The sequence below is a fragment of the Hemiscyllium ocellatum genome, chromosome 11 (genome assembly GCF_020745735.1).
Source record: "Hemiscyllium ocellatum isolate sHemOce1 chromosome 11, sHemOce1.pat.X.cur, whole genome shotgun sequence".
Classification (NCBI taxonomy): domain Eukaryota; kingdom Metazoa; phylum Chordata; class Chondrichthyes; order Orectolobiformes; family Hemiscylliidae; genus Hemiscyllium; species Hemiscyllium ocellatum.
This window is the reverse complement of record NC_083411.1, coordinates 38,338,546-38,454,992: the sequence shown is the minus strand read 5'-3', so window position 1 is coordinate 38,454,992 and position 116,447 is coordinate 38,338,546. Positions and strand designations below refer to the sequence as shown.

At 39.6% G+C, this 116,447-nt stretch overlaps 1 protein-coding gene across 1 annotated transcript; it reads right to left on the bottom strand.

Annotated features, from left to right (window-relative positions):
• Window positions 1-19,282: 19,282 nt before the first annotated feature.
• cul4b (cullin 4B) lies at window positions 19,283-105,434 on the bottom strand. The gene is made up of 20 exons (XM_060832525.1): window positions 104,861-105,434; window positions 93,968-94,083; window positions 88,682-88,785; window positions 86,874-86,943; window positions 83,588-83,661; window positions 74,744-74,906; window positions 74,570-74,659; window positions 73,604-73,686; window positions 66,466-66,533; window positions 66,116-66,234; window positions 59,106-59,298; window positions 45,838-45,942; window positions 43,630-43,740; window positions 37,149-37,234; window positions 35,053-35,160; window positions 33,576-33,689; window positions 30,682-30,787; window positions 26,134-26,306; window positions 23,082-23,234; window positions 19,283-20,611 (listed from the first exon to the last, which is right to left on the bottom strand). Exons 1-20 carry the CDS (start codon window positions 105,255-105,257, stop codon window positions 20,516-20,518), a joined length of 2,529 nt encoding a protein of 842 aa, XP_060688508.1. The 5' UTR covers window positions 105,258-105,434; the 3' UTR covers window positions 19,283-20,515.
• Between the last annotated feature and the right edge of the window lie 11,013 nt (window positions 105,435-116,447).

The following is a 116,447-nucleotide window of genomic DNA, read 5'->3' as shown; positions in this document are numbered from 1 at the left end:
GTGCACTTGAGAATGTAACTTTTAAAAATGGTTTTGCAATTTACATATGAAAGAATTGAAACCAACATGGTCATTCTAAAAGACGAGAGACTTAACAAACAATCCAGGTCTTTTTCCACATATGATTTCAATTACATCACAGTGTAAATGTTTACTATAAATTCTGTGTCTTACAATCTTATTCTCCACAATCACCTGATGAAGGGACAGCGCTCCAAAAGCTAGTACTTCCAAATAAACCTGTTGAACTATAACCTAGTGTTGTGTAATTTTTAACTTTGTACACCCCAGTCCAACACTGGCATCTCCAAATCAAAAAGAGACCAGAACCACCTTCATACTGAGCCTTTAGTTTGTAAGTTTTGTCCTTTGCAAACTACATTGATTCCAGAGATAAGAGCCCATGATGTTGGAGGTAGTATATTGGCATAGGTATAGAATTGGCTAAAGGGCAGAAAACACCAAGGGGAATAAGGGATTCTTTTTCAGGTTAGCAATCTGTGACCAGTGGAGTTCCAAAGAGATCAGTATTGGGACTACAACTAACAAATAACTATTAATGACTTGGAGGCAGAAATCAAATGTACTGTAGCAAAATTTGCAGATGATATAAATATAGGTGGAAAGATAGATGTGAGAGGGATACAAACAGTTTACAGAGAGATACTGCTGAATTAAGTAACTGGGCATAAATTGGCAAATAGAGTATAATGTGAAGTTGTCCATTTTAGAGGGGAGAACAAAATAATGGAATATTGTTTAAATGGAGAAAAACTGCAGAAAGATGCAATACAGGAATTTGAGGGGTACTTGCACACAAAACTTAGAAAGTTAGCATACAAGTGTAGCAGATAATCAGGAAAGCTAATGAAAGTTGGCCTTATTTCATTGGGTTGGATTATGAGAGTAGGAAGTCTTACTGAAATTATACAAGGTGCTTGTCAGACTGCATCTGAAGTACTGTGAGCAATTTTGGTCTCTGTACTCAAGGAAAGATATCATTTTGTTAGAGGCAGTTCAGAGGTGATTCACGAGAAAGATCTGTGGTGGAGTGTTGTCTTATGAGCAAAAGCTAAACAGGTTGGGACTCACAGGAGTTTAAAGGAATGAGAGGAGATCGCATTGAGGGGTTTGACAGGGTAAATACTGAGAGAATGTTTCCACTCATGGGAGAGTCTAGGACCATGGCATTAACTCAGAAGAAAGGGCACCAACTTCAGACTGAGACAAAGAGGAATTTCTTCTGTTCGAGAGTTGAGAATATTTGAATCTCCTTACCATCAAGCTGTTGGGGCAGAGTTCTTTTCAATGTTTTAGGATAAGATTGATAAATTCTTGATCAGTAAAGGAATCAAGGGGTTTCAGGAGAGTGAATGTGAGGAATACCAAATCAGCCATGATCCTATTCAATGGTAGATCAGAATCGAGGGGCCAAATGGCCTTGTCCTGTTCCTTTTCTTATGATCGAGGGGTTTGTCTTAGGAAGAAATATTGAGATGTTTAGGTCTATGTTCTCTCGAGTTAAGAAGAATGAAAGAAGATCTAGTTGAGGGATATAGGATGGTAAAGAGAATTCACAAAGTAGACAGAAAAGATGTTTCCTCGTGGGGCAATCAAAAACAAGAGGTCAAAAATTTAGGCTAAGGGTTCAGACTTAAAACAGAGCTGAAGAAAAATTACTTCTCAAATGGTCATGAATCTGTGGAATAGAGTATTGAGCAAATTTAGGGAGGAGACAGATCGATTTTTATTGTGCAATGGGTTGAAGGGTTATGGAGGATAGGCCGGAAAATGGAGTTGAGGCTGAGGTGAGATCAGCCATGACTGGCTGAATTGCCTTCTCCTGATAGTTCTCATGTTCTTACTGTTTTGGGTGTGGGGGACGGAGGGAGGAAGTGGGGAATGCTGTGCTCAGACCTCATCCGCCTTCCACTGAAGCCCACCTCTTGGGGGAAAAAAAAGTCTGGAAGTGGAATAGAATTGGGAAACAAGCTTGTAGATTCGTGTTGCTATTTTTCAAGCTTGCTCAGCTGCCTCAATTCCTGGCTCTAATTGAGGGTGAATGCCCTACCCAATGTGCACAGAGAATTGAGGAAGTAAAACTAACGTAAAAACTAATTTTAAAAATAGGAGGGTCAAAAAGGCCTTTGACAAGGTGCCACACAGGAGGCTGCTGAATAAGATAAGGGTCCATGATGTTCGAGACAAGGTGTTAGCATGGATAGAAGATTGACTGTCCAACAGAAAGCAGAGAATGGGGATAAAAATGTCTTTCTCAGGATGGCAGCTGGTGACAAATGGTGTTCCACAAGGGTCAGTGTTGGGACCACAACTTTTCACTTTTTACATTAATGATCTGGATAAAGGAACTGAGGGTATTCTGGCTAAGTTTGCAAACAATACAAAGATAGGTAGAGGGACAGGTCGTATTGAGGAGACAGGGAGGCTTTAGAAGAATTTGGACAGGTTTAGAGAGTAGGCAAAGAAGTGGCTGATGAAGTACAACATGGGAAAGTGTGAGGTCATGCACTTTAGTAAGTAAAATAGAGGCATGGACTATTTTCTAAATGGGGAGAAAATATTTGGGAGTTCTAGTCTAGGATTCTCTCAACACAAACTTGCAGGTTGAGTCAGTGGTAAGGAAGGCAACTGCAATTTTGGTATTTATTTTGAGAGGAAATGAATATAAAAGCAGGCATGCACTACTGAGGCTCTATAAGACTCTAGTCAAACCACATTTGGAGTATTGTGCACAGTTTTGGGCCCCATGTCTCAGGAAAGATGTACTGGCTTTGGAGTGGGTTGATAGGAGGTTCACAAGAATAGTCCAAGCAATGAAAGGCTTAACATATGAGGAACATTTGAGCACTCTGGGTCTGTACTCAATGGAGTTTAGAAGGATGAGGGGGATCTAATTGAAACTTACAGATTACTGAATGGCCTAGGTAGAATGGACATTGGGAAGATGTTTCCATTGGTAGGAGAGACTAGGACCCAAATAAAGGGAATACCTCTTAGAATGGAGATAGGAGAAATTTGTTCAGCCAGAGAGTGGTGAATCTATGGAATTCACTGCCACAAAAGGCTGTGGAGGCTAGGCCATTGAGTATATTTAAGATGGAGATAAGTTCTTGATTGTCAAGAGGATCAAGGTTTATGGGGAGAAAGCAAGAGAATGGGTTTGAGAAACTTGGCAGTCATGATTGAATGGTGGAACAGACTCTGGGCTGAATGGCCTAATTTCTGCTCCTTTGTCTTATGGTCTTAAATGTGAAGCAAAGTCAGGTTGGTTTGAAGTGCAGTATGTGAGTACACAGTGTGTGTTAAATAAGGTTTGAAGCTGCACACACAAGTGCCATACAAACATTATATGGTAGCAAAACCTGAGATCTGGCTCAAAGATTGGGGAAATTGGGAATTACTCTTTCTGTCAAGAAGATATTTCAGGAAAATAATGTATAAGAAAATAATCAGTGAGGAATGTTTTATAACTGGACAGATCAAAGTCACAATCTATTTGGTTAGAATTGAGTAACATATGTAAGCTATGATAATATTACATATCTGTTCTAGTCCACCATATTTGGGAGGAGATGGAAGAGGAAATCCCCTCACAAGTTACAGAAACTTAGGACTACAGTAAATGTAATGACTCCTTTATTCAAAACAGGGAGACAAAGAACAGGAATCTATAGGACAGTCAGCTTTAATATGTATTTAAACCAAGGTGTTACAAGCTATTATTAAAGATTTTATAGAAAGACACTTTGAAAAGTTCAAGGCCATCAGGCAACAGTATGGTGATGCAAAAGAGAAACGTTTAATCAATTTATTCTAGTTTTTGAGGACATAACACGTGTTGAAGGTAAAATGGAACTAGTAGATTATTGGATTCCCGACAGAATGGAAACAGGCCCTTCGGCCCAACAAGTTCATACTGACCCTCCAAACAGTAACCAACCCAGACCCATTGATAAATGCCACATTAAAGGTTACTGCCGAAAAATAAAATCTTTTAATTTTAGGGGTAACAGATTGGCATGGAAAGAAGATTGGCTAGCTAACAGGAAATAGATAATGGGCATAAATGGTTGGCAAGATGTAATAAGTGGTGTGCCACACTGTTCAGAGCTGTGGCCTCTACTTTTAACAACTCACTTAAATTACTTAGATGTAGGGGACACAGGTATGGTTGCTAAAGTTATTGATGGCCCAAAGGTAGATAGGAATTTAAGGTGTCAAGTGGATATAAGGAGGCTACAAAGGTACATAGAAACACACAAAATAGGATCAGGAGTAGGCCATTTGGCCCTTTGAGCTGGCTCCATCATTCATTATGATCATGGCTGATCATCCAACTCAGTAGCTAGTTCCCAGCTTTTCCCATATTCTTTGAACCCTTCAGCCCCAGGTGCTACATCCAGTTCCTTGAAATTATACAACAATTTGGTCTTGACTGCTTTCTGTGGTAGCGAATTCACAGGCTGGCCATTCTTTGGATGAAGAAATATTTCCTCATCTCAGTCCTAAATTGTTTATCCCATATTCTTAGACTGTGATTCCTGGTTCTGGTTTCCTCTGTCATTCAGAACATCCTTCTTGCAGCTACTCTGTCTAGATCTATTAGAATTTTATAGATTTCTATGAGATACTCTCTCATTTTTCCTTGCTCCAGTGAATATAATCCTAACTGATTCAATATCTTCTCATATGTCAGTCTGGCAATCCTAGGCATCAATCTGGTATGTCTTCACTGTAGTTCCCCCTATAGCAACAACTTCTTTCTTCTGATAAGGAGACCAACACTGCATATAGTATTCCAGGTGCGGTCTCACAAGGGCCCTGAATAATTGCAGCAAAACACCAATGCTCCTCGACTCAAATCCTCTTGCTATGAAGGCAACATACCATATGTTTTCTTGACGATTCGCTGCACCTGTGCATCCCTTCAGCAACTGGTGGACAGGAACACTTGGGTTTCATTATATATTCCCCTCTCTCAATTTATAGCCATTCAGACGATAATCTGCCTTCCTGTTTTTGCTCCCAAACTGGATAACTAAATTTATCCCTAATATTGTACATTTGCCATGCATTGCCCACTCAACTTGTTCAAATCATGCATCCTCCTCACAGCTCACCCTCACACCCAGCTTTATGCCATATGCAAATTTGAATATGTTACATCTAGTTCCCTCATCCAAATAATATATAGTGAGCAGCTGGATTCCCAGCAATTATCCCTACAATACTCCAATAGTCACTGCCTGCCAATTGAAAAAAAGACCTGTTTATTCCTATTCTTTGTTTTTTATCTGCCAACTAGTTTTCTATTCATCCAAATATACTAACCCTAACTCCATCTTGTTTAATCTTACATGCTAATTTCTCAGGTGATCTTCTGAAAGTCCAAATAAACCACATTCTTTGGCTCACCTTCAACAACCTTATTAGTTACATCCTTGAAGAATTCCAGCAGATTTGTTAAGCATGATTTCTCTTTTGTAAATCCATGCTGCTTTGTCTGATCCTACCATTGTGTTGCTATGAATTATTTTATAAAAGACTCTAGCATTTCCCCTTTACTGACATCAGGCTGACTGGTCTGTAATTCCCAGTTTTTTCCTCTGCCTCCCTTTTTAATTAGGTTATATTAGCTAACCTGTAGGAACTATTCCAGAGCTTATAGAATTGTGGAAGATGACCACCAATCCATCCACTATTTCTAAGGCCTATTCCTTAATACTTTCGGATGTAGATTATGAGAACCTGGGGGATTTATTTGGCTTCAAACCCGTTAATTTCCTCATCACCATTTCCTGACTAATACTGACTTCCTTCAGTTACAAAACCCTGCGTTCACCAACATTTCTGATATGCTGTTTGTGTCTTCCTTTGTGAACACAAGTATGTATTTAGTTGGTCAACCATTTCTTTATTCCCTATTATAAATTCTCTTGTCTGATTGTAAAAGACCTTCGTTTGTCTTCACCAATCTTTTTCCCTTCTCTAGAAACCTTCGTCAGATTTTACATTTGCCACATGCTTACTCTTGGATTCTATTTTCCCTTTCTTAACCAATCACTTGTTCTCGTTTGCTGAGTTCTAACCTTCGTCCGCTCCTCAGGTCTGTTGTTTTATCTGTATGCCTATTCCTTGGATCTTACACTATCTGTAATTTCTCTTGTAAGCCATGGTTGGACAATTTTGCGCCAGACAGAAATGTAGCTGTTACGCCACACCCTCTTGGAATGTATGTCATTGTCTTTTCACCATCATCCCTTTAAGTAACATTTCCCAATCTATCATAACCAAATTGTGTCTCATACTATTATAGTTCCTTCTATTTAGATTCAGTACCCTATTCAAAAAATCAATGATGTCGCTCTCCAGCTTGATGAGGAATTCTGTCATATTATGAACACTTATGCTAGAGGTGGTGAACCTTTTCATGTTGGAAGGCTGCATCCAAGAAACTTTAATTATATATTCTTCAAAATTCACATTATTTTAATTGTGGCGGTCAGTCTGTGAGGATTATTTCATTGAATTTTCTTTTACTCTCTGGTATTTTAAATACATTCATTTAAATACATTAAGATTAAAATTAAAATAATAAAGGACGAAAAAAACATATTAATAAAAAAGATTTGTTCTGCAAACTTTGGATTCATTCAAAAGGCCACACACAATGGCCGAGAAGGCTGCATGCGGCCTTAAGGCTGCAGGTTCCCCACCCCTGACTTATGCCCATGGAGGCCTTGCCCAGCTCGTTTGCAGATTATTCCTTTCTCATTAATCAATAGCCAGTCTAGGATGGCCCTTACATTGGTTCCACAATGTATTGTCCAGAAACCCCATTTACACTACAGGAATGCTCCCTCTATAGGATTGTTATTAACTTCATTCTGTATATAGATTAAAGACATCCATAATTACAGGTATTCCTTTATTGCATGCATCTGTAATTTTCTGTTTAATGCCATTGCCACCATCACCCCTATAACTTTTAGGTATATACACAATCCCCATTAATGTGTTTTTTGCCCCTTGGTATTTCTCAGCTTTAACCACATAGATTCTACATCTTTGGAGCAAATGTCTTTCCTTACTATTGCATTAATTCCCTCTTCAATTAGCAATGCAACTTCACCATCTTTTCCATTTCATCTGTCCTTCCGAAATACAAACTAGCCCTGGCTATTCGGTTCCCATCTCTGATCACCCTCCAAACATGTATCTGTAATCCTGACTTTATCACCATAGTTTTCAGCTATTTGCATGATCAATTCATCCCTTTTATTGCTAATCCACCATGCATTAAGGAACAAAGTTTTAAAGCTAGTCTTCCTAACATTACTTGTCCTGTTCCCTCTATTTTTCGCTGTGTTCCTGTTTGATCCTCACCCTTGATTTTTCTACCTATCAGTTTTCTGATCAATGACTGGAGTCCAAGTACCGATTCCTGAGGTACGTCACTAGTTATTGGCTACCACTCAGAAAATGACCCAGTTATTCCTATTCTTTAATTTTTGCCTACCCCCCACCCCCCACCTCTGAAGCTTCAGAGAGCAGTGGCTCAGCAAAAAGTACAGCTAAGCTCAGGTAAAGTCCTTTTTAACTTGCCTCTTCAGTTGAGATGGCAGTTAGGGCAGTCACATGTTTGTCCTGTACGGTGTGGGAGCTTAAGGAGACTTCCATCATCCCTGATAACTACAGCTGGGGGAAGTGCACCCACACTGAGAGACTGTGGTAGGGAGCTGGATCTGGATGCACTCAGGATCATCCCAAGATGCTGAGCACATCATAGAGCAGAGTTTTAATGAGTGATCACACTGAAGATGCAGGTAGAGAGTAGCTGGGTGACCACCAGGAAAGGCAAAGGGAGTGCAGGAATCCCCTGTGGCCATTCCCCTCAAAAACACATATACGATTTTGGATAGTGTTGGCGGGGGGGTGATGACCATTCAGGGGAAAGCAGCAGTAGCCAGGTCAGTGGCACTATGGCTCTGGGGCACAGTGGGAAAGAGTAAAGGTAAACAGAACTTTAGAGATAGGAGACTTGATAGGTAAGGGTATAGACAAGAGAGTCTGTGGACGAAAAGGGAATCCAGGATGGTGTGGCCTCCTGGTGCCAGGTCCATGATGTCTCAGCGAAGCTGCAGAACATCTCAAGGGGAAGGGTGAGCAGCCAGTCATTGTGCATGTTGGCACAAATGACAGGGTAGAAATAGAGATGAGCTCCTGCAGAGTGATTATGGAGAGCTAAGAAAAAGTTAAAAACCAGGACCTTGACAGTGGCAATCTCTGGATTACTTCCAGTGCCATGTGCTAGTGAGGGTAAGAACAGGATGATATGCCAGGTCCATGTATGGCTAAAGAATTGATACAGGGTGCAGGGATTCAGATTTTTAGATTATTAGGATCTTTTCTGGGACAGAGGTGACCTGTTCAAGAGAGATGGGTTGCTCCTGATCTGGAGAGGGACCAATATCTTGGCAGCCAGGTTTGCTAGGGCTACAAGGGAGGGTTTAAACTAGATTGGCAGGGGGTGGGATCCTCAACAGCAGGAAGGCAATGTGAAGCTGGAAGGAGAAACAGTAATTAGAAATAGTAAATTGAAGAGACATGTCGGGCTGGAACAACAGTGAGCGAGGAAGGCCTGTTGGATTAAATCACGTCAATTTCCATGCAAGAGGGCCGTCAGGCAAGGCCGATGAACTCAGGGCGTGGATAGATATGCGGGACTGAGATATTATAGACGTTACAGAAACATGGCTACGGGAGTGACAGGACTGGCAGCTTTATGTGCCAGGATACAAATGCCTCAGGTGGGACAGAAGTGGCAGAAAGAGGGAGGAGGAGGAGTTGCATTTTTGATTAAGGCAAGTATCACAGCAGTAATCAGATGAAATAACTGAGGATCATCCAGTGAGGCTTTGTGGGTGAAGCCAAGAAATAAGAAGGGTATGTGACATTACTGGGGGTTGTACCTTAGGCCCCCAAATAGCTAACAGTAACTAGAGCAACAATTATGCAGAGAAACTGGGGAGACTTGCAGGAGAAATGGGATGTCATAGCAGGGGATTTTAATTTTCCGAACATAGACGAGCACTGCAATAGCATTAAGAGCTTAGATGGGTTTGAATTTGTTAAGTGTGTTCAAGAAGGTTTCCTCAAGCAGTATATAGAGGGTCCTACTAGGGCAAAACCTGACCTACTCTTGGGAAATAGGACAGGACAGGTGACTGAGCTGACAGTGGGGGAGCACTTTGAAACCAGTGATTATAATTCTATTAATTTTAAAATACTTATGAAGAAAGGTAAAACTGGTCCACAGGTTCAAGTTTTAAATTGGGTAAGGTGAATTTTAATGAAATTAGACAGGAGCTTGTGGGACCTTTGGCAAGTGGGAGGTCTTTAAAAATTAGATAGCTAGAGTTCAAGATCTGTATTTTCATGGGAGGGTGAAGGGCAACGTTGGCAGGAATAGGGAACCCCAGATGACACGAGATAGCTTTGACCAGAAAAAGAAGGGAGGCATGATTCAGGTACAGGCAGCTGGGACAAAGAGAATCCTTGGAGGTATATAGGGGATGTAGGAGTTTACTGAAAAAGGAAATCAAGAGGGCAAAAAGGGGCACGAGATAGCATTGGCTGACAAGGTTAGGGTGAATCCAAAGAGCTTCTTTAAGTATATTAAAAGAAAAAGAATAACTAGAGAGAGAATAGGACCTTTTAAGGACCATAGTGGACATGCATGTGTGGAACTGTAGAGATGGGTGAGGTCCCCAATGAATATTTCTCCTATATGTTTACTGTGGAGAAAACATGAAGACTTGGGGAAGTTAGTGATGATATCTTGGGGACAGTCCAGATCACTGTTCAGGAGGTTTTGAAATCAGAATGTATGAAGGTGGATAAATCTCCTGGTCTTGAACACTGCAAGAGGCTAGGGGAGAAATTGCAGGGGCTCTGGCTGATATTTTTGCACTATTGTTAGCCACAGGTGAGGTCTCAAAAGACTGGAGGATAGTGAATGTTATGCCCTGAGTCAAGAAAAACTACAAAGAAAAGCTTGGGAACTATAGACCAGTAAGCCGAACATCTATAGTGGATCAGTTACTTGAGAAGATTGTGAGATAAGATGTAAGTGTATTTTGAAAGACAAGGTTTGATTAGGAGTAGTCAGCATGGCTTTGTGTGTGGGAGATCATGTTTCCAGTTCTTTGATGAAGTGACCAGGAAGGTTGATGAGGGCAGGGTGGCAGTTATTGTCCATACAGGTTTCACTAAGGCCTTTGGTAAGGTTCCATATGGTAGGCAGCTCTGGAAGGTTAAATTGTATGGAATCCAGAGGGAGCTGGCAAATTGAATACACAATTGGCTTGATGGGAGGAAGCAGAGAGTAGTAGTGGAAGGACACTTTCAGTTTGGAGGCATGTGACTAGTGATATGCCTCAGGAGTCAATGCTTGGTCCATTGCTGTTTGTTATTTACAATGATTTGGATGAGAATATACATCACATGCTTTGTAAGTTTGCAGATGACACCAAAATTGGCAGTATTGTGGACAGTGAGGAAGGTTATCAGAAATTGCGGCAGGACCTTGATCAGCTGGAGAATTGCGTGGAGAAATGGCAAATGGAGTTTAATATAGATAGGTATGAGGTCTTGCATTTTCGAAAGTCAAATCAAAATAAGAGTTTCATGGTGAATGGCAGGGCCTTAAGGAGTGTAGTGGGACAGAGAGACTTTGGAGTTCAGGTGCATGGTTCTCTCAAAGTGTACAGGGCAGTGAAAGAGGTTTTTGACACACTGGTCTTCATCAGTTATTGGAATTGAATGTAGATGTTGGGAAGTTATATTGCAGTTACATAGGATGTTGGTGAGGCCACACTTGAGAGTAATGTGTTCAGTTTTGGTAACTGTCTTATAGGAAGGATGTTATTAAACTGGAAAAAGAGTGCAAAAGAAATTTACAAGAATGTTGCCAGGACTCAAGGCTTTTTCTTTACTGTGTAGGAGACTGAGGGGGGAATCTTACAGATGTGTATTAGATCATGAGAGACATGGATAGGGTGAATACTTTTACCCAGGTTTAGGAAATTGAGGACAAGAGGACATCAGTTGAAGGTTAGAGGAGAAAGAATAAAAGGGAACTTGAGGAGCAACTTTTTTTTTTTACACAGCGGTTTGTACTTACATGGAAGAGCTGCCAATGGAAGTGGTTTAGGCTGGTACGTTAACATTTAAAAGGCACTTGGACAAGTAAATGGATAGGACAGGTTTAGTAGGTTTTAGGCCATCCAGATGCTTTTTAAATGTTGTCATTGTACCTGCCTGTACCACTTCCTCTGGTAGCTTATTCCATACATGCACCACCCTGTGTGAAAAGGTTGCCCATTAGGTCTCTTTAAAAGTTTTTCCCTCTCACCCTAAACCTATGCTTTCTAGTGCTGGACCTCACTACCCTAGGGAAAAGACCTTGTCAATTTACCTGATCCATACCCCTCATGATTTTATAAACCCCTCAGCTCTGATGTTCCAGGGAAGCAAACTTCCCACAGCACTTTTGTACAAGGAACCATTCAAGTAGGGGAAGGAAATATGGATGTGGTAGCCATAGGGGACAATATATTTACGGTGAAAAATAGGGTTCTCTGCAGCCATGAGCATGAATATTGAAGGCTGTGTCGCCTGCCTGTTACCAGAGTTAAGGATGTCTCCTTGGAGCTGAAAATGTGTTGCTGGTTAAAGCGCAACAGGTCAGGCAGCATCCAAGGAACAGGAAATTCGACGTTTCGGGCAAAAGCCCTTCATCAGGCTTTTGCCCGAAACGTCGAATTTCCTGTTCCTTGGATGCTGCCTGACCTGCTGCGCTTTAACCAGTAACACATTTTCAGCTCTGACCTCCAGCATCTGCAGACTTCACTTTTTACTCGATGTCTCCTTGGAACAAAGGAAGAACTAGGAGAGGGAGTGGAGGGATCAAGTAATCGTCAGTATTCCAATAAAGTCATTCATAGAGTCATACATCACGGGAACAGAACCTTTGGCTCAATTTGTCCACGCCAACAAGTTTCACAAACTAAACTAGTCCCACTTGTCTGCCAATATCCTTCTCAACCTTTCCTATCCACGTACCTGTCCAAATGTCTCTTAAATATTTTAAATGTACCCACCTCTATCACTTCCTTCATCAACTTGTTCCATATACACACCACCCACTGTGTGAAAAAGTTGTCATTCAGGTTCCAATTTGAATCTTTCTCCTCTCACCTTAAAAATATGCCCCTTAGTTTGGAACTCCCCCACTGTAAAGAAGACATTTGCTACCACCTTATTTACAACCCTCACGATTTTTTAAACTTCTATAAGGTCAGTCAACCTCCTATACTCAAATGAAAAAGTCCCAGTTTATCCACTCTCTCCTTATAACTCAATTTCCCCATTCCCAGCAATTTCCTGGTAAATCATTTCTGATGCCTCTCCAAGGTAATAATGTACTTCCTACAGCAGGGCAATCAGAAATGCACACATTATTCCAAAAACAGCCTCACCAACATTCTCTATCACCTCAACATGACATCCCAATTCCTGTACTAAAAGGTCTAAGCAATAAAGGCAAGTGTGCTAAATGCCTTCTTAACCTCATTGAGTGCAGTGGACAACAGGGAACCAGTGGATATGGTGTATCTGGATATTCAGAAGGTAGGAGTACAAATTCATTACAAAATTGGCTTGACAGTAGGAGTCAGAGGTGGTGATAAAGGGTAGCTATTCATACTGGAAGCCTGTGAACTGTGGTATGCCACAAGGGTCAGTGCTGGGTCCACTGCTGTTTGTTATTTAAGTGATGTGGATAAGAGTGTAGGAGGCATGGTCACTAAGTTTGCAGATGACACCAAAACTAGCAGTGTAGTAGACAATGAAGGTTATCGAAGAGTAAAATGGGATTTTGATCAACTGGACCAGTGGGCCAAAAAATGGCAGATGGGGTTTAATTTAGATAAATGCAAGGGGTTACATTTTGTTGAAAAAAAAAAACCAGGGTAGGATTTAGACAGTTAATAGTAAGGCCTTGGGGAGTATTGTCGAACAGATACATCTGGGGGTGCAGGTGCATAGTTCCTTGAAAGTAGTGCTGCAGGTAGACAGGATGGTGAGACTGGACTTCATCAGTCAGAGTATTGAGTTCAGGGGTTGTGACGTCATGTTACAGCTGTACAAGGCATTGAGAATGTCAAATTTGGAATACTGTGTACAATTTTGGTCACCCTGCCATAAGAGCAATGCTATTAAACTAGAAAGGGTGCAGAAAATATTTACATGATTATAGAGACTGAAAAGTTTGAGTTATAAGGAGCGACCAGGTGGACTGGAAATTTTTTCCCTGGAGTGCAGGAGGCTGAGGGGTGACCATGTAGATGTTTATTAATCATGAGGAGTATGGATAGGGTACATAAATAAGGTCTTTTTCCCTGGTTGGGGAAGTGCAAAAGTAGAAGGCATAGGTTTAAAGTGAGAAGAGAAAGATTTGAGAGATCTGAAGGGCATTTTCATGCAGACGGTGGTGTCTGTATGGAATGAGCTGCCAGAAGTAGTGGTAGAAGTGGGTACAGTGACAGCATTTAAAAGGCATCTGGATGGTATACGAATAGGAAGGTTGAGAGGAATATGGGCCAAATGCTGGCAAATTGGATTAGTGCAGTCCAGGAAACCAGTTTGGCATGGACGAGTCAGGTTAAAAGTGTCTGTGTCCATGCTATATGACTGTATAAGAGTAGTAAATAGGGCCAAAGGAGGGAAAAAAGGAGCATGAAGTAACAATTAGAGAGAGATATGTTTACATGAAGAACAAAGCTGAAAACTAAATTTTGAGGATAGTATGACTTTTCAAAGGAACAGGCAGAAAGGCAAGTGTGGTGATGTAGCATCGTTGTTTTGGTATGGTATGGATTGCAAGAAATAATCTTGGACGGGATGATGTAGAATCTATGGATTGAGGTAAGAAATAAGAAGTGAGAAGTGTCTCTGTTAGGAGAAGTCTATAGGCCCCGAAGAGTAGCTTTACAGTGGGAGTGTGTGTAAATCAGGAGATGCATGAAGGCATGTAACAAAGGCAGTATGTTAATCATAGGTGACTTTAATCTTAATTTGGATGGGAAAAATCAAATCAGAAGTAGCCATGAGGAAGAATTCAGTGTATTTCTGGAAGAATATTTCAATTACACCAGTATTAATTGGGATAATCATAGTATGAAGGAGTGAGGAGAGCATTTTTCTTGAAATGCGTAAAAGAGAGCTTTTTATATCAACATGTAGATGGTCCTACAAGGGAGGTGCAGTGCTGGATCTAATTCTGGGCAACAAAGTCCAATAGATGTTTGAGCTGACAGTCGAGATGGGTTTTTGTGATAGCGATCACACCACATGTTTTAACTGTAAAACGGAAAAGAAGGTGGTCTGCAAAAACAGGGTTTTGGATTGATGAAAGGCAGATTTTATTAAACGGCAGCAAAATCTCTCCAAAATAGACTGGAAACAGCTACTTGAGAGTAATTCTACAGCAGAACAGTAGGAGGCATTCAAGGAGGTACTGGAAAGAGTACAAGCCGAGCATATTCCTTTCAGTGTGCAATGTTGGAGCAACAGGCCTTGAGAACCCTTGATGTCCAGGAATATTCAGGACTGGAAAGGAAGGGAGAGACAGACATATAATGAGCACAAAAGAAACAAAACAGAGAGCCGAAATGAACATAGCACAATTCAAGAAAGTAATTTGGAGTACAAAGAGGGGGCATGAATAAAGGACAGCAGGTATAATTTGTAAGAATCCCAAAACATTCTATAAGTATATCAAGGGGAAGTGAATAATTAGGGCAAGAGTAGGGCCATAAGGAGACTGTACATGAAGCTGGAGGACATTGTTACAGTTTTAAACAAGTGCTTCATGTCAGTCTTTGCTTAGGAGAAGGATGCAAGTATAGGATTTGAGATATGTGAAGTGCTGAGCAGATTTAGAGGAGAGGGAGAGAGTATGAAGGTTTTGACAAGTTGAAAAGTAGACAAATCTCCAGGTCTGCATGAATTATATCCCAGTCCACTGTGGGAGACAAGGAAGGAAATAACAAAGGCCCTGACCCAAATTTATAAATGATCTCTAGCTGCAGCAGAGATGCCAGAGGGCTGGAGGACAGTTAATATGGTTCTACTTTTTGGAAAGGTGATACAGATAGGGTATTGTAGATCAGTGAGGTGTACTTCAGTGGTAGGGAAACTGTTGGAGAAAATAGTGGAAGAAAAAATAATCTCCATTTAGAGAAGCTAGCTTTGTCAGAAATAAGCCATGCCTGACAAATCTGGTTACATTTTGATTGGGTTGAGGAGGATAGGAGAGTTTATATGGATTTCAGCAACGGAATTGACAAGGTCCCACGTGGGAAACTGAAAAAAAACTCATGGCAAGTTGGATCCAAAACTGACTTAGTATCAGGAGAGATGGCTATGACAGAAGGTAGTTTGTGTGACTGGACTCTGGTATACAGTACTTGGGTCCCTTACTCTTTGTGATATTCATAAAATACATATATAAGAATATTCCCGGGGTGGGGGAAAGATAGGTAAGTTTGCAGATGACACAAACATTGGCCAGGTGATTTAGTGAGGATGATGTTGTTAGCTTACAGGATATAAATGGATTGATTACATGGGCAGATCAGTGACAGAAGGAATTTCACCAAGAAATGTGTTGTGATGCACTTTAGACTAAGTGACAAGGGAGTACTCAGTGAATGACTCGGAAGCTTAGAGGAACAGAAAGATCTTGATATGCCTGTCCACAGATCCCTGAAGGAGACATGACAGATTATTAGGGTGATTAAGAAAGCATGAGAACACTTGCCCTTATCAGTGTCAAAACGTGTGGTGCTGGAAAAGCAGAGCTGGTCAGGCAGCATCTGAGGAGCAGGAGAATTGACGTTTCAGGCATAAGAGTAGAAGTTTCAAGCATAAGCCCTTCATCAGGAACATTGGGGGTGGGGGCCTCCCACATTCCTGATGAAGGGCTTATGCTCGAAACTTCTCTTATGCCCTGCTCTCCTGCTCCTTAGATGCTGCCTGAACAGTTGTGCTTTTCCATTGTCACAGGTTTTGACTGTGGAAATAGGGTTGGAAGCAATAGTGCTAAGCTTAAACAAAGTCAACTAGGAAGGAATACTGACCTACAATGCTGCCAGAAGTAAGTCATGCCTAACAAGTTTGACAGAATATTTCAGAGAAGTAATCAGGTGTGTACTTGAGGATAGTGCCTGCACTTGATTTGTTAAGATGGATTCCAGCAAAGTCCAGACAAGGTCCCACATGGAAAAACTGATCAAGATGAAAGTTCAAGAGATCCAAGATAACTTGCCAAGTTGGATTTAAGTTGGCTAAATGGTAGGAGACACAAGGAAAGACTGCAATACTGGAGGTCAGTGTTCAGTGGCATACTACAGGACTCAGTGCTGGCTCGCTTATTGTTTGTGATAAATGTGAGCAATATAGATGAAAATTGGGGGCTGCCTAGGTAATTAAGAATGAGGAAGGTCTCAAGTATGGGAAGACATAGACAAGTTGGTCAGATGGACAGATAGAATTTAACCCTGAAAAGTTGGAAGTAGTAACAAGTTAAGGGAATACTCAATGAATTGTAGTACATAGGAAGCCCAGTTGAACAAAGGGATCTTTGAGTGCTTGTCCACAGATCCCTAAGGGCATTAGGGCAGGTTAATAGGAGAGTTAGAAAGACAGTCTTGCCTTTATCAATTGTACTATAATTATTAGAACAGGGGGGTTATTTTGGAGCTGCACGTCTTCGGTTATGTCACAGCTGGACTACTGCACATAGTCTGGTCACCTCAATGCAGGAAGGATAAGATTGCACTAGAGGGGGTACAGAGGACATTCAATAGGATTTTGCACGTTGGACCATTTTGTCTATGAAGAGAGGCTAGATAAGTTCAGGCTGTTTTTCTTTGGAGCCGAGAAGTTGCAGGGGGACCTTATGAAGGTGCATAAAATTGAGGGCATAGACAACATGGATCAATCTTCACAGTAGAAAAGACTACTGACATTCTGAAAGTACGAAAAAAACAAAAAGGGGCAAAATGAGTAAAGGAAATAAAGACAATAGCCACCAGAGAAAAAGTTCTCGGGAAATCCATTTCCTGGACCTGATGCGACACATCCTAGGATACGAAAGGATGAAGCTACAGGAGTAGTGGTTATTCTGGTCATAACCTTCCAAGAATCCTTAGAATCGGAGAAGTCTCACAGGATCAGAAAACAGCCGATGTAAAAAGAGAAGGAGCCAAAAACACAGTTACTTTAGTCAGTGAGCTTATTGTCTGTTATTGGGAAATGTTGGAATCTATTATAAAGAATGCAATAAGAGAACATTTAAAAATACATATGATCAAGCAGATTCAGCATGGTTTTGTGAAGAGGAATCACCGTTCACAAATTTACTAGAATTCTTTTCTGAGATAAAGAGGAAGTAGTTCATGAAATTTATATATTTGTATTCTCAGGTATTTAAGATACCAAGTATGAGCATACTTAAGAGCCAATGGTGACAAAGGTGGCATGGATAGAGGATTGGTTAACTGATAGAAGATAAGAATTGGGAAAAGCGAGGTATTTTCAAGAAACCAACCCAATGCCACAGGGATCAATGCTGGGGTCACAAGTATTTGCAATATAAATGGTTTGGATAAGGAAAGTGACTCTTCCATAGCCAAGTTTGTGGATGACAAAAATAGGCGGGAGGCAAATGGTGACAGTGACACAAAGACTCTACAGAGGGATATAGACAGGTTAAACAAGTGGGCAAAACCTTGGCGGATGGAATATTATGTGGGAAAATGTGGGGTTAGATACTTCAACTGTTAGAATAGAAATTGAATATTTCTGAAATGGAAACCCTGTACAAAGCTAAGGAACAGAGGGATTTGGAAGCACGTATGTATGAATCCAAATTTGTCAAACAGGTACTATGGAAAGCAAATGGAATTTTGAGCTTGATTTCAGAGGGATTGGAATACTTACTGTGAAGTTCTGTGAAAACCATTCAAGAGGCAAGACCACAGCTGCAATACTGTGAAGTTTTGGTCCCCTCATTTATGAAAAGATATATGGCATTGGATGATGCCAGGTCTTTATTTTGGGGGGATGGGTGGGGGTGGGAGAATATCTCTGTCTTATGAAGAACAGTTGAGTAGGTTGCACCTGTATTCATTGGAATTAAGGAGAATCCGAGCTGACCTGACTAAAACATAAAAGATTCTTTGGGGACTTGACAGGGTACACAGGGAAAGCTTGTTTCCCCTTGTGGAAGAGTCTATGACCAGAGGAATAATGGATTGCACATTGACAAGACAGATGAAGAGGAATTTCTTCTTTCAGTGAATCTGTGGAATTCTTTACTGCAGAGATTGTGTCATCCAATATATTAAAGGCTGAGAGAGACTTTTAATCAGTAAGTATTATAAGGAAAAGGCAGGAAATGGAGTTGAAGGTGCTGATCAGCCATGTCCTCCATGAATAACAGTAGTTTCAATGGGCCAAATAGCCTCCTTATGCTCTGATGTCTTATTCTGAATAAACCAATAATTCATATGAGAAGACAAATTTCTGAGGTCCTAAAAGTCATTCAGTTGGTTGCAACTTACATCTTTAGAGTTACCACAAGAGACAAGCAAACTATTAAAAAAAATTGAAGTTACATGTTCCTCCCTTTAAGTTGATATAATCAATATTATAAGTCTTATTGTTCTTCAGAGTTTTACTAATAGCCAAAATATGTAATCTAGTACAATAAGTAAATACAATTTAATAAATGGTCAGAAGCTAATTTATCAACTGCAAGAATGGTGAGACCGCTTAAGCCAAGGCTGATTAAGCTACTGATTTTGTTCTACAGTCAGCATTAATACCATCTGAGGTAGTCTGATGCATCATGTAACCCTCTGGGACATCATCCAGACGGATGGTATTGACAGACTACACAAACAAAAGGAGCATCACAACCAAACCAAATCCTATTCCCATCCAACACATACATTTCCCACCAAAAATTTAAATAAGAACTCCTGGCTTTTTCTTCTCCAGTTCCAAAGTCTAAAGCTTTAGGGTAAAAAGTCAGTGTAAATATATGGACAAAAAAGGAACAAACTCCCCCTAATCCCTGGAAACAGGGGAAGAGAAAGGGAGATTAATTATAAAGCTTATTACACAGGGACTAGTTATTCAATATTTATTGAACACAGAAACCTTGAATATGGACCGCTTCCACTTTATGAAGGGACAAATATGTACATATATAACAAATTCATTTGGAAAGACACAGTAGTCTTTGTGCACCTCTGTTGCCAGCTTGTAATTACAAAGGGTTCCTATTGTGCGCTAATTGTTTTAAGTTTCACATTCTTAAAAGAACAGAGCAGCCTGGCTGACACGTTAACAAGTTCTTCTCACTTTTAAATCTTGCTCCCCCGAACTGAAATGGTTTAATAATGCAGTAAGTAATCAAAAGTTTATACACGTGAGCTGACAATGAAGTTTGAAATAAAAATACAATTTGTATTTTCCTCAGGATCTACGTCCTGATGAAACTGCTGCCAGTCTCCAAATGTCATTGCATTCTCAGTGGTTAACTATTACTGCTGTGATAAATGGTAAATACAACATGGCAAATGCTTCAAAATTTTCCAGCAGGGTCAAAATACAAAACAGACATCACTGCATTACACACAATATTTTATTACCCACGTTCCACTTTTGGCACCTCCTTTAGTTGTCAAAAAACGCTGGCAAAAAAAAAACAGAACAAAATCCACATTTGTAAAATAAAACATGTATAGATAATGTTCTTAACTAAGGATTGATACCATTTACTCCTTGAAATTCTAAAATCAATGTTAAAATAAAACTTCCAGAAGTGGTGAGCGATTAGTCTTCTCTCAATGCAGAGTTTCAAGTGTGAACAACATAGGTGGATGTCTATTGATGTCAAGAAGTTTGAAGACTCGTGCTTTTACAAGAAAATGAGAAAATAAAACAAGCTCTTCCTCCAAAAGAAATAACATGGAAGCAACTCAAAATGATTCAACAATGACGTGGCTAATCAAGATAAAACTGATGAGGTGCAGTTTCGCATTGCATCTGTTCTTCACAATTACCAAAAGTTAATTTGAAAAGTTGGGGAAGGAGTTGTATTTGCTTTTGGTGTCCACTGCTACCTCAAATATGTGGAAGTCCAACAGCATTAGCAGAGATTCACGAAGTACTCTCCGGATGGCCACGTTTTCCTTCAGAGAAGTTCTCTCCCAGTTATTTCAGTAATGCCATTTTTCATATATTTCTAGGCAATACGAACTAAAAAAACTCATTCACTGGGATCAACACTGTAGCGTTAAGCCATTGACCATCCGAGATTAGAAGTGCTTTATGAAGCTTTTCTTCATCTGAAGTTCTATGCCACGTAGTTGTATTGGTTGGTATTTTCTTTGTCTCTTTCCATGTAGTCCCTGTCAATTAATGACTCTATTCTTTTCTTTAGATCAGCAGGCTGAAAGAAAGGAAATTAAATAATTATTTACATGGTAGAAAATAATCGGGTTTGATTCCAGTCTCTGGTAACTGCCTGTGTGGAGTTTGCACATTCTCCCAGTGTCTGCGTGGGTTTCCTTCAAGTGCTCAGGTTTCATCCCACAGTTTAAAGATGTGCAGGTCAGGTGAATTGGCCATGCTAAGTTGTCCAGTATTAGATGCATTATCAGAGGGAAATGGGTCTGGGTGGGTTATACTTCGGAGAGTCGGTATGGACTTGTTGGGCTGAAGGGCCTGTTTCCACACTGCAGGGAATCTAGTCTAATTGGATATCCAACGTGCACATCAACAACTCACCAAGGCCCCATCAGTGCTTCTGAAACCTTTTTCTCCTGCAGCAGATGCAGGAGAATGCCATCACCTGCCAACGCTCCTCAAAGCCACACACCATCCAAATGTGAAACTATATTGCCATTCCTTCATTGTCTAGGGATCACAGTGCGTGAACTGCCTTCTCAACAGCACTTTGGCTGTACCTGCATTAGATATACTTTCTGCAGTGATAATCAGATGTAGGTTACCAATGCTGGCTTTGCCAGAAAATCCCACACAAAGGAAGTGTGATTGAAACATAGTAAGTAATTAACTACTTCTGGAGAGACAGACATGTTGCTGAAGCTTTGGCTTGCACACATCAGGACAAATGCAACAATGATGAATTTCAAACAATGAAAATACCCAGTATTACATGTGCTGACTGTTTGCCAAGTTGATTCTGATTGGCCTAGAATTGCCATGTCAAAAAATATCCTAAATTTACAAGCAAAAAAGTGATATCTCTGCATTTGTCCAGCAAAGTAAAATATGCAAAGCTTTGGCAACACATCAGCTTTAAGCAATATTCAAGTTATGCTCTTCCAAGTAGAGCTGTAATTTCTGATTTGTTTTGAAACATTGGGTTTTCAACTGGAAAGACTTGACAGTTTAACAGACAAGCAAGTATGCAACTCTCTCAAACAACTACATGTAGGCCCATTCAGGATTGTGCATGATATGCCAGTTTTGGATTCAGTGTCCAGTTCACCTCAGATTGGCCTGAAAGGGTACCTCAAAAGTTTGAGCAACAGGCAAAGGTAACTATTTCATGCTCCTATCATAAAGCTACAACACAAGTGATATTCACTACTAACAGGATACCGCCATCAAGCTAAAAAGACATCCTGTCCATCATTCAAGTGAGTATTTTGGTATATGAATTTCAGTACCAGTGTGATGTTAGATATGTAGGTTATACGTCCCAAAGGCATGACAGATAGTATCAAACAGCATATTCCCTTCAGCTGTGCACACCAAGCAAGGTACTGACCATATGAAATCAGCTTGCAAAACTCAAAATGACTCAGCATTAAACGTGATGCCACAAATAGAGAACATCTGGTAAATAATCTTTGGTGTATGAAGAATCAGTTGACAGTTTAGGATTATCAGCTGGGCTTGGAGGAGGTGCACTTGTATATATTGAAAGCTATATGTTACTGCAAATTACTTTGTTCTCTGCAGACAGAATATGCAAATACACCAGTAGTCTCGATTCATCAACACAGGCAATAACCATTGTCTGGCTCATTTCTCAGAGCAATGACTTCGATCAGAATTCTATCTGCATGGTTTACAATGTGAACAAAACTGGGCAGTTAACTGTCGATCATAATGAATGCATGATGTGGAGGTGTTGGTGTTGGACTGGGGTGGACAAGGTCAAAAATCACATGACACCAGGTTATAGTCTAACAGGTTGGGCGGCACGGTGGCACAGTGGTTAGCACTGCTGCCTCACAGCACCAGAGACCTGGGTTCAATTCCCGACTCAGGCGACTGACTGGGTGGAATTTGCACGTTCTCCCCGTGTCTGCGTGGGTTTCCTCCGGGTGCTCCGGTTTCCTCCCACAGTCCAAAGATGTGCGGGTCAGGTGAATTGGCCAGGCTAAATTGCCTGTAGTGTTAGGTAAGGGGTAAATGTAGGGGTATGGGTGGGTTGCGCTTCGGCGGGTCGGTGTGGACTTGTTGGGCCGAAGGGCCCGTTTCCACACTGTAAGTAATCTAAAAAAAAAGAAAAAAAGGTTTATTTGAAATCATAAGCTTTCGAAGCAACACTCCTTTTTTATCTGACAAAGGAACGTTGCTCTGAAAGCCTGCGACTTCAGATAAACCTGTTGGACTATAACCTGTTGTCATGTGATTTTTTGACGTTATGAATGCAATAATATTTTTGCATTTCCTGGAAATTGTCCCGATGAGTGCAAGTCCAAAAGCTTGCACAAAATTTGTATTTTATCAGTAATACCTTAGTATTTCTTCAAGATAGGACTACACTTGTACGATTGCTGCGTCTGTGTGGAGTTATAACAAAATGATTCCCTTTAAATTGCATGTTATTCCATCTCTCACATACTGTCTTTGCTGACCGAGATAAGTACAGTAACCCATACCTTGACTGGAAATTTCAGCTGATTATACACTTCAGATACAAGAAGATTGTGGCTCAAAGTCTTTCTCATTTTCATGATTCGGACAATAGCAGCATCTATTTGATACTGTCTGTCCTGGAACACTCTTTCAGTAGTGCTGGCCTGTTCTTCAACCTATCAAAAATGACAAATGTTACACTGGTGATAATTCAACTGGAATGAAAGAATGTTAATAATACTAACCTCAAATTTAATTATTTAAATACAACTGAATCAAGTTGAAATAGCATAGCATTTTAAAACATGTTAAATGACTAACCTAAACAATAGCACTTCACATCCACATACAGCCATTCACAGTAAAGCACAGAGCTGACATAGGAAGTCTTGACAGATGAAGGAATGTGTGGTTAGATGAAAGAGAGAATATGTTTTGGTTCAGCCTCAGATACCAGTCAGTAACAAAGATAGAAAACAATGAATTAAATATTGGAAACACTAAAGCCAATGATTCCATTCAATTAAATGTTCAATAAGTGAACATGCTCCTCCAATTTAGACTGGATCATAAAATGGGTTAAGTGCTTGTACTTCAAATTGCAAGTATTAATCTCAGCCACAGGTTGTTAACTGATTTTTTGAAAACATTCATTCTTGGAAGTAGAGCGTCATTGACTTTGCTAGCATTTATAGCCCATCACTAGTTGTCTTGGAAAATGTGCTTGTGAGCTGCTGTCTTGAATTGCTGCAGTTCATGTGGTATAGGTACACCCACAATCCTATTCAGGAGTTTTGGCGTTTTTACACAGCAATACACTTTCAAGTCAGGATGGAATGGTATGTCACTTGGAGAGAACATACCACTGGTCATAGCCCAGACATCTGCCATCTCATCCTCCTCTGTAGAGAAGTCATGAGGTGAAAGGTGCTGTCAAAGGAATCTAGATTGAATTACTGCAGTTCATCTTGTACAGGTGACACAACAATGGTCATGATGCATATTCAATGGAAATGGGAGTGAATGTTGAAGGTGGGGAATGGAGTGGCAATCAACCAGGCCATTTTGTCCTGAATAGCATCAGACTGCATTTAGACACTGACAGATTCAATATCTGAAGAGTTATACATGGAGCTGAACATTGTGTGGAGGTTACTGATGCTTTATGTTTGAAATTGCTCGGATGACTTCAATATTTGAATGATTGTGAGAAATGGACTTCAAGTTTTGTAGAAACATCTGGAATAGTTTCTTTGAAAGAGGTAACTGATAATTCATTGCAGACATTAGAAATTTGCTTTCCAAACAAGGCATCTTACAAATCTCATGACTGTATGCTTTGCTGTAAATCCCTCCCAGGGCTGTTTTGAACAGAAACTAGCTTGGAGAGATAATTATCGGTTTCAGTTAGAGGGATACCTGCTAAGAACAAGCTGAGTTGGAGAAAAACTTGCTAAAGAAAAACTGCTCAGTTGAGTTTTGTCATTTATGAAAAAGAAAATTATTTTGTAAGAGTAACTAAAGTAACACCTCAAGATTATATTTCTTGAGCAAGTTATGCCTGCAAGTATCAGAAACAATTGTATAGGATTGATAACCTGATTACACATGCCTGAACATAGCTGGAATAAACTCTGGAGCATCCTGCACTTCATCCTTTTGCATTTAAGAGTAACCCACCGGCCAGATTTTATTTGTTCAGATAGCTAATCTCTGCTGAAAAAAAATGAGTAGAATATGTGGTGCTGGAAGAGCACAGCAGGTCAGGTAGCATCGAGGAGCAAGAGAATTGACATTTTGAGCATAAGCTCTTCATCAGGAATGATGCTTGTGGGCCCAGGAGCTGAGAGATAAATGGGGGGGGGGGGGGGGGGGGAACCTAAGGGGAAACGTCAATAATGATGCTTGTGGGCAGGGGGAGGATAGCTGAGAAGTAAATTGGAGGGAGGTGGGGTTAGGGGGAATTTCTACACCCCACTGAGGACAAACGTTTAGTCCTCAGCAAAGGCCTCACCTTCATCCCTCTATGCTCCTAGATAAATGAGTTCGATACGCGTCGCAACCTTGAACATTTCCTTCATTGCCTCCGCCCCCGGCCCACTTTTTCAATCAAAACTCCTGCCCATCCTTCTCTCGCCTCCATCGCACCCCATCCTGGCCTGTTACCTGCCCTCAATCTCAATTTCTAACTGCTGCCGTGACACTGACTGCCTCAACCTGTCCACCCCACCTCAGCCACTCCAACCTCTCACCCTCACAACGTGCAGATCTCCATTCCCTCCGCTCCAACCACAACCCCAACCTCACCATCAAACCCACAGACAAAGGTGGGAGGGTGTGCAATAGTAGTTTGGCGCACCGACCTCCACAATTAACCCCACCTGAAAAAAAAAGTAACTTTTTTCCATTTCCTAAGAAGTGTATGCATGCATACACTGTGGGGATATTTTGAGGAGTAAGCAATTGTATTTCTACATTACTGAATGTAATTGTTAACCATATAGTTCATCTTCATAAAATAGGCTTTGTTTTGATAAGTCCACAATCTGCTTGTTCCAATCAATATTTGGTTGATAAACATTGTTTAAAACTTGACATAAATGAAATATTTAAGTAGTCAGCTTGGAACAGAGATGTTTTTTAAAAATTTTAAGCTGTGACTAGTAGAGTAGTGGGACCAAAACGACAATATGTATGATCGAGGCTGGAGGAATGTAATCAGTGCACTTCTGATGTCATGAGGGAAGGAAGGTCATCTGTGAAGCTGCTGAAAATTTTTGGGCACGGGGAACTATCCTGATAAACTAGGGATTGTTGTGGAGCAGTGGTAGTTGTCCTACCTTTGATCCAGGAGGCCCAGGTTCAAGTCCCACCTGCTCCTATTATTTCCCATTAATAATAAACACCTAATCATCAGGTGCCCACAGCACTCTTAGTTTCCCAAAAAGTATTCCATACTCCAGCAACGCTTACATTGAACAATGCAAAACTTCACAAAACATTACAAGGTGCAACATTCCATGCATTATAACTGACAACACAAATAATCCTTGAAGTATAAGAGGTCTTACATACCGTTTCTTTCATCTGAATCTGATTAATCTTGATCCTGAACAGCTTATGTTTGAAATCATCGTTACAGGTAAATTTGTCATAGTCTTCCACATCTTTGCTTTTTGGAGTTTTGGTCAGTACACGCGCTTTGCCACATGCCAAAGACTGCAATGTCCTTCGCAACTCTCCATCCTCTGGCAGAAGAGATGTTAGTAATTATTAATTTGTTTTAACAAATATTTCAGAGATATTTTATCCCCCTCACCTTCAAAGTGCCAACTCTTACTTGGACACAATATCACAGACACTCTCCAGTATTTTGCCTAAATGGTTATTCTTACACTGAGGTCCAGAGAGCAAATGTAAGCAGGCTTGTCAAAAGGGTTTCATAACCCTAATTCTAATCACATATGATGTTAATGTATGCAGTCTCATGCCATCTTGCAAAATTCATTGGTAACCAGCAAGTAAAAATAAACCTGATTGATCTTCCCAGAATATGAAAGAAAGTATCCCTGGAAATAATGGATATATTGGTGGTATTCTTCCAAACTTGTATACATGCTGGAGCAGTTCATACAGATTGGAGGGTGGCAAATGTAGTCCCGATATTTAAAAAGGGACGGTGAGAAAGCAGAGTATTACAGCCTAACATCAGTAGTGTGAAAATGCTGGAAGCCATAATAAAAGATGTAAAAGAACAATATTTGGAAAGAACTAAACAATCCCTAGTTTCTCAAGGTAGCATAAACAGCACAAGTTTATAAAAAGCAAGTTACCCTTAAATCTACTATCGTTTTTGGAGGATGTATCTCGAAGAACAGATAAAGGAACAACTAATAATGGTGGTATATTTGGATTTTTAATAAGCTTTTGATAATAGCCCCACATAAGCAATGGGCAGAATTAAAGCAAATGAGATGCAAGTAATATATTGGCATGGATCAAGAACTGATGACAGAAAGTGGAAATAAATTGGTCTTTTTTCAAGTGGCAGTGAATAGTGCAATACTGCAAAAATCAGTACTTGGGCCCAATTATTTATTATTTATATAAATGATCTATCATTTATATTAGATGAGGAAACCAAATACAACATTTCCAAGTTTGCCGACAACACAAAACTGGGTAGGATTGAGAGTTGAAAAGTGGATGCAAGAAGGCTTCAAGGTGATTTAGACAAGTCGAGTTAGTAGACAAACACATTACAAAAGAGAAAGTGCTAGAAAAGCTAAAAGGTCTTAAAACTGATAAATCTCCTGGCCCCGATGGGATAGACCCTAGAGTTCTGAGAGAGGTGGCTAAAGAAATAGTGGAGGCATTGGTTGAGATCTTTCAAAGGTCACTGGAGTCAGGGAAAGTCCCGGATGATTGGAAGATCGCTACCGTAACCCCCTTGTTCAAGAAAGGATCGAGGCAAAAGATGGAAAATTATAGGCCAACCTCGGTTGTTGGCAAAATTCTAGAATCCATCATTAAAGACGAGGTTTCTAAATTCTTGAAAGAGCAGAGTCGGATTAGAACAAATCAACACGGATTTAGTAAGGGGAGGTCGTGTCTGACAAACCTGTTGGAATTCTTTGAAGAGGTGACAAGTAGGTTAGACCAGGGAAACCCAGTGGATGTGGTCTATCTAGGCTTCCAAAAGGCCTTTGATATGGTGCCACACGGGAGGCTGTTGAGCAAGGTTAGGGCCCATGTTGTTCAAGGTGAGCTACTGGTATGGTTTGAGGATTGGCTGTCGGACAGAAGGCAGAGAGTTGGGATAAAAGGTTCTTTATCGGAATGGCAGCCGGTGACAAGCGGTGTCCAGCAGGGTTCAGTGTTGGGGCCGCAGTTGTTCACATTATATATTAATGATCTGGATGAAGGGACGGGGGGCATTCTAGCGAAATTTGCCGATGATACGAAGTTAGGTGAACAGCCAGGTAGTATTGAGGAAGTGGGGAGGCTGCAGAAGGATCTACACGGTTTGGGAGAGTGGTCCAGGAAATGGCTGACGGAATTCAACGTGAGCAAATGCGAGGTCTTGCAATTTGGAAAAAAGAATAAAAGCATAGACTACTTTCTAAACGGTGAGAAAATTCATAAAGCCAAAGTACAAAGGGATCTGGGAGTGCTAGTCGAGGATTCTCTAAAGGTAAACATGCAGGTTGAGTCCGTGATTAACAAAGCGAATGCAATGTTGTCACTTATCTCAAGAGGGTTGGAATATAAAAGTACCGTTGTGCTACTGAGACTTTATAAAGCTCTGGTTTGGCCCCATTCGGAGTACTGTGTCCAGTTTTGGTCCCCACACCACAGGAAGGACATACTGGCACTGGAACATGTCCAGCGGAGATTCACACAGATGATCCCTGGAATGGTTGGTCCAACATACGAAGAATGGCTGAGGATCCTGGGATTGTATTCATTGGAGTTTAGAAGATTGAGGTGAGACTTAATAGAAACTTACAAGATAATACATGGCTTGGAAAGGGTTGACACTAGAAAATTGTTTCCATTAGGCGAGGAGACTAGGACCCGTGGAGACAGCCTTAGAATCAGAGGGGGTCAATTCAGAACAGAAATGCGGAGACATTTCTTCAGCCAGAGAGTGGTGGGCCTGTGGAATTCATTGCCGCAGAGTGCAGTGGAGGCCGGGACGCTAAATGTCTTCAAGGCAGAGATTGATAAATTCTTGATGTCACGAGGAATTATGGGGAGAATGCTGGTAAGTGGAGCTGAAATGCCCATCAGCCATGATTGAATGGCAGAGTGGACTCGATGGGCCGAATGGCCTTACTTCCACTCCTATGTCTTGTGGTCTTATAGATATAGTACAACATGACTAAAATGAAGTTATATACGGATGTGGAAAACAGAAAGGCAGAGTATTATTTTAATAGTGATACACTGGGGACCGTTGATGTGCAAAAGGATCTGGGTATTCTTGTACACCAGAAAGGAGACAGGCAGCAAACAATCAAGGCGGCAAATGGCCTTAACCGCAAGAGGATTTGAGTTTCGAAGCCAGATGTCTTACTGCAGTTATACAGGGCCTTGGTGTGACCACATCTGGAGTATTATCATCGTCATAGATTTCATAAATCCCTACAATGTGGAAACAGGCACTTCGGCCTAACAAGTCCACACCGACCCTCCGCAGACTACCTCACCCAAACCCAATTCCCATTAGTTGACATTTACCCCTGACTAAAGCACTTAACCTACACATCCTTGAACACTATGGGCAATTTAGCATGTCGAGTTCACCTAATCTACACATCTTTGGACTGAGAGAGGAAACCAGAGTACCCATGAGGAAACCCACGCAGGCATGGGGAGAATGTGCAAATGCCACACACACAGTTGCCTGAGGCGAGAATCAAACCCAGGTCCCTGGCGCTGTGAGGCAGCAGTGCGAACCACTGAGCCTCATGTTTGCTACTCTCTCTTGTTGACTGCTTCCAGTTAGTTTGTTGTGCAAAAATTGTGAAACATTCAGAATGTCCCCTTACAGATGTTTTGTGAAGTTGTAATCTTCCACCCCAACAAATTATATACTTTCCATAGTGGAAATGCAGTAGAGGTTCACTAGATTGATAGCACAAGTGGTAAAAAGGAGGTAATGGTCTAGACTATGCCGTAGTGATATCATCACTCAGCTATTAATCCAGACACCCAAGTAATGTTCTCAGGGAGGCAATGACCTTGTAGTAATATCACTAGACTATTAATCCAGATGTGGAATCAAGGGTTATGGGGATAAGGCAGGAACAGGATACTGATTGAGGATGATCAGCCATGATCATAATGAATGATGGTGCTGGCTCGAAGGGAAGAATGGTCTACTCCTGCACCTATTGTCTTTTGACTGAACTAATGTTCCAGGGATCTGGGATTGAATCCTGACCTGGGAGACAGTCAAATTTGAATTCAACAAAAGTATGCAATGAAGAATCTAATGATGACCACATTGACCATCCTCAATTGTCTGAGAAACTTATCTGGTTCACTAATATCCATTAGGGAAGGAAACAGTTGACTATATCCTCTCTGGCTTACGTGTGTCTCCAGACTTAGAATGTGCCTGACTCTTAACTGCAATTTTGCAACCAAGGATGGGTGATGAATGCTGGCCTAATCAGCGACATCCACATCCATGAACGTAGAGCTTCTTTTTAAAACATGGTAGAACTGAACTTGCAGAGAGATTGATTCATCTGGGTCTGTGCAGGTTATTGCTGTTGACACAATTAGCTGTCTCAGCTGAGATCATTTAACAAATAATATCAATTCAATATGTCTTTCACTTGAGATAATCACATGCAGTACAGATATATTAGTCCTGCATTGAAGCATTTACGTTTTGTTTCAGTTTAGAGGACAGTTAATAAATTTGAATATAACTGTAAATAAATTTCTGAAACTTGCTTCCCTGATGTTTCTCTTTCAACGTTTCACCCACTGTTCAAAAAGGAATGTCTCAACCAGGTATACATTACTGTTATGTAAAGCAGGACCTCATTTATCAGCAACATTTTATAGTCATCTTAAATTCCCATCCACAAACAAAAGAACACAAACCTATTCCAGTAGCAGTTTTAATTTCTTCCAAACTGAATTCTTCCCCTTCATTAAACATGAGCAGTACCAGAGTTTGGAAAAGCGACACTTGAAGCTCTTTCTTACCCTGTCATAAAAGCAAATACTACTTTATAAAAAGTTTTTTTTAATAAAAATATTCCAACAATTAACCTGAATTAAAAAACTGAATTGTTTTAAGGTAACAGTATGCAATTTGAAATAGAAAACTTGGGAATTTAAGCTGCAATGAGCACCTTAAAATATAAATGAGTCTCATTTACATTGTGAACAATGATAATTTGAAAATGTAAACAATGTAAATAATATTCTTCTCAACCTGTGTTTACAGCTGAATTGCCCCCGCCCCCCCCCCAAACAAAACACACCAATGCAATTCTCTACTTAAAAGACTCAGATTTTCCCCTTCTCATCCTTAAAACAATAAGGAAATACAATACCATGATTTCATGAGACCAGTGCTTCCTGAAATTTTTTTCATCGTAATGTCATTTCAGAACAGTAGAGGGGAAACTATTTTTTTGGGGGGGAGCGCAGAGTGGGGGGCAGGTCTGCAACACCCATTGCCGCCTGGGAGTTTACTTTAGAAAGCTCTGTATTAGACATCAATGCATTGCAAAAGTTGTATTTTTGGCAAGTAAAGAGAAATGAGGAAAATGTTACATAGTCTAAAAACTCCATCCTGCAAAAAATGTGTCTGACAACATTGATTCATTTTGCTATAACAACTTTTCAGGATTGTAGCCAGTGACTACATGTAAGCCCAGGATATGTCAGAAAGTTTCACTGCGTGACCAACCTGTCCTCGCGAACGTGACCACTTTTGCATTTCCAGAACAAGTCACTAGACAGTGGTCAAGAATGAGGACGATGGATTATAATTTATTGTCCAAATTCAGATGAATTGAGGCCAATCTCATCATAGGAGACCAGACCATTGATGAGGTCAGCCTCTGCTGTTTAAACTGGAAAAACATATTGTTTTCCTCAAGAGCCAGGGTAAAAAAACATATTAAAAAGTTATAAAATTTTATCCATTATACATGCTTTGGTGGTCACCAAACTAACAGGAGCCCTGTCCTCTCTCCATGGTCTCTGGATTCTTAATCTGTGTTCAGATTCCCCATCAACATAATGTTTGAGCATTTAGCTCGGATGGCTGGAGATTGCAACTCATGTCAGATTGCAACTCATGTAGTGGAAAAGATGTTTGATAATGCTGTATTTTAACACTAGCAGGGACAAAGGAGAAAACAAATATAAAAGAAATTTGTGGAAACAACCACAAATCTGTCAGATTGTTATTATTGCATATTAAGTACTAACAACTAGAAGCTGCAAATTTAAATATTCTACAAAACGTATTCTTCAAAATGAGGATACAGAATTTAAATCTTAGAAAACCTGTCGTCATGTACTAAATTAACTAAACAAAACTATTTTGCTTTTCACTGACAGTACAATTAAACTGTAAGATTCCTTCCCACTGCACCTGTAGGACAAGTATGCCAGCCATCCTGAAGCACAGTTTTACACTGGAGCATTTGTTCACAAAGAACTGGGTTAGGATTGGATAAATATATTCTATTGAGGACTCCTGGTGAAAACGAACAGAACACCTTTGTTCAATTATCATGAACTGGATTCAAATAGCCAGAGAAAGTTATTGTTTAAATCTTTGCAGATGTGAACGAACTTACTTTTGTGGGACATGTTTCACGTCTTTGAGGCATCAAGTGAATTACTTCTGGAATCAAGCTGCCTATGTTGATAAGACAGTAGCCAGTTTGTACCCAGCAAGGCCTCATACAGCAATGAACTAAACGACCAGTTGAGCTATGTTGGCTGTGCTCAAAAAAGGTTAGATAAACGTCAGCCATGGCACTGGGAGGACACCCTTCTTCCTCAAGTAATGCCTTCTGATCTTTCAAAAACAACTGAAAAGCCAAAGACTCAAGTGAAGGGTCAGCATAAATTAAGTATCTAAATCCGAGAGTGTGGCTTAATTCTGTGTGTACAACTCTAGTTGCCCAGTTATTATCAAGCTGGAGAGGGTTCAGAAGAGAGTTACCAGTGTGATGCTGGATATGGAAGGTTTGAGTTATAAAGCAAGGCTGGATAGGCTGGTTTTTATTTCACTGGGTCATAGGAGGTTGACAGATGATCTGATAGAAGTTTATCAAATAGCGACAGGAATAGACAGAGTTAATGGTATTGTATCTTTCCTCGGCTGGAGGGCACAATTTTAAGGTCAGAGAAGGAAAAAGACATGAGGCAAATATTTTCACACACAGGGTGGTTCAAGTGTGAAATGAGCTTCCTGAGAAAGTATATGTACAATTATAACATTGAAAAGACATTTGAATAAATACATGAACAGGAGAGGTCTGGAGGAACATGGGCCAGAAGCAGGAAGGTGGGCCTAGTTTAGTTTGGGATCATGTTCGGCATGGACTGGTTAGACCAAAGGGTCTGTTCCCATGCTGTAGGATTCTATGAGAATCTCTCATTTTTTTTGAGAAATAAATTTGGTACATTAAAGTGATTTAAACATTATCAAATCCTTACAATGTTACAGTATAATCATAAAGACTCCACAGGTGGACACTGAATTATCTTCTCTTCTGCCTCCCTGCCCCATTCACTGGTTAAAAGAAAATCTTGAACTAAAAAGCATTTCTTCAGTTGTACAAAAGTCATACACCACCAACAAATTAAAGTACACAAGGTAAAGTACACTGAGCACGACACTGAACATTAAACTTCATTTCATTTACCAAACGCTTCTTCCACTTTTAATGATTTGTTTTAACTAGTTCAAAAATAACTTCATTTTTTATTTTCTTTTACAGCAGTCCAATCCTTTAAAAACTCACCTCTTTAAATTCTGCTTTCAATACACAATGACCCAAAGTTGATTGCCACTGCAACTTTCTACCACTGTGCTTACCAAGATAAAATGTCTTGAAAATCTCCTGAAGTTTTACCATCTAAACAAAAAAAGGTAAAATTGTTAAAATCATCCTTTTCAAGCTTGTTGTGTTCTTCTAGCTATGTATCAAGTGGCTTAAAGCTACTTAGTCAGCTTTTGGGAGTATGTGAATGCAGCCCAAGGACTTCACCATGGTCACAAGTGCTCCAGTCAGATGTTTCACCGTGTAAGTATAGGACAAGTAAGCAAATCCACATTTTAACACCAATACAATGCTGTTTTGTATCACTCAAATTAAGTAGTTTTTCATTTCAGTCAATCATTCTTGAATATCCATAAAATGTGTTAAAGGATAAACTAGATTATTCAAATCTAACGGTATCAGATTTGACTTTTAGTTTGCGTGAACCTAGCTTCTCTTAATTATGGATCATTTGAGATGCTGTCAATTCGTCAGAGAGAAATTCTAGCCAGTGTTCTTAAGTGTGCTAATATCTTAGACCTGTTGGAAGGAATGTGCATGCAGACATAGTGGGCGGCACGGTGGCACAGTGGTTAGCACTGCTGCCTCACAGCGCCTGAAGACCCGGGTTCAATTCCCGACTCAGGCGACTGACTGTGTGGAGTTTGCACGTTCTCCCCGTGTCTGCGTGGGTTTCCTCCGGGTGCTCCGGTTTCCTCCCACAGTCCAAAGATGTGCGGGTCAGGTGAATTGGCCATGCTAAATTGCCCGTAGTGTTAGGTAAGGGGTAATGTAGGGGTATGGGTGGGTTTCGCTTCGGTGGGTCAGTGTGGACTTGTTGGGCCGAAGGGCCTGTTTCCACACTGTAAGTCTAGTCTAATCTAAAAACATCAGGTGTGAACAGGCTAAGATTTAGCTCTTCCATCAATGCCAAATGTTTTCCAATTACTTACTAACTCAAAAAAGTCATTTGGACAACGTAATGGATTGTTGTTTCAACTGAGTAGCAATCTCAACTCATTATTACTTGCATCCCCGTTAAAGTTATGTTGAATCTATACTGCTCTGCTTGAAGACAAATCCATCTTTGTTGCAATACTTTAAATGTACAAATTACTGCAAATGTGATCCAACTCGAGCTTTATCCAGTTGCAGCAAAACTCCACCCAACTTCAACCCTTCATGCCTAACATGTCATTAGCTCTTTTTTTGCACCCACCTTGCGCCACCTCCTACCCACCTTGCGCCACCTCCTCCCCGCCCCCCAACCTCCCGGAACTGGAATATTGCAACTTTCACCAGCAAACAGGATTGAAAAGTACTTAACTTGTAAATACAAATATACATTCAACCGGTTAACAGCATCAAAAAAAACTCATGCAAAAGATCATTCCAAGGTCAAAGATTTGATCAGAATTTTATTGCCGACATGAGCTTACACTGATAATATAACACTAACCTCCAGGGGTAAATGAACTTCCATCGGTACATAAGTTGGCCAGTAGCCCATTGTGAGGATATTTACAGTTAACTCAAGGTTGCCGGGTATATTTTGATTCTGCATGTACTGTGAAAAAGTAAGAAGATGTCTTAAAAAGACTGATAAAGTCTAAATATTCAACCAAGTCTTTTGAGATACCTAATGCAAATAACCAAGTTTAGCATCTCTATTCCCATCTCGATTGCATCCATCAACCTTGTGAACGTCTAAGTAGTCTGCATTCTGCCAATTCTGGACTCATATGAATCTCTAACATCTCTTCAATTGTGGTCTTGCCTTCAAAAATCAAGCCTCTAAGCACTGAAAATTCCCTCTTTTCAACTTTTGATCTCTCTTCTTCCTTAGGACACTCATGCCCTTTTGATAGACTGTGTAATTTGATGTCAAGTATGCACTAATTATGGTCCTATGAAATACTGAGGGATTTTTCTGCTGAAAACTCCAAATACATGCAAATTGTAGTTGATCAAGTAGTGAATGTTTCCACCTTTTAAAACAGTGCCATGAGAATTCTGCGAACAAAAGGATCCTTTCAAACTTGGTTGTATCCAAGTAAACAATGCAGGGAAGAGAGGAACATTCACCTTGCCTTTGTACAAACAGCGTGCTGAGAAATCTGGCAGTTTATTCACATGCATAGGTGTACAAAGTTAACTTCAAAGGTATGAGAACTGATCTCATTTTCAAAAATGCAGTTTCTTACTGCCAGATGATGGGGACTAAACTGAATTTTCTTTTCACTTGAGTCCTCCTCACATTGGCTGTACTGATGTTCCAAAAGTGAGGTAACAACACCCTGAATTGTAATGTCAATCAATTGAGAGATTCACAGAAATTATGCAATAGATTTTTTTGTATAATTCTTGGCTCCAGGATGATCCACTTTTTGAAGTCCTGGCATCAGTATATTAATCTAGTGTTAACACTGTCACTTCATCTGGTGGTGATGATTATACTTGTGATTGTACTATAAACAGAATTACAAGATTGCTATTGGAAATAAACACATTTTTCCTTGAAATATATGGTGTCTTAAGAGGATTTATGTTCAGAGGTGGAAACAATGAATGTTAAAATCAATATGGCAGGTGAGTGGAACTTTTCAACTGGAGGATTTCTCCTGAAATACATAAAATATTAAAGGAGCATGGTTAAAAAAGAAAGGCCCAGCATGAAGGCAGTTTTAATTTCTAAGAGACACAAATAAAAAAGTACAGTACCGTTTTGGTAAGCAACAAAACCCCCAATTATATACTGCCTACTAAAACAGAAACTTAATTTGACTTGCTCTGTGTTAGTTATGATTGTAAGGAAGAAAAAAATGGGAGAAGGGATTTCCCTTCCAGTTCTTTGCCAATGATTTTTAAATCTATGATGTCTTTTTATTGATTCACTTGGCAAAGGAATTATCTTTTCCTCTACTTACTTTATTAAAAGTTCTTCAAATTTCTAATACCTGTTCAGTGCTTCCTTAATCTTCCCTGCTGTATGGAGAGCAATTCCCGCTCTGCCAACCTCACCATCTAACTCAAGTCCATTATCACTGGTATCATCCTGTTATCTTTTCCAATGCTTTGGCATCCTTCCTGAAGTGCCGGGCACAGAATTGCCAACCAGAGATTTGCAAGGTGAAATAAAACTGCCCTATTTGCGCATTAGATGTCTCTCTTTACATTGCCAAGTATTCTACAGACCTTTATAACTGCTTATATTGCACCACACAGTGAAGTTAGTGAACAAAACTAAATTTGAAATTAAAAGATTTTTCGTAACATTAAAAATATGCATAAACCTTCATATATATCAGTCATGGAGAGAAAAGAGAAAAGTTGAGTTAAAGTAAAGAGAGAATGCTTAATACTGCATGAAACAGTAGCTGAAGTAACATCACATTTGGGCTTTGAACAAGTTTAAAGAGACTAATTAATAATTTAATGATAGAATCTCCTGCACTAGGCCTTTAAGGCAACAAAATACAATATATTGTTAGCAAAGATAAAAAAAAAGTAAAATTTACATATTTACTGATTGATCCATTTAAAATAACGTGATACCTGTTTAAACTGGATCATAATATCTTTTGAGAGCTCCATGTCTCGAAACATTCCTTCCAGTTTGCTGGTGAACGCAGCTCCACATTCTTGAAAACAAAACCATGGATACAATTGTACACTACCCAACAACTGAGCATTTTCAGCTTTTTGCTTTTATTACAGGTTTGCAGTTTCCACAGTACATCGCTTTTGAAAGTATAGGTACTCATTGCTGTAGGTGTAGCATTAGTTTCACAATGACTTGATAGGTTTTAAAAAGCCAGTGCAACCAAATCAAAATCTAATTCAGCCAAAAACTGACAAACATATATATTCCAATCAGTGCCACTCAAATAAACATTGTTTTAAAAGCAAGCCCTACCCAGAGAATTATCACCATTAACTGACAAAATTAACCTGGATTATGCTCATTTTCAAGAAACCTACGACTAAGAGGTATTGCTTTTCAGTTCGAAAGACTCTATAGGACTATTTTTTGTAAGATCACATTAATTAGGTTAAGTTACTAAGAAATTTACTGCCATCCCAAGTCCCCAAATATAACCAGGTAATCACAATGCCCATAGTAGTGAAGCAAGCCATTCAGCCCACCGAGTCCACACTGACTCTCCGAACAGCATCCCACCCAGACTCATCCCCTAGCCTAACCCTGTAACTTGCATTTCCAATGGCTGATCCACTTAGCCTGCACATTCCTGGACATAATGGGCAATTCAGTATGACCAATTCACCTAACCTGTGACTGTGGGAGGAAACTAGGGCACCCCAAGGAAACCCACACAGATCCAAGGAGAGTGTCTGTGTGGATTTTGCAGAGTCGCCGGAGGCTACAATCAAACTCAGGTCCCTAGCGATGAGAGGCAACAGGGCTAACCACTGAGCCATTGTGCTGCCCCATTGGAAATGGTTTTCCAAATTTTAAAAAAAACTCCAATAAAATAGTATTACTGAAAGGCAGATTCTATTTTGGGATAGATCCAATTTAATAGATGACCTTAACTGTATCAACTTGCCACTCAAATACATGTATACATATTTGAACATTTTTTTGCTAAAAGTCTGCATTTTACCTTTGCAAATTTCCCTGGCTCATGATAGATATTGTTCTTAGAAATACACAAACGAAATTGAGCAAAATCCCAAGAGAAAACAAAATACTTCAAAACTGCATCCATTTTGCTGCATGTGCCGAAAGCAGAAACCCTACTCAGTAAGGTCCAAAGCAGACAGCACCCTCTCTGTAGTAGCCAGAAGATCACAGCAAGTAATGAAAAGTCTTTGAAATTCTGCCAATACATCTACTTTTCAAGAGCAGTGAGGGATGGGTTATGGACTTGATCTAACAACACCTACATTTCATGAAAAGAATAAATTGTTGTTAAAAACACAAAAAATGCTCATTAGCTTAGGAATACCATAGCTTTCAATTAGGCATTTTACAGTCTTTTCAATTCCATCTGTTTCCCTACCCCTTAGTCTCTCCCTCTCTCTTTGCCCACCCCACTCTCCCTCTCATGATACCCCTCTCTGTCCTTCACCTGTCTTCCCTCCTACCTCTCCACCCGTCTCACCCTCCTCTCTCCCCCATCCGTCTCCCCACCCTATCCATCCCATGTCTCTCTCAGTTTCTCTCCACAGATGCTACGAAAACCTGAGTATCTCGAGCTTTTCTATTTTTATTTTAAATTTCCAGCATCTGTAATATTGTTTTTTTTATTAAAGCTGTTAGCTGACTAGCTGAAATCTCGTGACAAATGCTGCTTTTACAGCTAAATAGCAGCAGACTTTCAAGATTGACATATCTGATAGCACTTGACATGTCTTTCACTGATTAACCCAAGAGCAGCTGTTCAAGAAATACTTGTAGGCAACCCCAAACTAGGCAGCACCAAAAAAAGTATGAATGCAAAGCACTCAGCAATTTAAAAATATGCCATTAAAATAATCATTTGAGTTTTCAAAACAAAACAAGCAGTTGCAACCAGACAATAGTTCTTTTTTGTTACAGCTAAGACTATTTAAGAAAAATTTAGAATATGGTAATTGAAGAAAATTCCAGTTCTTTATATGGCACCAGTGCTTTGAAGTATCGAACAATTATCAGTAAGGCAGTTTCAGGAAAATCAGAATTGTAAGCAACTGATTAAGTTAATGATTAAGATAATCCCTGCCACACTGATCATATTTGATATAGTAGCACAGGCTTTATTCAATCAAGTGTGGGATAATAGGACATTAAAATGGATAAACAGTTGTTGAAAACGCAAAACTGGGAGGATTATCATGAATAAATGATTACAATTAGAGCATGGTTTGGAGTGGCCAAAAGGAAACTTGAATGGAACCATTCTTAACTTCATGAATGATGTCAAAGTGTGAGAGAGCACGAGTATTTCAAATTAAACAACTAGGTAGGTCATCTTAGATTGCATATAATGTTGTGCATACAACTTCACAAAACTTCAGCATGTTGTAGGGTTGGTGGAACAAGAGTATACACAAGGTTACTTGCAAGTGTAAAAGGAACAACAAACTTAAACACATGCAGCTTAGGAGATAGGCAATGCTGCCAAGATCAACATTTGTTGCCCATCACAAGCTGCCCTTAAGAATGCAGTGATATGCAACCTCTTTGATTATTAGTCACTGGCTTAGTCATCATAGCAATGGAAGGCGGCTTTTCAGAATGGAGGGCTGCGACTACTGGTGTTCCACAGGGATCAGTGCTGGGCCCTGATCGACATAACTGATGTGAAGGAAAATGTAGCTGGTCTAATTAGCAAGTTTGCGGATGAAACAAAAACTGGTGGAGTTGCGGATAGTGAAGAGGATTGTCAGAGGATACAGCAGAATACAGATCAGTTGGAGGGCATGGACAGAAAAACGGCAGATGGAGTTTATCTGGACAAATTGAAGTGATGCATTTTTGAAAGTCACTACAAATGGAACTTATACAGTGACTGGCTGAACCCTTAGGAGTACTGATGATATTCAGAGACTTGTGGGTGTGCCGGTCCACAGATCACTGAATGTGGCAGCGCGAGTAGATAAGATAATAAAAAAGGCCTATGACACAATGCCCCTTCCAAAGAAGGCAAGCAAGTATAAATACAGACAAGTTACGCTGCAACTTTATAGGACTTTAGTTAGGCCACAATTAGAACACATCAAATTTGGGGGTGGGGGGGCAAAAGAGATATGCAAAGCACGTTTTCACACCAAGTGTGCAGTGTGCCTGAAACACGCTGCCAGAAGTGAAAACAACCACAATAGCGGTTTTCGAGAAGCACCTGAACAAATGCATGAACAGGAAGGGAATAGAGGGATACAGATACAGTAGGTGATGACACTTTTAATATAGCAGGGCAAAATGTGTCAGCACAGGCTTGGAAGGCCAAAGGGGTTGCTCCTGTGCTCCACTGTTCTTTGTTCTATTCATACATCTAGCTCATTTTGATTCATTCATGGAGCAAGGGCACTACTGTTCAGCAAATATTTATTGCCCACCTTTAACTGCCCTTGAGGAGGTCATGGAGTGCTTCATTGTTCAACCGTTGTGATCCACCAGGAAAAGGTGCTGTTAGGGAGATCCAGGATTTTGTCAGAATAGTGATATAGTCCAGAGTCTGGATAATATCTGACTAGCTCTAGTTCTGAAGGAAGGTTATGGACTCTAAACATGAAGTCTTTTCTCTATTTCAGATGATGCCAGACCTGAGTTCTTCTGGCAATTTCTGTTTTTCTTGATTCATATCTGATTTGAGGGGAACTTTCAGGTGTGGTTTCCATGCAGTGACTGCCTTGTACTTCTAGGTGATGATGGCTATGGGTTTGGAGGTGTTATTGAAGCAGCAAGGGTGAAATTCTACTGAAACATATTCTATGTGTTATACATTGCCACCACTGCACTTTTATCATGGAAGGTGGATGGGGTGCCGATCAAGTGGATTCTTTAGTTCTGGATGGCATCACGATTCTCAAGTGATTTTGTTGCTGCACACATCAAAGCAAGTGCTTTATTGGTGGTGGGCAGACTTTGGATAGTTTACTTGCCACAAAACATCTAGCATCTGACTGGCTTTTATTGCCAGTGTTTAGGTAATAGCCCAGTTCAACTTCTTGTCAATATCAACCTCAGGATAATTACAATGGGGAAGTCAGCAATGGTAATTTCATTAAATGCCATGGGGGAATGGCAAAATTCACTCGAAGAAGAGGGTCATTGCCTGGAATTTTTGTTACTCAAAACCAATCAGCCTAAACTCAAATGCTATGCAGATCTTGTTGCATATCAACACCAACTGCTTCATGACTCCTTTTATTGGTTTGCTGAAGAATGAGAATAGGCTAATGCAACAGGTAATTGGCTGGCATTTGTTTGCACTGGGCAGGTTTCAGTGTTCGAGCTTTGCTGGACAAGCTTGGCTAATTTTGCAGCACAAGTCTTCCATACTATTATGGAATGCTATCAGGTCCCAAGTGGAGTAACAAAAATAGAAATTGCTGGAAAAGCTCAGCAGGTCAAGCAGCAAGTGCGGAGAGAAATCAAAGTTAAGGTTTCGGGTCTAACTGGTTTTGAGGAAGGGTCACTCAACCCAAAACATGAACTCTCATTTCTTTCCACAGATGGTGCCAGACCTAAGCTTTTCCAGCAATTTCTATTTAATTGTCTCTGATTTTTAGTATCTGCAGTTTTTATTTTTCCCAAATGGAGTGAATCAGATGAGCTGAAGATTGGCATCTGTGATGCCAGGAATGTCAGGAGGGGATCAAATATCCACCTGGCTGAATACTGATGCAAGTTCTTCCCCATCATTTGAGGAGGAAGATATTTGTGGAGCCAGCTCCATCTGCCAGTTGTTTGATTGTCCATCCCACTCTCAGCTAGATACAGCTGATGTGCCATAACAATACTGTCATGCATAGATGCATCTGGAAGAGAGAGAGACTGGTGAGACAAAGTCAAATATGTTTTTTCCTTTTTATTGGTTTCTCACCATCTGTCACAACACCTTTAGGGGACAGCCAGCTTGGTTAGTGGTGGTGATACCAAGCTGCTCTTGGTGAGGGACACTGAAGTCACAGCTCAGAGTGCATTCTGTACCTTGCCACCCTCAGTACCTCTTCTAACGGCGAAATATTGCTTGAGAATGGAGAGTTTTCAATAAAAGAATGAGTTAAGACCAAATGGCCTACTCCTGATCTTTTCAGCCTCCTCTGCCATTTAATGAAATCATGGCTGATCTAATTGCGACCTCAACTCCACATTGAGGAGGAGACTTGCCCAAGAGACTTCATGGCCTCTGGAATCACTATTAAGGATGCCCAGCACAACACTCTCCCAAATGTAAGCCATTGTGCTCCCAACTTTGATGGGTCTGTCTTGCTGGAGGAGAGGGGACACACCCAGACTTGACCAGGTCAAATGGGGCCAGGTGGTCTGTCAGATTTTATTCCTTTATTTAAAACTTTGTAGCAGTTTTGATACTGTGATTTGCTAGACTATTTCAGAAGGCATTTAAGAGCCAAGCACATTGTTGTGATTGGAGACTCATGAGGAGGGGGAGTGGGGGCACTTGTAGGCTAGAGCAGCTAAGTATAGCAGATTGCCTTTCCCAAAGGGCATTTGCAAATGGATGGGCTTTTCCACAATCAACAAAAGGTTTGTGGTCACTATTAGGAAAATTAAATTCATAGTTCTATAATTAAAAATTTAAATTCCAACTGCTGCCATGATAGAACTTATTCCCATGCCCCAAAGCATTAGTCTGGGCCTCTGGATTACTACTGCAGTAACATTATCATTCTGCCACCCTCTCACTCAAGTGCTTCAATATGGCTGGTTTTGAATTGTTTAGTCAGTTTTCTGGCGAATGTGACGAAAATGGAGAGAGAGAGAGGGGAATTACACAGAAGTCAACAAGTTATTGATAAGTTAAAGGAAGTGAGCATTTCATATTGACAGCTTAGACTGAAAACCAAGAAAATAAGAAGAAACATACCTATGGATTTCACTTGCTCATCATTCACATGCAAGTGAATCAGAACAAAGTCGCATACTAGCAAATGAGTAACCAACTCATGATGTGACAATAGCTTGGTGTACGGAACAGTGAGTTAGCGAAAACCGACACATTCATTTACGTTTTGGCAGAAACATTCATGTTGACCGTGAGGTGGCCCCAACACAAGAATAAGGTTTCAAATGCCAAATTATAAATGCCAATTTATAATTAAATCCAAACAAAAGGCAATAAAGCACATTGTCACTTATTTTGGCATACCAATATTTGAATAACAAACCTTTTCAACTTAGGATTATGGACTGCCAGTCTAGATGTTTCTCTGATTGATGAAAATAATTGTGAAACAACTTAGTTGTGAGAAGTGCGACTAATAACAAAACCATACCAAAACTTCATAAATCAAAGACATCAGTGGACAAGGAACAGTAATATATATGCTAGTGAAGCAAACTCACCATGTTTCAATTTGGACAGCATTGATTTTTCAGCATCTACTGATGCACTCTTTCCAACCAACAGTCGCTTTGCTAAGTCCTTCTTATAAAAAGCCTCAAATACGTCTTTTCCTGTTTTAAGAGAGTAAAAATTTAATTGATTACATATGAAAAGAAATGATTCGAAGACATTTATTACTTTCTTTTGCTAAAATCTGCAATGTTAATCATAACACTACATGATAATTCAGTGAACAAAAAGGCCTCAGTCAAACTATACACCCATCTATCAATTTACAAGCAACGTTTTTGCAAGTATCCAACAAAATATTTTATAAAGATAATTGAAAATAAAACTTCTGAGCCAAATTAGAAGATTAGGATTAAATGGGAAGTAAGGCACAGGATTTTACCATTTGCATGTAATTTGCAACACAAAAGAAGACTATTTTAGATGAAACCTATTCCTCTCAGTTTAACCAGTTTTCTTTCCTCTTGAAGACATCTGATTTCTTGCTCGGTATCACTTTTCCTTGTAACTTAATTGAGTCATACAAAATGGTGAAGGATTTGGACAGAATTGACAGGCAACACTGGTTTCCCCTAGTGGAGATGGCAGTTTCTGAGGGGCAGATTTAGGACAATTTTTTGATGGGTTAGACAGGACAAGAACAACATTTTATTCACCCACGGTGAATGCCTGGAATTTTGGCTGAGGCCAAAACTCTTGAGGCATTTAAAAGAACTCTGAATCCGTACCTGAAGCATTGTAACCTGCGAGGCTTAAACCAGACGCAGCAATGTAAGAGAGAGTACCCACATAATTCAGCCAGTGCAGACACAACAGACTGAATGACCTCTTTCAGCAAATGAGAGGACTGCAGATGCTGGAGATCAGAGTCAAGATTACAGTGGTGCTTGAAAAGCACAGCAAGTCAGGTCGCATCCCAGGAGCAGGAAAGTAGACGTTTCCGGCAAAAGCCCTTGATCAAGAATGAGGCGGGGAGCCTCTGGGATGGAGAGAAAAATGGGAGGGGGTGGACTGGGGAGAAGGTAGCTAAGAGTGCAATAGGTGGATGGAGGTGGGGAATAAGATGATAGGTCTGAAAGGAGGATGGAGCAGATAGGTGGAAGGAAGATTGGCAGGTAGAACAGTTCGGCAAGCACTGAGGAAGAAGATGTGGTTCTGGTAGCGAATCTGTTTCAGGACATGGTTGAAGAACTTCAGAGCAGAGGAGATGACCTGGGGGTTGCAGTGAGAGGGAGACTGACTGAGATCTTCTGTCTACAAAGATCTCAGTGAGTCTCTCTCTCACTGCAACCCCCAGGTCATCTTCTCTGCCCTGAAGCTCTTCAACCATGTCCTGAAACAGACTTGCTACCAGAGCCACATCTGCTTCCTCAGTGCTTGCCGAACTGCCCTACCTGTCAATCTTCCTTCCCACCTATCACCTTCTTCCCCACCTCCATCCCACTATTGCGCTCTTAACTACCTTCTCCCAAGCCCCACCCCCTCCCATTTATCTCTCCACCCCAGAGGCTCCGTGCCTCATTCCTGATGAAGGGCTTTTGCCCAAAACGTCGATTTTCCTTCTCCTCAGATGCTGCCTGACCTGCTGTGCATTTCCAACACCACTCTAATCTTGAATGACCTCTGTGCATTGCATTTTTCTTATGGTTCTAATTTCACAGCAATCATCCGCTGATACCTCAATCAAGTTACTAATCACCACACACTCATCAGTACTTGCTGGCAGAAAAAGCAATTGTTGTTATAGCTGATATTAGCTTATGGTCAAGAAAGTCCTGCTCTGAAGAACTCTTTAGATTAGATTACTTACAATGTGGAAACAGGCCCTTCGGCCCAACAAGTCCACACCAACCCGCCAAAGCGCAACTCACCCATACCCCTACATTTGCCCCTTATCTAACACTACGGGCAATTTAGCATGGCCAATTCACCTGATGTGCACATCTTTGGACTGTGGGAGGAAACCGGAGTACCCGGAGGAAACCCACGCAGATACGGAGAGAATGTGCAAACTCCACACAGTCAGTCGCCTGAGGCGGGAATTGAACTCAGGTCTCTGGCGCTGTGAGGCAGCAGTGCTAACCACTGTGCCACCCTAAGGTTTAGTGCTGACCTTTACTTTTACACAACAGTGACAGAAGTGTAGGAATATTTAAAATCCATGTTATTTAATAAATTAATAGCAATTTCACACATACCATAAATGAACCTAAATATTATCATAATTTTGTCCAGCATCTTCTCAAGTTCTTCATCTGTAGCTTCTTTATTGCCAGCTCGAAGCTTCGAGTCTACATATTTGGCTGAAACAGAAAAAGCACAAACCTCTTTAGGTTACTTTGCAAGTTCAGTGCTGAGTTACGCTTTGAACCTAGGATTTCTTTTATACCGAATCCATAACACAAGCAGCAAGTCATTCAACACAAGTGGTTGGTGTGAAATAATCCATACTTGCTTCTGCCAATCTGATCAGTAAAGAGAAGCAAAAGTCTTCCTTTCCTTCTTCCATTATATTAACATTAAGCCTACTTAAATGCCTCTCTTGTTGTTCGAAGACTCTTGTTCTATCTTCCACAACTGCCTCCCACCCCTCCCCATACATACATGAGAACTGCTTTTTAAACAAGGTGTCAAACCCATGAGCAATTTTAAAAATCCGTAACTCCCACCTTTTTTGCAGAACACAGCTTCAAAACAGCTGTTCCAGCAATGGATTTACATGCTTATCATTTTCATGTTAATTATTTTTAAATTATTCTGTTTAGTAACAATATTAGTCTGTACTAATTTATGTTTTGGTGTGTTGCCCCTCTTCGACTTCCAAACAATATTTGACCTCATTACTCCTACTAATAAAACATACCATTTCCCCATGTCTTTCCTGAAATTAATCCATTCATTCTACAAAATTATTGATGCCATTCCAATTTTGTTATATTCATTTATGTTAATTATCTGTTCAATTTAGTGTTCTCAATTTTGAAACTGTAGTGATTTTCAAGACCAAATTGTTAATGTAGTAAATCATGAATCAGTAGGTGGACCCAGCAGCAACTCCTGGGGAACATCATGTTCTACCTTCAGCCATATTGTGTTGCTACACATAGAATTTCTTTTATCCATTATGTTCAGCATTTCCTGACTCCATTTGCTTTAATCTTGAGTCATGCTATGTAATATCATATCAAAAGGCTTTTGAAGATTCACAAATACCTACTGCATTATCCTGGTTTACTGCAAATTTACATGTTTGATCTTTCTTAAAAAAATTAAATCTTACTACTTTCATCTGTCTTCAGAAGACAGTAGTCTTGCACTGTCACATAAACACCACAACTCCAGCAACTCAGTAATCATGCTTCACTCAAGTTGAGGTAGCGCGCTTTTTGGTAGATAAGCCAAATAAGCAAATTTGGGATTGATTGAACAAAAACTGAGATTTGGGGTCAATTTTCCAAACAAATAAATGGTAAGCTTTTCGAAAGTTGTTCTGAGTTTCACATTTAGAAGGGAGAACAAGATAATAGACCATTATTTAAATAGAATAAAAGCTGCAACATAAAGAGACTTGGGGCACTTACGGTCCTACAGCCTGCACTCAGCAAAAAACCATGTCTATATTCCTTTTAAAGATATCAAAATTCTGAAGTGTCACACTTCAGTGCATTGTTTGTCCCAAGAATGACATATTTACACTGCAAAGAAAAAAACAAGCAGGCTCAAACAAGCACTCAAGTTACCAAGTACCTAATGGCAAAGAGCCATTCCTTTGCTGGATTTTTCAGACTGAAAATTTACTCAGAGCTGCAAATGTGTCATGAGTTTGATACCCACTGCTTTATTTATGAAACACAGCACTCTTCACCATTCATCACACAGTCAATCTGGAACCAATGGTTATATTTAGAACCTTCACACCGTCATTCCCTCCTTCAGTCAAACTCTTTGGCACTGCCCCTCTTAGATTTGTCATAGAGTATTTTACACAACTACGTAAGCATGCTTCCAATGAGGTCAATCAAAAGCAGGAAAAGGAGATTTCCACTTAGATAAAAATAGTCCTGAAGCCAAACAAGGCATATCAAGTAATAGGATAAAATAAAATTAAACAAATAAAATCTCAAAAGACCAGATATCAAGTGACAGATACAAAGGTGGCTCTGCAGTCCATCAGAAAGTGATAAATATTAATCAAAATCTTTCACATTTTCAAGATTTGATTAATTCATCCCTTAGCCTTTAATAAAAAAAACCCAATGTGTTGATCTTCCCTCCTGTACAGCCATGCATTTAAATAGTGCCCTTGAACGTAGGAATTCAGCTCAGGTTCTTCACATAGATGTACTGTCAAGTGTCACAAATACAACATCTTTGGAAAATTCTATTTTAAAATATTCCTTTGAATCAAAGAGAAACAGACAGCTTTGCAAAAAGAGTGGTGAACTCTTGGTAATTTCCTCAGTGTGGAGGATTGCCTGGATCACATTATGTTGCCCTTGAAGTTTTTTGGAGGGGGGATTGTGGATACATTGAAAGTCAATAAAACCACTTGAGGTGTGATTTGCATCTCTTTCAGAATAGAGGAAAGATGCAGACAAAGTGCTGCTGTTGGGAAACAGGCTTGCAATTGCAATTGAAGAGAACTGTAATTCTCCCAGGAACAGACTTTTTCTATTATGTACAGAATAAATAGAAGCTCTACATTGGAAAGACTGTTTTCTAAGAGTCAATGAAACCACTTAACTATGAGAATCTTTACAATTCTGGTTTCAAAGAATCACAGAATTGTCACAGCACAAAGTTGTTATTTGACCCATTATATCCATTCTGACTTTACTACATAGTGCCAATCTCCTGCCTTTCCCCAAATCTCAGCATACCATGTCCATCCAAATAGGGCTATCAGGACCGTCATTACTCGAAGTAGTGTGGACATTTTTGAGGTGCATCTTGCTGGTGTTAATGGCATCCAGAAAAACTTAAAGTGCAATGATAATTGAAGGACTCTAAGTTTTGACTGGACCTAGCTACCAATGGTAAACCTCTGCTGGAGAGCTAGGAGTGACTTTGAGTCAGCCTTAAATGCTGCATACCAGGAGGAAGCTTTGGGTAAGTTATAGAGTCATAGAGATGTACAGCATGGAAACAGACTCTTCGGTCCAACCCGTCCATGCCAACCAGATATCCCAACCCAATCTAGTCCCACCTGCCAGCATCCATGGGCCCATATCCCTCCAAACCCTTCCTATTCATATACCCATCTAAATGCCTCTTAAATGCTGCAATTGTACCAGCCTCCACCAAATCCCCTGGCAGCTCATTCCGTACATGTACCACCCTCTATGTGAAAAAGTTGCACCTTAGGTTTCTTTTATATCTTTCCCCTCACACCCTCAACCTATGCCCTCTAGTTCTGGACTCTCCGACCCCAGGGAAAAGACTTTGTCTATTCATCATGTCCATGCCTCTCAATTTTGTAAACCTCTATAAAGTCATCCTTCAGCCTCCGACGTTCCAGGGAAAACAGCCTCAGCCTGTTCAGCATCTCCCTGTAGCTCAGATCCTCCAATCCTGGCAACATCCTTGTAAATCTTTTCGGAACCTTTTCAAGTTTCACAACATCTTCCTGATAGGAAGGAGACCAAAATTGCACACAATATGCCAACAGTAGCCTAACCAACGTCCTGTAAAGCCACCACATGATCTCCCAACTCCTGTACTCAATACTCTGAACAGTAAAGGAAAGCATACTAAACACTGCTTTCACTATCCTGTCTATCTGCGACTCCACTTTCAAGGAGCTATGAACCTGCACTCCAAGGTCTCTTTGTTCAGCAACACTCTCTAGGACCTTACCATTAAGTGTATAAGTCCTGCTAAGATTTGCTTTCCCAAAATGCAGCACCTCGCATTTATCTGAATTAAACTCCATCTGCCACTTCTCTGCCCACTGGCCCAGCTGGACCAGATCCTGTTGTAATCGGAGGTAATCCTCTTCGCTGTCCACTACACCTCCAATTTTGGTGTCATTTGCAAACTTACTAACTGTACCTCTTATGCTTGCATCCAAATCACTTATGTAAATGACAAGAAATAGAGGACAAAGCACCGATCCTGGTGGCACTCCAATGGTCACAGGCCTCCAGTCTGAAAAACAACCCTCCACTACCCCCTCTGTCTTCTAACTTTGAGCCACTTCTGGATCCAAATGGCTAGTTCTCCCTGTATTCCATGAGATTTAACCTTGCTAATCAGTCTCCCATGGGGGACCTTGTTGAACGCCTTACTGAAGTCCATATAGATCACATCTACTGCTCTGCCCTCATCAATCTTCTTTGTTACTTCTTCAAACAACTCAATCAAGTTTGTGAGACATGATTTCCCACGCACAAAGCCATGTTGGCGATCCCGAATCAGCCTTTGCCTTTCCAAATACACTTACATTCTGTCCTTCAGGATTCCCTCCAACAACTTGCCCACCACCGAGATCAGGCTCACCAGACTATAGTTCCTTGGCTTCTCTTTACTGCCCTTCGTTAAACAGTGGCACCAAGTTTGCTAACCTCCAGTCTTCCGCCACCTCACCTGTCACTATCGATGATACAAATATCTCAGCAAGAGGCCCAGCAATCACTTCTCTGGCTTCTCAGAGAGTTCTCGGGTACACTTGATCAGGGCCTGGCAATTTATCCACTTTTAACCGTTTCAAGACATCCAGCACTTGTTCCTCTGTAATATGGACATTTTGCAAGATGTCAACATCTATTTCCCTATAGTCTATATCTTCCATATCTTTTTCCACAGTAAATACGGATGCAAAATATTCATTTAGTATCTCCCCCATTTTCTGTGGCTCCACACAAAGTCCCTTGCTGATCTTTGAGGGGCCCTATTCTCTCCCTAGTTACCCTTTTGTCCTTAATGTATTTGTAAAACCCTTTGGATTCTCCTTAATTTTATTTGCCAAAGCTATTGATGTCCCCGTTTTGCCCTCCTGATTTCCCTCTTAAGTATACTCCTACTTTCTTTATACTCTCCGAAGGATTCACTCGATCTATCCTGTCTATACCTGACATATGCTTCCTTCTTTTTCTTAACCAAATGCTCAATTTCTTTAGTCATCCAGCATTCCCTATACCTACCAGCCTTTCCTTTCACCCTAACAGAGATACACTTTCTCTGGATTCTTGTTATCAGCTTTCGAAAGTTCTTGCCTAATGCCGTCAAAATTGGCCTTCTCCAATTTAGAGCTTTAACTTTTAGATCTGGTCTATCCTTTTCCATCACTATTTTAAAACGAATAGTGTTGAAGAAAGTTAGTTTTTAAAACAAAATTGCACCAGTGACATATTGCTCCACAGCAGTGATAATATCAGACAAAATGAGGAAACCAAATAAAAGGAGATATTAGGAAGTCTGACAAAGGTTTGGTCAGTGGTGAATGTTTAAGGAGGGGGAAGGGTGATGATGGACAGGGAAACTTTGAAATGGAATTTCAGGGATATCGAAATTTGGAGGAATAGACCAACAGATAGGTGAATTTTGATGCAGAGAAGTACAAGTAGGAAGAACATTGAGACATTTTTAAAAAGTGCAATTCTAAAAGGAGTGAGCAGGACCAGAGGAAGCTGAGTGGTGAAGTGCATCAATCATTGATGATGGCACGACAGGTTGAGAGAGTAGTTCACAAAGCAAAAGCCATTCTGGATTTAAACAATACATTTGTAGAATCAAGCAAATAAGTTGTGTTTATACCCAGTCTGAGCACTGTACTTTAGAAAAAAAATCTAAAAGAGAGCGGGTCCAGAAAAGAAAAAGAATAGCTCCAAGAATGGTTCAATTCAGTAACCTAGGTCAGGGTAACTTGGCACGACGGATCCAAATTGACTGAGTGGTAGAGACAGAGGACGTGGCTATTTGTATGACTGGAGGCTGGTGTTGTTCAGTTGCCTATCACAAGAATCAGTGCTAGGCCCTTTTTGTTTGTCATATAAAGGATATTAATGAAAATTTGAGGGGTGGGTGGTAGGTATTAAGCGTAATGGGGATGTTGCTGGCATTGAAGTACTTCAGCTATGAAAGAGGCTCAGGTTGTTTTTTTTGTAGCAGAGAATGCCTAAGGAGGTACCCAGGACAAGGAGGATAGCAAGTAGCTGTTCCCCTTAGTTGAAGGGGTCAATTTTAAAGGGAATCACAGTGGTTCAGAGGAAACTTTTTTTCAACCAGAGAGATGTGGGAATCTGGACTGGACTGCCTGGGAATAGGTTAGAGGCAGGAGACCTCCACCTTCAAAATGTTGATGGGATAAGCAATGAAAACATTATAACATTCATGGCTTTGGGTCAGGTGCTGGAATGTGAGACAAATGTATAGATGGGCCAGCACAGAATGGATTGGCCAAAAGGTCTCTTCTGCGCTTTATGACTTTATCTCTAATTAGTGAGGTTGAGACTGGTTTCCTTGGAGATGGGAAGGTTGAAGGAAGATTTAATCAAGATATTCAAAACTAAGGTTTTGAGGCGGCACGGTGGCACAGTGGTTAGCACTGCTGCCTCACAGCGCCAGGGACCTGGGTTCAATTCCCGCCTCAGGCGACTGTCTGTGTGGAGTTTGCACGTTCTCCCCGTGTCTGCGTGGGTTTCCTCCGGGTGCTCCGGTTTCCTCCCACAGTCCAAAGATGTGTGGGTTAGGTGAATTGGCCATGCTAAATTGCCCGTAGTGTTAGGTAAGGGGTATGGGTGGGTTGCGCTTCGACGGGTCGGTGTGGACTTGTTGGGCCGAAGGGCCTGTTTCCACACTGTAAGTCTAATCTAATCTAATAAGGTCTGGATGGAGTACATGGGGAAAAATGATTCCCAGTGGAGGAAGGATAGAGAACCAGAGGGCAGAGATTTAATTAGCAAAAGATGCATTGGCAACATAACGACATTGTATTTAGTCAATAATTGGTTAAAATCAGAACTACACTCCCTGAGAACACAAAGATCGCAAGATCAAGACCAACAGAAAAATCTACAACTGCAACTCTTAACACATTAACTGACCTGACAAGACCAATGCAATGATGCTCAAAAATGATAAAACTTCAAGTACAAAACATGCCAAACATAAAAACCCAAATGTTTAAGCTAACATTGCAGGCTCACAAACAAGCACAGAAATACAATATGAAGTATTTTAAAGGCATGATTGACAAAATGAACGCAAGATGCATGCCTCACTCAACTTATAATTAACTTTCTAATTTTATTTATCTAATTGCCCTCACCAGCATGTTCTCTCTCCCACTCCATACCCCAAATCTTTAAAGGTAAAAATACTTCTGCTACACACAGAACACATTATTTTTAAAAATTACACTTGACAGTCATCACTTCAAATAGCACCAGAGAATATTAAATATCAATTGCAAACGTCACACACTCATGCACTTCAAGCCGAGTAATGCTGCTGTCAAATAACACTCACGTCAAGTAACATTTGCCTGTCACAGATATTACCAACCTCGAAATACCCACCAGATACAAGTGAAATAAATAAATCTTTTAAATTAGTCTACAGGCCTGGGGAGGCTTGGTTAGCAGGGCAGGACAGGTCACAAGAGACTGGTCTCAATGTCAATGGATTACAGCAGTTAAAGGAGGCAGCTCACCACAACCTGCTCAAGTGAACTGAGAGAGGGCTGAGAAACATATTAGAAATATTGGGAAATATAGGTTTTGGTGAGAGGGAAAAACTGAGGGAAATCTATTTGAGTTGGGAAATTGGGGATGGAGAAATTAATAGACTGCAGGTCAACAAATCCTCAGGGTCTGATAATCTGCATACCAGAGTACTTAAGGAAGTAGCCCTAGAAATGATGGATGTATTGGTGTCCACCTTCAAAGACTCTATTTTCTGGAACAGTTCCTACAGATTGGAGGATAGCTACTATGCCTCCCTCTTTGGGAGGCAGCAAGAAAACTAGAATTATTGATGGTGAAGGCTGATGTCAATGGGAGGAGAACACTAGAGTCCATTATATAACATTTAATAGCAGAAAAAAGTGGAATGATCTGATAGAGTAGCATGGATTTATTAAAGGGAAATCGTGCTTGACAAAACTGTTGGAATTCTTCAAGCATGTAGCTTGTAGAGGTGACGTGTGGGAGTTAGTTGATGTGACTTATCTAGACTTTCAGAAGGCTTTTAACAAAGTCCCACGTAAGAGATAAGCACATGGGATGGGGCGCAGTATATCAAGATTGACAGAAAACTGGCTGGCAGATAATAAACAAACATTAGGAATTAAACAAATCTTTTTCCAAAAAGCAGGCAGTGACTAGTGGGAAACCACAGGGATCAGAGCTAGGACTCTAGCTGTTCACATATATATTTGGGTGAGGGAACTGAATACAATAATGCCAAATTTGCAGATGACACAAAAGTGGGTAGAGGGGTGAGCTGTAAGGAGGATGCAGAGATGCTTCACTGAGATTTGGACAAGCTGGGTGAGTGGACAAATCCATGCTGGATAATGTGGATAAATTTGGGTTTTGAACTGAAAACAGGAAGACAGATTATCTGAATGGCAGTGAATTTAGAGGGTGGAAATTTGCAATGAGACCTGTGTCCTCATATACCAATCACTGAAGATAAGGTACAGCAGACAGTCAAGGCAGCAAATACTTTGCTGGCCTTCAGAGCAAGAGGATTTGAGGACATGAGCAGGGATATTCTTGCTGCAATTATACAGTGCCTTATTAAGGCCACACCTGGAATAGTGTGCACAATTTTGGTCTCCTTATCACAGGAATAATGCTCTTGTGAGAGAGGTGGACTGATGCTTGAGGAGTATTGAATGGGTTATACCCAGTGGCGTTCAGAGGGATGAAGGGGCAACCTTACAAAAAATTTACAAGATTCGAACAGGACTTGACAGGATAGATACAAGAATAATGTTCCCAATGGTGAGGTGGGGTAGGAGGTTGAGTTGGTGGTGGTTCTGGACTGAAATGAGAAGATATTCCTTCACCCAAGGTGTGGTGAGCTTAGGAATTCACTACGAGCAAAAGCAGTCGAGGCCAAAACATTGTATGATTTCATGAAGGAGGTGGTTATAGCACTCGAGTCTGAAGTGACCATAGGATATGTGGGAAAAGCTAGAACAGGCTGTTCAGTTGGATGCCCCAAAGAGCTAAATGATCAACTCTTGCTCCTAATTACTGTGTTTTCTATGTTGGATCAGTCAGCAACAAGCAAACATTTTGCAAATTTCTTTTTAGCTTACAAGTTTCTATTTCATTGTTTGTTCATGGATTGTAGGTATCATCAGCTAGGTCACCTTTTAACATCCATCCTTAGTTGCCCTAGAGAATGTGACCATTACAGGCTTCTTGTAGGTAGACCAACAGTGCTGTTAGAAATAGAGTTTTAGGATTATGACCCAATGACCATGAAGGAACAGTAGAACAGTTCCAAGTCAGGACACAGGGTTGCTTCAGGGGAACGTTGCAAGGGATTATCTCACGTATCTGTTGTCCATTTGTAAAGGTGACAGAGTCTTGGAGAGTTGCGGCTATATATCTTGTACAATACACACTGCTGTCACTGTGCATTAGTAATGAAGTTCATGTTTAAGATGGTGGGTAGGATGTCATTCAAGCAGGTTGGTTTGCCCTGGATGAAGTCAAGCTGCTTGAATGTTGCTGGTGCTGCATCCATCCAGGCATGTGGAGAACTTGCCACTGCACTTCATACTTGTGCCTTTCAGATGATGGACCAGATTTAGGAGGAATTAGAAGCCAAGTTAGTTGACACAGAACTCCTAGCATTTGATCTGCTCTTGTAGCCACAGTATTTATTTGGCTGGAACAGTGTCTGGTGAATGGTAATGCCCAGTATGGTAATAATGTATAATTCAACAATTGTAATTTCATTGGAAATGGTCAGTCTCAGAAATTTACATGGTAGGAGTGGAACTTGCAAAGATCAGCCCAAGGGAATTGTCAGGGTCTTGTTGTAAAATGAACATGGTCCATTGCATTATCTGCAGGTTGGGAATGGTGTTGCACATAGTGCAAATATCTTCATTTCTAACCATATATTGGAGTTGGAGCAAAGAAAGGTCATGAATGAAGCAGCGGAAGAAGCCAAGGCATCAGACACTACCCTTACTCACTCCTGTAGTGATATGCCATGATTGACCTTCAGCAAGCACAGCCATCTTACTTTGAACTAGCTATAAGACTTTTCTTCCAACTCCCATTTACTCCAATTTTGTTTGGGTTTCCTTGATGCCATAGATGGCCAAATGTTGCCTTCAAGTTAATGGCAGTTGTTCTTGCTCCATCTCTGGAATTCACCTCTTTTGCACAAGTCTGATCAAGGTTGTTACGTGGTCAGGAGATGCAGCTCTGGCAGAACTAAACTAAACATCACTGAACAAACTATTACTTTACAAAACACCCTTGAAAGCAGTGTCAACGACTCCTTCTGTTACTTGGCTGCTGATCAACTTAAGACTGATCAGTGTAACTTGGTTAGATTGGATTTGCACTTTATTTTGTGCACAGGCCATACATGGAAATTTGTCGACCTAGCTGCACATGAATAGCTTGGCCAGGAACTCTCAGTTCTGGAGCAGAACTCTTCAGCACTATTGCTGGAATGTTATCAGGGTCCACAGTTTTGCAATACCCAGTATCCTGAGCCATTATTGCTATCACTTGGAGTGAATTATATTTGGTACCTGTGATGCTGGATCCTAGGAAGAGGACCATCTATTTGGCAATGCTGGCTGTAGATTACTGAAGTCTCCTCGTTCCATTTGTTGTTTAAATGCTCACCTCAAACCACAACTCTATGTGGCAGCATTGCAGAGTTAGGCGGTAGGCTCATTCAAAAAGTTAGGAGGTATGGGACACAGGCAAATTTGGCTGTTTGGATACAGAATTGACTGGTCAAAAGAAGACAGAGTGGTATTGGATGACAAATATTCCACCTGGACGTTGGTGACCAGTGGTGTTGCGCAGAGGTGTGTTCTTGGGCCTCTGCTCTTTGTAGTTTTTATAAATGACTTGGATTAAGAAGTGGAAGGGTGGGTTAGTAAGTTTGCCGATGACACTAAGGTCGGTGGTGTAGATAATGTCGGGGCTATTGCAGGCCTCAAGACATTTACAGGATGCAGAGCTGAGCTGAGAAGTAACTGGCAGATGGAGCTCAACCTGGATAAATGCAAACGGATTCATTTTTGAAGGTCGAATTTGAATGCAGAATATAGGGTTAAAGACAGGATTCTTGGCAGCGTAGAACAGTGGGATCTTGAGGTCCACATACATAGATCCCTCAAAGTTGCCACCCAAGTTGATAGGGTTGTTAAGAAGGCATATGGTGTCTTGGCTTTCATTAACAGGGGAATTGAGTTTAAGAACCACAAGGTTTTGCTCCAGCTCTACATAGCCCTAGTTAGACCACATTTGGAATATTGCATACAGTTCTATTCGTTTCATTATGGGAAGGATGCAGATGCTTCGGGGAGGGTGCAGAGAAGATTTACCAGGATGCTGCCTGGATTGGAGGGCTTGTCTTATGATGAGGGGTTGAGTGACCTAGGGCTTTTCACACTGGAAAGCAGGAAGAAGGACATGTGAGTTGATAGAGGTGTACAACATAATGAGAGACAGAGATAGATAGCCAGAGACTTTCCCAGGGGAGAAATGGCTCTCAAGAGGGGTCATAATTTTAAGGTGATTGGAGGAAGGTATCGGGAGATGTCAGAGGTAGGTTCTTTACGTAGAGAGTGATGAGTGTGTGGAATGCACTGCCAATGGTGGTAGTAGAGTCAGAGGCATTAGGGACATTTAAGCGACTGCTGGACAAGCACATGGACGGCAGTAAATTGAGGGCTATGTAGGTTAGGTTGATGTTAAATTAAGTTAAATCCCCAGCACAACATTGTGGGCTGAAGGGCCTGTACTATGTTGTACTGTTCTATGTTCTAAATCTGATAAATTGGTTGTGGGATTGCTTTACCCCATCACGTTGCTTCCACTGTTTCGCATGTTTACCTGCATTCTTCATTAAACCAGGATTTGTTCCTCAGCCTTATGGTAATGTTACAATGGAGAATGTGCAAGGCCAAAGGTTTACAAACTATGGTTGAATACAATTCTGCTATGATAACTTTCAAATCTCATGGATACTCAGTTTTCAATTTGTTTTGCCTGTTTGAAATCTGTTCGACCTGGGACAGTTGCTGTGGTGCCACACAACAGGATAGAAGGTATCTACACTTTCACAAGGACTATACAGTGTTCACTCCCATTATTGCTGCCAAGAGTAGACTGTTGCATTTGCAACAGTTAGACTGGTGAGCACAAATTTAAGTCACATTTTTCCCCTCTCGTTGGTTCCTTTGACAACAGCCAATGACCAAATTTCACGAAACATTCTTTTGGACAGTCAGGAGTGGTGCCTTCGAGCTAGGCTTGGTGACAGACATGGATTTTACATCCTTAGGGCTACTTGCAATGTGTGTTCAACATAGAGTACCGAGGATTCATCAGCAAGTGGGGGAAAATAATGTTGTGTGCCTGTGTGTGCACTCTGATGCAATGACATTTCCTGACGTCTGGAGTTAATGCTGAAGACTCCCTGACCAATTCTCTCCCCTCTATACATCACTGTCCTGCCACTGTTTGGTGGGTCTGTCTTGTTGGAACAAAACCCAGGATTGGCCATCATAATGAGACATATTCTTCATATGTGGTAAGACACACAATTATGACTGTACCATGTAATTGCACAACTAGTCTCCCAAGTTTGGCATAAGCCCCCAGATGTTACAAAGGAAGACTCTAAAGGGTTGATAGGTTTGCCATTGTAATTTCCAGTGCTTCAGTCAATGTCAAGTGGTCTGTCCGGATTCATCTGTTTTCTTAGATTTTGTCGTGGATTGATACAACTGAGTGAGTTATGTCATATCATTTCAGAGATATTTAAGAGGCAGCTACATTTCTGTGGGGATAGGACATGCATATGATAGAGCCCCAACAAGACAGCAGATCTTCTTTCCCTGAAATGTGAACCAGGTGGGTTTGTCTAATAATTAACAATGGTCTCACGATCACAACTTGAAAAACTTATAATTTTGGATTTATTGATTTAATTCAAAGTTCACAACCTGCCATAGTGGGATTCAAACCCATTGCCACAGAACAGGTGTGAATTTCTAGATTACGAATAGAGAGATGTGATCACGATGTCACCTGCTCCAAAATTGCTGTTTTAGAAGGACAGGAATTTTAAACCACATTTTGTGCCATCAACTACTCCAAGGTGCAGCTGTGCATTTTCAAGGTAAAAACTAGCTATGTAATAAACAAGTCAGGATAGCCAATTTAAAAAAAAAGTTTGATTAGAAAATCTTTCAAATTATCAGGTCTCAATTCTCTACACAAATTCTACTAAAAATTGTTAACCATACCTATTAGTTCAGCTGGTTTATTAGGTCTTTTGTTTATGAACGTTTCAAAGGCTTCCTTCATTGCATTGACAAATTTTTCATTCTTCAGGAAGCAGACATCGACTACGTGATCCACTTTGTCCTTGAAATCTAATAGTTCTTGAACCATTGTTTTATCTTTTTCAGGATTAATTACTATTGTACTGCCAAAGGTCTGAGGAAAAAAGAAAATCAACCAACTTTAATCAATATTGAGAAATTGGAAATATTTACATGACTACACCATTTAGCAGTGAAAAATATCTGGTAGCTGCCATCTGGATTACAATATACTGGACAGCTTCAGTTACATTTCAAGAGTTAAGAACTCCAATTTTCTTTGCTTCAACATGCAAATTATTGCTTGCATAGTATATCACTTGCATCCCTTCAATTGTTCAGTTGAAGAGACCATAACTCAGACAACAGCCACAACCATCAACATTAGTTCTGTTGACATGTGGAAAAGGGGAAATGAATTCCCTTTTACTGATGTGCACAGACAGACTCTCTTTAATAAACATTTAATTTTGGGGACCCAGGATGGCACAAATAAAGCATCCCCACAATTCAGATTTCTGAACAAGACCATCAGAGCAGTTTCTCCCATGACTAAATCATACCTCATTGGATGCATTCCCATGTTTCATTCCTTTCGTCAGGAATAATTGCTTCACATGTATTCATGACCACTATCAACTCAAATTTACACAGATTCAAAAGATCAGATAAACAGGATTGGGTGAGCAGGCCATTCAATTATCTTCCAAAAAAAGTTTAACTGCTTTCCTTCTGAAAGAGGTTACAGTCTGATTTCATCAGAGTTTTTGCTCGAGTACTCCCATGCCCTAACAATATGCAAAACTAAAACACCTAATCTTTTGCTTAATTTTTGAAATAATAATCTTATAATGTCTTCCCTCCAGTTCCTGAAACACCGAACAGCATCAAAGCCTCTGTTTGAACACCAGATGTCACTGAGTATTTCTTGGTGCAGTTAAGAATAAATTCTCTAGACTCTGACTATTTTGAGCAGCTGAAATGTGACAGTCATGGATATAGTGGGAAGAATGAGAGTTGAGACAATTACATTTAACAGGGATATCAATGACTAGCCATATTATGCATAACAAACAAAGTTGACATGGGGAGACAGGCTCTAGTTTTCTGAGGTTAGCAGAAGCAGACTTGCAACCAACACAGAAAGCAGGTTGGGTCTAAATGTTATGGTAGAGGAATTTGAGAGACTAAGATAGAGAAACCAGAATGCAGGAACACAGGCAGTCTAACATTAAACAAACAATGGCGAGGGATTCACTTCAGATGCACTTTACTGAAAGTAAACATTCAAAATTCAAGTGGGTGAACTGGCACATTGACAGTAACCAGTGATAATAATGTAATTAAAAATTATACAGGTGACTAATCTAGATTGATTTAAGTTATATTCACTTCCAAGGACAACAAGCATTCATGAACTGAGACAAGTGGAAATTAGAACAGAAAGAAGGAATGGGGAAGGTAAAAATTATTAAGTAAGGCATCAACTCACTTTCCTCTTCCAGACATCATCTGAGGCTGACTGCAACTGTTCACTGCTAAGAATCTATTTGGATCTATATGTGAGCTTGAAATTTCATATCCTTTCTATTACCAAAAACCACTACGACAGGATGTGCTTTTAAAAGACACTTGTTCTGTCTGGTTTCTCTTAAAGAGGTGCATGATAAACCTGGCATTGAGGTGTCTGCTCCATGGAAAGCAGTGTAAAGAACTTTCAGGTTTTTAAAATTAGACAAAAGAAGCAGGAATGGGTGGAGTTAGACTCTCACTGACATAGAGTCTTCATTTGTTGAAGTTGGGGTTTTTGAAGTTGAAGCTGCCAGGTACAGCTCTCTACCTGCTGCTGCAAAAAGCTAGAGTTCTGTCTCTGCTCCAATATTCATTCTTGCAGATTTTTCTCTCTCCTGGACTGGACACAGCATGTGAGTGAACTGGTTTGTCTGAAGTTGTCTTGATCAACGACATGTTTATGACATTGCTATAATAGAATAGCTGAGTAGTAATTAAATTATATATTGTTATTTTTATAGAGTTATAAAGTCAGGCCAATTCTTTTTTATTGAAAATATTTTAACTGTGGTTAAGAATAAAGTGTGCTTTGCTTAAAGCCTATTAGCATGACCAATTGAATCAAATCAGGAATGCAGCACTTGCCTTGAAATACGATAGAAGTTAGGGTCTAGGCTACCTCCTTGGTATGTTTTGAGGGGGTTTGGTCTGGTCCATAATACCACAGACATCCACCTCTGTACTATCACATACCAGTGCCTTTACTAGAACCCTCCTACTGCTGGATGTCTTTCCTACTCCAAATTTAGCCATCCAATGTCTTCCTGGTCAGCCACCCATACTCCATCCTCCAAAAACGATCAGTACACATGTCAATTCAGTCATGTTCACCCATCACCCATTTCCTTTAAATTTAACTTGGTGCTCAGCCCTAGCCACTTCTCGTCTCAAGCACTGCAATTTCATCACCCCATCCCACTCCATTCACAATCAATTCATCACATGTGCTATTTGGCTGATTCTAACCTTTTGCAAATTACCACTTTACTATCACTTCATTATTGAGAGGTATGTAACAGATGCAGCCAACAAGGCTCTCCATAAATCCCCCTACAAAATCCTCCAACTCCATTATCACCATTTCAATTAAGACTTCCTTTAAACCTCATCACAGCCAAATAATTTAGGCACTTATCTGAACAGCTTCTTCGACCTTTTAATATACTTTCCTGACTTCGCCAGAAATCTTTTTTCTGTATTAAATTGCTACATGAACTATATGTTATTTTTAATAATATGCTGCATAATTAGTTCTCAGCCATATTTGCCAAGGTAATCATGAACAAATTTACTATCTAAAATCAACATTTATCTGGAAGAGTAGGCTTTTTAGATGGGCTTAAGTGAAAGAATACTGATAAATTTCTGGAATGAATAAATTATGTAACCAAAAACAACATATCTACTTTGCACATTCTTATTCATCAACAGAGGATATTCAAATAGACTGCGACCAGACAAATGTAGTTGTCCTTAAAAAAGCAACGTGGCAACTACGGACACTGTGGTCTGACTTCAGTCATCAGAATGTCAGCAGAGTCAACAATTACATGTTAAGTATAAAGTCAAACATCACACAATATCAGGTTATAATCCAACAGGTTTAATTGGAAACACAACAGCTTTCGGAGCGACGCTCCTTCATCAGGTGATAGCTCCTTCATCAGGTGATAGCTCCTTCATCAGGTGATAGCTCCTTCATCAGGTGATAGCTCCTTCATCAGGTGATAGCTCCTTCATCAGGTGATAGCTCCTTCATCAGGTGATAGCTCCTTCATCAGGTGATAGCTCCTTCATCAGGTCTTCGCTCCAAAAGCTGGTGTGCTTCCAATTAAACCTGTTGGACTATAACCTGATGTTGTGTGATTTTTAACTTTGTACACCCCAGTCCAACACCAGCATCTCCAAACCATGTTAACTATAATACACAAACCAAGTATAAAATAACAATATGAACCTGCCATAGACAGTGCAGAATAAAATGAAATCCCGAATTACCAGTGAAAGAAGGAGGACACAACAGTGTATTACAGCTGCCAAAGTGCCTTTGACATTGCTGAAGACTTCCTTACCAACTAAGGTCAATGGTTACCAATGACAAAATGTAGATTAATGATACCAAAGAAATAAACAAGAATGGCCATTAGCTGCTCAGATATGTTAGTTCAAATCAGATAAGTCTGTATTTTAGTACTTCCCTCATAGGATTTTATTAGCTGATGCTATTTGTTTTAAAGCTTATTACAAGCCACCGCATGTGTATGACATAAATATTTTATCTTTTTAAAACCACCTGGTTTGGACCTATTATGACACACCCCCTTCATAGATGGGACTTAAACCTAAGGTAGGGACACTGCAACTGCACCACAAGGCGAGTGAAATAAATGTTAGTTGTCATCTACAATGCTGCTGCAAAGCACACCCTATCTGCTGAGACTGGCTACATAGATGCCAGATGTAAAATTTGCACATGTATCCTAAGTAATTACTATTACTCACTAACAATTAGTGACTTAAATTGGCCAGCAAAAATGAAGTTGACCAGCTCACCATGAGATTTAAATGTGAACATGCGTGATGAATGGACAAGGTGATTTAACAGCCTTACTAAACAGTAATAGTCACTTGGTCTTCCATGGTCTTTGCTCAAGTTTCAAAGCAAAATAGAAACATAACTGGCCAATATAATCTTTTTTAAAACTATGGTCATTTTCTGTTTGCCAATCCAGTTCTAGGACTGATCTTTAAATTCAGTGCATGAGCATCTAACTTTGACTCTACAGAGGTTTACTAGGAGAAAGTGAGGACTACCGATGCTGGGGATCAGAGCTTAAAAATGTGTTGCTGGAAAAGCTCAACAGGTCAGGCAGCATCAAAGGAGAAGGAGAATTGACGTTTCGGGCATTCCTGAAGAAGGGCTTATGCCGAAACGTCGATTCTCCTTTTCCTTTGATGCTGCCTGACCTGCTGCGCTTTTCCAGCAACACATTTTCAAGCTCTACAGAGGTTTACCACAAGGAGGCTGTGAGACTAACTATACAATGTCGCTACAGCAATGTACAACTTAAAATTTGTATCATTTCTTTTACTTTGGTTCAAAGACAAAGTCTAGAACAGCTAGAATTTTGAGAAATTTTATTACTTCAAAAAAAAAGCACTCGTTTACCTACCTACTGCTTAAACTTTTGTGCTACCTAATTTTCTTTCTTAAATAATCCCTGATTCATAGTTCAGTATGAGTTTTATCCAAGTGTGTCACTACCCTGGTCAGAAAGATTGCAGCATTGTTCATCCAATGAACATTATGCCCTGTATGATGCACACAGTCACACTAACACATAGATGATGTCCATGATTGCCTATGGAAGTGGACCTTTCTTGTTTAACAGGGGTAAAAAAAGGAGTACACAGTTCAATTGCACAAACTATAATGGAAGCTTCCATAAGGGGTGCTGAGCATACAAGTCTCAGGATGTAGCTGCTTCCAGTATACGTGCCCTGTAAACAGTGTTCCGAAAGATACCAAGTTGAGAGGCACTGTACACTCGGACAGAAACCTGGATATTTTACACAGAAAGATTGGTAGAATTTTCACCTAGGCAGTTGTTACTACTGAAAAATGCAAACTGCTCTACACAGAAAGTAAAAATTCAAATCCTTGGTTGACTTGGAATTTTTCACTAGGGAAGTATACGCAAGTTAGAGACCAACTGAAAAAGATGTACAGAGTTATTTTACTGAACAACCACAGTATCTAAGCAGTGTGAAAACCCAACAAGCAGAAGCAACCAACACACTTGAATATTATTAGATTTTTACTCATTATGACACTAACTTTGATTCTAACTGCTTTCCAAATTCACGCTTCAAATTCGAGAGACAGTATAGAGTAAAGCAACAAACTTCTTCAGCCAGATTTCTTCTGCTTCAAGCAATTTCAACAAAGAAACCTCACAAAAATGTGGAAGATAGTCCCCAGAACAGAGAATGCAAACATGCAATAATAACACAACATAGCATACCAATTAAGAAAATTAAGGCCAGGACTTAATGACAACTTAAGTCAATACAAAGAAAGCATTTCTTGCTACAATAGCGAATTAACATGGTTAAGGTCAACTAGCTCAGTGACAATTGGATATGAATCCTTAAAACTCAATGCTCATCTTAGTGCTATACTGCCTTGGACTAACAGTATGCTATGACAAACATTTGTACAGGCCTCATACATACACGGGGGAGAAAAGAAAAATCACTTAACTAAGTGGAAGGCCGAATATGTAACTAAAGAGGAATTAGAAATACATGTCTAACACAGCAAACAGGAAGATTGTAGATTAAGTTTGAATAAATCAGCAGTAAGTACTGAAAATAATCATCCAGATTCTGGTGAAAGATCACAACACAAATGTTGACTGCGCTGGCAGAAATCAACTTTAATATCAGAACATAGGAAACAGGAGGAGCAGACCATTGGCTGCTGAGCTTGCTTGCAACTACAGAATTCCAGACATGCTATGGTACAGAGAGGGGTCAGGTGGTTCTTTTTTCTGCTCTTTTTAACACCAGGGACAGTTTCTCCCTGTGTGCACTCTCCAGCCTTCTCATAATTTTGAGCATTTTTATCAAATCCCCTCTTAGCCACTTTTTTCTGAAGAGAGCAATCCCAAACTCTCCGATCTATCCTCAGAATTGAAACTTCGCAAATGCGTTTGCATTCCTCCATGCAGCACACCCAGAATTGTACATATATCAAATATAAATTCAGCATCATTTCCTTGCACTTGTACTCCATGCCCCTCTGAATAAAGCCCAGGATACTGTACACTTTATTAACTGCTACCTCTACCTGTTCTGCCATCTTCAATGTTCTGTGTACATGCACACCCAGGCCTCTCTGCTCCTGCACCACTTTTAGACTTGTACCCTCTAATGTGTATGAATCTTCAACTTTCTCCTTCCAAACTGTGGCTGACCTTCTAGATCAAAGCCGTTTTCCTCATTCCATTCCCAAATGCTGTAATACCTTTTAGCATCTCCAGATCTACTGATCTTTGTCTCGAATGTACTCATGAGAGCTCTCCAACACTCTGGCAGAGAATGCAAAACATTTGTCACCCACTGAAAGGAGAAATTTCTCCTTATAAAATATATATTTTTAATAGATTATCTCGAGAGACTGAAAGCTTTGCAATGCAGGCTGCAGCCAACAAACTATTTGGCAATTAGGAGCTGGATACAAAACTTTCACAACATCTGGGTCAAGTTTTGTTTTGACATTAAGGAGGTTAACTACTGTTAACCTGGAGGTTACTACTGGCAGTTAACTAGTATGACAATAAATGTATTTGATGTACCTTTATATATTCAATCCAATGTTGTAGAAGAACCTGCACTCCACCTCGAACTCGACTGAAAAGTTGGTAAAGAAGAGAAAGATCTTGTATTCGGTTTTCATCCAGAAGATTGTTTAAGCCTGCAGGGATTTAAGAACGTTTGTTTTAGCCTGATACAAATAATAAATTAGCACTGCAAAAATCAAATATCCTATAATGGAATAAACTAATTGATATTTGTCGTCAAGTTCCAACAAACGAACGAAAAAATTATTTTGATTAAAGCTTATTATAACAACAGGATTATATAGTTGTGCACACAGTCCAACATACAAAACACTTGTGCATTCAAGCACAGAAATACAGATTACCTTTCTGAAGAATAGCTGGTAAATGTTCACCTAGAAGTTGTTTTTCCACGGTAGCTATTAGAGGTTTCCTAAAATTGAAATTTAAAGAAAAATCATGAAAAGCAAGGTCAATTATATAAAAATCTGCAAATTCCATTTTACACAATTAAAAAATCTATTTCCTGAAGTTCAAGGGAAAATATGGAGGTTGGGGGGGGGGGGGGAGTGCACAAAAGACACGGAAAAAAATTCAGCAAAGTGCACAGCAGAGCAGGATGTAGGAGATATAGTGGAACAGGAAGAAAAGTGACATCAGAGCACAAGGAGAGTCAATGGGGTTAAGCTTACTGAAAGCATTTAAGTGAATTGTAACTTCTCTTTGAGTAATTTATTTAGAAATAAAACTAATTAATTCAGTACCTCAACCTTAATTCATTAATAAAACATGGTTAGATAGTAATGGCAATGCTGTAGTGTGCCACAATTGCAGCAAGCAGGCGTTGGCAAACAACACTGTGATCCTGGACAACTATATCTGTATCGTTGCAGCTCAGACTTATTGAGCTGAAGTCCAAGGTATTGTATTAAGCTACTGACCAAAGTTTTGGAAGATATCAAAGGGTCGCCAGACCCAAAACATGAATTTGGATTTCTCTTCACAAATGTTGCCAGACCTGTTGAGCCTTTCCAGCAACATCGGTTTTTGTTTCTGATTTACCGCATTTGCAGTTCTTGTGTTTTGTTTTTAGGCTGCAATGCTGGAGAAGCCTTTGCTTTTACTCAACACACTGTAGGTTCTTGCTCCCTGTGCAGACGAGGGCAGTTCATAAAATGTATGAACACGTCAATGGCAAAGCGGAAGTGAGAAGAATAAAGTCGCGAAATAGGACACACTGATCAGAGAACTAATACTGTTCTGTCGAGCTGCAACCATGAATTCCTATGCTGTGTCGCCTGTCAAGAACCAGGATAAAAGTCATCCCCTTGCAGCTCAGAAACAACCGAGAGGGGATGAAGATTTAAACAGTGCATGCAAGAACCAAACAAAAAGAACAAGGAATGTGGATTTGCTGAGAAGGCAAAGAAACGAAGGTCAAAATTAAAATGCAGAATTTCATCGAAAATAAACCCTGAATGGTATTCAGATCACCTGTAAAAAGCATAAGGACAAAAACATTACAAGGCTAAACGCATGTCAGAAAGAGTAGCGAGACAAGGGTTTCATGATTAGATTAGATTACTTACTTACAGGGTGGAAACCGGCCCTTCGGCCCAACAAGTCCACACCGACCCGCCGAAGCGCAACCCACCCAGACCCATTCCCTTACCTTTACTCCTCTTCACCTAACACTACAGGCAATTTAGCATGGCCAATTCACCTAACCTGCATATTTTTGGACAGTGGGAAGAAGCCAGACCACCCGGAGGAAACACGGGGATAATGTGCAAACTCCACACAGTCAGTCGCCTGAGGCGGGAATTGAACCTGGGTCTCTGGCACTGTGAGGCAGCAGTGTTAATCACTGTGCCAACGTGCCGCCCACTAAGTTTCATGAAGAAAAAGGGCGAGAGGAACAAGAAAAAGCAAGTTTACGGCACCGTTCTGAATATGAAAAGCATTCACAACAAAATAAATACTTACATACTTGTGTAAAAGTCAACCCCTTATCTTTAGCCAAAAAATCTTGTAATTTCTACATATCTCAGTAAAAGTCGACCCTACTACATTACATTATCAACCTTTTACAAAGGAAACTGCGTGTTCCCATTAACCTACTTAAACAAAATTGCATTAATTCATACTGGTAACTCTACTCATCACTCTTTGTTTACTATATTGCATCTCTATTCACTCATTCATTCATTCATAACTCTACTTAATCCACCTGGATTACTAAAGCACGTTTTGAATCATTCATTCAGTCAGACCAGCACTAAGGCTTTTGGTACTTATTACTATACATCCAAAAGTTAATATTGTTCAAAAGTTCCTCATTTAATTGTGCCATTACATCTGAATAAAAGTGACATATATTAGCTACATATATCTTTCATTCTGAGACAAATTTGTTAATGTTGCTGAGGTTTATTACATATGAGTGTAACATATGGGGGGAAAGAAACTGAAGAATTTGGCAAGAAAGTTCAAGACACTTACACAATCAGAATTTAATAAATGTTTCATTTTAAGTGTGCCATTACATCAGGCCATGACAATGCTGATCAGTGATTTTGCAGGATTTCAATTAATCTTGACATGTTAAACTGTTAAATTTTCGTGCCAGTATGTATAAATAAAATTTACTGCCGATAATTCATCTTTTTTCTCTTGCTTTTATCCCTTAAATTACCTTCACCATAATTCACTGTTTTTCTTCTATACCCGGGACTAGTTGAGAGATCAAATCAACTTTTGCTAATAATACAGTATTTTGAACTGCAGCATCAATTTCAGCCCCTCAAAACTAGTGCCCATGTAATAGTCGACCCTCTAAACTGAACCTTTAAAAATAGTCTAAAAATTTGACTTGTACATGAGTATATATAGCTGATCAATAGCACATTTAGAAATTAGTGTGTTGTAACTAAGTGCATAAAGCTATGGTTGCAGTGACTAAGATCAGGAAAGAAAATTGAAAAATGAAAAAAAAACCCACAATTTTTTTTATCTCTGGAACAGTGCGTCAAAATAAAAAAAGGAAGAGGAACCCAATAATTAAAAATGGAGGGAAGCAGATGGCAGGAAGGATCAGAATTTAAAAATCAAGATTCAGAAACAGCTTATGGAACTAAGAAACAAAGGTAAGACTATTTTTTATGCAATGAAATTATTTAATAACTTATTGTTATTATTTAATAACAATTATTTAATAACTCTGCAGTAAAGAAACCTCTGGGAAACAGTACCTGTAATATGATGGATTTTACATTAAGATGAGTGTTTTTAGTGAAGTTCAGAAATTGAGTCTTAAATCCGAATAAAGCAAATAACATAGATATGCAAGCTCAATCAGTTCAGGTAGATTGGGAAATTAGATTATCAAAATGAAAATATGAAGGTATGGTCGATAAACACTGTCAAATTTAAATAGGTCTATTTGCAACAATTTTCCATTTCTGCAAGGAAAAATGAGAGATGATCTCATTGAAACATCAAATTCTTGAGAATTGACAAGGCAAAGATGTTTCCTTATTTCCAGAATCTAAAACAAGGGATCACAGTTTCAGAACAAATGAAAGAAACATCTTCATTCAAACCCTGTCTTGGAGAATTGCTCTATTGTTAAATTACGTCCAAATCAGAGATTGGTAATTTTTGGATACTGAGAGAATCAAGGCTTATTGTAAGAATTCATCAAGGCAGATTAACCATGATCTTACTGAATGGACGAATAGGCTCAAGGGACACATTAACTCATTTCTGCTTCTATTTCCATTATGTACACTGTTTAAATACAGAAGAAGTATCACATTGATAGTTTCAAAACATTAACATCACCCAAATTCAATGCATACCCAAACATTGTGAATACAGGCAGTCCCCTTGTTGAGTTCCACTCTGGAGTCTGTTCAAAAGTCGATTTGTACACAAGTCAACACACAATACCAAATAATATAAAGTATGGGAAATAGTCATATGCCTGGTCTACAAAGTCACAACTTTACATGGTATCACATTCTTAAGTCTGAATGTCTGTTTTGAGTATTCATAAATTAGGGACCCCGTTGTTAAGGAAAAATGTGAATACAAAATCTCAAGACAATATATATTACGACCCTTTCAGTTGAGTGTATTAATGATTTTTATTCTCCAATCCTACCACACCTTTTTTTGTGCTTCCCATCCTCAAAACTATATTCTTTCCCAGGTTGAAAAGGTCATTTCTTAGGCAGTCTCAATTGATTGAATTGTTGTGACACTATAAATGAGTTCTTAGCAGACTAACGAGTCAAATGAATGACTGAATGTCTCTATCACAGGTGAGACAGATGACGGCTGAGGAAATCGGATGGTAGAACCTTTGATGCGCCGTGGTAGCATACCTACCTCAAAATCAGGAGGACCAGGTTCAAGTCTCACCTGATCCAGAGCTGCGTCATGATATCGCTGAACCTGTTGATTAGAAATATCTCGGTGGAGTGCCTGGGTTGCCACGTGCTCCATTATGTTGATACTGGATTTGAGCTTGCCATCAGCGATGAGATTTGATAACTAGAGATCCTTCGGGGAAGGTTTCCCCCCACTTAGGAGTTTGCTCGGTCAGCATTTCCCAGGTGTTGATGGAAACAACGCATTTTATCAAAGTGGCTTTAAGAGTTGTTGAAGCAATTTCTCTGCTGAAAATGTGTTGCTGGTTAAAGCACAGCAGGTCAGGCAGCATCCAAGGAACAGGAAATTCGACGTTTCAGGCACAAGCCCTTCATCAGGAATGAGGAAAGTGTGTCCAGCAGGCTAAGTTAAAAGGTAGGGAGGAGGGACTTGGGGGAGGGGCGATGGAGATGTGATAGGTGGAAGGAGGTCAAGGTGAGGGTGGTAGGCCGGAGTGGGGTGGGGGCGGAGAGGTCAGGAAGAAAATCGCAGGTTAGGAGGGCGGTGCTGAGTTCGAGGGAATCGACTGAGATAAGGTGGGGAGAGGGGAAATGAGGAAACTGGAGAAATCTGCATTCATCCCATGTGGTTGGATTTCTCCAGTTTCCTCATTTCCCCTCTCCCCACCTTATCTCAGTCGATTCCCTCAAACTCAGCACCGCCCTCCTAACCTGCGATTTTCTTCCTGACCTCTCCGCCCCCACCCCACTCCGGCCTATCACCCTCACCTTGACCTCCTTCCACCTATCACATCTCCATCGCCCCTCCCCCAAGTCCCTCCTCCCTACCTTTTATCTTAGCCTGCTGGACACACTTTCCTCATTCCTGATGAAGGGCTTGTGCCCGAAACGTCAAATTTCCTGTTCCTTGGATGCTGCCTGACCTGCTGTGCTTTAACCAGCAACACATTTTCAGCTCTGATCTCCAGCATCTGCAGACCTCACTTTTTAACTCGAAGCAATTTCTCTGCCTGACTGGGAGTTACTTGTTGTCAATGCTTTAAGTAGGGCACTTGTTTCAGTAGTCATTTGCCTGGCATGGAGATGAGGTACCCATTGTGCAGAGGTGATCTAGTGTGATCAATATTTCAACGCTGAGAACTCTGACCTGAATGATAACATTGACATTGGTGTGTCAATCCTGCCAATCGATTTGTAGAATCTTGCAGATCCAACGTTAGTGGAACTTCTCCACGGTTTGCAAGTGCCCGCTGTATACAATCCATGCCGCAGAGCCATAAAGGAGGGCAGGTATCATTACTGTTCTGTAAACCATGAGTTTGGTGTCAGATTTGAGATCCTGTTCTTCAACACACTTTCTCAGGCAGTTGAAAGCTGAACTGACACATTGAAGGCAATATTGAAACTCAATGTTTGACATTCTTGATAGTACTAACCCAAGGTCTGAAAAGTAACCCATGTTGTCCAAGCCCTCACCATTGACTTTGATCCATTGTCTCAGTGAAGCTGTTGACAATGGCTTGGAATTTGGGTTGTAAGCAGCACAAATGCAAGCATGACATACTATAGTTCAATGACAGAGACCTGTTCAGTCTCTATTGCCTGCAGGTCAACTCCAAGGTCTCCTCATCCTGTTATTTAACGAGAAATCACTTGGATTTCATCTGCAGGTAGCGGAGACTGAACAGGTTACAGCATGAACTGTGGATAAGCTTCAGCTAAGTGAGGTGCAGCACAAAAGAAAGGACAATCAAGAACAGCATAGGTACACGAACAGCTATTGCTTGACCTAAGCTAGAACACAAATTGGTTCTGTGATGATTTTGTTGCCAAGGATCATGACTTGGAAAACAAGGCCTCCGAGGCAGCACAATGGCTCAGTGGTTAACACTGCTGCCTCACAGCGTCAGGGACCTGGGTTCGATTCCAGCCTTGGGCGTCTATCTGTGTGGAGTTTGCACGTTGTCCCCATGTCTGTGCGAGTTTTCTCCAGTTTCCTCCCACAATCCAAAGATGTGCAGGTTGGGTGAATTAGCCATGCAAAATTGCCCAGAGTGTTCAGATTGTGTGCATTGGTCAGGGTTAAATATAAAGGATAATAAGCATGGGAAATGGGTCTGGGTGGATTACTCTTCAGAGAGTTGGTGTAGACTTGTTGGGCCAAAGGGTCTGTTTCCACACTTTAGGGATTCTATCTATCTATAAAAATGTTGCAGTGCTCCTTCCAATGGGCCCTGAACACCTTTCTCTCCTTGATGAGTACATCTGTATTCTTGACCAACAGTGTAGTGGTTGTTTGGATGCATAGCCAATAGGCAGTCTTGATTGGGCTGAAGAAACCCCACACAGTGGTTATTGGTTAACTTCTGCATCTCTTGCATTTTCTCCACCCATCATGTTTGTTCAGTTCTGGGGTTTTGGCTGAATCTCAGCCTTTGGACAGTTTTACAGTTGCTTCCTACTTATCAAGTCACAGACCTGAGACACTGACTTTTTCTCTCTTCAAAAACACTGCCAGACCTACTATTTCCAGTATTTTCTTTTTAATTGCTTATTACCCAATTTTTGATAGATCAGTATGAGATAGATACATGCCCAAAATAAAGTATTGACAGTTAATAGGTCATTGTCTCAGTAAGGATCAAACATCAGTAATTACATTCGAGTCTACTTGAATTAAGTTTCAGTTTGAAGCATGCTAAATTTGTGCCTCATGATTTCAATGTGCACCAGCCCTAGTCTAAAGCCTTTGTGCCAACTGCTACTGCCCATTGCAACTTGTATAGATTTGAAAAAAGTAATTAATATGATCTTTCAAACAATGCAATATCGCAGCTATGTGTTTTATGCTCCAAAATGCACATTAAGGACAGATATCAAAAGGATGTCTATACAGATCGTGAAAAGAGCTGGCAGTAAGGGAAACCAAGAGAACTTGGAGCCAAAACACTGGATATTTCCATAAAACAGTCACTGTAATGTGAATACAGCAAATTAGCATTCTGTAAGGTTGAAATGAAAATATCCAAAAGGGTATCTTGTGGATACTTATGTTAGATAACACATTAGATGCAATGGCAACACAAAGTTGTTCAAAATTTGTACATACTGTGTGCTTTGATCCAAATAAGTGATAACCCGATCTGCTTCCTCCTCTAAACGTTTGTTAACGTGGTGCAAATACTCTGGCACCTAAATGAAATAAAGATCATGCAACTTGACCAAATAACCAACAGACGATTATTTCTTCAACCAAATAGTTCATTCATTGGTGCAGAATACTGAACGTTGAAATTGTACATCCCACATTTTTCTGCAGAAAAGGTAAAACAAATTGCTCAGTGCAACACAATTACCCCACTATCTCAGTGACACAATTATCCCAGACCTGATCTCGAGCTTTGTGAAGTTGGATGAACTAACACAGGATCCAATAGAAGCAAAAGATGGTAGAAAGAATAGCTGGAGAAACACAGCAGGTCTGGCATCATTTGTTAAGACAGAAACAGAGTTCATGCTTCGAGTCAAATATAGATTTTCAACAATCATACTTGACACAAAATGCTAACTCTGTTTCTCTATCCACAGATCTTGTCAAACTTGCTGTGTTGCTCTGTCCTTCTAAACTTCCGTTTTATATTTTCAAAGTTATGCCAAAGTAAAGGCAGTTTTGCATGGTAAAGTCAACCAACATCTCAAATGATATGAACTACACTGAATTTATTTAGGAACTTGACCAGCAGAAGGAACCTCCTTCACCAGGACATGTTTGGAAAATTACTCATGTGCCAATTTCTCCATCAGGCAAAAATATATTTCTTATAAGCTACAAACAAGTTGTGTGTTGTCTGTTGATTAATGGAAGAATCCCATCAATATTTTATTCTGAATTTTCCAATTATTATCGAGGATATATAACCAATTATCGGCCCATGTCCATAAAAATATACAATGTGCTGGTAATAACCCAAATAAATCATATCTACAGCTCTTTGGCAAAATTTATTCATTCATTGATATGCTACTTCAACACAAACGTCTCTAACTGGACTGGCAAAGCCAACATATTGCATACCTCTCGTTCTTGCATCAATCTTTGACCTTCTGCAGCATATAGACGATTAGTTTCTTCCAAAAACCTTTGTTCAAAAGAATCTTGATATATCTAAAAGAGAAAAAACACAATAGATTTAACTGTTAGAAATGAAAATAACTAAACTAGATACGTCGGAAAGGATTCAAATCTTACCTGCAAATCTGATAGCATACTTAAGAGACTTCGAAGCAAGCTACGATCAATAGCTTCACCATTTCTTTCCCTCTCAATTAAGAGAAGAATTCCATCAATAGTTTTATTTTGAACCTTCCGATCACTTATTACATGGGATCTGAATAATTCAAGGCCCATGTCCCTACAAATGAAAACAGCTCAAATAAATATAGATTGTTAAGAATCACATGGAGATTATTGACAGAACTGGCACATTAAAATGCTATTTGTTTTAAAGTGAAAACTCATCTCAAACACAAGTCTTTTCTTTAATCATTTGTTCTGCAGAAACTGATCATTAAGCTAAATTGATATTTTCTATATCCATGAATGCCTAAGTATTGCATTTGTATCCATTTGTTTATTGCAAACAATTTTATTTCCTCTCAGTTAGATGCAATTCTTGTATTTATGTAGGACCCTCGGGCACAGCCTTAGAGTAAAGGAAAGACCTTACCAAAAGGAAAGAAGTAACGAGAAACTTCTTCAGCCAGAGAGTGGCCAATCTACAGAACTCATTGCCACAGAAGGCAATGGATGCCAGGTCATTGAGTATGTTTAAGAATGAGTTTGATAGGTTCTTGAGTATAGGTTCATGGGGTCAAGAGTTTCAGGGAGAAAGCGAGAGAATGGTGTTGAGAAACTTATAAGCCATGACTGAATGGCAGAGCAGACTCAATGGGCTGAAAAGGCCTAATTTCTGCTCCAACGTCTTACGATATCATGGAACAAATGCTACCTTACCCGAATAATTTATTATATGTGAACAGTGAGCAGAGAGAAAATCACAGCACAGCTTAACTCTGTCTTTTGTTTCCATTTCAAGGGAACATGGTCATTACTAAGCAACACTTATTGTCCATCCCTAACTGCCAAGGCAAAGCACATGATTAGCTGCCTTCCTGAATTCTGCAGCTGTTTTTGAGGTAGGAACAGTCATAGTGCTATTAGGACGAGAATTCCAGGATTTGGACCAATTAACAGTGAAGAAATAGCAATCTAGTTCTCCAGTCAGGATGCTCTGTGAATTGAAAATGGTAGCATTCCCATTCATCTGCTATTTTTGTCTTCCTTAGTTGTAGAGGCTCTGGGTTGGGAAAGTGCTTTTGAAGAGTTGTTCCAACATATCTTTTGGGTAGAACACACTTCTGCCACTAAGTTGCAGGGGAAGGGAATGGCTGCTTATGGCATGGATGGAGTGCTAATAAAGGGACTGCCTTATCCTCAGTAGCATCAAACCTATTCAGTGTTCTTCGAGCTAAATCATTCCAGAGAAGTGAAGCATACTGCATCACACTCTTAACTTGTTTCTCCTAGATAGTGAGCAGGTATTGGAAGACGGGAGGGGAGTTACTCACCATAGAATTCCCAGATTCTGACCCTGTTCTTGTAGCCATACCATTGTTAAGAGTTTAATTTTTGGTCACGAGCAATTCGCCAGGATGTTGGTAGTGAGATTCAGCATTGGCAATGCCATGCTAATATCAAGGGACAATGATAGGAATCTCCCTTGTTGGAGATCATAGAATCCCTTCAGTGTGGAAGCAGACCATTTGGCCCATCAAGGCCACACTAGGGAGAATGTGCAAACTCCACACTGTAACTCATGGCTGGAATTGAACATGGTCCCTAGTGCTGAGTCCACAGTGCTGATCATTTAGCCATGGTTGGACCAAGATAATCAACCTTAAACAAATATAATCATCTTCCTCTGTTACTCCAAGCAATTGAGACAATTTTTTGCCCAATTCTCATTGATCCCAGCATTGCTAAGGACCTTTGATGCCACATTCTATCAAATGCTGCTTCTTTGTCAAGCGCATTCACTCTCACCTCACCAGTAACTACACAGAACTCAGTAGAGGGGAAGCAGGATAGAAACTGGAGCTGATACACTTCCCAGCTCATCAGTGCAGGGGAGGCCAATATTGGACTACTCTTGCTTTAGGCAACAGTATCAATTACATTACTTGAGATCTTCTGGACTGCAACATTCATTTCAAACCAAATATCTACTAAGTAAAGAGCCATATTTTCCTTTTGTGGGACATTGCAACACATGAATTATAGCAAATATGGAAAATAATGCCAATATTTTAACCATTCAAGCTTGCTGCCTTTCAAATTCAAAACGCAGCATCACTTCAGCTATGTACACTGATTTCTGATTAATGGTTTAAAGTCAAGGGCCTCCTTTAACACAAATACCAATAAGATCGATGTCTTTAGTTTAACATATAGGAATGGCTCCCCATCCTCATCCAAGAAGTGCAAGTTAGTAGGAATAAACATACACGCACACATTTAATGTGAAAACAAAAACTGAATACCTAACTCTATATATAGGCTTTCAGAATTAAGTGAACAAAACAACAGACATGGAAACCTGCATTTGAAAAAAATGTCAGGTTTTTTTTAAAACAGAAATAAACCTGGAAGTCTGTATCCCATCATACATATTGCAACATAAAACATATTACTGGTGCATTACAATGGACCCGAACACCTGAAAATGATTAGGGAAGGGAAACCACATAATTTGACTTTTGGCTCCTGATCATTATCCAGTGACCACCTGTTGGAAAATTCCTTTGGCTATCAGGTAGTGAGACAATCAAATTAGAATGTGATGCACTCCACAAATAAGCTGTCAAGAGTCGCCAATGAGCATGATGTGCAAAGCATCAGTCATTATCTGTAAATTACCATTCCCTGGAGGAAGTCAGTACAGAGAGAAAGGAGCAATGAAACTACATTTCTTTAGCAAGTCATCTGTAAGTAGACATTTTCTACACATTGATCACAAGCAGCAATAAATGCTGACAAATGAGATTTTATGAGAAGTAATATTTTTCAGAGGCAAAATGCTTGGTGCTTCATTGGCTATTTTTGGCCACAGCTGTGTGGTCTATGTATGTTGGTTCAACCTAGCTTCATTCATGATTTGAGTCTGAACCAAAGGCTGAAAAATCAACTGAAGGAATGGAGAAATAAATACAATGTGCTCCTAAAGTTTACTTTCAATATGTATTATCCTAAAACTTACAAGTTATTTAAGCAATTTATGAACAAAAACAAGGGAAATGGTGCAATCCAGTGCCCAGGTTAATATCTTCAGGTCATGGGTTCAAATCAGACCACAGCATCAAGTAGCATTTAAACTCAATAAATGAAAACTTGGAATTGGAAACTAGTCAATCAACTGCTTGTTGTAAAAAAATACAGCTGTTTCACTAATGTTCTTTAAAGGAAGAAAATCTGCCATTCTTACTTTATCTGGCCTAAATGTGACTCCAGACCCACAGCAAATTGGCTGACACTTGAACTGCCCTCTAAAATGGCCCAACAAGCCATTCAGATCAAAGGCATTAAGGGAAGGGCAACAAATGCTGGCATTGTCAGCGATATCGATGTACCAAAGAATTTTAGAAAAACAAGAAATCACAATATCGATTAAAGAAGATGGCTTGTTATCATTAAGAAACAGTGATCAGATAGTAAACTTTACAGATCATCAAAATTGAGTACAACACAAAGTCTTGAAAATTCTGAGTGGCAGTACCCATGTCTTGCCAGAAAAGTGTCTCTACTTTGGTTCTTCAGCACATGACTCTTTTTGCTGTTTCATCTTGTTCCCAATACTTCTACCTGACTTCAAAAACATTGCACTTCCCTTTTGAATCCTCGCACGTCAGGTTGCGAGTGCACGTGATTGAAAGAACATGAGACTCGATCATAAAATTCAAACAATAAACCATTCTAAATGATTTAAGCTTGGAATATTATTGTCAATAGTAATTTGCCCTCATCATCTACTCAATGAAACAATTCTAAAGGAGAAATCAGTTAAACACCAAGTAGCCTTCTTTCAGTTTGTGTTATAATGTCATCTTCACTTAAATCACTTTCAATGTTTTGATTGTGATCAGAACAAACCTTCTAATTAACGTTCTTATGAGCCAAGACAGCAAATTCCATGCTAATTATTTGACTGTGAATGGTATTATATCTTACTCCAAACTCTGTCACCCCATATCCACAGTCATGCATTGTCTAGGAAATGTCCCTGGACAACAAACAGGAGCAGAATCAGCAGCCAATTCATACATTAGCTCTGGAGCCGGGAGATCAATTGCTATGCCCAGCCACGACATTCCAGACCAACGCAGAGGGAATAGGATTTCTCTCAATGTGATTTGTACAGTATAGTACTATACCTTAATATTTTGACATGCAGGGACATGAACCATATAAAACACAAAAAAGATCAAAACTTTGTCAATCCAGCATTAGGACTATAAACACAATTCCCAGTTAGGTATTACTGGCGAAATATATTGTACACGGAGTATACCTTTATCAGTGTAAGGACTCCTTCCCTTAAAGGGGAGCAATATACCTGACTTAATTTACAAGGTTCCCTTTATGCACCTAGGATCAAGAGATGCTGATGCTTCAAATGGAAGTAACTTTTGCACCGAAGGCATCGAACGATACCTGTCCTGGGATTAGGCTCCTGGAGGACGCCCCATGATCTGATGTCATAAGCTCTTCATTAGTGTCAGCTGAAGAAAGGCACACCAAAACAGGGGCTCGTTGGCTCAAGAGGAGACCTCACTGCAGAATCATACCAGCGGTGAAGATGGTTCACAGGTCACAGGTTCTTTAGACAAGAATGAACGAGCACCTGCCAACATCAAGGAGAGTGCCTTGCTGACAGATGCTGGTTCCAATTGGTGAAATGCTGCCAAACAAAATGCATCAAGCACTCAAATAGCTTGCCTTTGTACCCAAAGTTCCTCTTTTCTTAGTTGAAGGAAGACCTAAAAATTGCTCATAAAACATGACCTAAAGATTTTTTTCCCTCTAGGATGCTTTTCTTATCTGTGAATCTGGATCTACAATGAATTTGACATCCTTTACAAATAATTTTGTGTTCAAACTAAGGTAGGTTGTTCCCCATTTGTCATTTGCTCAATAGAAACAACAAAGTGAGCAAATTGTTCCAAATGGCCCCCATCCTTTGAGTTGTTGCTGCTTTTACTTCAGCAACTTAAGGTGTGCACCTTCACTGAATCTTGAATATCTCTGGTGCTCCTTTTAGCTAAATCTATTCACCAATCTCAAAGAGCTGGAAGAATTTGCAGTGGACAATGTTGTGGTCATGCAGAAGGTAATGAAGATAGAAAGGAGCGACCATTTGTGAGCTGGTGCACAAAACATCCATCTGTACCTCAGGTATTGGAGTCTACAGATGCTATAAACAGATTTAAAGGAAAACCAAAACAATTATATCAATGATTGAAGAGGAAGAGATGAAAGAAAAGAAATTTGGAAAATAATTTATTCAGAGTCTAAAGACAATGTCACAGCCTACACGAACAAGCAATTACAACAAGGTCTGCAGGGCTTTGGGTGAGTGACAAGACATGACTTGCCATTTCAAATAGATTCAGCAAGTTATCTTCAAAAAACTTGGTCTAGTTTTGGAATGAAAATTAGAAGGACAAAATTGAATCCATAGTCATTGATTGTCAGTACATAACATGGTCAAACAATTGATTTGCTTTAGGAATTATTTATTTCATTTACAATTTATTTTAGCTATAATCATTAAGTAAATTAATTTTCTATATTTCCCACCCATTTCAGGCTATTCTTGTGAACTGACAGCTCTGTATCAAGTCTCCTTTGACAGAGTTATCAATATTATTATATTATCAAAGGTGATACTCAACAAAATAAAAACTTCACCACAAGAAAGATGAGAAATTATTCATCTGAAGTGCCTCTCTGTCAGCAGTCAACATCTGTAAGCAGTTCACCTCCTTACCCATGGATTTGAAAATAATCAATAAGGGGTGACTACAGAATAAGATCTGACCAAGAAGAAAATTAAACTTAAGAAAAATCAAGAGGTGTATAAATCTGAATTCCTTTCAACTTATTTGAAGTCTTACATTAACATTTATCTTGAAAAGTGCAGACATTCCTCCATGCTCCCTGAACTGTGTTTACACTTGAGAAATAAAAGAGCATTTGCTTTTTTCGTGCAGATTTTGATCATCTGCTTTAACTCAATTCTGATGTTGCTTTGATGCAATTATAAATGTGCAAGCACAAACAGATCAATTAACACAATCTTTAAAGTAGTGTTAAATACCATCATTCACACATTTAGATACATTTGTTAGGTTTTGTCTTGCACTGCAGACAGATTTATTTTTCCCAATTGCTAAGCTACATGAAATCAGAAAAACCTCAACTACAACACAAGTCTGAGATCTTAAATGACGCGAACTTTCTTGGCAATAGACAAACAACAAATGACTTCAACGACATCAGTGCGTAACAACGGTTGAAGGTCAGTCATTGGTGAAATGAGTGGAGACAATGATCAATTACGGACCCTTCTCTACTTCATTTTTCAGTGATTCCCTGAAAGCATTCCAGTATTGATCAAGAAGGCATCTAGATCAAAGGTACTCCAAAGTAATTAACAATCTTCACATTAAAAATTGGTTTCTTGGATAAAGTCTTAAATACTGTTGATATGAGTATGATACCATCTCTAGCAAGAAGTCAACTGTGGGGAAGAAAAAGACACACTAGAGAGATGAAACTCCCAATGTACAAGCATGTTAAAACTACAGGAATTAATTCTCATTTCTAATAACTATGAACTGTTTTTCAAAACAACGCAAGAAACTGGAGTACACCATACAGTACCTGAAGTCTGCTTCACCATTCAAACAGATCATGACTGATCGATAATGGCCTCATCTCCACAAGCCTACCTGTTCTTCATAGCACATACTTCTTTAATGTTCAACAATCTCCCTATCTCATGCTTGAATATTTTCAATGACCGAACCAGCAGAGATTTTGGGATAAAAAAGATACAGGACTTCTACCAGAAGTAAATCTCCACCCTCCACGCACGCACACACACACACACACACACACACACACACACACACACACACACACACACAGTGAATAAGTGTCCATTTATTCTGAAAATATTCCCCCGAAGCAAATGTCATCCTCTCAGTATTTATCATGATCCTTTGGAACATTATTCATTTCAATTAGATCATCGCTAGTTCTTCTAAATGCCAATGAGTAAAAGCCCATACAACTCAACATTTCCATATAATATAACTTTCCACCTCAGTAATCAATTTAGTAAGTCTCTGAGCTGTCTCAAATCCCTCCTTAAATAGGGGAATCAAAACTGAACATAGTATTCATTGAGGTTTCACCCATATCTTATAGACATGTAGCAAGACTTCCCTACATTTTATACTCTATTTCCCTTTGCAGAATAGACAAACACTTTTCAGCATAACACTCCACTTGCTAATCCTCAGATGCAGTCATCTTGATTATTTCAAAATGTTTTTTGTCCTTTTGCACCAGACACAGTGATAAGTTGCACAGTCTTCATTGTATTAGGAACCAAAGCTAATTTAAAAAAAAAGTTCAATTGGCTTTTTTTTGCCATAAGCTAAGTTTAAGAGATAATAAAGTGAGAATGCCAAATAGAAATTTTCTCTAATCATATTCCTTGCTCTTAAGCCATACCCACTGACTCAAATGAAAGGAGAAACTAGTACTGCACTGTATCTAATCACAGGGAATGGCCTCGGTTGCACCACTTTCCATTCACATTTTCTTGCTTCCTTTATTTTGATAAATTATCCATGAATGACAACTTGCCTCCCTAGAAAATTGCAAACTCATCCAAAAATTCTATACAATATACCAGCCTCTAATATATAGAGACTTGCCAAAAGTATCAAAATGATCTTCAAAATGAAAATTACAAGAGACATATGAACTAGTAAGCCTACAAAGTAGACCATAACATTAGACCGTAACTGAGCAGGGCATTAGCTCAAGGCCACAAAGGACAAAATTCAATCCGAAACAAAAACAGAAAATAAGGCAAGATGGAGTGACATTTTAGCTAAGCTTTCGAGTCAAACATTTTGGAATCATCTGAAATGTGACGTAGGTTTACAACATGGACTCGAGGATTTAAACATTACTTGTGCCCAACATGTTCTTCTTATCGCGCATAAATTTCAATTGGCGTTCGTATTCACAAAAAAAATCTCTTCTCCAACCTGCAACCGAAAAAAGACAAGGCAAACTAGAAGAATAAGCAGACTCATTCTGCCTAAATTTCCTATAATTCGACCAGAGTAACGAACTACACAGATTGAAACAGATGGCTAAAATAGATTAAATGGCCTTCCTCAAACTTACTTGCGATGTGAGACTTATTTTACAACTGAAACAGAATGATTCTATGTAGATTGTTCTCAATTCTTGATACATTACTTGGACTTTTTTTAAAAGTCAATTCAGAACACCTTCCTTGGAAAGTCATCTTTAATTAAAATAGGTTTCTTTCCATCAGGTAAATACTTCACCCCATATTACAAAGTGAAAGTGGAAGGAATGCTGTTCTCATACAATTCTGGTTAACAGGTAATTTTGAAGCAAAATAATTCAAAGCCAAATTTGCATCAACGATTGCTGAACTAGACAATTAAGTAACTTACCAAAATAGCTCATTATTCAAACTTCACTCTATAGAGCATCCCAAACGCACATACAAGAGATCAATCAAGCCCAAACCTGCATTAATTCTTTAGAGAAAGGAAATTCAACTGTATATTGATCAGGAGCAAGGCGTCTAGCTCATTGTCGTTTCCCCAGATTAGGATGGTAAGGTCAGTTGTACTGTCCATTCTGCTGGCCGAGCTAACTTTATCAGTTTTCTTATGAAGACCATCAAATCTTTAAACTTACCAAATAGATGGAAGCATTGAATTTTGTAGAACATAAGTTCTATCCAGAAACAAGAAGATACTCCTAATCATGATCTGGAAGAAATAAACCGTAAACAAGTGTACATTTTTAAATCTTAGCTAAGCAAATGTTTTTTTACTAACCTATATGTCGTAAACATCAAATTAAAACAGAGAGGGAGTAAAACAATGAGGAATGGTTTCAAATGAGGTATGGACTTTCCAATGACCTCGTGCAATAGTTTCTGCCTGATACACAAATGTGCAAATAATTGTTCCAGATTCAAATCATTAGTACTGCCTCACTAAACTGAGATAGTTAGATTTGGGTTCAGTTTAGTATTAGGGGAAGTATCCAAACAGGATGTTTGTGTCAGTCTTGCAACCTATTCCAGAAAACAAAAGGTATGCAGGAAACAAAAACTATAGATGCTGGAAATCAGAAACACAAACAAAAATTGTTGGAAAACTCATCTGGTCTGGCAGCATTTGCGGAGAGAAAGCAGAATTAATGTGTCAGGTCCAGTGAACCACTTTAAAATCTGATTGAAGATTTGTAGCTCGGGTATCCGTTGTTGTGGTCCTGCTCGCCGAGCTGGAAGTTTTTGCTGCAAACGTTTCGTTCCCTGGCTAGGGAACATCATCAGTGCTGTTGGAGCCTCTTGTGAAGCGCTGCTTTGATGTTTCTTCCGGTATTTATATTGGTTTGTTCTTGCCGCTTCCGGGTGTCAGTTTCAGCTGCAGTGATTTGTATGTGGGGTCCAGGTCAATGTGTCTGTTGATGGAGTTTGGGGGTGAATGCCATGCTTCTAGGAATTCTCTGGCTGTTCTCTGTCTGGCTTGTCCTATGATAGTGGTGTTTTCCCAGTCAAATTCATGTTGCTGGTTGTCTGAGTGTATGGCTACTAGAGATAGCTGGTCGTGTCGTTTTGTGGCTAGCTGATGTTCATGGATGCGGATTGTTAGCCACAAAACGACACGACCTAGTAGCCATACACTCAGACAACCAGGAACATGAATTTGACTGGGAAAACACTACCATCATAGGACAAGCCAGACAGAGAACAGCCAGGGAATTCCTAGAGGCATGGCATTCATCCACAAACTCCATTAACAGACACATAGACCTGGAACCCATATACAAACCACTACAGCTGAAACTGACACCCGGAAACGGCAAGAACATCCATCAACAGACACATCGACCTGGACCCCACATACAAATCACTGCAGCTGAAACTGACACCCGGAAGCGGCAAGAACAAACCAATATAAATACCGGAAGAAACATCAAAGCAGCGCTTCACACGAGGCTCCAACAGCACTGATGATGTTCCCTAGCCAGGGAACGAAATGTTTGCAGCAAAAACTTCCAGCTCGGCGAGCAGAACCAGTGAACCACCTTATACAGTAATTGAGTGAAGGCAGTTCAGATTCAGTCATGATACTCTCAATCTGCAAATAGTCTGCCATAGATGAAATCCATGGTTGAAACAGCAAAAAATATACTTCCAGGAGTGAGAAACTAAATTTTAGAGGATGTTTTTCCAATAAATTATACTATTATTGTACTAATAAATCTCAAATCACCGGATTGTTAGCTGACATTAAGATGGAGGGATAAAGGCTGAAAGACATAATTTTTTAAAAAAAACTGATCATGAAGGAATTGTAAAGAAGACGTCTGAAGTCAAGAACAGCAAGTCAAGAGATGCTGAGTAAAGTGAAAGAATGAGGGACACATCTTTTAAGGTGAGAGGACAGAGATTTTAAAAGGATATGAGGGGCAGAGAACGGTTCATTTGCGGAATGAACTTCCAGAAAAGTGGTGGTTGCAGATACAATTACAACGTTTAAAAGGTATTTGGACAAATACATGAACCTGAAAGGGTTCGAGGGGTATAAGCCAGGAGCAGACAGGTGGGACTAGTTTAGTTTGAGATTATGTTTGGCATGGACTGGTTGGATCAAAGAGTCCATTTCCATACTGTATGAGTCAATGATTCTATAACATCCAACAACAAAATAGACATGACCGGTATTGATGAAGTGAAGAATACATACCATAAAATACATTTGGTCAAAATAATAAAAGCTCAAAGCCATTGGAAAACCTGAATACTCTTTGTGTGATAATAAGCAATTAAACTGGGAAGGCCTGGAATTTGGGATTTAATGTGTATAAGGTATAGAAGATGGCCTGCTGGATAACTGAGAAGTTTAAAACTACTAGAGATGCACAAGTCAACCTTTAGATTGTTGGAGAAGTCAGCCACAAAGTAATAAAATACATGCATTAAAGTTTCAGCTGAAGGAAAGGGGAGGACAGAGAGATGTTATTTGAGATATGCATAGAAGTGGTGTCGGTGATAGATTGAATGTAGTGTTAGAAACTGAGCTTGAGGTGAAGCAAAACTCCAAGATTCTTAGGTTAGATGGGCTTTGGCAGCTAAAAGAAACAGCTTAAATTTGATTACATCAAACTGGTGTAAATTTTGGTTTGACATTTGAACAATAACAGTAAGCTTTTAAAGTAGGAGGAACAGTAGATTTGAAAAATTTAGCGATCCATTTGCCGGAAGTGAACAATGACAATTTACTGTAGATAATCCATTTAGCATCAAGGTGGTCAGGCCTGGAGATCAAAAACATGTAGGTTGGTTTTGCAAAGGAGATATTTTATCAATACTAGTCCTTGGTTTGGAATAGAAGGGATGGGATGGGAAATTGAAGGAGCTGGTTAAGGCTAATCATCTGTGAACTTGGAATGCAAGGTGCAATATCATCCCATAACCTTTACTTGGTTCAGAAGCCACTTGTGTGGCCTCAAAACTCCTGCCAAAAATAATAAATTACCTGTCACGCAACTGATCTACCTGTACATCAAACTTAGTTTTGGGAAATGGATCACTGTTCTTCCTTTTTCAGATCACCTACAAATTCTAACATTGGGTTAAAACAGATTTAAAAAATCATCTACAAATGCTATGAGTTGCCTTTAACTTCCCGCCAGAACAGCAACAAGACATTTTCATTTTGCCTACTACTTTTCTACTTAATTTGAATTTACACTTCAAAGCTATCGATCAGAACCAAATTAGCAAAGGAATAGTTGTAGATATTTTTCATGAGCACAATTTAGGTTTTGAAGCTTTGAATGTTGTCTGAAAGGACGAGAAAATGCCTGGCTTGATTCCTGAGATTCAGCAGGCAATATCTTGATTAGAAGGGTGAAATGGAGACAAAAATTTAAATATGTACACCAATATTAATTGTGACTTACTTACCATTTGTCTGCAATGGTCCTGCCAGCATTTATCTATTTTCTTTAGAAACAGGACACTATCTAAGGAATCCGTAAAGGAATGGTTAAAGAAAACTGAAATACAAAGTTAGTTCTACAATGAATCAAGGAAACTAAATTCCTTTAGCATACACTGTTCCCCAGCAAATGTTAATATTCATTTACATCACTTCTCTTCAATTGAGTGTCCCATTTAATAATTTTTTGGCCTTCAATTTTAAGTGTCTACACAGATCAACCAGTGAAGGACAAGGCCGGTAACCTGTTGGGACTTTACTTATGGTGTTCTGATGATGCAATTAGACGGAGTCATCCTTGATGGTGTTGAAATCCTATTTCATATCCCTGAACTAATTCCAATTTCAATGCAGAAATTTTTGTGCATGTGCATACATATTGCAGGAATCTAGCAAGGAGGCAATTTAAAAAGCATTAGATATGCTTGCTTACCAGCTGTACAAAATACACGGTAAAAAGCATATTTCAGGAATTATCAGTTCTGAACGTCTGTGGAAAAATTCTGAAGATTTACTGATGCTGCATTCATGATTTAATGACAGGGTTCAGCAGTGTCTGAAATCATCCCATATACAATTGAGCAGTTGAAGTATAATGTATTTTGACTAATCAAAAACAAAACTGAGCATGTTAGCAAACACTTCAGATTTAGTAAATTCCATTAAGAAATTGTAATCAATGTTGTTGGTAGACATTAATTTGCAAACTGCAAGGAGAGAGAAACAAAACAAACGATCATCTGACAATCATTTGTGGTGATGACTGGAGCATCAATATTAACCAGTATATTAAGATAATTCAAAGCTCTTGAAAACTGTGATGTGTGGAGGAAACACATTAAGATATTGACACATTTTGTAAATATTTTGATGCCCAAAAAAAAAGTATGACCTTTTCTGAGCTCAAATGAAAATATCAGATTCCCATTTAGTGGCTCAAAGCTAAGGAGGCAAAACAACAATGACAATATTCACTGCTTTAGAATTTGGCAATTTCCAACTATCTGATTCCTGTGGAAACCATAGTTCACAGAACCTTCATTCACTTTTCTCCACCTGACAAATTAACTAGTTATTGTGAAGCAATCTATATTCCACCCTCAAATAAACTGCAGGAAAACATCCTCTTCAAAGAACACAACTCCTAAGAATATATTAACCAGATTCCACTGCTATCAGAGTAAGGAAACTTCACAGATCCCCAGAGAAAAAAAATCTCCTCACCCCAATCTCAAATGGAAAATCTTTCAATTTGAAACTGACCAACCTCAGCTGTGGACTCCACAACAAGGCACACATCCTGGTTGACGACAAATATCACCAACCTGAGTTAATTCCCAGGTTTCCACCTACCACATAAAATGTGGACAACCCGCAATCATTAGAGACTGGGCAGAGGAAGAGGAGGTCAATTGTCCAAAAGTGAAAAATGTGGAACAGCTCAAATTGTGGCTGTGGCCATCCAAGACAAACTACTATCTGCATACTGTTCAAAGATCAAATCCTCATAAGCACTTATATTGTCCCAGCTGAAGACAAAATGTAACTTGGACTTCTTTCACAGCCATACGAATAAAACAACTGTCACCTTAACAGATAGTTTATAACTATGGTCCCCTGAGCTGTGACACCACTTACATCAAAGATATATGATACACTTATACTTCAAGTTTATGGCTGATGCACAGATTTTGAAATGTTGCAACTGAACTCAGCAAATTTATAGTTCTTCAACCACATAATTAAGATTCTGATCAGATAAATTAAAGGATATTCTCTGAACTGGTGAATTTGAGCTTTGATGTGATCCTCACAGACTTGTCGCAGCTGCTTGTATAAATTTGCTGATACTTTGTAAGAACAGAGGTTCTCCACTGCCTATAACAGAAAAAGTCATAGAAGGAAGAATTAGAATATTTAACAATTTATAGTGCTTGAAGGGATTTGATAGTCACCCCACAGTCTTCTGACCCTTACTCGCAGAAAGTGATCAAAGATCTTTATTCAGTTGAAATGGCAATAGATAGGACTTTGGAATGTAAAAATGATATGCTGGAGATCCGGAACAAAGGATTACAGAGGCATTATAATCTTCCAAGTCGGTCAGTAGATGAGATTAGATTACTTACAGTGTGGAAACAGGCCCTTCGGCCCAACAAGTCCACACCGACACGCCGAAGAGCAACCCACCCAGACCCATTCCCCTACATTTACCCCTTGACCTAACACTTTGGGCAATTTAGCATGGCCAATTCACCTAACCTGCACATTTTTAGAGGCGCACAGTTATCTGAATTGAATCAAAATATACGAATTGAAGTTGCATACATTTGGCAGGAGATGAATTTCACCCATTGTACTCCCTCAAAACTCCAAAAAGATGCTCTCCAATTGACTACACTGCAGATATCAGCAAGTTCATTTACCATCAGTATAAGTACATAGGAAATTAGAGTAAGAAGCCATATAGCCCTTCACAATTGCTGTCACTTCAATAACAATGGTTGATTTGACCTTGGTCTCAATTTCATTTTTCTGCCTGTTCCTGTGAATCTTAGGGTCCATAGAAGTGAAAGCGTCTGCCCTCTTCAGTCTTGACTATATTCGCAAGTCTTAAGGTTAATATAGGAATAGATACCTTGCTAACTAATGGGAAACAATCAAGATTAATGGATTACTTTAAGATTGGTGAACTAATAATGGGTGCCACAAAGATCAGCACTGGAGTCTCAACTATTTACATTGGCCAAGATTGTTCAGATTTCTGGTTTAGGATATACCGGAGGTACGATCCAATACGTATGCTGGTTTGTCTTCAAAGTCACAACATACCGATCTATGCAGGAATAGCCCGAAGTTTGAACTTCTGACTGAAAATTTCCCTGCTCAACAGCAACCTATATGAACACCACAGGAACTAGGAATGGGCAATAAATCCCATGAGTGAATTTTTTAAAGATTATGCACCCAAATTAGAGTCAAAGACATCAGACAGGCCTGTTGTATTTCACTGGATACCCACGACAAAAATCAAATCAACCTTCCAGGTAGCTGAAGAACTGACCCTCAAGTTGCTACATGACCCAATGACTCCAACGACCCACTCAATCAACTCCCCCATAACCGACTTCAGGACCCTACAAAACATTTACCCAACCATGCACCACCCCACTGTCCAACTCAACTGACTACTCCCAAAAAACAACTTAACGATCTACTGTAAGTTATCACCTGACTACTTATCCTGCTCACAATATCATACCCCATGATTATCACTGACCCAACTGACTAGTCTAACATGCAAACCTTATTCACCCAACACCACAAAACTACAACCCAAACCAACCTGATTATACTTCCCAAACATCATTCCACAAAATTACCTGCCACATAACCATTCACCTATTCATTAACTAACGTTTCTTAACATCTACATTTGATTTTAAAGTTATCTTCTGGCAGCTAAAACTGAAAACAAAAACAGGCTAATATCCAGTTTCTCATTCTCCTCCTCCATAAAGGAACATTGAGGACTTAATCTTTAAATGCATTCTTTTTAATTTCATGCCGCTCAGTGGTTAGGACACCAACTCCATTTGCTCCACATTATTTAAAATGAGTGACAGTTTACTCTGGAAGTGCAAAGGAATCCACGGTGGGAGAAATTACGCTCACAGCTAGAAGATTAATAGATTAGATTTCCTGCAGTATGGAAACAGGCCCTTTAGCCCAACAAGTCCACACCAACCCTCCGAAGAATAACCCACCCAGACCCATTCCAAATGGATAGACCTGTTCAGATTCTGATCATAGATAATGTCCAGAAACTTTCAATGAAGATTTCAATGATGACAATGTCGTCGACTGTCAAGGGGTGACAGTTAGATTCTCTGTTCGTGATAGTCAATGCATGGCACATGTGTGGCATCTTTAAGATCACAGCTTAGAGCAGGAAATGAACGTCGTCTTAAAGTTTTGAATTCCTGGAATTTCAGACGGGATTTCATAATAGAAAACCAAAGTTGTAGACAGCAATAGTTCTGAACAAAGAGACCTTGGAGTGCAGGTTCATAGCTCCTTGAAAGTGGAGTCGCAGATGGATAGGATAGTGGAGGCAGCATTTGGTGTGCAAACCTTTATTGGTCGGAGTACTGAGTACAGGAGTTGGGAGGTCATGTTGCGGCTGTGCAGGACTTTGGTTAGGCCACTGTTGGAATATTGCGTGCAATTCTGGTCTCCTTCCTATCGGAAAGATGTTGTGAAACTTGAAAGGGTTCAGAAGAGATTGACAAGGATGTTGCCATGGTTGGAGGATTTGAGCTACAGGGAGAGGCTGAACAGGCTGGGGCTGTTTTCCCTGGAGCGTCGGAGGCTGAGGGGTGACCTTATAGAGGTTTACAAAATTATGAGGGGAATGGATAGGGTAAATAGACAAAGTCTTTTCCCTGGGGTCAGGGAGTCCAGAACTAGAGGGCACAGGTTTAGGGTAAGAGGGGAAAGATATAAAAGAGACCTAAGGGGCAACTTTTTCACGCAGAGGGTGGTATATATATGGAATGAGCTGCCAGAGGAAGTGGTGGAGGCTGGTACAATTGCAACATTTAAGAGGCATTTGGATGGGTATATGAATAGGAAGGGTTTGGAGGGATATGGGCCGGGTGCTGGCAGGTGGGACTAGATTGGGTTGGGATATCTGGCTGGCATGGACGGGTTGGACCGAAGGGTCTGTTTCCACGCTGTACATCTCTATGACTCTATGAAAGTTTTAAAAAATAGCAGAAGGGGGGATATGTCAGATAGATCGACAAAGGAAGAGACACACGTTCCAAAAATGAAGCATGATATTGCTCATTTTGCAAGAACTCAGAGGAGAATTGTACATGTTGGATGCAAGTTCCTAAGTTGAAAAAAAAATACAAAAACAGTAACATTATAAGCCCCCAGATAACTTGCACATAGTCAGTGAAATTGCATGAATATTCCACTTCAGACTTGAAATGTACAACAGTATTAACCAGTCTGTAATAGTCCAATGGTGCACCTGCCAGCGTTTGGAAATTCCACATTTAGATTTCGGAGACTGAGATGGAACAGTTCAAATGAGTATTAGTAGGACAGCTTTTTTTGTGGTAGGTGATGCGTATTTTAGCATAAATGTGGGGAAAAAAGGGTAAAATAAGAGTAAATTTCCTATAAGGGGAGTTCAAACATGCTTGGCTGAGAAGCAAGTGGCTGGAAATACCATCAATAACAGAAATCTGTGACAGTCCAAGAGGACACTGGCAGAAAGGTGAGGAAGGAAATTTAGGCTAAATATGATCTGATCAATCAAACACATGGAACAACAAACTCTACACCTTGTTCTACTGAGCAGCTGCGATAAGGGTCCAATTTCAAAAGAAGCCAGAAAAATAATATCAGGCAAAGCAAGCGAAATACTGCAGAAAATCAAAAATAATATAATAAGCATAAAGGTGAATTACAAAAAAAGAGTTCAGGAAAGAAAAGCAAACAGATCATGAAAACGTATGGAGAGGCTACACCCGAAACAAAAACTTTTTTTTGTGTTAGCAGCATGTAAAGTGAAAGGAGAAACTAAGCAACAAGTCAGCTATATTACGGTCAAAGTGGCAACCTATCTGTGGAGGCAGAGAATTAGAAAAGGACATCTTGAAGACTTTGAGTTTGTCTTCACCAAAGACCAAGTCAATTATCACACTATAATTAAAATGAGAGAGCAACGTATCATGGGAAAAGCATGCCAAGAGAGGAAACCTTATTATGTTTGACTTATTTAAAAACATATACATCCCCATTTCTGAACGAATTTAAAGTCTGGTTTGGATATCTGGTTGGCATGAACGAGTTGGACCGTAGGGTCTGCTTCCATGCTCTACGTCTCTATGAGTCTTAGACTCTACTCATCAAATAAAATTACCTTGCAGATTATTTTGCCAATACTTCAGAGTTTACAGTTATGATAATATTGAAAGTTCAAATCTCTGTGGACTAGAGTCTACATTTCTTACACAAGCCAAGACAGTAAAGATTAGTAGGCTATTTTGACAGTCAAGAATATCATTTCTGAGGTTTTTTTTGTGTACTATTTAGTGATAATCAGGAGAAGGAACATCAGCTGATTCTCAGTCACATTCATCCAAACATGAATTGAGGAGGAATGGGCCATTCAGCTGCACTACCCTGCTCCACCCTGCCATTTGAAAATATTTGAGATATCATAATGTGACCTGAACACCTCTTCCCTGCCAACCACTGTTACCCTTTGATGTCCTTGTTGATCAAAAATCTAATTAGGTCTTCAAAATATTCAACAGTCATGTTTCCATTGCATATGCCTGCTAGCTTTACTCTCTCTTCCTTCTCCCTAAAAGGAGAAATATTCCTACAACATTATCTGTCAAATCTCCTCAGGATCAAGTGTTAAATAAGATCATCTCTCAATCTTCTGAACTCCAAAAGGATACAGAACTAAGTAGTCTAACTTTAACTGATAAGTTAAATCTTCATGCCAAGGAGTGGCTGAATGAACCTTCAGTGGACTCCCTTCAAGTAAATATGCTCTTTCTTGAATATGGAGACCAAAACTATATCGTACACCAGAAGAGTTTCTTACTACTGTCTTGTCTTAGGGAGATATCATTAAGGCACTATACAGTTCAAAGAAAATTTATTTCATTATATATTCCATACCCCTTACAATAAATGACAACATTCTATTTGCTGCACCTGCATAGTAATGTTTTATGATTCAGATATCACTAAATTCATTACATTATCACATTCAATTTCAACCTGAGGGATCCGTAACACTGACAGATCTGTACTTGAGCAATATTCAGCACATTTAAAGGGTGGTGGGGCAGAAATATTGCTTTGCTTTCAGACACTAATAATTACACTAGCAATTGATTAAAATTGATATTTAAATATGCAACACTACAAAATATGGCTGAATAAGAAACACAAAAATCATTGTCTTTGTCAATATTTTCAAAGTAATTTTACTCGCTACATACAAAACATGCAACATTTCCATTACCTGATAAAGTTCCTCCAAATTGTATTTGATTGAGGTGCTCTTCTGAATTGCTTCTACTGCTTCTTTCAGTTTTTGCCAGGTTTCATTGGTATAATTATCAGGCAACTTAGGTTTGTCTGTAATAGAAAATGCTTTATCACAGTTCACTGCAATAATGAGAGAGGGGAACATTATAATGAGTTTGGTCATCTCTCTCGAATTCACAAGCTAAATTTTTTGAAAATGAATACAAAAGCAATATATATTTCCATATACAATATAACACAAGACTTGGCTCTGAAGAAAATCTCAAATTTAAACAAGGATCTCTATTTTAAATGATCAATTCATTCCAGTCAGTGAACAAATATTGCTCAAACTTCACACATTACAACAGGTAATCCATCCCATTCAATATAACATACTTCAATTACAATGGAGAGGCACGGACTTTTGTTGAAGGAAACCAGCTTAGCATGAACAACTCCCCAGTGCCTTGACCAACAAATCATTTTTCACAATAAGGAGCTGAGTCTGCACCACAATTCAAGAGAATCACAACTGACCTCTTAAACTTCAACTGCACTTCCCTGCCCACTCTCACACTCAATACTCAGAGACCAATGTTCTAAATAATGGAGCATCAATTTTCTGTTGTAAAGAATTCCCAAAGATTCAAAACCCTTAGAGTAATTTCTTCTCACCTTTGGCCTAAATGATTGGCCCTTATCCTGGGACAAAACCCACATTTTTTGGCCTGCCATAGCACAATGGTAGTGTCCCTGCCTCTGAGTCAAAAGACCTGGGTTCCAGTCTCACCTGCTCCAGACAGGTGTAATAACATCTCTGACCAGTTAATTTGAAAATATTCATACCCACATTAAAAGTCATAGCTTACAGAAACTATTTCTCAGTGGCTACCTTATCAAGCTCCTTTGCAATTTTATATGCTTTAATGAGATTGCCTGCCCTTTTATTAAAGATACAGAGAATACAGGCTGAATTTCCTCAGCCTTTCATCACAAGACAACCAGCTTATATCAAGGAACTAATTTCATAAACCCTCAATGCACCATCACCAGAGCAAATACAGCATTTTGTCTGATTATGTTACAAGCTTTTAGTCTTCACTTTTAACACTGAACATAGAAGGGTGCAAAGGTTGGTAGCCCCAATTGCTGCTGGTGTCTGAAACCAGTTTCAAGATGGAACAAAAGGAACAATCTAGACTGAATGTGAGTCAAAAACCTTTCCTGAAACTGAACCTCCTGAAACAACACGAATAATGGATATTACCAAATTGAATGAGCAATTTAAACAAAAGGACACTGGCAGTCTCAATTTCTCAAAGTCGTGAATTTAGACCAGAAGATTTAGAACGAAAATACACATCAGCCTTTGTTTGCAAACGTACTTTGAACCTGTGCTAGTCCCTAGATGAGGAAACTAATTTGTTGTCTGGTTTAAATCAGGTTATTGCTGCAGATACAGTTATTATTGACCAGAAACTGAACTGGACTAGCCATGTAAGCATTGCCAATATTAGGGCAGGTCAGAGGGGAGGAAGCCTGCACCGAGTAACTTACTTCCCGATTCCCCAAAACCTGTCCATGACCTGTCAGACACAAGTCAGAACGTGGACAGCAAATTCTCCACTTCTGTGGATAAAAGTAGCTCCAACAATACCCAGGAAATTTACCAAGCAGTCCATTTGATAGCACCAAAATCACAAACACTTCCTTGAATATTATTGTCCGGTAGCAGTGTGTTAGAAGAATCAGAAGTACTGAAAAAATTGAAACATCTGAGACAGCACCTTCTAAACCCACAACTATCATTTAGAAGGACAGGGTACAAAGGATATTGGGAACATGCTACTCAAGATTCTAACTTGAAAATACAGTGTATATGACCATTCCTCCGTTGTCACTGGGTTAAAATATTCCAAATAGACTTTGGCAGCTCACAATCACTTTCAAACTAGCAATTAGCGATGGGTAATAAAGAGTGGTCTGGATAGCAATGCCAGCATTCCCTGAATGAATAAGCTAAATAATTCCAGCCTCGGACAACTGTCTGTGTGGAGCTTGCACATTCTCCCCGTGTCTGCGTGGGTTTTCTTTGGGTACTCTGGTTTCCTCCCATAGTCCAAAGATGTGCAGATTAGGTGTACTGGCCATGCTAAATTGCCCGTATTGTTAGGTACATTAGTCGGAGTAAATGGAGGAAAATAAATCTGGGTGGGTTACTCTTCTGAGGGTCGGTGTGGACTTGTTGGGTCGAAGGGCCTGCTTCCACACTGCAGGGAATCTAATCTGATTAGCTGCAAGCCAAGGAAATTAATATTCCATGAAAGTGAGAAATCCTCACAGCAAAGACAACTCACCCAACGTACCACTACCACCTGACTTCACCTGAGAACTAGTTTCCTTGAAACTGACAAGAAAACTCGTCAGTTGAGACTTGCTTGCTTCACAAGACCCTCAACGTCAATATCAAATCTTCAACATCATTGAAGAAATGACCAGCCTATCATAAAAGATAACTATCAGCTGTAACTACATGTCACTGTTGTTTGTATCGAATATTTGAATTTGAGAGGCAGTGAGTAAAAGATTGCACTACTTGGAGGGGAAGTGAGTCAGAATACTAATTGTTTATTTTTAAACTCATGGCTTGCTTCTGAATTATTAGAGGCACTCACTTTGAGAGTAACAAACACATCTTTATAAAATTACGATCCTAGACAGGAAAGAGAAAACTCAAATTCTGAGAGGCACAATCATTCCTTATGGAAACCAAAATTGCATGCAGCACTCCAAATACTGCCTTGTAAAACTGAAGCGAAGTTTCTCTTGTTCCTGTACTCCAATCCACTTTTAAGAGTCAAAAAGCTATTTTTCTTCCCAACTGCTACAGTGCCTTCACAGCAACAGAGGGGGAAATGGATGTGCCATTTGGACTTTTCTGTTACTTCTTATTAAATAGCAGAACAGACTAGATCATGGCTGATCTGGTTTCAGTCTCCGTTGCACTTGCATGTCTCCATCCAGAATTCTTAACTCACGTCTTCTAAAGATTTAGCTCATCAGTCTTGACCAAATGTAAGGACCCAGCCTCAACTACCTTCTGGAGAAGAGAATTAAACACTAACAATGCTCTAAGTACTTCTCATCAGTCTGAAGTACAAAGCATGCAATTCTCATGAAACAGCAACACTGTACAAGTTCACCCTTAGGATCTGCCCATCTATTCTTATGACCAAATGAATAAATATATATTTTCCCTCATTACGCTCCATCCGCCATTTTGTTGCCCATGTGAGCTCTGTGTATCAACAGACTATTTAACTGTAGACATTATTCTGTTCTCATCAAATGCTCACATGCATTTTTTGGTAACAGTTAATGATTACATGACATAGCTTTTGCCATTTTTCCATCCATACCCCTGGAACATGATTATCATCGGCTATGCCAATTTGTCGCCTGTTACCAGCTATCAACAAGCAAAGGCCGAGGATCAAATTTGGGACCTCATTTAACAAAGTTAAAATTTGACTCCAACAAAAATTTATTATTTCATCATGACAATAATCATTCTGTTTGACTGGCAGTTTTCTTCAAAAAAGAAATGTTGCAAGAACAGAATCAGAAAACCTCACTCATATTTCGATTGGTAAAGCTTCTGTGTGATTGAACTATGCAGAGGAGAAGAGCTCAAGTTTGAAAGCCTATATGTTCACTGATCCATCAAGATAAAAGGCCAAGGTCCAAATAGCCAATGTAGTAGCATGATTCAAAAAGAGGAACTATCAAGGCAAATCAAGAAAAATAAATACATGTTTCTAGGCTTTGGGTTTTACAAACCTTCAGATTGTTGGAAGGAAAGACAGACAGAGGTAGCCAATTTTTGAAAATTCACATAAGTGACAGTAACAGGCAATATTGGGAGTCTTGATTTCAAATCAAGGAGGATGCAAAAAACACAGCATGTTAGGATATCAGTTTTGGAGTTTACAAGGAATGACAGTGCAGGTTCAGAGGAGAGTTGATCAACATATCAATAAATGAATTGAATGGTTGGAAACAAAACTGAGTTAGATCTATAACAAGATGGATCTCATTTTGTTTTCAACAATGTGATATACCAGTACAACCACGAAGTACATTCTAATTGAACCTTTTTACTCCTGGGCAATGTGCACGTGGGTGTGAATTAAGGTACTTGTATTATAAGCAACATGGTCTTTGTCAGAAGTATAACAGATCATACCCCGTTAGTAGAGTAAGTGCAAGGAAATGACCTTAGTTTCATTTGTGCAATAAAGAAAACTGCTCCATGAAATCATTTCAGGCATGTTTGCTTTAAGGATGCTTTTAACTAGCATTGACAAACAAGAGAAGCTCATGTATTTACTTCACAGTTAATGTTATTCAATGAAGCCTTCCTGCAAATTAAAATAACTCATTGTGAACAGATGAGAAAATCATGGCTTGCCGAAATGCATTGCAAAGATATTGGCTTTTATTTATTTCAGTCCAAATGAAGTACTACACTTCAAATGAAGTACGAGGAGTCTGTTAGGTTACTTTAAAGCAGCAAACAAAATTAGGGAAAAAAAAGTATTTGAATTTTCCATCAATTGACAATGGTGGTTACAAAAACTCTAAAGCTGGTGTGATCATTGCAATAACACCTAGGAAGTGAAAGACAACACATGCTCAAAGTAGGCTTGAAATCATTACACAAGCACATGCCAGATCTCTGGCAAAAATATTCACAGTTCATTCATATGTTGGTTAATACATTCGCTGCACAGAGTCATAGAGATCTACAGCAGGGAGACATGGACCCTTCGGTCCAACTTGCTCATGCCAACCAGATATCCTCAATTAATCTAGTCCTATTTGCCAGCACTTGGCCCATATCCCTCTAAACTCTTCCTATCATGGAGCCATTCAGATGCCTTTTAAATGGTGTAATTGCACCAGCCTCCACCACTTCCTCTGGCAGCTCATTCTATACACACACCATTCTCCGCTTGAAAAAGTTGCCCCTTAGATCCCTTTTAGATCTTTCTACTCTAACTCTAAACCTATACCTTCTCGCCAGGGAAAAGACCTTGTCAATTTACCCTGTCCATGCCCTTCATGATTTTATGAACCTCTATAAGATCACCCTCAGCTAAATCAGCCTCTCGCTACAGCTCAAATCCTCCAACTTTGTTCAGAAAAGATTTACAAGGATGTTGCCAATTTTTAGTGTGTCAACAACCTTCCTATCGGAGGGAGACCGTAATTGCAGACAATATTCCAAAAGTGGCCTAACTAATGTCCTGAAACATGACCTCCCAACTCCGATACTCAATGTTCTGACCAATAAAGTAAAACATATCAAACACCACCTTCATTATTCTAGCTACCAGCGACTTCACTTTCAAGGAATTATTAAAAAAAAATGAAAAGGCTTCACATTTTTGACAATCAATCAAAAATGTTTACAGTATGGAAAGTGGCCTCTGAGCCATCTTGCCTGACAACTGATGTCTGGTTTCTCAAATAACTATCCATATGACAGAACAACTTAAACAGCATTTGTCCAAAAAAAATCTGTATCCTGCCTCTAAAATCAAGATGATTCAGCACAAAAGACCATTCAGACCAGCAATCTAATTAATCCCTACATTTTCCCCAGTGATCATTTTTTTCCCTTTCAAGCTTTTACTCAATTCCCTTTTACAAAACTTTAGAATCTGCATTGAACAACCTCTCAGACAACGCATACTAAATCACCACAACTTGATGCATTAAAACTTTCCAAATGTTGCTTCTGGTTCTTTTGCCAATCATCTTAAATCAGTGCCGTTGCATCACAACCCTTGTCACTGCAAACGGTTCTCATTTACTCCAGCAAATCTCTCCTTAGCTTAGCCTACGTTTGAAAGAATCGCAGCTTCATATCTCCCAGGTGCATAATTTTCTGCATCAGCTCTAAAACTGAACCACCTTAGGGTCTCTTTTGCCACAGTGGTAGTTTCCCTACCTTTGACCATCTGGCCTGGATTTGCAAGACCCATCTGTTCCACACATGTTAAAACAGATCCAAACAAGGTGATTAAAAACTCTAACAACTAACTTAGATTACTTGCCTTAATTTTCTCTAACAAAAATGGGTTACATCACAGGAACAGGATTAGGCCATTCAGGCTGTTGAACCTGCCCATAATTGAGTGAAATCATTACTAATCTGTGACCTACTTAACAAATATTTATATTTCTTAGAATTAAAATTAACAACTGATGAAACATCCACTGTTTGTGGAAGAGTGTTCCAAACATCAACACCCCTTTGCATGTACAGGTTCTTCCTAATATCTCTCGTGAATGGTCTGGCCCAATTCTCAGATTAAGCCCCCTAGTTCTAGAATCCCCAACCAGAGGAAATAATTTATCTTTATCTACCCTGTCTTTTCCTGTTAATATCTTGAAGACTTTGATCAGACCACCCCTTAACCTTCTAAATTTACACATAACAGGACGAATTTCTGATTTTGTTTCTAATTTGTATCATCACTTCTTAACCCCTTGTCCACGTATCATACTTGTAAACTCTCCAAGGCCAATATATCCTTCCTAAGGTGTCATTTGTCACGTCACACGTCATTTCAGCAATTTCTATGTCCTTCTAAATTCGACAACCAAAGTTTTCTTATGGCTTATGAAAATTTGATAAGTGCTAAAGATTTTGTGAAAATTGGACAGCTTTGAATAGATTCCCTATAGTCTCAATGGTAGAATACTTTATACAATGATATTTCAACATATTAATAATCCGACAAACACTATTCTTATTTTTACATAACAAAACAATTGAAGTTGCAATTGCTGAATTGAAGACAATTTCACCTTAAAAGAATTTAAGTAGTTTATAGTTCACTCATTAGGAAAATATTTGACGGGATAAACTTCCACACTGTATCACGGCCTATTTACCAACATAATTTTAAAAAGATTCACTGAAACACACATGCTGTAATTGTGTGTAGAAAGGATATTGCATGATATACATAATATGCCTATGGTCATTATCAAAAAGGCAGCAATAATGAATATTCACATTTTACAACTATAAATATTCTATTCAGACAAAAATAGTAAATTTGAAATTGATGTTAATGCAAGTAAATAATAGTTAGCCCTTTTTGATATGGTAAACAATTGCCTGCTTTCGAGTCTTCAGCAATAAAAGCAGGCAATTGGTGGTGGTGACTGTACAGAAAGTAAAATTACTTATTTTCTTCCAATACCTTTGCCCGCAGGTTTCCCACTACCTCTATGTTGTGCCCATTAGGTCTGAACTAATTAATTATGTAACTTTCTTGTCAATCAGGTTTGTGCTAGAACAGCAATCTTAATGAAAACTCGAACATGAAGGCAGTACCATGAGTAGCAAAAGTATGTATGGTGATGATGGGAGGCAGAACATATTTTAACTACATGATATAAAATCAACAACAAGGAATGGGATTTAACATAAATCAGTGTTGGTTTGTTGCTGTTTACTGTTTATATAAATGATATAAAAGACAGGACAGAAGTATTTAGCATTTTCATTACCTGATGTTGCTGCTTCAGGGGTACAAAGTATGCTACATGTTGTGCACAGCAATTTCTTAATGAAAACTACTGCCAACAGCATGCAAGAAAAGTTTCAAATTATCTGGAGTAGCAGGTAAGGTAAAGGGAGAATCAAGGAATCAAAGTGCTAACAGGGCAGGGAAAAATCCAACAACAACACGGTATGATGTATATAGAAAGCTAAATTACAGGTCACGAGGTTAAAGAGTGCAGTTGAATACAATTCTGTCACTCCTGACGGCCAGAATGTCTCATGGATCTTCAGTCTTGACTAGCTATATCTGTTTGATATTGAGGTAATTCCACATGGAGATACTGAAACACAACTGTACGTTGACAGCAAAGTCAGGATTTTGTCTCCACATTGACTTCTGCCAAGAGTCATGGACAGATGCACCTGCTACATATAGATTAGTGAAGATAAGTTCAAGTATATTTTCCCTCTCAACAATTCCCTAACCATCCGCCACAAATCCAATTTGACAGGTTTCATTTACTGATTGGTTAGTATTGGATACCAACCATCTTTTGGTGATAGATATTGATGTTCCCACCCCAAGTACATTGGCATCTTCAGTAAGTTAGCTAAGGCAGATTGAAATCAGGTTTCCACATCCATGCTCAATCTGATGCCTTGAGATATCAACAAGTCCAGATTCAAATGTCAAGGACTCCCAAGCATCTCCCTCCTCACTGTATGTTTCTGTTCTCGCCACATTCCCTGTTGGTGGAATAGGACATCCCAAGGAGTGGCATTGCTTTGGACAAACTTATTTTCACAAAAATCCTCTCTTCCCGAAAATGTCAGGATATTGCTTCACTTGTTTGTAGAACAACTCTTCCAATTTTAGCATAAACCCAAAGATGTCAGTATAGAAGACTTTGCCAGGTCAACAGGGCTACATGCACCTTTGTCATTTCCATTGTCTTGGTCAATGCAGGGTGGTTTGCCCTGTATCATTCCATTTATCAGCCTTGGAAGTGGTTTGATTCAACTAAATGGCTTACAGGGCCATTTCAGAGGATACTTAAGACTTAGCCCCAGTGGATCTGGAATTCAGTCAGCAATGAGAAGCAGAAACCCAAACTGAATCTCACTCATTCCAAATAAATTATCAAGTTTTTGTCAGCAAAATCAGCACAGTCCAAGAATCAAACTGTAATGCACCTGATCGTGTCACTCAGTTCTACACTAGGGAATGCTTTTAACAGTTATTTCAAGCCAACCATCATTCATACAACTGATATTGCCAATAGCTAATTATTCTAAGCACAAACCAGCAATATTCCCTCTCCACAGCATCAATCCTGCCACAACAGAAAAGTTCAGCATAGCATCTCACATTTTACCAGCAATGAGATAGTTTAAAATTGGATTAATGCTTGGAGTTAAAAATTCAGAATCAAGACCAATTAGTAAACAAATTGCAAAACTCAAAAAGGAATCCACTATAACTACTTTTTGAGGTTGAGACACCCAATACAACAGCCTGAGTACTTCCAAGTACAAATGGCAATTCTTTTCTTGAGCACAAAGTTCTTTTTTCATATTTCAATTAGCAGCTTTGGAACTAGGACAGTGCTGTCCAATAGAAATCGCTAATTAGCTGGAGGCGGAACTACTGTGAGATTTTCTTTTAGGATTTAAAACAAAATCCTTCACATGCTGACCAAGATAAATTCAGTGCACTGTATATTTACTTAACGTGTACAACATTTAATGACTTTGCAAAACAAGAATAAGGTTTTAAAAAACTTGGGCAATTTAGCTTTTGTATTTCAATTTGACCAAAAAGGATTCAGATTAGAAACCCATGGCAAGTCTCTGTTAGTCGTGTTTTATGCGTGAGTTAGGATCAAGATTTCAAATTAGTCACATGCAGTTAATGTACTGGATAATACTATACGAAACCATAAAGTGCAACCTTCTCTCATCCATTCATTAGATATGCTTCTCAAAATATTAAATACTATACTATCCTTCAACATTGTACTGCAGATCCTCGATTGGTCAGTATTTGACAAATACAAATGAATTATTTCATGGAAAATTCTGCCCCTTTTCCTGAAATATAACATCTTTATTTTAACAACGATTTGCTGACTTTTCTCTCTTGTTCAAACAGTTGCTTGCAGCATAGGTGTTGCAGTTCATCACCTAAGAGATTGTATAGAGTCGATTCAATTGGATCAAACATCAGATTATTGCACAGGGACACATTCAAATCAGGAAATAATATTAGTGTCTTTCCGAAACACTACCTTTACCAGCTCAACCAATGGCCAACTAATGTAAACATCATTGGATACTGCCACCAATCTGTTCATCCAAAACTCAAACCTGCAAACCAGGATGATCACAAGTTCCATATTCACATGCTGTTAAAATAAATTAACCTCAATTAGCTATCCTCCTTGAGAGTGCTACCACTGACACCAAAACAGCCATTCTACTTCAGCTGAAAGCATTGAAGTATCTCAGATCTGACCATCAGTCTGTACTTATCTTCTGCAGATTGCATACACAGCAAATCAAATTTTGAACATGAACAATGGCAAGACAAGCAAAATAAAATCCAAACTAATCTCCAATAGGCCATGTTCAGAATAAAAAGTGTAATTATTAGTTGAAAGTACGACATTTTCAAATGCTACAATCTATAATACTTTTATAAAACAGACTACTTCCATCTATCACAGGAATTAGCAAAGCATATTCAGCCTAAATTACATTTTAAATTATTCTGGCAACAGTAAATTAACATTGTTTATGTGGAACAGTTGTTACGGAAAATATATTTTACAATGATAATAGGTGAGTTTAAAGATACAGATGAAGAAAACAACTTTGTTTGTGTTGTTCTCCAGTGTCAATCAAAAACCTAAAACTGTGTTTATCATGGGTAAATGTTTTAACTTAAAGAACGTTTCAAAAATCAAAGATTGCAATACCACTGTACTTCAGTGATTATTGCCTACGAATTGGTCCAAATATACGTGGAGTTTTATTTTGGCTTTCAAACAATTATAGGCCATGGAATCCAGCTTTTGCCCATAATCAATTGAGTGGAAAACAATTAACTTATTTTGATTACTTCTGCAACTCATTTACCTGTGTAGGAGCTGAAAAAAACGAATGTGAAGTTCACTTGATTTTTTGGAGGAGTTGGGAGGATGGGGAAATGGCTTTTTAAAACCGAGTTCCATCATTACAGTACCTGCATTTCCTAACTTACATTTTATTTATTTTCAATATCAAGATCTCCTGTTATACCTTTGAAATTTTTAATAACTAATTTTTTAGCCGTCCCCGGCTTGCTGTTGGCGAAGGTAGTGGATTTGGTCAGGCCGTTAGCATGCCCCGTGAGCACGGAACAGCCGCTGCTTTTCCTCTGCTCCTCCGCCATCATCACATCGAGTCCAACAAAGTCTAGCGAGTCCTCGAACTTGACTCTCTTCTGAAGCTGGTGGTTGCAGCAGGTGGAGGTGGAGGAGGTAGAGGAGGAAGACTTGGGGGCTGCGGAGGGGAAGAGCTGGGTTGGCTGAGGTGTTTGGTGCTGGTGGTGTTCGAACTCGCCGGCCTCGGCTAACTTTCGCTTCCTCGGACTAACATCAGCCTGTTGTCGCACCTCCTGCGGTGAATTTTGTGAAGAGAGGCCCGTTCGAAACATGAAAACTTGGAGCCGACGCCGTCCTATTGTTTTTTTTTAACAAACTTGCGTGCTCACACACTCCCGGTATCGAAAAAGAAAAAAAAAATCGGGGATGGGGGAAACGGGGAGAAAAAAAACAAGATTACTACAGACTCCAAAACCCTCCGCTAAATTTCGGCCACTTGTTTTGTCAATATAGTAAAATGGCGGCACTTCCGGTGACACTTTGCATGCCGGGATGTGAACTGTCCGATGACGTCACTAGGAGGCGGACCTACTCTTTCCCCTCCAATTTCCCACCTCCCTCATTCTCAATCACTAAATTCCCACAGTCGAGGCATTATCGCTTAGAAATACTGACCAATATTTAGTCATGTTTTGGGGGAAGCACAGGCGTGTTTTTTAAATCTTTGCGGCATTGTCCCTTCTCATTCAGCTTCTTTCCAACAAAGCACTGAAGGCATCACAAAAGTATCGAAATTTACACAAAAATTAAACAGAGAATTGCGGATGCTGGAAATCTGAAATAAAAAACATGTATTTACTGGCGAAACTCAGCAGCATCTGTGGGGAGAAAGCAAAGTCAACGTTTTGTTTCCATCCCTGTAAAATTGAACTGTAAAATAGTGTCAAAATGGGCACATCCTTAGTTTCGTGAAATTATGTAGAATCTACATCATGGAAATAAACTGTTCAGCCCAACTGCTCTATGCCTTTGTTTGTATTTCATACCAATCTTCAGCCAGCTCTGTGAGGTTTGCAGAGGTCATAAACTATTTGTAGTCCGTTCAGTATTCTGCACAGACGTGGCCAAAGGACTAAAGGATCAATAGTTATTTTTTATGAAATCAGATCAACTGAAATTGAAAATACTTCATTATTACCAGCTATCGTGTGGTATGTACATTATTTTAAGCAAAACTTAGATTAGCAACTGACCAATTAACCAAGAATGATGATAATGAGAAGTTGCTGAATCACTGCCCACGAATGAGGCCTCAGGTACGTCCTCTATCACACGCCAAAAGGTTGTTTAATTTTTCACTTTTGAACATACTAAATTCTAATTCAAACCTTGCATTTTGTATATAATAGAAAATGCCCTGATACATAGTGTTATAATGATTTACTGTGCCTTGTCAAAGCAGCAATTTTTTTTCAAAATTGAAGCGTGACTTTGGAGTGTAAAGAGGACGCTGCTGCAGGCTACACTATCACTGCAGATGCATGAGTTTGATACCAAGGAGCATCACTCAAACAACCAGTTGAGCTCATACCAGGAGAAAGAATCATACTTTGGAGGTGATTTCAAAAACGATATGTTGAGAACTATGAGGGCTCAATGATCAGCATCAATGAGTACATAAAGATGAAAAAGATGACCAAATGGATATCTTCAGACTGTTTTTCATCAATAGCTTCAAATGGCCTAGTAAGTATGTATTATTAATGCTCTGTTGACTCTCAGGTGCTTTATGTCTGGAGTGACATACACAGATGTTCAAAGTGCTACAATTGTCACTTGAAGACCTGTATCATGTTGAATATATCTTGAATATTGACACTGAAGACGACCTTTGAATCTGCAACGCCAATGAACTTGATTGAGTTTTTGAAGAAATAATAAAGAGGATTAATGAGGGCAGAGCAGTGGATGTGATCCAAATGGACTTCAGTAAGACATTTGACAAGGGTCCCCATGGGAGGCTAGTTAGCAAGATTAGATCTCATGGGATACTGGGAGAAACAGCCATTTGGATACAGAACTGGCTCGAAGGTAGAAGACAGAGGGTAGTGGTGGAGGGTTGTTTTTCAGACTGGAGACCTGTGAACAGTGGAGTGCCACAAGGATCGGTGCTGGGTCCACTACTTTTCATCATTTATGTAATTGATTTGGATGTGAACATAGGAGGTATAGTTAGTAAGTTTGCAGATGACAGCAAAATTGGAGGTGTAGTAGACAGCAAAGAAGGTTACCTCAGAGGTACAATGGGATCTTGATCAGATGGGCCAATGAGCTGAGGAGTGGCAGATGGTGTTTTAACTGCAAGATGCTGCATTTTGGAAAAGCAAATCAGAGCAAGACTTATACATTTAATGATAAGGTCCTAGGGAATGTTTCTGAAAAGACACCCTGGAGTGCAGGTTCATAGTCCCTTGAGAGAAGAGTTGCATGTAGATACAATAGTTTTCCTTTATTGGTCAGAGCATTGAGTATATGAGTTAGAAGGTCATGTTGCAGCTGTGCAGGACTTTGGTTAGGCCACTTTTGGAATATTGCATGCAGTTCTGGTCTGCTTCCTATCAGAAGGATGTTATGAAACCTGAAAGAGTTCAGAAAACATTTACAAGGATGTTGCCAGGGTTGGCAGATATGACTCCAGGGAGAGGCTGTTTTCCCTGGAGCTTCAGAGGCTGAGGGGTGACCTTATAGAGGTTTATAAAATCATGAGGGGCATGGATAGGATAAACAGACAAAGTCTTTTCCCTGGGGTGGGGGAGTCTAGAACTAGAGGGCTTAGGTTTAGGGTGAGAAGAGAAAGATATAAAAGGGACCTAAGGGTCAACATTGTCACGCAGAGGGTGGTCCATGTATGGAATGGAAGAGGAAGTGGTGGAAGCTGATACAATTACAACATTTAAAAGGCATCTGGACGGGTATATGAATTGGAATGGTTGAGAGGGATATGGGCCAAGTGCTGGCAAATACACCTAGATTAGGATAGAATATCTGTTCAACATGCATGAGTTGGACCAAAGGATCTGTTTCCGTGCTGTACTTCTCCATGATTCTATGACTCTATAACTGCCATCCTCATCCTCAAGTATGGTGATCAGGGATTCATGAGGTGATACTGGTCCAACATTGTTCATTTAACATCTTACAGCATGTCCTTGGAGAACTGTGCTACAGATTGAGGAGCGTTGATCTGTGATTTCCCACACAATCAAATGCTTTAAGAGTAGTATTTGGAGTAAGGGAAAGTCAAAGGAGCAAGCTATTTACCTTATATTCCTTAACTTACTTTGAATTTGTAAAAGAGCCCTGGATTTTAAAGTGGTTGTACTCACAATCAAAGCTACTTCTTCAGAAAATTTGCATCACATTCTTTTCAGATCTCTAGTATCTAATCCAAAGAAAAATGTTCCTCCTACATTATATCTCTGTTAGAAGGACACACTGATCTAATTCCCTGGGATTTGGTGTTCCTTCCTTTGATCTCTCTGCTATGTTTTGATATATCTTGTTCTAATATGTGTTCCTCTGGTCTTCATACTATTTCAGACCAGAAATAGGTTACTGATAAATAACATGTATCAATCAGTCTTCATGATGGTAAGTCTATCGAGCAACTTGCTCTGTGCTGGGCAGGTTCTGACGTGTTAGGAGAAGATGAAGAAATCACTGTTGAAGTCAGAGTAACATCACAACTTACCTCAAAGTCTAATTAGTTAATTCCTAACTCTACATGTTTGTTATCCAGATTGTCTGCTCTACAAGTTGTAAACATTTAAAAGAACAGCATATTTTACAGGTTGTCGGTGCACCAGGCCTCTGTCTCATCTCTCGGTCACCCCTTCAGGATCCCGCCCACCCCCCGCCCCCGGCTTCCTACTCAGCATTTCCCTGATTGACACCACACTCCAATCCCTATTCTCCTTCACAATTACCCCATACAGTTCCCAATTTGCTTTTGTTTCACCCTTTATGGCCAATTCAGGTCCTAACTTCAGTCCCTTGTCAAGTTTTTGAAAGCCTGGATTAGTTAAAATATTGCAATCTGGCCTTAGACAGCCAGCAGGTCTTCACATTTAAACTGTCTGATTTTGGATGATTCTGATTAATCAAAGAATGTTAGCTCAAGCACAGGATGAACCTCTTGGTCTGCTTTTAAAGCAGCATAGAATCTTAACATCTACCTGTACAAAACATCAATTAACAATACATCCTGAAATACTGCACTTTATCAGCCTGGATAATGCAGGCAATTCCTGGGGTGGGCTCAAACCCACAACTGTTTAACCCAATGGCAACAGTATGTTCAACTTAGTGAAATTAAGTCAAATATAAATATAAAGTCAAATGGGTGGCACAGTGGTTAGCACTGCTGTCTCATAGTGCCAGAGACCTGGGTTCAATTCCTGCCTCAGGCAACTGTCTTGTGTGGAGTTTGCACATTTTCCCTGTGGAAGTGGACAAATATTTGAAGGGGAAAAAGGTGTAGTCACTGTGGATGGGGCAAGGAAGTGAGACTGATTGGATAACTTTCAATATGTCAGTAGAGGCAAGATGCGCTATAAGAGTAAAGGATTGAGTTCTATGAGAACTTATGAACATCATCAAATAAATTGTATTTCAGGAAACTGTCATAAATTAGGGTCTGTTTAAAACTTAATATTTCTAGCATCAGATTTCAGGTGATAGCTGCTCAAACTCTATTTTCTTTTGCCAAATATAAACAACTACTCACAAACAAGGTCAAAATGAAGGTACAATGAAGTCCACAGGGACCATCGAGGCAAGTATGTTCTGTGGAATTGCATCAAATAACTACCTGGCATCATAAGTATGTAATTACCAGTGCAGTGCTTTGGAAAATAAATTCTTTGTTCCCAGCAAAAGAAATAAATCTAACGTTCAGATGAAGGTGGGAAATAGAGCAATGGTTTTTCTAATGTTGTGAGTAGTTGTTCCTTGTCTAATAGCTAGATGGATTCAAATGGGTGATTGACGCAGTGTAAATTACCACCCCAAAATAACAGGTCAGAGACAGGGGGAAGTTCTCATCAGACAGCAGTCCACATCAGACAGCAGCGCTCATCAGACAATTATCTCCTTCAGATGGACCAGAATAGATTGAAGAAAGAGCCTAACACTTCAGCTAATGTGCAGGATGCTGACTTCACAACTTTTAACTAGATCCACATCTACTGTGCCAGCTGCTGTTCAGCCTCTGATATCAGTGAATCATCCTCAATTGTGAAACGTTGGATTTTTTTGTGTCCAATAAACTAGGGTCTTGTGTCTAAGTCGTGCTTCTTTACGAATTGAATAAACTTTCTGAAAATTTCTTACAAATCTTTGATTGGCCAAATTAGGAACTGTGACACCAAATTGCAAACTCTAACAAGTTCATTCTGACCATGATGTGTCTCACTCAAATACGTAAAACATATTGCAAGCAGGATTCTGAACAGAAAAATTAATCTTAAATTATGCATGAAGTTCTAGAAGTTTAAACTTCACCAAAATGAACTGCATTAATAGGCAGTTTGAGGCTTGTCAAATTGATACTGGAACGATAGAATATGGAAATGAAATAACTGTGCAGAGACTGGTGTTCCGTCACCAAGTCACCCTTTATTTACTCATGCACAGAACACTGGCTGTGGCCAGCCAGCTCAGAGTCAGTCCTCACCTGAGGAGATTCTAATCTCCTGGTTTGCCAGGGCTTTCCTGATTAGCCCAGATTAACAACCCCAATCAAAAACCTCATAGTTAACGAGGTTCACCTGGATCCAATCGATACAGGAAGCAAGTTAAATTTGTTCCTGTAAGTGGTTCTGTTTTGTGCTTTTGATGAAATGAGATTAGTGTAGCATATTTGAAATTTTTTGGAATAGTAATGCGTTTTAATAGAGAATGGAAATATGGAACTAAATCTTAAATAAGGAATTTTGCTTGCAAGAAAGAAAAGGTAATGTTTGATGAAAATGGAACTACAAAATTCGTTTTCAATTATCTGAAAACTCTCAATGCTGCAAGGATTTCTTTATTTGCAGCTTGTGCTTTCCTTTATTTAGTTATCATACTCCCATCTCTCAGCCAAAGCTTGGGGATTTGGGAGATCCTACACCTGACCTTGAGTACAAAATTGCAGCAATATTACACTGCTACCTGCCTTATTCACGTTGACATTAAAAGTCCTGTGCACTATTTGAAGAAGAGTTACTATTCCTCCCTAAATCAGCATTACTAAACACAGGTTACTTCATAGCTGATAATGGAATCAACAACAATAGAATATCTCATTGCTGATAATGGGTCTTCTGATCTAAAAACTAGTGATTCTATTTGCCTAATAGTCAACTGTATTTTAAAGTAGCTAATACCTATGAAATAATTTTTCGATTATATTTCAAGACATTTTTCCCCGACTAATATTCCTGACAACAAACCATACTGTCACTTTGGAAGGGAATCTACTGCTACTTGAATTGGTGACACTAAAATGATGATGATTTAGACACAAAGCAACAGTCATGGGTACGTATCTAAGCAACCATCAGAATTTTGATCACATTGTCCACTTGTCAGCAATTATTGTCAAAATTCTGTGCAACCAGAATTCCCCCACTGCAAAGCACTTCCATCTCCTTCTTCTACTCCTTCACCTTTTCTGAAAGAGAAATCAGACTGAATTAATTCATTAGAGTCCTTTGAAGAACAAGAAATGGTGGGCAGGAGAGGAATGTGGCTGTGAGACCTGCCCTTCATTTTGAGATTATCAGTGTTCAATTGGATTTACTCACTTCCTAGGGACAGAAATTGCTGTTTTCATAAGTCATTGCATTGTTTTTGGAACTTTTAAAAGGAAGATCAAAAACAAAGATACCTGAAAAACAAAGGAAAGAGAGTGTCAAGAGAATGACCATATGGCAAAGTTGGAAGCTGAGAAACTGCATAAGGCTCGGAAATCAGCTTTTATGAAACAATTAATAAGTACAGAGAATGATGCATGTACGGAATGAGCTGCCAGAAGAAGCGAGTACAATTACAAGATTTAAAAGGCTTCTGGATGGATTTATGAATAGGAAGGGTTTAGAGGGAGATGTACCGAATACTGAACTAGGTTGGATTGAGATGTCTAGTCAGTGTGGATGAGTTTGACCAAAGGATCTGTTTCTGGGCTGTATGACTCTGAATCTAAATAACATGAGCTGTGGATAAAAGGGCATTTCAATTTCCAGAAGGTATTTGATTAGAAGCCTTTTAAAGATTCTTAGGAAAAAAATTAACTCATGACATAAGAAGTGGCATGTTAGCATACATAGAAGACTAGCTGATTAATGGAAAGCAGGCAGTAAGCATGAATGAGTAATTTTCTGGCTGAATGGTTGAGGGATGCAACAAATGGAATCTCCCAGGAAAGTTTTGCTCAGCTTTCAATGTTTCACCATTTTATAAATAATTTGGACAGAGAGACTGAAGGTGTGGTTGCTAAATTTCCCAATGACACAAAGATAGTTATGAAGGTGAACAAAAGGAGGCTACAAAGGGATGGAGACAGTCTATGTGAGTGTGCAAAGATCTGGCAAATTGAGAATGATTTGAAAAATGTGAAATTGTTCAGTTTGGTAGGCAGATTTAAAAATAAGCACAGTATCTAAGTGATGAGATTATGCAGAAGTTTGAAGTTCAGAAGGTTCTAAGTGTCCTCGTACTTGAATCACAAAAGTATAGAAAGTATGAATGAGGAAAGACAATGGAATGTTGTCATTTATTGCAAGGAGAATTGAGTAGAAAAGCAGGGAGGTTATGCTTTAGTTAATCAGGGTATTGATGAGACTATATCTGAAGTGGGGTGTACAATATTGGTCTCCTTATTTTGGAAGCAGTTTGATAGGTTTCTTGGACTAACAGCTGGAATAGATAGGTTGTCTAAAGAGGTAAGGTTGAATAGGCTAGGGTTGTATCTGCTGGAGTTCAGAAGACTTTCAAGAAAGAGATGCATAGAGCTCTTAAAGGTAGTGGAATCAAGGTCTCTGGGAATAAAGCAGGAACAGGATACTGATTGTGCATGATCACCCATGATCATAATGAATGATGGTGCTGGCTTGAAGGGCCGAATGGCCTACTCCTGCCCCTATTACTTATTGTCTGTTGACTAACAGGTGACTTGATTGAATCATATAAAAATCTGAAGTCTTGACAGGTTGGGTGTGGAGAGGATGTTTCCTTTTTAGGAGAATATAGAACTAAAAAAACTGGGTCACCCAATTAAAACAGAGAGAATGAGAAATTATTTGTGGCAGAATATTCATGAGTCTTAAAACTCTCTCACTGATAAAGCAGGGATTGTACAATTTTGAATATTTTTCAGGCAGAGATAAATAGTGTAATGATTGAAATTAAGTCAGCCAGTGGATCTTGTAGAATATGAGTTCCCTGATTGGGGCTGTTAATCTGGTCCAATCAGGGAGCCCTGACTGACAGATATAAACATAAGTGTTAGACATGCTGTTAACTATGAGGGCTGAATCTGGGGGAGCTGGATCAGTGTGAAGGACTTTCCAGCTGTTATTAAAAGGTGACTTGGTGACAGGATACTGGCCTCTGTGGAGTTATTTCAGTAGCAATGAGAGACAAGCATGCCCCTTAAGAAATTTGTTCACAACAATCATCTTTGAGTTGGGTAAGTATTTCAGGCATGATGCCGTTACTTGGGAAGCTTGACTTGTTTCATTCTGCCATTGAAGACTGGGCCCAATATGTGGAAAGAATGTGTTTTTTCAGGCATATGACATTGGGGCACGTGACAAACAACAAGTAAGTCTCCTGACAGTTTGTGCACCCACAGCTTTTTTGGTTATTAGGAGTCTAAATTTCTCTCAGGCACCTGATACTGAAACCTTTCAGGAGTTTATGGATTTAGTTGAGGAATATTCCAACACCAAGTCTCATCTAATTCTGAAACATTATTGGTTTTACTTGGTAATTTGAGAACCAGAAAAATCCATGTCAGGATTTTTGACTAGGTTAAAATGACTGGCAGAGGTATATGAGGTATAGTTTAACACTTAATAAGATGCTGAGAGACAGTTTGATATTTTGGATGAATGGTTTAAACATGCAAAAGTGCGTAGGAGTTGAAGCCCTAATAGACTTCAAACTGTGGCTACAACTGGTTCTGTCATTGGAAAATGTGACAAGTAGAGCATATGAGTTGCAGGGTATTCCAATGTAAGTGGACACCATCACCACTCCTACTAAGCTTGGGGAATACCATTTGAGTGAAGACAATTTCATAGCCTCAGGACATATCCTGAATAAAGAGACTCAAGGTCATAGAGACATACAGCACGGAAACAGATCCTCCATCCAACTCGTCCATGCCAACCAGGTAACCTAACCTAATCTAGTCCCATTTGCCAGCACCTGGCCCATATCTCTTTAAACCTTTCCTATTCATATACCCATCCAAATGCCTTTTAAATGTTGTAATTGTACCAGCCTCCATCACTTCCTCTGACAGCTCATTCCATACAAGCATCACCCTCTCTGTTAAAAGTTGCCCCTTAGGTCCTTTTTAAATTTTTCCCCTCTCACCTTGAATGTATGCCATCTAGTTCTGGACTCCCCCACCCCAGGGAAAAGACCTTGTTTACTTACCCTATCTATGCCCCACATGATTTTATAAACCTCTATAAGTCACCCCTCTGCCTCCAACACTCAAGGGAAAACAGCCCCAGCCTACTCAGTCTCTCCCATAGCTCAAATCCTCCAACATTTCTGAATCCTTTCAAGTTTCACAACATCCTTCCAATAGGAGAGTGACAGAAATTGCACACAGTATTCCAAAAGTGGCCTAACCAATGTCCTGTACAGCACAGCATGACCTCCCAATCCTTATACTCAATGCTCCAACCAATGATAAAAAGCATACCAAATGCTTCTTCACTATCCTATCTACCTGAGACTTCACTTTCAAGGAACTATGAACAAGGTCTCTTTGTCTAGCAATCCTCCCTGGGATCTTAAGTTTATAAGTCTTGCTCTGATTTGCTTGTACAAAATACAGCACCTCACATTTATCTAAGTTAAACTCCATCTGCCACTCCTCAGCCCATTGGCCCAATTGATCAAGATCCCCTTGTACTTTGAGGTAACCTTCTTTGCTGTCCACTACACTTCCAATTTTGGTGTAATCCGCAAATTTACTAACTTTACTTCCTATATTCACATCCAAATCATTTATATAAATGACAAAAAGCAGTGGACCCAGCACCAGTCCTTGTTGGTCCACCACCACCCTCTGTTTTCTACCTTCAAGCTAGGCAAAAGTGAGGATTGCAGATGCTGGAGATCAGTCTAGATTAGAGTGGTGCTGGAAAAGCACAGCAGGTCAGGCAGCAAACGAGGAGCAGGAAAATCGTTGTTTCGGACAAAAGCCCTTAATCAGGAATGAAGGCAGGGAGCCTTCAAGGTGGAGAGATAAATGGAAGTGGGGGGGGGGGCGGGCGGGTTGGTGGGGCTGGGGAGGAGAGTACAATAGGTGGATGGAGGTGGGGATGGTCAGAGAAGCCAGCCCATAACAAAATCCCAAAACAAGGCAAAGCTTTGGCCAAATGGTTAAAATTTTCTTCAGGTTGGTAGTTGCTGCTGGCATGTGGACTCAAATCAGAAAAAGAGGCCCACTAGGCCTAAATTGAGTAAGAGAACTCATAGGCCAGTATCCAAGACCGTACACATCTTGGAAAGTCCACCTACATCTGGTTTGGAGCAGTTAAATTGCTTAGCATCATCCAAATTAGAACCAATCAAAATAAACATCTGGTTAAATGGTCGCCTGGTTCTAATGGAATTCAATACCGGTATGGCCATTTCAGTGTTTGCAGAACAGATTTTTAACAAAATTCACTCTGGACCCCAACCCTTAAGAACCTATACCGTTTACAGATTAAGGGAACAACTTTGGTTTTGGTCTCTTATGAGAGGCAGTTGGCTCAGTTACCACTCATAGCAAAATGGTCACAGCCAAGCTTGATGGAGCAAAATTGGTTAAGAAAGATTTGCCTAGATTTCTTCAACATTTTTCAATTAGAAAATAGATGACTGAGTGAAGACTTAATTAAATATCCAGAAGTTTTTCTGGAAGGTCTAGCGACTATCAAAGGAACCAAGGCCACCTTGCATGTTGACCAGGAAACAATTCAATGATTCTGCAAGGCTCACCCAGTGCCATTTGCCTTTTGGGCAAAAGTGCAGGCAGAAATCAGAAGGTTGGAAAGCAAAGAAATCATCAAACTAGTCCAGTTTGTGAAATGGGCAGCACTGAATGTATCAATTATGAAGCCCAACGGGTCATTTTGCCTTTATGGAGATTTTAAACAAATGGTAAACTGCTTTTCACAACAGGATAAATACCCAATCCTTCGCATACAGGATTTATACACAAAGCTGGACATGAACCATGTGTACTTCTA

Coding starts and splice junctions, on each gene's coding strand:
- cul4b (XM_060832525.1), bottom strand. CDS start 105,257: ATGTTTCGAACGGGCCTCTCTTCACAAAATTCACCGCAGGAGGTGCGA. Junction 74,660..74,743: donor GTATGCTATCAGATTTGCAG/GTAAGATTTGAA, acceptor TTTCTCTTTTAG/ATATATCAAGATTCTTTTGA. Junction 30,788..33,575: donor TGAAAGCAGAATTTAAAGAG/GTGAGTTTTTAA, acceptor CTTTTATGACAG/GGTAAGAAAGAGCTTCAAGT.